This window comes from Herpailurus yagouaroundi, unplaced genomic scaffold (genome assembly GCF_014898765.1).
Source record: "Herpailurus yagouaroundi ecotype Mexico unplaced genomic scaffold, PumYag 77, whole genome shotgun sequence".
Classification (NCBI taxonomy): Eukaryota; Metazoa; Chordata; class Mammalia; order Carnivora; family Felidae; genus Herpailurus; species Herpailurus yagouaroundi.
In genome coordinates this window covers 97,799,069-97,943,247 of record NW_024412388.1, presented here as the reverse complement: position 1 = coordinate 97,943,247, position 144,179 = coordinate 97,799,069, and the positions used below count along the sequence as shown (strand labels likewise).

General features: G+C 39.0%; 3 protein-coding genes, 1 long non-coding RNA gene and 1 pseudogene across 6 annotated transcripts in view; 4 read left to right on the top strand and 1 right to left on the bottom strand.

The window, feature by feature from the left end:
- The window catches only part of RSBN1 (round spermatid basic protein 1), a 46,984-nt gene extending 17,344 nt beyond the window's left edge, over positions 1-29,640 (top strand). Inside the window, exons 3-7 of the mRNA XM_040471351.1 lie at positions 15,521-15,658; positions 15,968-16,110; positions 22,838-23,005; positions 24,250-24,358; positions 24,993-29,640. Of these exons, the coding sequence (XP_040327285.1) occupies positions 15,521-15,658; positions 15,968-16,110; positions 22,838-23,005; positions 24,250-24,358; positions 24,993-25,463 (1,029 nt within the window). The 3' untranslated portion in view covers positions 25,464-29,640. The remainder of the gene's footprint in view (positions 1-15,520; positions 15,659-15,967; positions 16,111-22,837; positions 23,006-24,249; positions 24,359-24,992) is intronic.
- A 2,332-nt stretch (positions 29,641-31,972) lies between these two features.
- PHTF1 (putative homeodomain transcription factor 1) lies at positions 31,973-91,704 on the top strand. Its single transcript, XM_040471348.1, is given in 22 exon segments — positions 31,973-32,088; positions 32,403-32,477; positions 33,150-33,206; positions 53,050-53,079; positions 61,106-61,175; positions 61,880-62,038; positions 62,288-62,338; positions 62,341-62,364; positions 74,147-74,303; positions 75,523-75,657; positions 77,813-77,972; positions 78,839-79,012; positions 79,118-79,207; positions 80,208-80,429; positions 82,939-83,067; positions 83,472-83,744; positions 84,508-84,639; positions 85,149-85,235; positions 88,620-88,775; positions 89,989-90,084; positions 90,525-90,650; positions 91,185-91,704. Coding segments are annotated over 21 exon segments (2,394 nt in total). The 5' UTR covers positions 31,973-32,088; positions 32,403-32,432; the 3' UTR covers positions 91,206-91,704.
- Positions 68,332-69,572, top strand: LOC121027713 (methyl-CpG-binding domain protein 2-like; annotated as a pseudogene).
- Positions 91,705-121,164: 29,460 nt separating the features above from the next.
- MAGI3 (membrane associated guanylate kinase, WW and PDZ domain containing 3) overlaps positions 121,165-144,179 on the bottom strand; it is a 254,677-nt gene continuing 231,662 nt past the window's right edge. For 2 of the 3 annotated variants that reach the window (XM_040471344.1, XM_040471345.1), the window contains 5 exons: positions 133,600-133,702; positions 132,729-132,855; positions 131,757-131,900; positions 125,749-125,887; positions 121,165-124,135 (listed from right to left, as the gene is read on the bottom strand). In XM_040471344.1, coding sequence (XP_040327278.1) covers positions 123,015-124,135; positions 125,749-125,887; positions 131,757-131,900; positions 132,729-132,855; positions 133,600-133,702 — 1,634 coding nt within the window. In that variant the 3' untranslated portion in view covers positions 121,165-123,014. Of the gene's footprint in view, positions 124,136-124,753; positions 124,845-125,748; positions 125,888-131,756; positions 131,901-132,728; positions 132,856-133,599; positions 133,703-144,179 lie in introns of all 3 variants that reach the window. The other variant, XM_040471346.1, reaches the window with a different exon arrangement.
- Positions 127,098-128,389, top strand: LOC121027714 (uncharacterized). Its single transcript, XR_005788881.1, has 2 exons — positions 127,098-127,673; positions 127,909-128,389. It is a non-coding gene; the product is annotated as an uncharacterized LOC121027714 (long non-coding RNA).

Sequence of the window (144,179 nt, the reverse complement as noted above, 5' to 3'; positions counted from 1 at the left end):
AGATTTTGATTTTGTAGGTCTGGGTGGGGCTTTATAGTCTGCATTTCTGATGGGTTTCCAGATGTTTCTGATTTTGCTGGTCACAGACCAGCAAGGCTATAGATTGTAAATTCTGTACATGAATTGCAAGCCAAAGCAGCAACAACAAAACACTAAAAATATAGTGAAGTTAAATCAGGAGTTGTTTTAAATATCGCCATCTGAGACTATTTTCATCTTAGATCAACTAAGTAATCGAAGGGTGTATACGAAGGAGGATGTGTATATGTATGTGTGGAGGAGAGAGGCACTTGATTTAAAAAGCAACATATCTTCCATAGTAAGATTTTGTTTTATCTGGCAAATGTGCATATGTTCAGTTCTACTTAAAAATTTTTTTCTGTATACATACAGTATTGAAGTCTATTATTGAGGATCATAGCTCTTTATTTAGGTGGTGGTAGAAGTTCTTATAAATATTACCTTTATTACTATAAAATGGTAATGTCTCTTTTCCAGAGAAAATCAACAAATGTTATTTCTCCATTGTGGGTTGTTGCAAGGCCTAAAATGGGCTTTTTAGGTGCTCCTCATCTTTGATTACTATAGTTAACATTTTATGGTGAATTGGTAGTACTAATTAATAGAGTCAAACTAGTAGAGTGCTTTGTAGCTTGGTAAATAACTGAGAAACTGTTTACGATCTATACATCAGTGTGTTATATAAAAGGAGAAATAAATATTTTAAGTAGCTGGCTTTATAAAATAAACCAGCATAGGAATGGTAGGTTTGGTTCTTTTTTTCCCCTCTCATTCTAAGTACAGCTTATAATTAACTCATTTTGACTCACACTGCTTTTTCACTGTATGTTTTAAAGTGGGAATGCCTTTCCATTCACAGGTCACAAGGTTAGGAAGATTGCCGGCTAGCTTTTTTTTTTTTTTTTTTCTGTTTTTTAAACAATCAGCTTGAACAGTCTTCTTCCTAAAACAGGAGTTTTGTAGAGTAATTAACCCCTGCCCTCAGTGCGTGGTGGGATGATGGGGGAGGTCCATATAGTGTATTTCTAGCTTGGTGTTCTTCTGAGGTTTGGGTAATTTAAAAAAGTTTTTTAAAATTTTTTAAAAGTTTGTTTATTTATTTTGAGAGAGAGAGAGGGAGAGAGAATCCCAAGGAGGCTCCTCACCATCAACATAGAGCCCAGCGCAGGGCTGGAACTCCTAAACTGCGAGATTGTGACCTGAGCTGAAATCAAGAGTCAGACACTTAAAAGACTGAGCCACCCAGGCACCCCAAGTTTTGTTTTGTTTTCTTTTGTTTTTAAAGAATTTCTTTTTTCTTTTTTTAAGATTTTTTAATGTTTATTTACTTTTGAGAGAGAGAAAGAGACAGAGCACAAGTAGGGGAGGGCCAGAGAGAGAAGGAGACACAGAATCCAGAGCAGGCTCCAGGCTCAGAGCTGTCACCACAGAGCCTGATGCGGGGCTCGACCCATGAATGGTGAGCTGAAGTTGGATGCAGAACCGACTGAGCCACCCAGACGCCCCCGAAGAATTTAATTTTTAGATCAGTTTTAGGTTCACAGCAAAATTGAGGACAAGGTACAGAGATGTCCCATATACTCTCTGCCCCCATATTTGCACAGCCTGCTCCACTGTCAACATCCACCTCCCCATCCCCGTGGTATATTAGTTAGCAGGTGTTGAACCTACATTGACTGATCATAATCACTCAAAGTCCATAGTTTACATTATAGTTAACTCTTGGTGTTGTACATTCTGTGGGTTTGGACAAATGTATAATGACATGTATCCATCATTATGTTAGCATACAGAGTATTTTTGCATCCTAAAAATCTTCTGTGCTCTGCCTCTTCATTCTTTTCCTTCCTCTCCCAACCTCTGGCAAGCACTTACCATTTAGGTCTCCATAGTTTTGCCTTTTCCAGAATGTTATATAATTGGGATCCTGGTGTGTAGCCTTTTCAGATTGGCTTTTTTTCACTTAATAATATGCATTTAAGGCTCCTCCATGTCTTTTTCATGGATTGATAGCTTTTTTTTTTTTTGAATAATATTCTCCCGTCTGAATATACTATAGTGTATCCATTCACCTATTAAAGGACATCTTGGTTGCTTTCAAGTTTTGGCAATTATGAATAAAGCTGCTATCTTCCAAGTTTTTAACTGATTTATGACTGTCTTAAAAAGTATATGTATTTGGAGCACAGTTGAGCTTATGTCACTCTCAGCAATTGATAGAGGATAACTTTGTGAAGTTAAGTTTTTAATCTAAAGGACTATATAATCTATTGACAGAACAATATGTATATCAAATATAATTGCTTAAACTTTTATAGATATTATATAAATTTTTTTTTTAATGCATGAGAAGCGAACTTTTCTTACAGGCATTTTCTCCCTCGATTACACAATCCTTCTCCCCTCCCCACTTTGCCTTCTGATTTTTACTAAAGGTTGAGTTTTCTCTGTCTCTTATGTCTCTTGCTTCCAAAAGTAGTCTTACTTTTTACTGTTCTTTGGTCTCTATTTATCTCCCTCCAATCCTCCTACTACTCCTCTACTCAACTTGTTCTTTGCTTTCGAGTGCCATTTCCAGGCTAGAGTTTTTCAAACATGCCAGATTCTAGGAATAATCTGGAGTTGCTAGTTCCAGATACATATTTAGAATGTCAGGTTCCTCTCCTGGAAATTCTGATTCATTAGGTCTGGAGTGAGGCCTGAGATAAATACTTCAAGTGATTCAATTCCTATGAACAGGCAAGTTTAAGAAACGTTTAAACTATATACCATCTACCATTAATTACTCTGTTTTCCTTCATTTGACATGTGGATGTCATCCTTTTAGAATTTCAGAGAAATCATAAACCAAGGACTGTTAGAGATAATCTTGTCTAACCACTACATAGTGCAGATATTTTAGAAAATCATTTTGGGGTTGATAATTATTTATGAGCTTGTCTCTTCTTAAGGTTTCATAAGCCTGCCAGTGGACCATCATCATTGTCTGGAAAGCTTGCTTATTTTCTTTGGTCCACTTGCTTACTAGTTCATGAAGACTATTCAGACTTTTTATCTGCATACATCTTTTCTGCTTTCCCTTTCCCTCCTATTAAAATAGAAGAGATATCCCACCTTATCAAAAGCTAATCTTTCACCTGTGTTCTAGATTCTATTCCTCACTTTGCTTAGGATTGTCACAAAATATATATAATAAAATTAATATTTAACTACTTTTAAGTATGTAATTCATGGGCATTAAGTGCTTTCACAGTGGTATACAACCATCGCCATTATTCATTTCTAGAACTTATTCATCATCCCAAATAGAAACTACTCATTTGCTTAGGATGTTTACCCACCCCCACCCCCTTAATCTTCTCCCCCTCCATTCTCATATAATGTGTGAATTATATTAGGTGAATTCTTTGTTTCCTTCATTTATAATAAAATACTAAGCTTTCTTTCTCCTGAAAAATAAATCCTTCTGAATTTGTGGTTTATTATTTCTCTGCATCTTGTAATATTTTGCTACGCATGTATGAACATATAAACTACATATAACTATTTTTTGTGATTTAACACTTAGTATTTTGCATTGTTTTGGTTCAATATTGCTTTAGAGAATTATGTTGATACATCTAACTCTAATTCATTTTAACCACTATATTTGCTATTTTGTTGTATGATTATATCACTATTTATTCTTCTGTTTTGTACATTTAGGTTGTTTACGGTTTTGTAATATTATCATGTTGCAGTAAGAATATATGTAGAGGTAGGTGTCCTGTATACATCTGATGTGTCCTATACATGTATGCCCTGAAATTTGTTTGCCTTTTTCTCCCGTCCTGGGATTCCGTGACTATTCTGTTGACTGAATTTAGTGACTCCAATAAGATCTCACATGTCTGAAGTCTTTATTATACCATTACATTTTTTGGTAGTTCAGATAGGTGTGGAATTCTAGGTTGGAGATCATTTTCTTGAGATTTACAAAGGCATAACTCCAATGTCTTTAAGCTTCTGGTGCTGCTATTGAGAAATCCAGTATTGTAATGATTCCTGATATTTTTAGGTGTCTTGTTTTTTTTCTCTTTGGAAACATTTTAAAACCTCTTTACAGCAGAGTTTCAGAATATGGAGGATAATGTGCCATAAGATGGTTTTTATTTTCATATTGGGTTTTGTGTTTTAATTTATTGTGAACTATTTCAGACATACATAGAGGTGTAAAGAATAATAAACACCTGTGCTCTTACCACTTGGCCCAGAAATAAAATGTTACGAATACAATTGAAGGCCACTTCCAACCCACGTGATTTTCTCAGATTTCATTGTGTGTGAGCCTTTTTGTATTCACTCTGTTGAGTATTTAGGCCTTCTCAATATGGAAATATGTATCCTTTTGTTTGGGTAAGTTTTCTTGTATTATTTTTGTTACTTTCCTTACCTCAGTCTTCGCTGTTCTTTTTTCCTGAAACTTTTATTAGTTGAACGTTAGGCCTCTTGATTGAATCTCTAAATTTTTCCTATCACTCCTTTTATTTTTCTTCGTCATTTTTGTCTACTTTCTGGGGAGATTTAACTATCTTCTTTTCCTCCTATTGATTTATTTCAGCTGTGATGTTTTGAATTTAAGACCTTGTCCTTTTTTTAATTTGAATAACTTTTTGTTTCATGGATCCAGTATCGTCTTTCATCTATTCAATGGTATTAATCATGCTTGTTTTGAAATTTTCTTGTAGTTTGTTTCATCAAGTTCTTTTTTGTTTGTTTTAATCTTCTGTTTATGTTAGATATTTTCTTTAAATGTCTGGTGATCTGTTGATGTTTAAACATGAGTCAGTACAAAACTAGTTAGAAACTGTGAACACATAGGTGGGATTTGCCGCTGATGACTGGGTAGAGAATCTGGCCATATCATTATAAGAAAAGCTCCAAATGTCAATATTTAGAGATCTTTTCTCTGGGGCTTTTAATTTGTACAGCTAAGAATCCAGAGGATTACTTAGCAGTGGAGTAGAGTAGTTTATACCTGTTTGCCAGAATTTTTGGAGCTGAACTATGGAAATGGGTAGGTGAGTTCATTGTTTAATATATGGAATTTAACTTAATTGTCTGTTGTCAGTATAATGGCCCAGTTCCATGCTTGTGCCTGGTATCTTTGTTTCCATAGTCTCTTTGGTTCACTTTCTCCACAAAATAAGATAAGAAAAGAATATGGGATGGGGTGAGGAGCAGGGAACATAGGTGGAGTGGAGGGATCTAACTAATTCTTTTACAAATATTAAACCCATTTAGCTCCATGCTTTGTTTCCCACCTTCTACTTAGGCTTTCCATGATTCTTTAGCATAAACTGACTTTTTGGTTGTCTTCTATGTAGGTACTCGGTATTGAAAGTTCTCAGTCTGCTAATTCCCCTGTATACTTTTCCCCTTATAAAAAATGATGTGCTAATGTATTTGTCAGTTTTTACTTGTGTTCTCTTTGAGCTTCTGGGATTTATAGCCCTTAGCTTTTATTCTCACTTCAGTGGGTTTTAATAAGGAATAGACATAAATCTTTTGTTTTGTGTGCCATGTTTGAATAGCAGTCCTCTTCACCTTTTCACCTTTACCAGATTCTTCCCATTAACATCAAACAATCACACAAAAGAAAACTTAAATAGAAAGATATATTATGTTGTTAGATTAAGAAGAGCCAACATCAAAATTACGAAAAAGAAAAGCAGTGATGGCGGAGTGCTCTACCAGATACCAATACGTTCTAGAGATTTAATGATTATGGGGTGCTTGGGTGCTCAGTCTAAGCATTCGACTCTTGATTTTGGCTCAGGTCATGATCTCACAGTTTGTGAGTTTGAGCTGCATCAGGGTCTGCACTGCCAGTGTGGAGCCTGCTTGGGATTCTCTTTCTGTTCCTCCTCTGTGCATGTGCGTGCACATGTGCTCGCTCTCTCTCTCTCTCTCAAAAAATAAACTTAAGTAAAGATTTAATGATTAAATAAGTATTAGTTTATGAACATTATTCAGTGAAACAGAAAAGTAAGTCTAGAAATAGGCCCAGGTATATACAGGCTTTTGATATATAAAAGTGACAGTATCTCAAATCACTGATGGCAGAAAGATGATCATGTTGGGACATCAGGGTATTTATTTAGAATTCATCTTAGTATCCATATCACTGGTACCAAGATAAATTCCAAATGGGATCAAAGATATAAATGTAGAAAATGTAGACCTAAATGTAATAGAAGAAAACATGGAAGAATTCTTTCATAACTTTGGAGTTCAAAAGGTCTTTCTAACTATGACCAAAACAAAACAAAAATCACTGTAGACACAGTCAAAAGACAAGTTATGAAAAGTTATATACAGTTCATATCACTGATAGAAGATTAACCTTCCTAAACCATTAAGAGTTTTAGAAATAGGTAAGAGAAATAAATACTAGCAACCCAATTTAAAAATAAGCAAGCATTGTCAATGGGTAGTTCACAGAAAAAGAAATACAAAGGGCCCTTTATTATTTAAAAAAAAATTTTTTTTTTTAATGTTTATTTATTTCTGAGGCAGAGAGAGACAGAGCATGAGTGGGGGAGTGTCAGAGAGAGAGGGAGACACAGAATCAGAAACAGGCTCCAGGCTCTGAGCTGGCAGCACAGAGCCCGACACGGGGCTCGAACTCACAAACTGTGAGATCATGACCTGAGCCGAAGTCGGTCGCTCAACTGACTGAGCCACCCAGGCATCCCCTACAAAGGGCCCTTTAATCTCTTGTTTTAAAAGATCTATAGCTTCATTCCTAAGAGAGTGAAATTAACACTACTAAGATGGTAGTTCTTACCAAATTAATAAAAATCCAAAAGCTTGATAACATTCTTAATAGTGAGGTCGTAGGGCAACACATACTTTCTTAGAGTGCTAGGGGGAATGAAAGTTTATACACTCCTGTTGAGGTTTGCATGGTCTTTCCGTTTAAAAAATTCTCTCTTGATCTTATTTCCTCCTCTCTACCAGCCTTTTTTATTTTCACAGCCTAACTTCTTGAGTTGTTTACACTTGCTGTCCTCATTTTCTCATCTCTCCTCAGGCTACTGGGTTTTGTTTCTGCCCTCATAATTTATCTGAAAAACCTCTCGTGTTAAGGTCACCAATGGGCATTTAAAAACAATTTTTTTTAATGTTTTATTTATTTTTTAGAGGGAGACAGCAAGCAAGGGAGGGGCAGAGAGAGAAGGAGACACAGAATCCAAAGCAGGCTCCAGGCTCTGATCTGTCAGCACAGAGCCCGACGTGGGGCTGAGCTCATGAACTGTGAGATCATGACCTGAGCTGAAGTTGGATGCTTAACCCGTGTGCCCCTCCATTTTTCATCTTCATCTTACTGAAGTCTCAGCAACATTTTGACCAAACCTCTTCAAATATTTTCTTATTTTGACTTTCATTATTTTGTGCTGTCTTGGTTTTCTTCTTCTCTGACCATTTGACAACTCCTTTATGTTCTTTTTTTTGTCAGCTTTTTTTTTTTTTAATTGTATCTTTCCAAGACCCCTACTCTTTGAATTCTTTATATTTTCTGTGCCAGTGATAAGATTTATATCCTCAGTCTAAATCACTTGATTTCAGACCCAGCTTCCCTCGTGACATACCCACTTGGGCATTTTAGAGGTATTTGATATTAGTTCCTATTGCTCCTGTAACAAATTACCATAAACATAATGCCTTAAAACAATACAAATTTATAGCTTTTTACAGTTCTGAAGGCTCTGAAGGAGAATCTGGGTTTTGTTTGTTTGTTTTTTGCTTATTTTAGCTTCTAGTAGTCTTCTGTATTACCTGGTTCGTGGCCTCTTCCTCCATCTTCAAAGTGCATCATTCCACTCTCAGGTTCCCTCATCGCATTGTCTTCTTTTCTCTGCAGTCAATTCTTCCTGTGCTTCCTTATAAGAAATAAGGACGCCTGTAGTTATATTTAGGGCTCACCTGGGTAGACTAGGCTACTCTCCCCATTTCAGGATTCTTAATTTATTTACAGCTGCAAAGTTCTTTTGCCATATAAGGTAATGTTCACAGGTTCCAGGGATTGGGACCTGGATATCTTTGGAACCCATTATTCAGCCCACCACACATTTGAAGCTCCTCATGTTCAAGACTGAAGACCTCACCTTCCCACCCAAAGAGTGGTTTCTCTATTGGGTTGCAGAGGGCAGAGCTGGGGAGACATCTTTGACAGTCACTTCTTTGTCATATCTAGTGTGTCTCCAAGTTCTGACAATTTTATGTCCTGAATATGTTTTCAGATCCTTTTTCTTTACTTTTTTCTAATCAGCTCCACTGTTACTAGTTTAGTTTATTGTTTATTTGGAATAGTACAGAAGTGTAACTGGTTTCTTTCAGTAACCCTCTGAGAAAATGAAACAGAAACAAAAACGCCAAGCCCCCTCTGCCCTGAAAAGATAAATCGATAACTTTCCTGTTACTACTTTAGATCCTTCAGTGATTTCCCAAAGCCTTTAGTGTAGGCTTCAAGGCTCTGCATAATCTAGCTATAGCTCATTTGTCCAGTCTCATCTTTATTTTTTTCTTTTCCTTTCTGTGTTTAGCATTATTAGCTTTCTTCATTGGAAAGGGCGACTCTTAAGGGATTTTGTTGTTGCCTTTAAACTTGTTTTACAGATTTTAGCTCAATGTGACTTTGAGGAACACTTTGTTCTCTAGATCAGGATCCTTTGTTCTCTTTCTCAGTGTATTTATTCGTTCTATTCTGAGGACTTGTCACAGTTTATAATTAGATATTTGTTTAGATTACTGTTTGCCTCTCCCTATTAGACTGTAAACTTCCAGGGGCCAAGAGTGGGTCTGGTTTGCTATATCTATATTTAGGACAGTGTCTGACATGTAATAAACAGTAAACTTTTATTCAATGAGTGATACCAATTTTCCTATAATTCCTGTTTTTTATTTATATGAGTCCACTCTTCTACTTCAGTCTTCTTAAGTTAAATACTTTTTTTAAATGTTTATTTGAGAGAGAGAATGTGTGCATGTGCGTGCAAGTCGGGGAGGGGCAGAGAGAGAGGGAGACACAGAATCTGAAGCAGGTTCCGGCCTCTGAGCTGTCTGCACAGAGCTTGTCACAGTGCTTGAACCCATAAACCACGAGATCATGACCTGAGCCCAAGTCGGTCACTTAACTGACTGAGCCGCCCAGGCATCCTAGTTACAGATTTTTAAAAGCTCAGAGCAGGAGCTAATACTCTGGATGTCATCTGTTTAGTACAGAGTATTGTCTCCCTTAGTATGCAAAGTAAGGGCGTATGTTGTGGGTTTGCTTCCAGACCACCATAATAAAGCAAGGGAAATTAATGTTTTGATTTCCCAGTGTATATAAAAGTTATGTTTGCACTGTACTGTAGTCTGTTACGTATGTAATAGCAATATGTCTAAAGAAACAATGTACATACTTGAATTTAAAAATACTCTATTGCCAAAAAATGCTAACTGCTGTCATCTGTGCTTTCGGCAAGTCGTAATCTTTTTGCTGGCAATGGGTCTTGATGTGGATGGCTGCTGATTGATCAGAGTAGTAGTTGCTGAAGGTTGGGTGGCTGGCAATTTCTTGAGACAGCAGTGAAGTTTGCCACATTGATTGACTCTCTCTTTCACAAACAATATCTTTGTGCCATGTGATGCTGTTTGATAGCATTTTACCCACAGTAGAACTTCTGTCAAAATTGGAGTCTAACTTCTCAAACCCTGCTGCTGCTTTAGCAACTAAGTTTCTGGAGCATTCTAAATCCTTTGTCGTCATTTTGACAGTCCGCACAGCATCTTCACCAGGAGCAGATTCCATCTCAAGAAACCACTGTCTTTGCTCATCCATCACAAGCAGCTCCTCATCCGTTCAGGTTTGATCATGAGGTTGCAGCCATTCAGTCCCATCTTCAGGCTCCGCTTCTAATTCTAGTTCACTTGCTGTTTCCGCCACATCCACAGCTACTTCCTCCACTGAAATCTGGAACCCCTCAAAATCATCCATGAGGACTGGATCCAACTTATTCCAAATTCCTGTTAATATTGTATTTTTACCTTTTCATATGAATCACTAATCTTCCTTTTTTTTTTTTATTTATTTTGAGAGAGAGCATGTGCACGTGAGCAAGCAGGGGAGGGGCAAAGAGACAGAGAATCCCAATCAGGCTCCATGCTGTCAGTGTAGAGCACGATGGGGGGCTTGATCTCCTGAATCTTGAGATCATGACCTGAGCTGAAATCAAGAGTCAGATGCTTAACTGACTGAGCCGCCCAGACACCTCATGAATGTTCTTAATGGCATCTAGCAATGGTGAGGCCTTTCCAGGCTTTCCATTTACTTTGCCCAGGTTCATCAGAGGAATCACTATCTGTGGTGGCTACATAGCCTTACAAAATGTTTTTTTTTTTTTTTTTTTTTTTTTTTTTTTTTTTAAATAATAAGACTTAAAAATTGAAATGACTCCTTGATCCATGGACTGCAGAATAGATGTTGTGTTAGAAGGCATGAAAACAATATTTATCTCATTGTACATCTCCATTAGAGAACTCTTGGGTAGCCAGGTACATTGTCAGTGAGCAGTAATATTTTGAAAGGTATCTTTTTTTCTGAGCAGTAGTTCTCAACAGTGGGCTTAAAATATTCAGTAAACCATTGTACATGATAAATGAAACACATTTATAGAGCACAGGCAGAATAGATTTAGGGTAGTTTTCAAGGGCCCTACGATTTTTGGAATGGTAAATGAGCTTTGGTTTCAACTTAGAGTCACCAGCTGCATTACCCTCTCATAAGAGAGTCAGCCTATCCCTTGAAGCTTAGAAGCCAGTCACTGACTTCTCTAGCTATGAGAGTCCTAGATGGCATCTTCTTTCAATATAAGGCTATTTTGTCTACATTGAAAATCTGTTATTTACTGTAGCCACCTTCATTAATTGTCTTTGCTGGATCTTCTGGATAAACTTGCTGCATCTTCTACATCAGCACTTGCTGCTTCACCATGTGCTTTTCTATTACGGAGATGACCTTTTTCCTTAAATCTCATGAACCAGCCTCCTCCTGCAGCTTCCTTAAGTCTCTTTTCCTTCACAGAATTGATAAGAGTTGGCCTTTGCTCTGAGTTAGGCTGTGGCTTAAAGGAATGTTGTCTGGTTTGATCTTTTATCCAGACCATTACAACTTCCACTGTATCAGCAGTAAAGCTCTCTTCCTTATCATTTGTGTGTTGCACTGTAGCAGCACTTTTAATTTCCTTCCAAAAATTTTCCTTTATTCACAACTTGGCTGTTTGGTATAAGAGGCCTAATTTTTGGCCTGTCTTGGTTTTTGACCTGCCTTCCTAACTGAGCTTAATAATGTCTAGCTCTTGAGGGTGCTTAGGTGGCTCAGTCGGTTGAGTGTCCGACTTTGGCTCAGGTCATGAACTCACAGTTCTGTGGGTTTGAACTGTTGGGCTCTGTGCTGACAGCATGGAGCCTGCTTCGAATTCTGTCCCGTCTCTCTCTCTGCCCCTTCCCTGCTCAACACGGTCTCTCTCTCTCAAAAAAAAACATTAAAATAATAATAATCTCTTGCTCTTGATTTAAAATGAGAGACCTGTGACCCTTCCTTTCACTTAAACACTTAAAGGCCATTGTAGAGTCATTAAATGAACTAATTGTAGTTTTGTTGTGTCTTGGGGAATAAGGCCTAAGCCTGAGGAGAAGAGAGAGGGATGGGGGCAAGAGCTGATCAGTAAAGCAGAACACACACAATATAGATTGTTTACTGTCTTGTGTGGTGTGGTTCGTAGTGCCTCAAAACAATTATAGTAATGACATCAAAGAGCATTGATCACAGATCATCATAACAAATAAAATAATAAAAAGTTTGAAATACTGTGAGAATTACAAAAAATTTGCTTACAAAGTGAGCAAATGTTAGAAAAGTGGTGCTGATAGGCTTACTCTTGGCAGGGTTGCCTCAGACCTTCAATTTGTAAAAAGTCAATTATCTATGAAGCATAATATCTGTGAAATGCGGTAAAGTGAAGTACAATAAAATGATGTGTGCTAGTATACAAGATCTAAGACATAGGCTAAACCACCATAACAAAGAGATGTCGCATACAGTGGCTGGAACAAAATAAAAGTTTCTCTGGAGTAATAAATCCAGAGGTTAAGCAACTCTGTTCTGTTACATTATGTCATCCAGGATTCTCCTTTCCTTTTAAGTTTTGCCAGTCCCTTTGGTTGTGTTGTCTGCATCGTTGAACCTGGCTCTCAAGACAGAAAGAGGAAGTAGAGAGCTGCTTACTTATAAAGGCATGCTCTGGAAATTACATATGTAACTTGTACTAAGATCTCATTGGCCAGAACTTAGTTCCAGGCCACACTTGGCTGCCGAGGAGCCTAGCTCATTGGCTATATGCCCAGGAAGTTCTTTTTCTAAAAAGAAGAAGGGTAGAATTAGTAGTTTGTTTGGCATAGGTGTCACACAGTTGGTACATGTTGAATTTCTGGTCATAAATGCTGTCCATCTTCTAACTTGTGCACTTAATTATTTAAATGCTTTATAAACATTAGCATTTATGAACATTTTTACATCAGTGGTACACCGTTCATCAGCTTTACTACTTTTTTTTTTTTTTTTTTTTGGCCACAGTTTAATGGCTGGTTTTTACATCCTTTCTAGCCACAGGATAAATTATAAGTTTATAATATTACATTTTTTATATAAAAAATAATTCAAATCCCTGTTTTTAGGTTTACTTCCTTTCTCTTTCCAAATAGGAAAGGATGCTTATATTTATTCATGTCACATATTAATTATCCTAGGTGTTTGCATTTTAAGTTGTCTTCAAGTTCATTGCTGTTGATTTAATGGGATTAAATTAGGTAAACTTCAAACACTGTGATATAAAAATATTCAGTCTTACTTTGTGTGTAATGTGAATTCCTTCAATTAATAATGCATTAAGAGTTGCATAATCTCCAAGCTAGCAAAAGTGGCACATAGCAGTGTGCTTTTTCAGGATTAGTCTTGAGTTCTGTAAGCTTTAAATTGTAATGTGTCTTTAGCGTAGTTCTTAACATAAAATGCCCCTATTCTGTATATTTGAAAGCCTTTCTTGGTAAAGGAATTTCTAATAATTGGGAATAGTTGGTGGGGGTGTTGTAGGGAGACTGATATTTATTACTCCTGAAAGCATGCGATTCCTAGAACTGGTACTGAAGGTTAGTAAATCTCCGTTAGTTGTTTTAGGGTGCTTGGCTAAGTTAGGATAATGCTTAGAAAGCTTCCCTACTTCTCTTTTATCTGCATCCCGTGATCATCTTCTTTCCCAATCTGCCCCCTCTGACTTTTCATAGCATGATGATCATTCATACAAATGATGGGAATGTAACTCATACAAATACATATGGAAAGTAATTTTGTCCTGGGCAGTTGCTGCTTAATGATCATATAAGGTGATTTTCGGAAAGATTTGTAAGGAGTTAAGAAATCCCCGATATTTGAGAATAGGATCTAAGCCCTTTTTTTGTTGTTGTTGTTTGTATTGTGTATGTATAGGGGTGCTATTAAATTGTCTACAGGAAAAAATAGTGGGTTCTGAAAATGTTGCTAAAGAACTAATAGTAAAGAACTGTGTAAAAAATGCTAGATGGTCTGCGGCGCCTGGGTGGCTCAGTTGGTTGAGCATCCGACTTCAGCTCAGGTCATGATCTCACAGTACAAGGGTTCGAGCCCCATGTTGGATTCTGTGCTGACAGCTCAGAGCCTGGAACCTGCTTCAAATCTGTGTCTCCCTCTCTCTCTGCCCCTCCCCCACTCACACTGTCTCTCTCAAAAATAAACAAACATTAAAAAAGTTAAAAAAAAAAACGAGATGGTCATTTATGCCTTGTATTGAGGCAAAAGGATATTTAAAACAATCCCAATTGATCCTTAGTTTTTTTTTTTAATGTTCAATAGTGACCTGCCTTATAAAGGTACAGCTGTATATTAGGCCTTTGAATCTAATCTGCACCATAACTAAGATAGTGAATGTTTGGTTACTGATCCAAGGTGGAAATTCTGCTTAGAATTCAGCATTTTTAGTTTAGTCATTTGTATGCATGGATCTGTCTTTATCCTTGAGAAACATTTTACTTATTTATTTCTTTGTTTATTTTTAAGTTTATTTGTTTATTTTGAGAGAGAGGGTGCAGGGAAGGGGCAGAGAGAGAGAATCCCAAGCAGGCTCTGCACTATTAGTGGGCTCGAATCCATGAACTGTGAGATCATGACCTGAACTGAAACCAGGTTGGACACTTAACCAACTGAGCCACGTAGGTGCCCTGAGAAACATTCATTTTAAATTGGAGGTGGGAAGGGGCACCTGGGTGGCCTTAGTCGGTTAAGTGTCTGACTTGGTTTCACCTCAGGTCATGATCTCATAGTTAGTGGGTTCGAGCCCCACATTGGGCTCTGTGCTGACAGGTCAGAGCCTGGAGCCTGCTTTGGATTCTGTGTCTTCCTCTCTCTCTGCCTAAGAAAATACAAGAAGTGACATAGAAGAATAATATCAGATTGTATCGAATCAATTGGTAGATTCCGTTAAAATTTTTTTTAAAGTTTAAATTCCAATTAGTTACCATACATGTAATACTAGTTTCAGGTGTACCAGTAGATTCCATTTGAATGCTTGGATTCTCTGGGCTGCAAATTGGTATAAAATATGCCCTAAATTCACTAGAGAGTTGATGTAAAGAAAATGTCTCTGTGTTTCAGAAAAGGAAAAGATGAAGGGTGATCAGGAAGGCTTCCAGAAAAAAAGAACTGATCTTTGAAAGATAAGATTTGGGTTGACAGAAAAGAGGACATTCCAAGTAGGGCATATTTAAGAGAAAAATCATTGTAGGTAGAAGTAAGTTTGGCATAAGTTGGGTAGACAAAAAGATCAGTTTGCCTAGGGTAGAGGATCTTACATGCAAGTAACTGGGAGAGGGAGATTGGGTTTGATAACAGCCTGGTATCTTGCCTGATATGAAAGTTTTCACTAGGGAATACAAAATGGATATGGAAGATTAATCTGACCGTGGTCTCTCTCTCTCTCTCTCTCTCTTTTTTTTTTTTAATTTTCTCTGCCCTGCCAGTTTTTTTATTTGCCGATTTTTTTTTTCCAAAATAAAGATCAGTTTAGAGTGTTTTCAAAGTATAAAAAATCATTCTCAGAGAAGTTTAAGTGTATCTTAATGTCTTCAATGTTTCTTTGAGATGTTGGGATCATAGACTAACTTGCTCTTTGAAATTTCTGTTTGTGGCACTTACCATATTAAATGTGTTTGTCAGTGTGCGAGAGCATCTTTCTGTAACTATGGGCTTTATCCAAGGTACAGACTGTTGAGTTCATAGTATGTAAAAGAAATAGCAACATTGGAAACAATACTGTTTTATAATTCTTTAATTATATTATAGTGTACTTCAGTCCTTTATCCTCCCTCTTTCGTTTTATCTCAGGTCAACAGGACATACTGCTGTGGCACCTACCGAGCAGGTCCCATGCGTCAGATAAGTCTTGTTGGAGCAGTAGATGAAGAAGTTGGTGATTATTTCCCAGAGTTCCTTGATATGTTAGAAGAATCACCATTTCTGAAAGTGAGTGTTAATTCCAATTATTAGAGTTCTGATCATTATTTAAGTGGACACTTTCTGTGAAAAAAATGTTAAGTTAATTTTGTCTAGTAAAATTACATTTTATCCAGTGTTTTGAATAGGAATGTTTAAAAAATTGGTTCAGAATAATTAACTTCAATGATTCTTTTTTACATATAAATTACTATCTAATATAGCATTTATTCATATAGAAAATCAACTTCCTAGAGCTTTATTTTGGGTGGTAGTGGGATTAACTTGTAAATAGTCAAAAAGATTTTTTTTAACGTGACTCATTTATCTGACTTCTAGATGACTTTGCCCTGGGGTACACTTTCCAGCCTCCGACTCCAGTGTAGGTCCCAGAGTGATGATGGGCCTATCATGTGGGTTAGGCCAGGAGAGCAGATGATCCCTACAGCAGATATGCCAAAGTCACCCTTCAAAAGACGACGGTAAACATTTATTTTTCCCAAATAAGCAAAAGCACTTTTTAAAAATTTGGTTGCTAATAAAAATGATTGAGACCTGAACACAGTTTGAAAACCATTTTAAGAGCTATCTTAAATAAATCTTTAGTGGTCCGTTTCTTAGTCCAGCCTTCTCATTAGTCACCAGAGTGAGGCATCCTTCTAAAAAACAACTCTAATTTTTGCCTGTTTTCTTAAAACCTGGGTCCTAACTGCCTACAAGGTGAAAGTCCAAACTTCTTTGTGTGGTCTACAAGGATCTTTCATAATCTGGCCCCAAAAGTTCTTCTAGCTAGATCAGTTTATAGTTACTCCAGCCATGCAGAGTTCACTTTTCAAACCGTGGTCTGTGACAACTCTGTGCTTTTGCACTGTTCTTTTTATTTGGAATGGCTTCTCCCCATTTTCCTTTCTCCCTGACAGGCGCTTAATAAGTTTCAAAACTAAACTTAGATGTCACTTCCTTTGTGAAGCATAGACAATTAATTGTTCCCTTCTCTGTGCTCACACATCATTCTTCATTAATGATCTGTTTACATGTTTTTGGTTTTTACTAAATTTTGAGCTCTGAGGACAGTGACTGTGTTTTATTCTTCTCAATCTCCATGGCACATGAGCAGGTGATCAGTCTTTGCTGAATGAAACCAGTAATGTATATCTCCTATAGTAATTCATACTGGGCTAACATATTTTGTGTTTCAGACACTTAAAACAAATGTAGATTAACTTATTCTGGTACTGTGAAAAATCTAATGAGAGTAAAAATGATTCATATTTGTTTCGACTATGGAAATAGCAACCCCAGATAAGTACCCAGAAGTGCATTTTAATAGACTAGTGTAGACCTTACCTTAAAGCTCCCAGGGGAATGATGCTAAAGCTAAGTATGGAATAACCTTAGGTACTTGAGATACTGTGCGAAAGTACTTTGTAAAAACTATATGTGAATGCAAGGTGATGAAATGGTAGAACGTGGAGTAAACTAAAACTTCTGCACGTTGCTAGACCACAGCAGGTTTTGTACATCATGATGATGAGTCTTGAAATTCTAAATTCTTAAGTACTGTATGTATACAGTACTGTGATCTTTCCACAAAGGAAGCGACCACTGTTTGTTTCTTGATTATTACAAACTTTTAGAAAAATCAGATAATAGTAAAACAAAGGCAAAATATACCCATAATCCCACCCATTGAGGCATATCAGCCTTTCAGATTTTAGTTTGTGTTATACTCATAAACTTTATACACAAATGAGCTTATTCTTTATATGATGTTTACTTTTAAACTTGCTTTGTTTAATCCCTTAAGTTTATGTGTTCTATTAGATGCACTTATATCATCATTTCTAAATGACTACTTTGTTCTCACTGAGTGGTTGTATCAGGATTTATTTAACTAGTTCTTTTTTAGTGTAAATTTTGTGACAAACATGACAGTGGTATGCTGGAGCCAGCTCACAGGGCCATTATTAGCCTCCCTGTTCCACATAGAATGAGGTCACATTAGTTGCTTGAAATTGGCCATGTTGGGAGTATTTATACCACAGAAATAAGCAAATCAGCTACAGTCAGCCATCTTCCCCCCAAACCGGTTGTTTGGAAATGTATAACACATCACTGATTGTGGGGTACCTGCTGGCTGGCTTGTTGGCTGACTATATGGATGGCTGGTTGGTAGGGAGACACAGAATCCAAAACAGGCTCCAGGCGCTGAGCTGTCAGCACAGAGCCTGACGCGGGGCTCGAACTCACGGACCGTGAGATCATGACCTGAGCCGAAGTCGGCCGCTTAACTGACTGAGCCACCCAGGTGCCCCATTAACATTTTTTTAAATTTTGTTGATCTGATTGGGCAGATATGTCTCATTTTAATTAGTTTTCCTTTGAGGGTTTGTGTTTCTTTTGTGATTCCTTTTTCATTTTACCCATATTTCTACTAGGCTGTTTTTTATTTAAAATTCTCTATAGGACTATTAACTATTTTTTTTAATGTTGCACATTTTCCTCATTCTTTTTTAGCTTCAGTTTTATCTTTACTCAACCCCTCCCCCCAGCCCTCCCATTTATTTTTCCTTACAGAGATTTTTATATGTTGTCAGATCTGTCTTTTCCTCTGAGGTTTCTATCCTACTGGCAGGCTTAGAAATGCCTTTTCTCATTATTATAAAATATTCATCTGTATTTTCTCCTAGTACTTTTGTGATTTCAGTATTTACATGTTTTACTTACATGGTATTGATTTCAGGACAGAGGGAGAGATTGATCAATTTTTCCAAGTAGTTAGGCACCTGTACCAACATCATTTGCTTAATAATTTATTTTTTCTCCACTAATATGAGGGGCTATCAAATTTTATTTTTATTGGGGTTAAATATTCTTAAGCAAAGTATCCAAAGGCACTTTGAACTAGAGTGAATAAATCAGAACTTAAAACGCTAACGTCATCTTTTTGTGTTAATGAGAATGCTCTATTGCTGAAAATAGTGAAATCACTGTGAGAAGTGTCGGGTGATCAAGGGCACTGCTAATGAAGATGGCCTTTGAATTTATGGACTTTGAAGAAATACATGCACAGGGTTTTAAAAAATCAAATAGTACGGTAGGGTTTGTAATGAAAAATCCTGGCCACCTTTCCCTCCAGATGCAGATACCTTTTTACCAGAGGCAAAAACCATTTCTGTTTTTAATGTCTTTTGTTTTAAGACTTTGGCAGGAAATTTGCCAATTTCTTGGTATGATAGATTAGGACTCCTTCCCTTCACTTTGTCTCCCAATAGTTAAATGACTCTCTACTTTCTTCCTCCTCCTTTCTACTTTTTGTCAGCTGTGCTTATGCATTGTTGAGGTTAATTCATATTGTGCTTTAAAGCCATAATTAGGTTTTATATGCTTTATCAATAGGTGTATTCTAGGATTTGAAAACCAGTAAATGCCATTTATATTATGGGAAGGTAAGTTTATGCAGACCCAACCAAAAGGCTAAAAAGTTACATTCTAAAGTTCCAATGTTACTTATTACTCAGAGGGGTAATATACAAAAGAATCTTCCCTATATTTCACCTAGATACTGAAAATCATGCTACATTTTAAATAGTTTCATGTTTGGACTGTGCTTTTTGTTTTGTTTTGTTTTGTTTTTAATCTGTTTTCCCTACAGTTTCTGATTGCCCCTCTTTTGAAGGGGGACATACACTTTTCTTGACCATATCCCTAATATCTTCTGTTCTCTTTTTTGCTCCAAATACATTTCTTTCTTCTAGAATCACCCTTTCTCTATGGCTTTGATTTTGGCTATGGTTTTTTTTTTATATAGTTGTTTTTGTTTTTTGTTTTTTTGAGAATGTTGATAGTTACCTTGCTTTCTGTGCTTTTATCATATCCTCAAGAATCCAAAACTTAATCATACTGTATGCTCTAACACGTAACTTTTTTACCTGGAAGTCTTTTGGAGCTCTGTGTTCTCTTCAATGCGAAAAGCTTTTTTTCACAGTTATCAACGTAGGACCTCCCACTTAATGCATTTCTGTATTAACCTACAGTTGTCTTCTTGGGTTTATTTCCTTCTTTTGATTTAGCACATTCTCAAGTAACATTCTAAGAAAAGGAAGAAAAGGAATATTCTCAGAAATATTCTGAGTCATGATATGTCTGAAAATTCCTTTTTTTCTCATGAAATAGGATTGATAGCTTAACTGGATTTCAGAGGATGTATTTTCCCTTAAAACTTGTAGCTTACCACAGTGTTTTCTGGTATCTAATATTGTTTATGAGAAGTCTTAATGCCAATGTAATTTTTTTTTTATAGGTAACCTATTTTCCTCTCTGAAAGCTTAATTTCACAATGATCCATCTTTGGGTCTTTCATTCTTATTATTATATTTAATCTTTCTTGTGATTTGATAGGTCCTAGAAAGATTCTCCTTTCATTTCTGGGAATTTTTCTTGCTTAACTGCTTCATTTTCTTCATTTTCTGTTATTTCTTTCTGAAACTACTGTTGACGGAGTAATAGATCTCCCTGTTTGATTATCCTCATATTTCTTATTATCTGTTTGCTTTTGATTTGGGGACATTCACTCGACTTTTTTCTTTGGAATTCTTACATTTTAGCATTGTTTATTTTGGTCTTTGTCAGGCTGCTACAGGCTGTCTTCACATATTTGGTGATTTGTGGTTGACACATTCATATTTAGAAATAAAGCATTGGGCTTACCGGACGTTCTATTTATACTTCAGTGAGGCTTATCACTAGGTAGGCTTCACTTTAGAGTTAATAGGCATAGAATTGGACATGAAAGGGTATGGCCACATGCCAGAGGATTACATTAGTTCTATGAATATGGTAAGTTTAGTGTGTTTAGAGAACATGAAGGGTTTTTTTGTTTCTGTTTTTCTGAAAGTTTATCAGGATGCTTTTGGCTACAAGCAGCAAAAATTTGATTCAAACTGTTTCATAAAATATTATCTTATGTATTAAGAAGTCTAGAGAGGCTGGCTCTTGGCACCAAATATATATATATGGTCAGTGATTCAGTACTTTCATCAAGGAATTGGGTCTTTTTCTCTGCTGTCATATTCTTTGCCTGGGCTTTGTACTCACAGTGGCTTTCTTTATGGTTGCTGGATGATTATTGTGGTCTAGGTATCACATATGGATCTAGTTATATGCAATAGAAGAAAAAAAGCATCTTTTCTTCTGTCATACAAGCTAGGAAACTTCCCAGAAGTCTCCTTAGCAAATTTCCTCTCTTACTGCTGGCCAGAGTCCGTTTGTGTCCATTTTTTTTTTTTCAATATATGGAATTTATTGTCAAATTGGTTTCTATACAACACCCAGTGCTCATCCCAACAGTTGCCCTCCTCAATGCCCATCACCCACCCTCCCCTCCCTCCCACCCCCCATCAACCCTCAGTTTGTTCTCAGTTTTTAAGAGTCTCTTATGCTTTGGCTCTCTCCTGCTCTAACCTCTTTTTTTTTTTTTTCTTCCCCTCCCCCATGGGTTTCTGTTAAGTTTCTCAGTATCCACATAAGAGTGAAAACATATGGTATCTGTCTTTCTCTGTATGGCTTATTTCACTTAGCATAACACTCTCCAGTTCCATCCACGTTGCTACAAAGGGCCATATTTCATTCTTTCACATTGCCACGTGGTACTCCATTGTGTATATAAACCACAATTTCTTTATCCATTCATCAGTTGATGGACATTTAGGCTCTTTCCATAATTTGGCTGTTGTTGAGAGTGCTGCTATAAACATTGGGGTACAAGTGCCCCTATGCATCAGTACTCCTGTATCCCTTGGGTAAATTCCTAGCAGTGCTACTGCTGGGTCATAGGGTAGGTCTATTTTTAATTTTTTGAGGAACCTCCACACTGTTTTCCAGAGTGGCTGCACCAATTTGCATTCCCACCAACAGTGCAAGAGGGTTCCCGTTTCTCCACATCCTCTCCAGCATCTATAGTCTCCTGATTTGTTCATTTTGGCCACTCTGACTGGCGTGAGGTGATATCTGAGTGTGGTTTTGATTTGTATTTCCCTGATGAGGAGTGACGTTGAGCATCTTTTCATGTGTGCTTGTGTCCGTTTTTAAATCAGTTACTGGCAAGGGGAATGCGTTTGCCACAGTTTGTCAGGATTCATCAGGATCTACCTTTGAAACTTGTAAATGAGGTCACTTATGGGGCAGGAGCAGATACCTAATGAGAATCAGAGTTCTGTCAGGGAAATAAATAGGATAGATGGATGCTGAGTGGATCAACCATAGCATGGGGGTAGATGCCTGACCTCATTTCTACTCACAGGGGTGGTGGGTGACTGGTTTATTTGCAGAATTTCACTTTAATTCCCCCTTTCTCAGCCTTACTACATTTCTGTCTGTCAACATCATGATAATGGGCTTTTTTTTTTTTTTTTTTTTTTCTTTTTTGCACCTGTTAGTCTTCAGGGTCTTTTGGGCAGGCCAGCTGCCTTTTTAGTTGCTATTCCCTTCTAGTGTATTCCAGGCCTGTGGCTTTCTCTGCTCAGTTTTACTAGACACTTTTAATCATTTTCCATCTTCCAGAAATTTGTTGATATTGTTCATGCACTAATTCATTTCCTTTGTTGGTTCTTATTCATTCCTTTACTATCACCTTTAGATTATTATATTTAGAAATTCTTGAGCACATGAAAAAGCAGAAGATAATATACTAAAGTCTCATGTAGTCAATGTCAGCAGTTATCAACTCACAGCCAGTTATGTTTCATCTGTATTCTTATCCATTCGCCCATCTCCTCTCTCCCACCCCTACCATATTAGTTTGAAGCCTTTTACTTTCATTTTAATGTGGAAGGAGATCAGTACATGCTCAGTTTTCCATCTTGAATCAAGTCTGTTTTGAGAATTAAGATGACTGAGGGTGAAGAAACATACAGCCTTGAACTTTGAATTGTGTTTCCTATTGCTTGAAAACTAAATTTTGTAAATTGTAACACTACATTTGAGCCAAATAAAAAGTATAGCCTCTACATTATCATGACATCCCAAGAGAAGAAGGTAATGACATTGAGCATTACGGTATAGTGTGTTAAATGTTAATGATCAAAATCATGGAACCCTTATCAGTTCTGATCTTACTTAAAATTTGGTATTTTAGCAGACTTTTTCACCTTACTGCTATTAATACTTTCCTCCCCTCCCCCCTTTACTTCACAACCAAATCAACTCCAGATCAATGAATGAAATTAAAAATCTCCAGTACCTACCTCGGACCAGTGAACCCCGTGAAGTCCTCTTTGAAGATAGGACAAGAGCTCATGCTGACCATGTAGGTCAGGGGTTTGACTGGCAGAGTACGGCTGCTGTTGGGGTTTTGAAAGCTGTACAGTTTGGTGAATGGTAAGTTAATGAAACTCAGCTATAAGGTTGGTTAATGCTGTCTGAGAAAATGTGGACTCCGTTTAAAAGTTTGGAGACTAATTTTTTTTTTAGAAATTGTGGTAAAATACCCATAACATGAAATTAAAATGAAAAATCTTTGCCATTTTAAGTGTACATTTCAGTGGTGTTAAGTATATTTACATTGTTGCAAAGCAGATTTTGAGAGCTTTTTTGTCTTGCAAAACTGTAACTCTGAAACCAGTAAACCTTAACCCCTTTTCTCCTCTCTCCCCAGCTCCTGGTAGCCTTCATTGTACTTACTGTTTCTATGAATTTGACTACTTTAAATACCTCGTATAAGTGGAATCACACAGTAGTTCTTTTGTGACTGGCTTATTTTAGTTAGCATAATATCTTCAAGGTTCATCCATATTATATTATGTGTCATAATTTCCTTCCTTTTTAACGCTGAGTAGTATTACATTATATGTATATGGCACATTTTGTTTATCTGGTTTCACTCATCAGCGGACACTTGGGTTGCTTCCACCTTTTGGCTGCTCTGAGAAAACATCTCTTCATGTCTCTGCTTTCAGTCTTTTGGGTATATCCCCGGAAGTGGAATTGCTGGATCATTTGATAATTCTATTTTTAATTTCTGGAGGAACTGCTATACTATTTTCCACAGTGGCTGCACCCTTTTACATTCAGTTGGAATCCAAAGCTCAGAGCATGGAATTTAGTTTGTCTAAAAACTGTTTTGTTTTGTTTTTCATATTTATAACTTCAGGGCCTTCAGTATTACTATAGAGTTTGACCTTTTTTGGAAGCATAGTTCAATCACAGCTTGACAGTAAGTATTTCAAGTTAAAGATCATTCTGTCACCCCGGGGGGGGGGGGGCGCCCCGTTTGAAAACTAGAAGGTGTGATAGTTATGTGGCTGGTATGTTTTCTCTCCACTGTGTTCCATCCTGATGACGACATTACAGGGTGGTGAAAGGATGCAGTTGCAACTAGTTTAGAATGAAACTGTTTTTAGTCACTGCTGTTTTTTGTAACAACTAATCTAATTTTCATTTTTTTAAACAGCTTTATTGGTGTTTTATTTATTTTTTAAATGTTGGTTAAAGAAGCAAATGTATATTCCTGTGTGTCTATTTCTGTGCTAGTAGGAGCATTTCCAGGAATAGGAGAACTGAAATTTGTCATCATTTTCCGTTATGAGATGCAGGTTTCTAAAACTTAATTTTGTTAATCTTAGGAGTGACCAGCCTCGCATAACCAAAGATGTGATTTGTTTTCATGCTGAGGATTTTACTGATGTTGTACAGAGACTTCAGTTAGACCTTCATGAACCTCCAGTTTCCCAGGTGAAACTTTTGCTTTTTTATTATCTTTTGAGTGAGATAACAGAAATAAGGATCTGTACCCAGTTTATTTTGCATTTGATCTTATAGTTGGATACATGGGATGGTAAATTTAATTTCAAGTGCTATTAAAAGCTGTGTGTGGAGAGTGCCAAAAATCATTAACACAGAGCTTCCCAAATAGAATGCTTGAGATCCCTTTACTCTTTGGGATACCCCGTTGGCCCAGATGGCCAGAGGGTCCGGACTGCTCAGTTCTGGCTGTAAAGAGTCTCAGCTGAGGACCCCTTGGAGTACTGTGTGCCCTCATCTATAAAAGGCAACATATAAATGTTGTCCTTAGTTGTGGCAAAGAATATGTTATTGATACTTAGCTGCACTTCGAAATAGTTGTTTAAATTATTCCTTAGGCTATCCTGACTTGAACCTGTACTTTGTTATCAGAGAGGTAGTAAAATATGAGGAAAAATGTTTCCCAAGCATTACAGGAAATTTTAGAAAGTTGTCTGATACTTAGTATTGCCTGCCTTTAATTTGGCCCTACTACTGTTTTCCTGTGCTAATTCTAATACTTTGTTTGACTGAATTACTACACTACATATTTTGAAGTCTCATGTAACTTTTCTTTTTGCTGCAGTGTGTACAGTGGGTGGATGAAGCTAAACTAAACCAAATGAGGCGGGAAGGCATTCGTTATGCTAGAATTCAGCTGTGTGACAATGATATTTACTTCATCCCTAGAAATGTCATTCATCAGTTCAAAACAGTGTCAGCAGTGTGCAGCTTAGCTTGGCATATAAGGCTTAAACAGTACCACCCTGTTGTGGAAGCCACTCAAAACACAGAAAGCGGTTCTAGCATGGACTGTGATTTAACTGGAAAGCGAGAATTAGAAGTTGACTCCCAGTGTGTGAGGGTAAAAACTGAATCTGAAGAGACATGCAGAGAGATGCAGCTTTTGACGACTGCTTCATCGTCCTTCCCTTCATCAGAACTTAATCTACAGCAAGATCAGATGACTCCGCCTATTCCAGTTTTAAAGGTGGAAAGTAGACTGGACTCTGACCAGCAACACAATCTACAGGAACATTCGAGCACTCCTGTGTGATATGTACATATTCAAACACATTTTTTAACTTTTTTAAATTTTGATGTGAAGTTATAGTTTTATAACTGGCTTAAGTTAAGTTTTATTGGAGAAATCTTGCCTATAATTCTATAAAGAGAAATGACATTCCACAAATGTCAAGCATATCTTTTTTACACAGATTATGCAAAGTTAAGAGTTGTATCTTATCCCGTTAGTACAGTATGTAATAGTGGGTCTGCTGCTACTTTCTGTTTTAAGGTGTGAGGTAACAATTCAATCTCTTCTTCAAATCAAACTGAGAATTCTCTGGAATAACAGATTCTTATTTGGTAAATTATTCACTTCCCTTAATTTTATCTTGCCTCGTCTCTTGCCATATTTGCTGTTTTTATGATAGAAGGTCAGATTTATGCTTTAGTACTTGTGTCTTTATGGCACAGCTTCAATTTTCTACAGTAAAAATGGCATAGGTTGCAGGAAAGTGTTCCTGCATCTTGTACGTGGGCAAGTAAGTTCCAACCATAAAGAACAGGTAGTTTCTAAGGAAAATCCAGTGGCTCTCTGGTTTCTTAACAAAAGAGAAAGCACAGCACTTTCTGATCCAAACTGTCTTTTTTTTTGTATCTGTTATTTAAAGCCCAGTGGATATTTCAATTAAAAATATCTGAAGATGAATAGTCCTTGGTCATTCATTATCCATGGTTCATTAATCTCTTCTAGAAACATGGTTAACTATGGAAGATAATTGGGTAAAAGAGATAATGTTGACATGATACTCTATCGTTCTGCTACCTAGCATCCTCACACTTTGTGTGGATACTTTTGCTTCTTAAACTGATCATGAGTATCAAACCTAGAGAATGATATCAATCTTTCTGATGAGGCTGCCATATTTTGTGCATGAAACTTAGGAAAAACTTTTTTTGTCACTTGGCTTCAATCTTTTCATGATAAAGATCTGTTGAGACACTTTGATTCACAGTTTTAACTGGTGAATACTTGGGTTTATTTACTATTACTGTGTGTTGCTACGGTCTAATAACGATTATGGCACTAGACTTCATCCTAGAGTTTCAGGTAACCTAATGCTTAGTGCCTGAGTATTTAAAAATTTTTTTTTTCAAACAGGCACAGTTCATATAGCTAGTGTAGTCTTAACTTTCTATTATTTTAGAATGTTAACATGATACACATTTCACTTTCTCTTAGTTAATAATACAATAGGCCTTTTGTTCATTAAAGGAAGAGTATTCCCCACACCTAAGACCAGATTCTTGTATCTACCTGGTTATAGTGCAATTTGGAGATTTTTTTCCTGGAGGGTGAGATTTGGAATATTTACATTAACATAGGCAAAAAAAAAAAAAAAAAAAAAAAGATGCTGCTTTATTATGTCTGTCACCATGAAAACTTAGCTGCATCTTTTGAAATATCAAATATGAATTTTCTCTAAAATATTCTGAAATAGGCTAAATCTTATATAAATATTACTTTGTGCAATATTGTTGTGTAGTTTAAATGCATATTAGCAAAGTATAGAGGTCACTGTGTAAACCGATAGAAAAGTAACCATCAGCAAATACTGCAGTGATTAGTTAGAATCTGTATTATTCCTTATATATATGTATATGTATGTATTCTCTGTTACAAAGGATGAAGACAAATAGAGAAACATTTCAATGTAAACCATTTATGAATTGGAAGTGATGTTGGTTTTAGTTATCTTTGTAAATAAGGTAATTAGAATGGTATGAAAAGTAATGTGATTATTGCAGGGGTGTTTTAAAATCTTGGGTATAAATTCTAGGGTGAATTCTAGTTTATCAAGACTAGTTTTTAAAGGGACCTGCCTTTGAGGGTGTTTTTGTTATTTTGGAGGGGGGAGGGGTTAATCACAAAAGTATGTGGATTTAGGTTTTCTCTGTTTTTGTTTTTCTGTCCAGAAGAATTTCATAGAGCTTTACTAGGCTGTGCAAAGTAGAATTCTTCTCAGGCAACATTTGCTTTTTAAAATAATCATGAAGAACAAGGTTGTTAAAGCAAAAACTTTTTTTTTTTTTTTTTTAATTTTTCTTGTCTTCCAAGATCCGATTTCCCCATCTCCCACTTGCCATCCAGCAGATGCCATCTGTCATCTAAGCTGGTCATTACTAATAAACAAGGAGACTGTCTCCTGACAGCCAGCACTGTGTATAATCACTCAGGAACCAGCGGATCTGCAAAGACCTACAATCAAAAGCAAATCCCCATTTTCCTTTTCCAAAACATTCTACCCTCACCTCCAATATAAACACGTGAAAAGAGTATACAAATGTTTAAAATCATGTACTAATAAATTCATTGTATGTTAGAATTGCAATAGAATGGAGAGAGAAACATTTAGCTAGTCATGTATCTGGAAACTGAATGTCCTATGTGAGTATTAGATTTAATAGCATGCTTTAAAGACTGATGAATATAAAAGCTCAAGTTTTGAGTTTATTACTGCTTTCAAAGTTGTATCCTAGTTTAGTGATACAAATGATTGCAACTTTTCTAAATCTTGAAATTATTTGGTTTGGTGGAGTGAGGCATGGAGCAATCTGGCGTCTTCTGATTTGTAAAGTAGTGATGGCAGTGAAGTTGTAACTGAAATTTAAGCTGATCTTCCTTTTTGGTATATTATCTGTTGTGCCAACTCTTTGAGATTACTTGCAGAACGTGGCTGTAAGTTTGAGTATTTTGTGGAGCAGAGGGATATTTTAAAAATGTGCTTATGGAAAGGACCCGATAAACGAATATTCCTAACTTAGTAACTAGAATGATTTTATGGTATTCGTAAATAAGGATAAAAGTCTTCCCCCTGCCCCAGAAGTCATTCTGTAATTACCAATATATGTTAGGAGTAGGATTATGATTCAAAGAGGTATCCCAAATTCATAAAGCAATAATAATAAAAACCTACATATTAGTTTTCCCCTCCAAATTTTTAACTCTTTAAAAATGAATCCCTAAGCTTAATTGTACTTTCAATTTGCTTATTCAGTACTTAGGGTTTGTTTCACTTAACTTTATTATTTTTAATTAAAATCTTGAAAGGTGCCCTTTCCCCTTGGAGACAGTTGGAATATCAGTTGACTAACATTACAAGCTCTTGTAGGGGGAAAATGGAGCTTGTTAAATAAAATCCTTTACCAAACCTTAGGAAAAGATGTCTTGCAACATCTTGCATCAGTCTTAATAGGCATAAAGTTCACACTTAATGCCTGGAGAAACTTTTGCTTATTGCCTTTCCCTCTATAAATAGTGTCTAGGATGAAAACTAATTTAGAAACAAGACTCAAAGATTCAAGAAAACCCTTAGTGAATATATTCTTGATCATTAATATTAGTCCATTATATTTTCATCTGTATTTGCCATTAAAAATTTATTTGCATTTATACTTTTAGGATAATTGAGTTTGTGTCTTTCTAATAAATCTATTTTATCATTGCTACAGGTTAAAAAAAAGAGCCTTTCACTAGTACATGGCAGAAGTTCATATTTCTGCTAAGTTTTTTTTTTTTTTTAAACAAGTGTAGCTGTATTTATTGGTCATGCAGTAAGTAGAGGAAATGTACAAGACAAATGTTTTTCTTTACCACATAAGGGACCTATGCTCATCCTGAAAGTTTGTTGCTTTAAAAGCAAGTATCTCCATATTATTATGGCCTTCCATTTTCTTCATAAATTTTTTATGATCCACTTGTGCATGTAGTTGAGACCACTGTCTCTTAATATAGCACTTTTCAATTCTCTAAAGAAATACTTATGTACTACTTCTATCACATGTTGTAAATTTTCATGTAATAGTGTTTTCTGTGACTAAACTCCATTTTGATTGGCAGCTAAGACTTTTTTTCCTGTGGCTTTAATTTATCTAAGAGGTCTTTGCATATAGATGAAATGTATAATTTGCCTGGCGGACTATTTGCGTTGTGTGGCCTTAGTTTGTTTATTGACATTAACGAGTGTTTTAAAAAGGTTTTTAATGAATAGTCTTAAATCTAAATTTGTGTGAATAATAATCCTTTTAACACAGTGCTTTTTTGTAGCTGTCTAAGTGTGTTAAATTGTTAAGCTATTTCTTTGTAAAATAGGACAATGGAATGCATAGAGGTTTTTTTTTCCCTGTAAAGTATTTTTTTAATAAACAAAAGTCTGATTTGTCCTTTACTTATGTTTCATGAGAAAATGAATAGCACGTGTGAATTCTAGATACCTGAAACCTGTTTTTAAAGTATTAATCCTCCCACCTTGTTATGTCCCAATTAGTTTCTAGTATTTTAGAAAAAATCTTGTGACCTTCCTAAAAGAAAAGGTCATAGATAATGAGAAAATGCCGTCACATTGAGGTGCAGCTAGTTTGGGGGAAGAAAAGCTACACTTGGCATTTGTGGTAGTTGTGCCTTCTGATGCTTAAATTGGGTTTTTATCTACTTGAGGACAGCCAAATTGTTCATCTGGGTACATGCGTGCAGTGTTAATGAAGATGGTGAGCAGACATTTTGGACATCGTTGATGTATTAAGTGATACAATGCAGTGGATCTTCTTCCTCCAGATTTTGTGTGAACTTCTTTTTGAAATACTTGTCCTAAGCCCTGATAGACCCTGGTTGGGAAGGGAACTAATGGTTTTTCAGTAAGTGCTGTGGGCCATTTAATATTCACAGCCTTTAGTATTTACTAGGTAGATAACAAATACAGGTGAGAAAACAGGCTTGTTAGGTTGAATAAATTGCTGAAGATCACACAGTGCTTTAATTGGAACAGGGATTTGAATGCAGTTCTTGGTTTAAAGCCTATGCAGTGTTCAGTGGCAGTCTTAGCACTGAAAAGTTTGTAAGATGATTTGCCCCTTCCTACTATTCCCTAATGCAACTTCAGTTCTTTCATGAATTCCCCAAAAAGTCTCTGTGCGCTAAGCAACGAAGTAAAATGTTTTTGTTATTAATGTAATTTAGGACTTAAATATTTAGATAAAGATGACTTTCTCATTTGTCACTTTTTTTTTTTTTTAAGTCGGCCATTTGTTCCGAAACCCAGCAGAATTATGTTTAAGAAAGGGGGAAAGCTGTCAGGAAACAAACCAGAAAGGGAACCACAGCCTATGCGTGCCATATAAAAATCAAGCCTGGATGAAATAATTTTTAATTAGTTCTGTAGGAGTTACTTATACATTTTAGTGGATTTTCCTTAGCAGTAGAATGGGATAACTTCACCTTACCCCGATTTAATAGGCAAGAAATGTTTGTAAAACATTTAGAACCTCACTTCTCAGGCTTTCTGAAGTGGTAGCCGATGTGCCATTATCTGTCATTAGCTTTACCTGACTCTGCTGGGGCAAGCAAGGACACTGCTTCAAGTGGGGTGGGAACGGCCGTTAGGGGTCAGTGTTCCACTAATGGCCAAAAAGCCCTGCACTATAGAGGAAAGCAGCTCAAAACCTTAGGAAGGTATCCTTAGATACTCCTTTTAGCGCGCAGCCATTCCTTTCTCCTGACCCCTATCAGCCTGCTCGAACTCTTAGCCTAGAGACAGTTCTTCCCGCCGCCACCCTCCCCTACCCTAATTTGGGAAACGTGCCCTGGAACTGCGTCAAGCCTTGGCCCTCCTCTTCCCTCAGTCTCGCGCACCCGCAAAGTTTAAATCTCAGAGCTGCTGAGAGTTAAGGGTGACAAGCAGCCCACCGCGCCCTTCGTCCGGGGACGGCGTAAATGCAAGAAAACTGCGTTCATCCAGCCCAGACGGAGAACCTATGTGCCAGGCGCCTGCCAGGCTCCAACCGCACTGAACCCACAGCCCTTTAGGGAAGACCGACAGTAAATAATGGAGCACACAAAGAAACCTGTAAGACAAAGAGAAGTGTTACAAAGGAATGAACGGGCAGCTCTTAGGACATTTGGACCGACCTCCTTCAGGTCGACGTCTGGGCAAGTCGTTTCTCAGGAAGTGACCTGACGCGTGATGTGAGGGTCGTGTGGCTCCCCAGTCCCTGCGTCCGGGAGCCCGGCGGAGGCCCCCGGGGCCAGGCCCGGGCGGGGGCGGAGCCACTTTCGTGCAAAACCCGGAAAGCGGAAGCCGCAGCGGGGCTGCACCGTGGTCTGCGGCGCTGCCCTCGCCCAGCTCGCGGCCGGCTGAGTCACGGCCCGCCCGCCAGCGGGGCCTCGCAGGACGCCCGCCCGCCCTTCGCCCCGCAGCGGCTGCCTCCCGCGCCGGGGTGGGGGGGAGCCCTCCGCTCCGCACCCGAAGAGCCGGGCGCCGAGCCTCCGGCCGTTGCCGCAGCCCCTGGCGGCCAGCGAAGCCCTCCTTCACGTCTCGTCCCCGTCCTTTCCCAGTTGATTCCTGGCTTATTTGGGGGTCGGTCCGGTGACCCTGAAGGTCGCGCTTGGAGGGCGCCGGGGCTGCGGCAGCAGACTGCCCTCCTCCCGGCGCGGGCGGCCGGCTGCCCCCGAGACCCGCGCGGCCGCCGCGGTCTCCATGGTAACGGCCGCGCCGGCGTCTGCGCCCCGGGGGGAAGATGCGGCCTGCGGCGCCCGCCGCCTCTCCCCCGGCCTCATGGCGGGCCCGGGGCCACTGAGGAGGAAGGTCCCGGCCGCCGGACTGCGGGGCAGCGGGCACCAGGTGAGAGCCGGACGCCGGGGAGCGGAGGAGGGGGTGCGGGCCAACTCCAGCCACCTGCCCTCCCCACCCCTCCCCTCCCCTGCAGCCTTGAACACACTCGCACCAAATATCGCAGAGACGCTTCTCCCGGCGCCACTGCACCAGAGGTTTTTGGTTTGCTTCTGTTTTTGTCTTTTTTTCCTGGCAACCAGCCGGAGAAGGAGACAGTCAGCAGCTCATGGAGACGCCGAGAGAAGCGCTTTTTGAGTTCTACCCAAACTGGGAGAGTACCTTTCAGCAACCGGACTCACCGACTGCTTTTCCTTCGTTTTCAGTGAAATCCCATTCTCTGGCTGGAGACACAGATGGCCTCAAATGAGAGAGATGCTATATCGTGGTACCAAAAGAAGGTAATATCAACCTTTTTTTTTTTTATTATTTTATTTATTTTTTTTTTATTTGTAAAGCAGACTTCCTGCAAAATGCCCCCGCAAAGAATCCCCCGTTAGCTTTCCCTAAGCTCGGTAGTGCCGGCAATTCCAGCACGCTGTCTCTCTCCCAACATCAACGGACAAACCGAGGCGCAAGGTCATTAGGTCTTTTAGGCTCTGTTCCCGGTCCCCGAATAGGACTCTCAAGTCCCCTCCCTTCTCCAGGCCGCATACACCGTGCCCCAGCAACGCTCTGAAAGTTTGCTTCTGATCAAACTGCTGTGTTTTTTTTAGACGTGAAACTTGTATCTTCACAGCTCAGATTGGTACTGGCAACAGTCTTACTGAGCTGTCCGTTACCTTTTTATTCCTCTCTAGTTTTCCTACTGATGTTTTCCTTAAGAAGTGGAAATATCTTGTAAGGTAATGCTTAATTTGAAATATTTTGGACAGTACTTTTTAACTTTTCGATCCAGCTACTTTAGACTTTTGAATGCAACAGTCCTTTAAATAACTTACTCTAACCTCTGAGAAGCATAAACATTCCCCAGATATTGTATCGATGCTTAGTAGTTTCGTGACTTTTGTGACATTTGACCTAAATAACAGGATTTCCTTTGCATCATTCAAATAGCCTGCTCCCTATTTCAGATTGGAGCATATGATCAGCAGATATGGGAAAAGTCAATCGAACAGACTCAGATTAAGGTAAATTGATTTCTTTGATTCTAGCTTTGTTTTACTGAATTAATGTGGAGAGTGGTTTGCACTTTTTATAAAATCTGCACTTATCCACCAAGTCTGGCATTCTTTATTCTTTGAAGTCTAGAAGGAAGACAAAACACTGCAAGCAGAATGATAAATGACAGTTGACATTTGACCTCAATATCAGGGAAATAGAGAGGAGTGTGGTTGGTCTGTGATGCATTAGAAAGCAAATGTCCCCTACAAAGGGGGCTGTGGCTGCTTAACTCTGGTCAGTTTTATTCTGTGGCAATGCAGGCCAAGGACTGCCAGAGCCTCAGGAAGATGCTTTTTTATGCGAAATATCCAGACTTTTTTCAGAGCATCTTCCCTTCCCCCTGCCTTTCCGCCGCCTCCTCCACTTCCTCTTCCACCGCCTTCTCCCTCTTCTTCTTCCTTTCTTTCTCCTTTTTCTCTTCCCGTGCAAGCTACATCACATCCATTTGTGGCCTGAATCACTTTTTCAATTACCGGTTTAGAGTGTGGTCTTAAGTTTTTCAGGTTCTTAAACTTTTTTCTACCCTGCTCTTAGAACTGAGCAGATTCATGGGGTTATTTCATGTTAACCAACCAAAAACTGATGTGTGATTCAGAATGCCAGTTTATTAACTTATAATAGGGGAGGGGAGGGGAGGGTTAAATAATCTAATGCTCCAGAGTCAGGGTTGTGATGTCAGTATGTACTGGGACAGGTGGGAGGTTGGTGCAAATTAGTCACGGGAGGGTTGCTTGGTAGCCAAATGTTATTGAATAGTCTTGAGAGATGTGGAAAAGCCTAAAGACCATCCCAGCCCCTAAAAGAATGTCTCTCCCTATTGACTTTAATACTTAGATCTACAGATTCAGGGTCTTACTTCCTTGGAAAGTGCTGAATAATGGCTGGCATTTTCTTCTTTTTGGACCTTGCTATTTTAAACATTTGTTGCAGATCCTTTATTAACACTTAAAAAAATACATGTATGTGTGGGTGTAATACAATTTAATAGTTTTGTTTATCTATAAGTCACATTGATTGCCCTGGGATGTTTAAATCTCTGGTGAAATACATTTAACCAACACTTGTAGGGTGCATAACAGGCCAGTCAACTTCAAAGCTGTTAGAACTACATGGTACATGGCAAACTTTTACAGTTTTGTGCTGTCCTTGATTTTTTTTTTTATATTAAAGGGACATGGGGAAGGATGAATCAACTCCCACATTATATTTTGTAACTCTCTAAAATCCTGGCCTGTTAGTCTTTTGTGAGTTGCTGTAAAGTACTGATAGTAAGATGTAATGAAAAGAGCACAGAACTGGGAGCGAGATCCTCTTTTAGTGATCTCTAGCCTTGTGATCTTGAACAGCGCTGTAGTGTCTCTGGGTTTTGGTTTCTGTATCGTTAAAAAGATTTTATTGACTGCCTTCCCCTACCCAACTAAAGATTTTCTCAACTCTCATTTCCGTGCCATTTTATGCAGACCTTCCTTTTAGTATACCAAATCAAAAGTATTTGTTAACCTGTGCATCTTCATAGGCCTCAAAGCACGAATTGTGTTTGCATCCCATTTTTAGAACCTCTTGATTCTTACTAGGACCTCAGTATCTGTTGCTCAGTTTAATTAACGCTATCTATTATATATGTTTTTATTCATTGTTCTGTCACAAGGTAATCTACCTAACAACTCCTTAATGTATACTTTGAATTTAGCAGCAGTGGAAAGGATCAAATTAAAGACAACTCTAAAAATTTACTAAGCTAATGTACCAACATGTTCTAGGCTTTGAGAGTACAGTCAACAAGATATATATGAATTTCACAGTCTAGTGGTGGTGGGAGAAGAGCCAAGGTATCTTTTCAAATATGTTTTCGTCTCAGACAAAAATGGACCAAAATATAGGACACAAAGTATTTAATGCAATTTAAAAATAGATTACACAAACATAAATATTTTTGACAAAAAAATTTAAAAAAGAAAATTAAATAATAATATTAACATCAGATCACCGTACAATAAAATTAGAAATTACACAATACACGTATAATTCAAGAGGCAAGAATGTACAATAGGGAAAAGGCAGTCTCTTCAACAAATGGTCTGGGAAAACTGAACAGCTACACGCAAAAGAATGAAATTGGACTATTTTCTTTTCTTTTTTTTTTTTTTTTAATTTTTTTAATGTTTATGTTTGAGACCGAGACACAGCATGAACAGGGGAGGGTCAGAGAGAGAAGGAGACACAGAATCTGAAACAGGCTCCGGGCTCCGAGCTGTCAGCACAGAGCCCGATGCGGGGCTTGAACCCACGGACCGCGAGATCATGACCTGGGCCGAAGTTGGACGCTCAACCGACTGAGCCACCCAGGTGCCCCTGGACTATTTTCTTATACACAAAAATGAACTCAAAATGCATTAAAGACCTGAATGTGAGACCTGAAAACGTTAAGACTCCTAGAAGAAAACATAGCCAGTAATTTCTTTGGCATTGGCCTTAGAAATTCTAGACCTGTCTCCTCAGGCAAGGGAAACAAAAACAAATTTAAAGGATTGAATCAGCATCAAAATAAAAGACTTTTACACAGCAAAGGAAACCATCAACAAAACAAAAAGGCATCTGCTCAATGGGAGAAGATATTTGCAAATGATCTATCCAATAGGGGTTAACGGCCAAAGAACTCTTACAAGTCAAGACCAAAGAAGCAAATAATTGATTAAAAATGGGCAGAGGAGGGGCGCCTGGGTGGCGCAGTCGGTTAGGCGTCCGACTTCAGCCAGGTCACGATCTCGCGGTCCGGGAGTTCGAGCCCCGCGTCGGGCTCTGGGCTGATGGCTCAGAGCCTGGAGCCTGTTTCTGATTCTGTGTCTCCTTCTCTCTCTGCCCCTTGCCCGTTCATGCTCTGTCTCTCTCTGTCCCAAAAATAAATAAACGTTGGAAAAAAAAATTTAAAAAAAAAAAAAAATGGGCAGAGGATCTGAAAAGACACTTTTCCAAAGAGGACATAAAAGTGGCCAACAGAAGCATGAACAGAAGCTTAACATTTCACCAGGAAAATGCAAATCCAAACCACAGTGAGATACCACCTCACACCAGTCAGAATGGCTAAAATAAAAAACACAAGACCCAGCAAGTACTGATGAAGATATGAAGAAAAAGAAACCTCGTTCACTGTTGATAGGAACGTAAATTGGTGTGGCCACTGTGGAAAACAGTATGCAGATTGCTCAAAAAATTAAAAATAGAATCACTACATGATCCAGTAATTTCACTACTGGTATTTACCCAAAGAAAACAAAAACATTAATTTGAACAATTGCATGCACCCTTGTGTTTATTGAAGCACCACTGACAATAGCCAAGATATAGAAGCAACCTAAATGTCCATCAGTAGATGAATGGATTATATATATATATATAACATATATATATAGTGGATGGTCCAAGGTGGATGGACCTGGAGAGTATAATGCTAAGTGAAATGAGTCAGAAAAAGAAAGACAAATACCACATGATTTCACTCATGTGGATTTTAGGAAACAAAAAAGGAGACCAAAGAGACTCTTAAATACAGAGAACAAACTGGTAGTTGCCAGAGGGGAGGTGGGTGGCAGATGGGTGAAATAGATCAAGGGGATTAAGAGGATGCTTAGTGTGATAAGTAGCATATGGAATTGTTGAATCATTACATTGTAACCTGAAACTGTATGTTAATTATACCTCAATAAACAAGTAGTTAAACAGATTAAAAGGTTATTACCACTGAAAAGAGAAAAATTTGCAAATGTGGGAACATGGCAATAAAAATAGTGATTATTTCAGTTAAAAAAAACTTCAAAATTATAGAAGATGTAAATTAAAAAAAATCTTAACTTGGGTTATGAAAAGTGTATGAACTCTTCTGCAAACGTTTTCTGAGCTACTGTGTTTAAGGATTTTGCTAGGTGCTGAGCATAAGAAGAAAAGTACTTATGAACAGAAGTATAGTATTTGTTTAAGAGAAGAGCAAGTAACCCTATCTGGTTGGAGTATAAGGTATACAGATGAGATGATAGGCCATAAATCAGTTTGGAGCTGACTTGAATGCTTTACTAAGAAATTTTCATACTATTCTGTAGAAAACAGAAAATTTTTCATGGTTTTCAAATAGAGGAGCCACATCGTGTTTGTGTTTTTGAAGAATAGACATTACAACAAAATCTATGGAATGTTTCTGAAGTAATACTTGATAAAATTATATTACTCTAAAAATGTATATATGAACAAAAAATGTCTAGATTGACTAGGAAGAGTTATAGAGATTCAAGTTAAAATATGAAGAATCTAGAGAAACAAAACAGTAATTCCAAGAAGGGAAAGAAATACCAAAAATAAAACAAAGGCAGTCATTATGTATTCTTCAATTGCTAAATATTTGTTGAGCACCTACCTACCATATGTCAGGTAGTAGACTAGGTACTATTGTCTACATAATGATGAGCAAAAACGCTCAGTATTTTTCTTTGCATGGAGCTTAAAGTGGGAGAGGAACAATAAAAATCCTCTTAGTGAATAAAAATTTGTAATAAATGCTAAGAAGGACAGCTGTTCTTTACAAACTATTATACTTACGACAAGGGAAATGGACTTAGTCAAGGTGGTCAGAGAAGCCTTCGCTAAGGAATTGATACTTCAAATGAGATCTGAAGGATGAATAGCAATTAAGTCAAGAACAGATATACTACAGAAACCTACAGAAACTCAGAAAACAGGAGGAAGTACACTTCTCAACTCGTTTTATGAGCCCGGTATTATCCTGATTCTAAAGCCAGACAAAGACATCACAAAATTCATTGTGAACGTAGGTGTGAAATATTTAAGAAAAGATTAGCAAACCAAATTCAACAACATATAAAATGGACTATCTACTGGGAACAAGTGGTGTTTATCCTAGGAATGAACATTGGTTTAACATTTGAAAATAAATTAATATACCATATTAATTGAATAAAGGACAAAACTGCATGATCTCATTAGAGACAGAAAAAGCATTGGACAGAATTTAATGCCCATTAACAATAAACTAGAAATAAAAAGTAATTTCCTCTTAAAAAAAAAAAAAAAGTAATTTGCTCCTAAAATCAGGAACAAAGCAAGGAAGTCTGCTCTCACCACAGCTATTTAACATTGCTAACCAGTGCTGTAAGGGAAGGAAAAGAAATAAAAAGCATTGAGATAGAAAAGAAAAAATTGCCTTCATTCCTGGTATGTACCCATATTTAGAAAATCCTAAGGCACCTACAAAAAATTACTAACATCAGCAAATGAGTATAGCAAGGTCTTTAGAATCCAGGTCAATAAACAGAAGTCATGTATTTTTAAAAACCAGCAATGACTAATCCAAAAGTGAAATTAAGAAAAGGATTCATTCAAATAGCTAAAAAAGAATACTTAGGAATAAGTTTAACATAGAAAGTATAAGACCTGTCCACTGAAAACTACAAAACATTGCTAAGAGAAATTAAAGATCTAAATAAATAGAGTAACATTTCACGTTCATGATCTGAAAGACTCAATATTGTTAAGTTTATTGTTAAGGTGGCAATTCTCTGCAAATGCGTCTACAGATTCAATATAATCCTTTCAAAATTCCAATAGCCTTTTTTTTCTTTTTTGGTAGAAATTGATGAGCTAAGTCTAAAATCAATAAAGAATGCAGAGGTCTTAGAATATTCAAAACAAGTTTAAAAATAAGAAAGACTTGGAGTACTTACATTACTGGATCTCAAAATTTACTATAAAGCTATAGTAATCCAGGAAATATAGTATTGGCATGAGTAATAAATAGATCAATGCAACAGGATAGAGTATCTAGAAATAAATCCTTATGGTTTTGATAAGTTGGTTTTTGACAAAGATGCCAAAGCATTTCAAGGGAGAAATGATAGTGTTGTCAACAAATTGCACTGGGACAATTGGATATCCACATGTATAAAAATGAGCTTTGATTTTTACCTCACATCACACACAAAAACCAATTAAAATGGACCATACACTTAACTGTAAAATCTAAAGTATAGATTTTCTAGAAGAAAAGATAGAAGATCTTTGTGACCTTGGAATAGGACAGATTTCTTAAAAACATATCTATAAAGGAAAGATTGATAAGTTGGGCTTCATAAAAATTTAAAATTTATCTTCAGAATATCCCATTGAAAAATGAAAGCAAGCCATATGCTGGGAGAAAATATTATACATATATATAACGTGTGTGTGTGTGTGTGTATATAATACAGTGTTTGTATAATATATAAAGAACTCTTACAACTCAGTAAGAAAACTACAACTCCTCAAAAAACCCAATATAAAAATGGGCAAAATACTTGAGTAGATATTTCACCAAAGAAAGCATATGAATGGTTAATGAGCACAAGAAAAGATGCTCAACATTATTAGTCATTAGGGAAGTACAAATTAAAACCATAGGGAGATACTACCATTAACTTGTTAGAATGGCATGCAGGAATTAGAATGCTTGTACAATGCTGGTGGAAATGGAAAGTGGAAAATAGTTTGGTGGTTTCTTAAAAAATTAAACCTGTACTTCACATATGACCTAGCATTTCCATTTCCACTCCTGGGGATCTATCCAGGAAAAATAAAAACATACGAGCACATGCAAATGTTCATAGCAATACTGTTCATAATCGCCAAAAACTAGAAAAAAAATTCCAAATGTCTATCAATTGGTAGGTGGATAAACAAATGTGTTTTATCTACGCAATGGGATACAACTCAGCAGTTAAAACTATTAATATAGGGAAGCCTGGGTGGCTCAGTTGGTTAAGTGTCATGGTTTGTGAGATCGAGCCCAGTGTAGGGTTCTATGCTATCAGTGCAGAGCCTCCTTAGGATTCTCTCTCTCCCTCTCTCTCAGTGCCTCTCCCCTGCTCACACACTCACGCGTGCATGTGTGTTCTTTCTCTCTCTCTGTCTCTCAAAATAAACAACCCCCCAAAACTATTAATACATGTTACAACATAGATGAACCTCAAAAATGTTATGCTATGTGAAAGGAACCAGACACAAAAGACTATATATTGTGTAATTCAGTTTATGTGAAATTTCTACAAAAGGCAAATCTATAGATTAGAAAGCAGATTAGTTGTTGCCTGTGGCTGGGGGATAGGAACAGAGACTTATTGCCATTCTTGCTTTTGAATTGATGGAAATGTTCTTAAGCTTGAATGTGATGATAGTTGCACAACTATATAAATACACTAGAAATCTAAGTTTGTTAATTACTAAAACTACACACCTAAAAATGGGTGAGTTTTATAATATGTGAATTATATCTCAATATAGCTATTTTCTTAAGTCACACCAATAGAAAAAATTAGGAGAAATCATAATGTTATACACAAGAATTTCATACATATTCCCAATGACAATTGTCTTCTAAAATTTCTTAATTGGGAGAATATATTGAATTTAAGGTCTAACATTATTTTCAGTGATGAAGCTCACCTTAGTCACTCCCATATCCCTTGGGATATATTTGCTAAGATGAGCATTCTAATTAATATTGTTTTTTCTTTTTATTTTTTATTTACAAATTTAAAAAAAATTTAATGTTTATTTCTGAGAGAGAGAGAGAGTGCATACGTGCATACAAGTGGGGGAGGGGCAGAGAGAAAGGGAGATGCAATTCGAAATAGGCTCCAGGCTCTGAGCTGTCACCACAGAGCCCCACAAGGGGCTTGAACCCATGAACTGTGAGGTCATGACCTGAGCTGAAGTCGGGCGCTTAACTGACTGAGCCACCCAGGTGCACTTATTTTTTTTTAATGTTTATTTATTTTTGACAGAGAGAGAGAGAGAGAGAGAGAGAGAGAGAGAGCGTGAGCATGAGTGGGGGAGGGGCAGAGGGAGACACAGAATCCGAAACAGGCTCCAGCCTCTGAGCTGTCAGCACAGAGCCTGACACGGGGCTCGAACTCACAGACCACGAGATCATGACCTGAGCCGAAGTCCGACACTCAACCGACTGAGCCACCCAGGCACCCCCAGGTGCACTTATTTAAAATTTTTTGTAAGTTTTAATTTAAATTCTATTTAGTTAACATGTAATATTAGTTTCAGGTGTACAATATAGTGACTCAACGCTTTCATACATCATCCAGTGCTCATCACAAGCACCCTCCTTAATCCCTGATTTAACCCATCCCTTCACCCACCTCCCCACTGTTAACCATCAGTTTGTTCTGTATAGTTAAGAGTCTATTTCTTGGTTTATCTCTCTCTCTTTTTTCCCCTTTGTTCATCTGTTTTGTTTTCTTAAAGTCCACATGACTTCATGACTACCATGAAATCATATGGTATTTGTCTTTCTTTGACATATTTCACTTAGCATAATATTCTCTAGCTCCATCAATGTTGTTGCAGATAGCAAGATTTCATTCTTTTATAGGGCTGAGTAATATTCCATTGTATATATATACACATATGCCACATCTTCTTTATCCATTCATCAGTTGATGGACACTTGGGCTGTTTCCATGATTTGGCTATTGTACGTAATGCTACTATAAATATCAGGGTGCATGTATCTCTTTGCATTATTTTTTTTTATTTAAAAAAATTTTTTTAATGTTTATTTTTGAGACAGAGAGAGACAGAGTGCAAGCAGGAGAGGGGTAGAGAGAGAGGGAGACACAGAATCTGAAGCAGGCTCCAGGCTCTGAGCTGTCAGCACAGAGCCTGACACGGGGCATGAACCCGTGAACTGCGAGATCGTGACCTGAGCCGAAGTCGGATGCTTTAACCGACTGAGCCACCCAGGTGCCCCTGCGTTATTTTTTTATTCTTTGATTTTTTTTCTAATTAATATTAGAATAATGAAACTCAGTGTTTGAAAATGATATGATTTTATACCTAGAATATTTTTATTTTTCTGCCTACAAAATTTTAAAAGGCTAATAATCATAAACACAAAAGTGACTTCAACTGTGTTTGTAATGTTTTAGTTTGTTAAGCTGGATGGTAGGGACATGACAGATGAGATTCCTCATTGAAGATGATGATTTAAATATGTGCCTTGATCCCCATCTGATTTCTTCTGAAATCCCTCTAAAATTACAATGAATAAGGGGCACCTGGGTGGCTCAGTCAGTTAAGTGCCCAACTTCAGCTCAGGTCATGATCTCATGGTTCATGGGTTCGAGCTCTGCACCGGGCTCTGTGCTGACAGCGCGGAGCCTGGACCTCCTTCAGAGGTTCTCTGCCTCTCCCCCGCTTGTACTCTGTCTCTCTCAAAAATAAACAAACATTAAAAAAAAATTTTTTTTTAATTATAATGAATAAGAAAAAGATATCGGCCCTCAAGGTTTAAAAGAATGGGAGAGAAGACTATAAGTCAGAGCTATTAACACAATTTTGAAAGTTGGAAAGTGAAGAAAGTAAGAATGTAAGTGTCTGTAATAGGGAATGCCAGTAGGAAACAAGTGAGCTTTCTGTTGAAAACGCCTCTATTTAATTTCTTTTTTTTTTTTTTAATTTTTTTTTTCAACGTTTATTTATTTTTGGGACAGAGAGAGACAGAGCATGAACGGGGGAGGGGCAGAGAGAGAGGGAGACACAGAATCGGAAACAGGCTCCAGGCTCTGAGCCATCAGCCCAGAGCCTGACGCGGGGCTCGAACTCACGGACCGCGAGATCGTGACCTGGCTGAAGTCGGACGCTTAACCGACTGCGCCACCCAGGTGCCCCTCCTCTATTTAATTTCTAAAAGACTTAGGAATTAATGAGGTGGAACTGGATTGTTTGAGCTTATTTATAAGTGTCAGTCGATCTGTCCCCAGATCATTTTCCTTATTCTACATGGTCACGTAGATACCCTTGTCTTCCCCTGACAGAAGGTTGGATTGAAGCTTGCTTTCTGGAGAGGCTGAGCCAGAGAAGTTCTGGATTCTGGAACACCAGACACAAAGTTAGAGTGGTGTGAAATACTGCACTAATAATGGAGATTAAGTAGAAATCTGGTGGCCAGGTTTATAATCTCCAACAGAAGACTGGGATTGCCTTTTGCAGAAACTGGCCAGCTAAGAAGATCTAAACATACTGGAAATGAAATGGCTGTTTATGGTGAGGCCTGCTGTTTAACAAGCTTCACTCTTTGCACACTGAGCTCACATTCAGCATGTTAGTGCCTCACTTTTTTTTTTTTTTTTAATGTTTATTTATTTTTGAGAGAGAGAGAGAAAGAGAAAGAGAACAGGAGGGGTAGAGACAGAGGGAGACAGAAGATCCAAAGCAGGCTCTGTGCTGAGAGTGGACAGCCTGATGCAGGACTTGAACCCACAAACCTCAAGATCATGACCTGAACTGAAGTTGGATGCTTAACTGACTGAGCCCCCCAGGCGTCCGTTACTTTTAAATGTAAATGGATAGTTGAAGATCATCAAATATTTGAGACCTAAAGAAAAAGAAGGAAAGAGATAAAAGAAATGACAAAGGAATCATAAGAATGCTATTTTTAAAGATATAATTAATATATATAAAGAACTGTATACTTAAAAAAAAAAAAGAAAAAGAAAAAATGGACTGAGGATGAAAAAGTAAGAGAACCAGAAAGCAAAAGTAACCAATAAGCTTAGTAGAAAAGTTGGAAGGTAAAGTTGCAGCTATTTCTCTGAAAAATTATACAAAAACAAAACAAAACAAAACAAAAACAACAAAAAACAAGGAAAAAGACAATAGAGGGGAGCCTGGGTGGCTTAGTTAAGCATCTGACTTCATCTCACATCATGATCTAGCAGTTTGTGAGTTTGAGCCCCACATCGGGCTCTTTGCTGACAACTTGGAACCTGGAACCTGCTTCAGATTCTGTGTCTCCCTCTCTCTCTGCCCCTCTCCCACTCATACTCTTTCTCTCTCTATCTCTAAAATAAATAAATGTTAAAAAAATTAAAAAAAAAAGAAGAAAATAGGAAAGTGAGTACAGTTCATAATGGAAGCCTGACAGCTAATAGATAGATGTTCCAGAAAAAAGGAAAGACATGGAGGGGAAGAAATTATCAAATAAATAATACCTTTCCCAGAACTTAAATACACACATTTCCAAATTGGAAGGATTTTTAAAAATATCTATATTAGTTATAGGTATATTACACACTGATTTGACGTTTGTATACATTATAAAATGCACCATGATAAGTGCAGTTAGCATTTGTCACCATAAAAGTATGATATTCTTGACTGTATTCACTATGCTGTACTTGACATCCCCGTGACTTACTCATTTTATAACTGGAAGTTTGTACCTTTTAATCCCCCTCACCTGTTTTGCCCAGCCCCAATCCTCCTTTCCTCTGGCAACCCCCATTTATCCTCTGTATTTGTAAGTCTCTTTCTGTAATTTGTTTGTCCATTTGTTCTTTAGATTCTACACATAGGTGAAGTCATGTATTTTTTGTCTGACTTAACTGCACTTAGCTCTAGGTCCATCCATGTTGCCCTAAATGGCAGTATTTCATTCTTTTTTTTTTTTTTTTTATGGCTCACTAATATTCCATTGTATGTATTTACCATATCTTTATTTATGCAGCTATCAGCGGACACTTAGGTTGCTTCCATATCTAGGCTGTTCTCAGTAACACTGTAGCAAACATAGGGTTGCATATATCTTTTTTTGAATTAGTGTTTTTGTTTTCTTCAGGTATACACCCAGAAATAGAATTGCTGGATTGGATGGAATTTCTCCTAAGTTTCTGAGGAACCTCTATACTGTTTTCTGTAGTAGTAGTGGCCACACCAGTTTGCATTCCCACAAACATTGCACAAGGGTTCCCTATTCTCCACAACTTTGCCAACACCTATTATTTCATCTTTTTGATACTAGCCATTCTGACGGGTGTGAGATGACATCTCATTGTGGTTTTGATTTGCTTCCCCGGTAATCAGTGATTTTGAACATCTTTTCATGTGTCTATTGGCCATCTGTATATGTATTTGGAAAAATGCCTATTTAGTTTCTCTGCCCATTTTTTAATTGGATTTTATTTAGTTTTTTGGTATTGAATTCTGTGATTATTTATATATTTTGGATATTATTCCCTTATTGAATATATTATTTGCAGATATTGTCTCCCATTCAGTAAGTTGCTTTTTCATTTTGTTGATGGTTTCCTTCACTGAGCAAAAGCTTTTTATTTTGGTGTAGTCCCCCTGTTTATATTTGCTTTTGTTGTCCATGCCCAAGGAGACATATTAATAAGTATGTTGCTAAGACCAGTGTCTAAGAGTTTACCACTTATGTTTTCTTTTACGAGTTTTATGGTTTCAGGTCGTGTATTTAGGTCTTTAATGCATTTTGAGTTTATCTTTGGATATGGTAGAAGAAAGTGGTCGAGTTAAATTCTTTTTCCTGTAGCTGTCCAGTTTTCCCTAACCATTTATTAAAGAGACTGTTTTTCTCATTGTGTAGTCTTGCTTCCTTTGTTGTAGATGAATTGACCATACAAGTGTGGGTTTATTTCTAGGCCCTCTATTCTGTTCCATTGATCTATGGTTTGTTTTTGTGCCAGAACCATACTGTTTTCATGACTATAGCTCTGTAGTATACTTTGAAATCTGGTATTCTGATACCTCCAGCTTTGGTTTTCTTCTCAAGGTTGCTTAGGCTAGTTGAGGTCTTTTGGGGCTCCATACAAATTTTAGGATTAGTTTTTTCAGGTTCTGTGAAAAATGCTATTGCTATTTTGATTGGGATTGCCCTGAATCCATAGATTGCTTTGGATAGTATGGACATCTTAACAGTACTATCCCAATTCGTGAACCATGGCATATCTGTTCATTTATTTGTGTCATCCTCAGTTTCTTTAATCAGTGGCTTAAAAGTTTTTGAATACAGGTCTTTCACCTCCTTGGTTAAATTTGTTCCTAGGTATTTTATTCTTTTTGATGAAATCAACAGTGAGTTTGTTTTAAAATTTCTCTTTCTGTAGTAGTTATTGGTAGAGAGAAATGCAACAAATTTTTGTATATTAACTTTATGCCCTACAACTTTACTGAATTCATTTATTCTAATAGTTTTGGGCAGAGTCTAGGATTTTCTAGATATAATATTATGTAATCTTCAAATAAGGATGGTTTTACTCCTTCCTTACCAATTTGGATGCCTTTTATTTCTTTTTCTTGTCTGATTGCCACAGCTAGGAGGTCCAGTCAGTACTGTGTTGAATAAAAGTGGTGAGAGGGGACATCCTTGTCTTGTTCCTGATCTTAGAAGGAAAGCTTTCAGCTTTTTACTGCTGATATGATATGAGCTGTGGGTTTGTCATAGATGGCCTTTCTTATGTTGCTGAAAGGATCTTTTGAGCGGTTAACACCTTTACTAAGGAGCAGTGTCATATTTCAGAACTTAATTAAAGTCTACCTTGTTTCTCCTGTGAGTCTCTTGTACTATTCTCACACCAAATACTTTGCTGTGTCACCAACCATGTGGAAGTTTTCCCTGACACCATGCACTTCTCCCTGAAACCACCCAGGAGTCCTACAATTTAACTCAGCTCTGACACTGTCTACTTAGAGATAGTGTCAGCTCCCACACATTAAAGGTTCAGTCCCACTTTGGATACCAGTCTTAAGTAGTAGGTCCCCAGGTTCCCCACAACTTTCTGTCCTGCTTGGCTACAAATCAGGTTCCCATGATCTCCTCAGGTTTGATTAATTTGGTAGGGTGGCTTACAGAACTCAGAAACACTTACTTAGATTCACAAGTTTACTAAAGGATATCATAACGGATGCAGATGAACAGCCAGATAAAGAGATACAGAGGGCAAGGTCTGGGAGGATCCAGAGCATAGGAGCTTCTGTGCCTGTGGAGTTGGGGTGCATCACCTTCCTGGTGTGGATGTGTACAACAACCTGGATGTGCTTTGAACCCCATACTATGGGGGTTTTTATGCTGAGTTTATTAACCAAGTATAAGGCACCACATGAAGATATATTCAGGTCTTCAGAGTTTCAAAACCTTATGTCCCCTTTCAGAAAGCATGGGAAGACATGTAGTATATTAGAATGAAATGAGTAACCCATAAAAGGGGAATCCAAAGTACCAGGAAACAGGGTAGCCAGCACAGAGAGAGGTTAAGGGAATTCCAGGATAATTAAGAGGTGTCCCAGGATGGCAGTTTATATCAGGCCTAGAAAGCAATGAGACCAGAAAGAAGCAAGAGGACAGAAAACTGTGATACGGACATCTTCCAGGGGGAAAGAAAGAAACTGGTATTTGTTGTGTTTTAGCATATTTGGAGCAGATTTGTAACACTTATAGGGAGTTTCAAGATGAATTAGTAATGTATATGCAGAAAATTAAGTGAGTGAGAAAATGAGGCTTGCCATATATGGCCTTTATTATGTTGAGGTACATTCCCTCTATACCCGCTTTGTTGAGAGTTTTTATCATAAATGGATGTTGAATTTTGTCAACATGCTTTTTTTTTTTGCATCTGTTGAGATGATAGTATCATTTTGATCTTTAATTTTGTCAATGTCATATATTACATTGATTTGTGGATGTTGAACCATCCTTGCATCCCTGGAATAAATCCCACTTGGTTGTGGTGTATGATCCTTTTGATTTATTGTTGAATTCAGTTTGCTAATATTTTTTCTGAGAATTTTTGTATCTGTGTTTATCAGGGATATTGGCCTATTATTTTCTTGTAGTGTCCTTGCCTGGTGTTAGTATTACGGTAATGCTGGCCTCATAAAATGAGTTTGGAAGCATTCCCACCTCTTCTAATTTTTGAAAGAGTTTGAGAAGGATTGGTATTAATTCTTTGAATGTTTGGTAGGTAGAATTTACTAGTGAAGCCATCTGGTACAGGAATTTTTTTTTAATGTATAATATTTTTTAAGTTTATTTATTTTGAGAGAGAGAGAGCATGAGTAGGGGAAGGGCAGAGAGAGGGAGAGAGAGAGAATCCCAAGCAGGCTCCATGCCATCAGCGTAGAGCCTGATATGCGGCTTGAACTCATGAACTGTGAGATCATGACTTGAGCCGAAACCAAGAGTCGGATGCTCAACTGACCAAGCCACCCCGGTGCCCCTACAGGAATTTTTTTTGACTGGGAAGATTTTGATTACTGACTCAGTCTCCTTACTATTAATCAGTCTGTTCAAATTTTCTATTTCTTCCTGATTCAGTTTTGGGAGGTTGTGTTTCTAGGAGTTTATCCTTTTAGGCTGCCCAATTTGTTGGTATATAATTGTTCATGTTAGTTTTTTGGTTTTTTTTGTTTTTTGTTTTTTTTGATCCTTTTTTCTTATGGTATCTGTTGTAACATCTCCTCTTTCATTTCTGGTTCTGTTTGAATCCTCTCACCCCTGCCCCCACCTTGGTAAGTCTAGCTTAGCTGAAGGTTTATTTTGTTTATCTTTTAAAAGAAACTAGCTCTGGGTTTATTGGTCTTCTCTATTATCTTTTTAGTCTCTATTTCATTTATTTCTGCTCTGATATTTGCTGGTTTCCTTCTACTGACTTTGAGCTTGCTTGTTCCTCTTTTCTAGTTTCTTGAGATGTAAAGTTAAAGTGTTGTTAATTTGTTAGGGTTCTTTACTAATGTAGGTTGGCATTTATTACTATGAACTTCCCTCTTAGGATTGCTTTTGTTTCATCCCCTAAGTTTTGGTATGTTGTATTTTTATTTTCATTTGTTCTCAAAGTTTTAAATATCTCTTTTGACTTCTTCTTTGACTCATTGGTTATTAGCACGTTGTTTAATCTCCACATACATAATTTCATTCTTCTTAAATTTTATTAGACTTGTGGCCTAATATGATCTATCCTGGAGAATTTTTTATGTACACTGGATAATGTATATTCTGTTGCTTGTGGATGGGATGTCCTGCACATATCTGTTAAGTCCATCGTATCTAATGTGTCTTTTGAGGCCAGTGTTTCCTCATTACCTTTAATTTTTATTCCATTTATTTAAACTAATAGAAAAATCCAGTTAACCCATTTCTCCCACCCTTACCCCCAGCTCTTGCAACCACCAATCTGTTTTGTGTATCTATGAGCTTGGTTTGTTTGTATTGTTTTGTTTATTTATTTATTTGTATTTACTTATTTTTATTAAAAAAATAAAAAAAAATGTTTAATTATTTTTGAGAGAGTGCAAACCAGGGATGGCCAGAAAGGGAGACAGAATCTAAAGCAGCCTCCAGGCTCTGAGCTGTCAGCACAGAGCTTGACGTGGGGCTTGAACTCACAAGCAGTGAGATCATGACCTGAGCTGAAGTCGGACGCTTAACCAACTGAGCCACCCAGGCGCCCGTGTTTTGTTTTCTTTAGATTCCACATTTAAGATAGATCAGAAGTTATTTGTCTTTCTCTGACTTATTTCACTTAGCATAATGCCCTAAGGTCCATCCGTGTTGTTGCAAAAGGCAAGATCTCACAGCCCACAGCTCACATTATTCTCAATGGTGAAGAGCTGGAAGCTTTTCCTCTAAGACCAGGAACAAGACCGGATGCCCATTTTTTTCACTTTTACTCAACATAGTATTGGAAGTCCCAGCCGGAACAATTAGGCAAGAAAAAGAAATACAAGGCATCCAAATCAGAAAGGAAGAAGTAAAACTGTTACTTTTTGCTGATGATATTATATCATATTTAGAAAACCCTAAAGATTCCACCAAAGACAATGATAATAAATGAATTCAATAAAGTTGCAGGATACAAAATCAATACATAGAAATCTGTTGCATTTCTCTATACTAAGAACAATCACAACAAGAAAAAAACACAATGAGAATATACCATTTGTAAATATTGATGCACCCAATGTAGGAGCACCCATATATATAAAGCAAATATAAATAGACAAAGGGAGAAATAGACAATGATACAGTAATCATTGGGAGCTTCAGTACCCTACTTTCAGCAATGGATATATCATCCAGAGAGAAAAATCATCAAGGAAACATTGGACTTGAATAGACCGTATAGAACTAATAGACATCGAAAGAACATTCTGTCCAACAGCAGCAGCAGTGCACATTCTCTTCAAGCACACATGGAAACTTCCCCAGGATAGATCATACAACAAGTCTTAAAACAAGTCTTAAAACAAAGTCATAAAACAAGTCTTAACAAATTTAAGAAGATTGAATATATTTCAGGTACCTTTTCTGACCACAGTGGTATTAAATTAGAAATCAGTAACAGGAGGAAAACTAGAAGATTCACAAATATGTGGAAATTAAACAGTGTACTCTTGATCAACTGATAGGTCAAAGAAGAAATCAAATGAAATGAAACAATGAAAATGAAAAATTTTATAAATTAACAATGAAGTATTCAAAAAGAAATTAAGAAAACAATTCCATTTACAATAGCATCAAAAGAATAAAATATTTAGGAATACATTTAACCATAGAGGTGACAGATCTATACACTGAAAACTATGAAACATTGATGAAAGACACTGAAGAAGACACAAATAAATGGAAAGATATCTCATGTTCATGGATTGGAAGAATTAATATTGTTAAAATGTCCGTATTACCCAAAGGGATCTACCAATTAAAAACAATCTATCAAAATTCTCATGGCGTTTTTTGCAGATGGAGAAAAAACAAGCCTAAGATTCATATGGAACTCCAAATAGCTAAAACAGGCATTAATTAAGAGCAAAGCTGGAGGCATCACACTTTCTGATTTCAAGTTTTATTACAAAGCTGTAGTAATCAAAACACTATGATACTGGCATAGAAGACACCTGAATAAATGGGACAAAAGAGAGACCTCAGAAATAAAACCATGTGTACATAGTCAGCTAATCTTTGGCTAAGGTGCTAAAAACATACAATGGGAAAAGGAGTCTCTTCAATAATGATGCTGGGAAAACAGCTGGATATGCTGGATAGGTATATCCATGCAGAAGAATGCAGAAGAATGCAATTGGACCTTTATTTTATACCATACATAAAAATCAGCTCAAGATGAATTAAAGACTAAATGTAAGTCTTTATAACTTCTAGAAGAAAGCAGGGGAAAACTTCCTTGACATTGGTCTTGGCAATGAGTTTTTTGGATTTGACAACAAAAATACAGGCAACAAAAGCAAAAGTAACAAGTAGGACTACATCAAACTAAAATGTTTTTGTCTAGCAAAGGGAGCAATCAACAAAGCATAAAGGCAACCTGTGGAATGGGAGAAAATATTTGTAAACCATATATCTGATAAGGGGTTAATATTCAAAATATACAAGGAACTCCTACAACTCAATAGTTAGAAACAAGTAATGCAATTAAAAACAAAGGACCTGAACAGATATTTTTCCAAAGAAGATATATTTACCAATGGCTTTATGAAAAGGTGTTTAGCATCACGAGTCATGAGGGAAATGTAAATCAAACCCACAATGAGATATCACCTCCTACCTGCCAGGATGACTCTTATCAGAAAGTCAAAAAAGGGATGCCTGGGTAGCTCAGTCGGTTAAGCATCCGACTCTTGGTTTTCGCTCAGGTCATGATCTCATGCATGGTTCATGAGTTCAAGCCCTGCACCGGGTTCTGCGCTGATAGTACAAAGCCTGCGTGGAATTCTCTCCCCCTCTCCCTCTCTCTCTCTCTCTGCCCCTCCCCCTCTCTCTCAAAATAAATAAGTAACCTTAAAAAAAAATAAAGTCAAAAAATAGTTAAGTGTTGGTGAGAATGTAGAGAATAGGTAACTTTTATGTACTGTTGGTGGGAATGTAAATTGGTATAGCCATTATGGAAAACGTTATGGAGGCTTTTCAAAAAATTAAAAATAGAACTACCATTTGATCCAGATATCCCTTTTCAGGGTATTTGTCCAAAGGAAATAAAATCATTATCTTGAAGAGATCTCTGCACCCCCATGTTCATGGTATTATTCATAGTAGCCAAGCTATGAAAACAACCTAAGTGTTCATTGATGGATGAATTAATAAGGAAAATGTGTTATGTATTTGTGTGTGTGTGTATAATGGAATATTACTCAATCTTAAAAAAAAAAAAAAAAGGAAATCCTGCCATTTGCAGTAACATGGATGAACCTGAAGAGCATTATGCAAAGTGAAACAGGCCAAACACAGAAAGCAAATACTGCACAATCTCACACGTGGAATGTAAACAAGTTAGACTCATAGAAACAGAGTAGAATAGTCACCAGGTGTTAAGAGATAGAGGAAATGGAGAGATGTTGGTCAGAAGGTACAAACTTTTACTCATAAGGTAAATAAGTTCCAGAGAGCTAACATACAGTATGATGACTATAGTTAATAATGCTGTATTATATACTTGAATTGGAAATCAAGCATTCCTAGCATACAAAAAAAAAAAAAAAAATGGCAACTATGTGAGGTGATTGGATATGTTAATTAGCTTGATTCACAGTGTCAATGTATATGGAAATGTCACATTGTACACCTTAAATATATACAATTTTTGTCAATTATACCTCAGTTAAGGGAGGGGGAAAAAGAAAAACAATGAGGCAGTTACAATTATAGGACAAACAAAATTTCTAAGAAAAGAGATGTCATCATTGATTACTTGGCTTAGCCGGTAACAATATTTATGTAATCACATCACTCTAAACATCAATCACTGATTTAATTAAAACTGGGGTAAAACTGTATCTGGGGGGAAACTATAGTTTGCGAGGGCATGGGTATGTGTGTTCGGAGGTACAATAATCATTAATACCTAGCATGTAGTATGTGCCTGGCATTATCCTAAGCACCACCTATGCACTCCTGATCTTTCCTTACTGCAATCCTATAGAAGTAGATGTATTATTCTCGCTTTACAGGCTAAGAAAGCTGTCTCTTCATCTACAATGGTAAGAAATGAATGGATAGTACCTAAAGTCGATGAAAGCGCTGTACACATCTTATTTAGAAATAAGAAAGAATAATGAGGAATTAGGAATTAGGGGTAAGGAAGGGTATTTTTTTTGTTATTAGCCTCATAATATAAGTATTGCAGTAAAGATTTAATTTAGAAGAATTTACTGTCCAAAAAAGAGAAAATGAACTTCCTTGGGTAATAAGATAGATGTATATATGTAATACATTTGAGATAAATGGATAGTTTGATAGACATAGAGGTATATGAATGGTTATGAATATGCCATTGTCTTTTATTTATACCAGTCCAGTAGCAAAACCCCTCAAATCTCATCAACATTTAGGCATGAACTTTGGAGTTCACTAGACTTAAATGTGTATTATCTTATCTTTGTTTTCCTAATTATTCAGTTCCCTACCTGTAAGAACATTGTTATGTCTCCACCTATTGTCATGGGTCTTGCAGTGCCTTCCTGTGGGAGGAGAATCCTTCCCTGCCCCACAGATTTCCAGCTTGGCAAGTGGGGTGTGAGCAGAATGTGACCTTCCTTCCTTTGACCCAGTCCTGTCCTTTCTCATGCCTTCTCCATCCTGTGAGAAGCCAGAGTGCCAAAGCTGGGGTTTGAATTCTTCTGTGGCTTCGTCTTCCCACTGACCCCACATTTTCGATTGCCAAGACCTCTGGATTCTGTCTTCTAAAACTTTTGATGATGAATACTTTTCCCAATTTATGTTTCTAATTCCCTGGACTGATCTGTTTGCACTCCTCTGTCTGCACGCTGCTGCCTGCAGGCCAAATCCGTGGGAGCACTGCACTGCGGACCTCTGTGTTTTACATATTTATTGTCTGTGCCTTGGTCAGCTGTAGTGCAATTGTGGCTGAGGTCAGTAGTTGCCACAGAGATGGTGGAGTCCGCAAGGCCTATAATGCCGTCTGGCCTTTTACAGATAGTTTATCCACTCTTCATCTAAATTACTGGAACAGCCTTTTTTTTTTTTTTTTTTTTTTTAAAAACTCCGTTCTCTCTGCCCAGTGTCTCCTCAGCCCTCACATCACTGAAACCGTCTGGTTACTTTGTTCCTGTTTTAACATAAATGGTATTGTTTTTCTCCTATTTAAAGCTGTTTCCTGACTTCCTGGTACCGTTATAAAATACATACACACTCTTAACAAGTTATAATCTTCACAGCCTGGGTTCTTACCTTTCCTGCTTCTGTCTCGCCTTACCTTTACCTCTTTTCACTTCCACTCTCCTTTGGCTTTCTTGAACTTTCCTAAGTTTTTGTCATGCTATCTCTTATTTCTGGGTCTTCTCTTATGCTTACCTTTATTCTCCCTTGTGCTATGCCCCTTGTCTGTCTTTCCAGAGTCTCACACATCCTTAGGTCTCAGGTCAGATATTATTTTCTTTTGGAAATCTTTCTTTGAGTTCTAAATCTGACCGAGCGGCCCTTCGTGCATGTTCCAGTAGTGCTGTACTTGCCTTGTCGTTGTTTCGTTGTTCATCATCTGCCCTTAAATCGGGGGACTTCCTTCTGTGGCTGACTATAAAGTAATTTGATTCTCTCACGGGCAACAAGATGGAAATTTTAACACACTAAAAGATGGAGATGTGTTATCGGGTTTCCACTTGTCTTTTTTTTCCTGTTGAATACATTAATGGTCCGACAATATTGCAGCAATGCCAGTACTTTTGTCCCTCTGCCTAAAAGGAGGAGCTCCACTGGTCAGGTGGTTCTGATCCTTGGTGGGGTTGCACAGTTATGTTGGGGGCAGCGGGTGGAGAGGCTGTAGCAGGGGCTGGGCAGAGAATTTCCAGAGCACCTTTCTGGCAACTAGGGCAGGGCTGTCCTGCTTCTCTACTTCGATCTTTCTCCCGGGTTCTTAGGGTAGAGATGGCGTCCACTAAGGAAATTCACTCACATCTCCCAGAGCTTAATCCCACTGAACCTTCCAGAGGCAAGCAGTCTCGCTTGATCTCAAAAGATCCTCTCCCTACATTGATTTGGAATGCATTTTGTACCAGTTAATGAGGGGCAGGATATGTCGTGGTTTGGAAGGAAAATGACTGGGGTAGAATCTCTGTGCCTGGTCTCCTCCTCAGTAAAGCAAGGGTAATCAGAGGTACCTGTCTCACAGGACAGTTCTGAGGATTAAATGAGTTAAACAAGTTAATGTAAGTAAATGTAAAGTGCTTAGAATAGAGCTTGGTGCATGTTTCCTCTTACTGTATTATACTATGGAAAGTGTAGGATAAAGCAGAAAAATCCTATACTGTGGAATGTGTAGGATAAAGCAGAAAAATCCTAAAAGCATGGCATGTGTTTTTTTATTCTTCCTCTGCATAAACAAGTACAGAGGATTGTGGTAGCTTTCTCGTGTCTCTCAAGAACAGGGGTCTTAAGTTTATTAATGACTTCTCTCCCTTTAGGACAGAAAAAATGGTAAGGGAAGTTCAGGAGGCATTTTCCTGAGCAACCCTCATACGTTGGCTTTATCGTCTAATTCTATAGTGTACACTTTTTGAAGATAGAGCTATGTTTTTTTTTTCTTTTTTTTTTTAATTTTTTTTTTCAATGTTTATTTATTTTTGGGACAGAGAGAGACACAGCATGAACGGGGGAGGGGCAGAGAGAGGGAGACACAGAATCGGAAACAAGTAGAGCTATGTTTTGACTTATTGCTGTATACCTAGCTCAGGTGGAGTATCTGGCACGTAAAGGCACATGTTGAAAATTTGTTGACTAAGTGAACGAATGAATGTATTTCTGTTGCTAAGGGAGTTTTTCATAGTTTGGTAATTGCCTCCAGTTAATGCTAATTCTAATTCTATAATGTTAAAGGTGAAAAGTCTAAAAAGCAAAGGAAGCAGAAAAATTAATTTGCCTCTAAAGTTAAGGCACTTAAAGCTTCTTTAGTTGGAATTGTACTGATGCAAATGTCCACAGGGTCTTTGTCCGTTAGAATACAATGCAGTGATGTTTTTCCTTTTGAAATTTTAATTTCTGCTTTTGAATATAGCCAAGGTAATTATTATTCCCATGGATATTATGTAGATTTCAAAAATTAGTGCATGTGTTTTTTAAAGGATTGTTTCTCTGAAATGTCTAACTTTCAAAATTTGATTTCTTCCAAGATTTAATTTCATTACATTTAAGGTTTTAGAACATTCTTCTGTAAAATCTATAGTTTGTAGTTGAACTATATAGAAACATAGGATCCACTTGTTTGGGTGGATGGAACTAGAGGGTATTAACCTAACCATAATAAGTCAGAGAAAGACAGATACCATATGATTTCACTCATGTGGAGTTTAAGGTACAAAACAGATGAACATAGGGAAGGGAAACAAAAATAATACAAAAACAGGGAGGGGGACAAAACATGAGAGACTCTTAAACATGGAGAACAAACTGAGGGTTGCTAGAGGGGTTGTGGGTGGGGGCATGGGCTAAATGGGCAAGGGGCATTAAGGAGGACACTTGTTGGGATGAGCACTGGGTGTTATATGTAGGGGATGAATCACTGGATTCTACTCCCGAAATCATCATTGCACTATATGCTAACTAAATTAATTAATTAATTTAAAAAGTAGAAACATTGCATCCCCCCCAAAAAAGATGACTACATTTATTTAGTTAAACAGAGCTGAAGATCAATACTGGCTCAATGTCTAAAATTGGGAAATAGCAAATGGCTGTAACCTTTAATTTTTACTTTAATTTTAAAGGTTAAATACCTAATTTTTAAAACTTGTTTAGCATTTATATATGTTGATTATGAAATTAAAATCCATCTTTTAAAAGTTTTGAAGTAGTGAAATAAAACTTTTAGGCAAACCAGGAGTTTAAAACACAAAAGATAATTCACAAACTTACTTTTGATTCATAATATACAGCAAGGTTATTAGGGTTTTTAAGCCCTGAGTTTTTCCTGTAAAAAACTGTTGTCTATATGTTAATAAAATTGAGTAAATGCCATCCCTTTGGAGCAATAATGATTAATTTAAGAAACATTAGAAACTTGGAGATGTAGCAAGTACTCTATAAAAGTTCATGCATTTTTATCTTTTAGGAGAAATGAATATATGTCTAATAACATCACAAATTAAGCTGCTTTAATTTGAGGTGGTAGATGATAAAGGCCCTGAAAGGATTCTTTCTTCATGCCCTGAAAAAAAGTTTAGGACTAGATTTTTGGTTAAATGTGGTAGATTAGCCATACACATTTATAATCTCTCCCTTCTGAATCACCACTAAGTTACATGAAAGGAATCCATAAAGGGGTTGTATAGAATGGGTACCTTCCCAAAGTCAAGGAAAAAGATTGAGGAGGAAGGTCTCAGCAAATGAGAAATCTACACATATTTGGAAGATAAAAAATGAATGGAAGAGAGTGTTAGGAGGGCATAGGAGAATGCCAGTTGACCTGCAAAGCTCCCCAGAGAGGCTTAGGACTTGAATGCACCAAGGTTCTATGTGAGGCAGAGGTGAGCCACAGGGCTAAAAATAGGGGATTAAATGACCTTTGTATACAGAGAGGTTGGACCTCCAGTCTCATCAATCCCTTAAAGACAGGCAACAGTGCCCCTTATGAAGGAGACCACTGGTATTCTGAGAAAATTCATTGGAGAGGGTCTGTGGACAGCGAAGAGCAGGGAAGAATCATACTAAAACCAGAATTGTGACTCCCCCTCCCCCCCTCCGCCCCACGTTGGTTTAATCTCAGAACTTCCACCACAGAAATCTGTAGCCTTTCTATCCCTCCAGATATGGACATTTGGTGATTCCCTCTAGCTGGTTGATTACACTGAAGTGAAACCCCAAATCTATAAGCTATGCTCATATACACAGAGCTTCCAATAAGTTTTCAAGAATTTCTAGACATATCAGATAAAGAGTTAGTATCCAAAATCTATAAAGAGTTTACCAAACTCAGTACCTGAAAAACAAATAATCCGGTGAAGAAATGGGCAGACGACATGAATAGACACTTTCCAAAGAAGACATCCAGATGCCCAACAGATACGTGAAAAGATGCTCAACATTGCTCATCATCAGGGAAATACAAATCAAAACCACACTGAGATACCACTTCACACCGGTCAGAGTGGCTAAAATTAACAACCCAGGAAATAGATGTTGGCGAGGATGTGGAGAAATGGGAACCCTCTTGCACTGTTGGTGGGAATGCAAACTGGTGCAACTGCTCTGGAAAACAGAATGGAGGTTCCTCAAAGAATTAAAAATAGAACTACCTTATGACCCAACAATAGCAGTACTAGGAATTTATCCAAAGGATACAGGAGTGCTGATTCATAGGGGCACATGTACCCTAATGTTTACAGCAGCACTGTCAACAATAGCCAAATTATGGAAAGAGCCTAAATGTCCATCAGCTGAGGAATGGATAAAGAAGATGTGGTTTATATATATAGTGGAATACTACATGGCAATGAGAAAGAATGAAATCTTGCCATTTGCAGAAATGTGGATGGAACTGGAGGGTATTATGCTAAGTGAAATAAATCAGGCAGAGAAAGATATCATATATTTTCACTCATGTGGAACTGGAGAAACTTAACAGAAGACCATGGGGGAAGGGAAGGGGAAAAAATAGTTTCAAACAGAGAGGGAGGCAAATCACAAGAGACTCTTATAAGAGAACAAAGAGAACATAAGAGAACAAACTAAGGGTTGATTGGGGGTGCTGGGGAGAGGGGAAAACGGTTGATGGGCATTGAGGAGGGCACTTGTTGGGATGAGCACTGGGTGTTGTATGTAAGCAATGAATCATGGGAATCTATTCCCAAAGCCAAGAGCACACTGTATACACCGTATATTAGCTAACTTGACAATAAATTATATTAAAAAAAAAATTTCTGTTGAAGTAAAACGTGTTCAGGAAATATGGATATACTTATATGTATATAACAGAATTTTCAATGTACAGATTGAGGAATTTCCACAAACTGAACATAACTGTGCAACAAGCGCTAAGATCAAGAGATGGATAATTAGCAGTACCATAGAAGCTTCCCTCACATACTGTTCCAGTCACTGCTACCAGCAGAGGTAGACCAGTATCCCAACTGCTAGTGCTATAGATTAACTTTACCTTTTTGAACTTTATATAAATGAAATTATACAGTACATACATTTTTTAATCTAATGTGTTCTGTTCAGTGTTATGTTTGTGAGATTCATTCATGTCGTTGTATAATTATAGTTTATTTAGCACAACACTACAATTACCCATTCTGCTATTGATGGGCAACATATGAGTGTTGATGGGTAGTTTCCAATTTGGGGCTCTTACAAATAATTCTTCTATGAACATTTTATACACATTATTTGGTGAAATACATACACATTTGTCTTGGGTATAAACCTTGAAGTAGAATACTTAGTCCATCAGGTTTTCAGCACCTCATTCTAGTATATAAGGAAACAGCCAGTGTTTATTAGATATTTGACTAAATCCCCAAAGTAAAAGAGAATAGAAAGGAATGAACCCAAAGAGTCAAAATGAAAAATTTAAGAGAAATTTGAGGAAATTTCTGGAAAGCAGAATAAAAAGACAAAAGAGGTAGAAAATAGAAGAGAAAGTTAAGTCTTAGAGGGAAGAAATACGAAAATAAATTATAGGAAAACTTCCTTAAAGCTGAAAGACATTGATTTCCGTATAGAAGGGATTTTCAGCACAATAGATGTAAAAGACTCCTATCAAGGCACATCATTCTGAAATTTCTGAACACCATGAATTAAAGTGGAGATTCAGAGGAAAGAAACAATTCATGCTCAAAGGATCAGGAATCAGAGTTTGCAACAGCAACATTGGAAGCTAGAAAACAGAACAATATCTTAATTCCTGAAGGAAAATTGTTAACAACTTTGAATTCTACACCTAGTGTAACCTTTAATTAGGCATAAGGGTAGACTGAATTCATTTTCAGACATGTAAGGATTAAAAAAGTTATCTTCTGTCACCCCTTTCTCAGGAAGCATGTGAAGGATATGCTTCAGGAAGACAGGTGTAGGAGCTAGAGATTCACCGCAGAGGTGAAGGGGGTTGTCAGTGAGAGTGAGAAGTCCTGCATTACAGTCAGCTGTGCAGCAGGCCTGGAGAGCAACTAATCTGATTACAACATGAAGATAGAAGGTTCTGGGAAGGGTCTTTCCAAAAAAAAAAAAATTTTTTTTAAGAAATAAAAGACTTTGATTAATTTTCTGGCATTTGAGTATTTGAAAATGATAAATATTTTAACCGACCATGAATAAAAATATAAAATATGGCTTACAGGGAATAGTATTTCATGATGATCATATTATAACTATTGATTGCTGATTTATCAAAAATGAATATAACTATATTGTAAGGATATATGTTTCAGGGGTGGAAGTTAGGATGTGAGGATTAGCTGTATAAGAGAACTAAATTCTTACATGCTGTATTAGGAATTGGTAAAATATTTTTCAAATCAATAAATGAAATAATGGCAGTATAAACATATTATTTAGAAGTATGGAAGTAAATACCAAGAGAAAGTTAAAAAAAAAAAAAAGGATGAAAGTTATTTGTTTTTGATGAGAGGAGGGGCGGGGGGTAATGAGGGGGCTGCTATTTTGTACTTACTGATCCTTTGGCATTTTTGGATTTTTTTTTTTTATTTATTTAAAAAAAATTTCTTCTTCTTTTTTTTTAACCATTACTAGGCTCCACACCCAATGTGGGGCTTGAACTTGCGACCTCAAGATTAAGAGTCACATGCTGTACGCCTGAGCCAGCCAGGTGGCCCTATTGTTGGATCATTTTAAAAAGTAGTAAAAGTATATTTTTTGCATTACTTGATAAACTAAAAACTAAAACATTAATGATAAGTTCTTTTGAGGAACATTAGGATTAAAGTGTCCCCGTCAAAAGGGAGTCAGATATAAAGAAAAAAAAATGTGAGTTTACCTTTTGTATTTAAAAGAGCTTTTTAGCCTTATCTCTGGTTTTGTTTTGTTTTATTCTAGGGCTTCAAAAACAAACCAAAAAAGATGGGTCACATAAAACCAGACTTGATTGATGTGGACTTAATCAGAGGTGAGTTCCAACTTTGGCTCATTTCTTATGTATATTATTATATTATTTCATAGTGGTGCTAGATATTATCTTCCCTTTATGATGGTACTTTAATCTCCAAAAGGAATATTCTTCCCTCATTCAGGCCTTAGGATTTTTTCCCCTTTGCTTTGGTACTGTGTAGCTATATAAATTACATGGTGTCCATAAGGGTAAAAAAGGGATGAACTTGGAAATTGCTGTTGTGTAATTGAGAAAAATATACTGTATAACATTCATGTAAGCCTGATTTATTTTGAGCTCCTGTCCTAGTGATTGAGGTAAGGAGTTATATTTAATGAACATCTGAGAGGATTCTTTTTATTTTTTTTTTATTATTATTTTTTTAAATGTTTTTATTTATTTTTGAGACAGAGACAGACAGAGCATGAGCAGGGGAGGGGAAGAGAGAGAGGGAGACACAGAATCTGAAGCAGGCTCCAGGCTCTGAGCTGTCAGCACAGAGCCCGACGCAGGGCTTGAACTCACAGACCGTGAGATCATGACCTGAACCGAAGTCGGACGCTCAACCGACTGAGCCACCCAGGCGCCCCGAGAGGATTCTTTTTAACTGAACTGGTTATGTGTTGATTTTTACTCTCTGCTGTTTTTAATATAGTGTTACGAGGAAGCATTACTATAGTATATGTAAATGTTTGATGTTTTGTTTTATTGTATATTTAAAGGCTCAACATTTGCCAAAGCCAAACCTGAAATTCCATGGACATCTCTGACTCGAAAGGGGCTTGTTCGAGTTGTCTTTTTCCCGTTGTTCAGCAATTGGTGGATTCAGGTTACCTCTTTAAGAATCTTTGTTTGGCTGCTACTGCTTTACCTCATGCAAGGTAATTGGAGGGGTGGAATAAATTATGACAGGTTTTTTTGTTTTGTTTTGTTTTTTTGCTGCTTTTGCTATTAAATAATGCAGACCTTACTGTTCTTAGTTTTACCCTTCCTTCAAGAGTTTAAAGTACCAAGAAATGAAGGAATGTACACCATTTGGGGATCATCTTCGATTTATTAGCTCACAGAGAGCAAACATGATTGTCTAACTCTCTTCTCTTGAATTTCTTTCTACCCGTCTTGCTGGCCAGGCCTTTTCAATCTTTTCTTCTGTGTGACCTTTGAATATTGGATTACCTCAAGATTGATCCTGGATTCTCTTCTCTAGGTACTCTTGTCAAGCCCCATTGCTTTAAAATAGCTGATCAACTGGTGATTCTCAAATTTATATCTCCCGGCCAGATCTCTCTGCTGAACTTCAGACTTATAAATCCAACTGCCTGCTTTTAGGCATTTCTGTATAGAGATTTAACAGGTATCTTGAACCTAATCCTGTCCAAAATGGACCTCTGGATTTTTTTTTTTTTGTCATCATAGTCCATGACGCTAGCATTACTTTGCCTAGACCACTGACTAATGTCTACTCTGAGCCTTCTTTCTACCAACCATTATTTTTACAGCAACTAGACAAATCTTTTACAGTAGAATTCATATCATGTCATTTTCCTGGCTAAAACTCTTGAGAGATTTCTCATTGCCCTTGGAGTAAAAATCCAGACTCCTCACCACGGCTTCAGTGCCCTACGTGGTCTGTTCCCTGCTGACTTCTTAGAGGTCGTGTCTTACTGCTCTCCTCCTTGCTTGCTGTAGGCATACTGGCCCTTTTTCTGTGCTTCAGACAGAACTCTGCATTCTGTTTGAAGGCTATCTTTTTTCTCATCTTTAGGATCTGAACTCAGATGGAACTTTCATAGAGAGGGCAGCCCTATCTGTACCTTCTAATTTTTTTTTAATTTTTTTAAACGTTTATTTATTTTTGAGACAGAGAGACAGAGCATGAACAGGGGAGGGGCAGAGAGAGGGGGAGACACAGAATCTGAAATGGGCTCCAGGCTCTGAGCTGTCAGCACAGAGCCTGACGCGGGGCTCGAACTCACATACCGCGAGATCGTGACCTGAGCCGAAGTCGGACGCTTAACTAACTGAGCCACCCAGGTGCCCCTAATTTTTTTTTTTTTTAATGCTTATTCATTTTTGGGAGAGACGAGTGCAAGGGGGGAGGGCAGAGAGAGAAGGAGACAGAATCTCAGGCAGGCTTCAGGCTCCGAGCTGTCAGCACCAAGCCCGACGTAGGGCTAGAACCCACGAACCTCGAGATCATGTTCTCGGACGCTCAACCAACTGAGCCACGCAGGTGCCCCATGTACCTTCTAAATAGTCCTACCATTCCCCAGGAATCTATTTGAATTTCTTTTTATTTTTATTTATTTTTATTTTTTAATGTTTTTATTTATTTTTGAGACAGAGAGAGAGCATGAGCAGGGGAGGGGCAGAGAGAGAGAGAGAGGAAGACACAGAATCCGAAGCAGGCTCCAGGGTCTGAACTGTCAGTACTCACGGAGATCATGACCTGAGCTGAAGTCAGACGCTTAACCGACTGAGCCACCCAGGCGCCCCTCTATTTTAATTTCTGTATTCCACAACTACCTGATGTTGACGTTTCTCTTCTACATTCAGGGACCCAGCACATTCTCTTTAGCACTATACGTCCACTGCCTACCAGGAATACTTTCTGAAAGGGGACCATGTATATACTATGGTTATACCTAAGCTTTTTGCTTTTTTAGACATGCTTTTTTAGACATGTCTTTTTTAGACATGAATTAGAACAGAGTAGGTGAAGGTTGGGTTAGGGTGGAAGGATTTGGGGTGATTTTTATTTTATCTGTGTCAGTTTTTTTGAATTAACTTATAGTGGGAAAGATAAATCTATGAATTTATAGATCTGTAAGTTCAGTTTTCTAAAGTTGTGACAATGCTGTCCAATAGAATTTCGATGATGCTAGAAGTGTTCTATGTCTCACTACCCAGTGCAGTAGCTGTTAGTCATGTGTGGTTTTTGTGAGTACTCGCAATGTGGTTAGTGTGACTAAGGAACTGAATTTTAATTTTATTTAATTGTAAATAAATAGCTGTCATTTTAATGGCTGCATAATATTCCACCATATGAATACACTGTCATTTAAAATGATCATTTTCATGTCTATGTGAGTCTCTCATATGGATTTACCATAAATACTTTTTATAGCTACTTAGTATTCCATTATATAAAAGTATCATAATTTAAATAACTGTTTCCATATTATGAACATTTAGATTATTCCTGGGTTTTTATCCCTATTAATAATGCCATCATGAACAAAATTTTCCATATTTTATATTATTTCCTTAGAATTTATTCTCTGAAATAGAATTAAGAGATTGAAGAATGTAAACATTTTAAGGCTTTTAGTACATAAAATGAAATTGCTGGGGGCACACTTCTTTTTGGAAAGTAGTGGATGAGAGTGCCTGTCTTAGCACAATCTATCATTATTATAATTTTAAAAAATGTTACCTAATTGAATGTACAAAAAAAATTGTGTGTTACTCATATAGTTTGCATTTTTTTGGTTGCTTGTAAAAATGAACTTGTAAATGTTTTTCCACATGTTAGTTATTGAAGAATTTAAATTATATATATATTAATTTTCGTATATGCCATGGTCTATTTCTAAACTACATATTCTGCCCCATCAGCTTATCTGGTTATTCTCGTATCTGTACCACATTTCTTTAATTATTATTGTTGTTTAATATGTAGTAACATTGAATAGTATTCCTTTTCAGCATTTCTCAGATGTTTTTACTTGCTTACTTTTTCCAAATAATTTAGAATTATTTTATCCTAATCAAAACGAAAAACTAATTTGGAATTAGACTGTAACTTCCCCCTTCCCATGAAGATTTTGATATATTTAGGGGGAATGGGGAGAAAATTGATATATTTCACCTTTTAATCAAGTCTTCTGTTACATCTCTATTTATTAAAGCTTTGTAGGATTTTTAGTTCTTAGATCTTCCTAAAGTTTTTTTAATTTATTTTTTTTTAACGTTTATTTATTTTTGAGACAGAGAGAGACAGAGCATGAACGGGGGAGGGTCAGAGAGAGGGAGACACAGAATCTGAAACGGGCTCCAGGCTCTGAGCAGTCAGCACAGAGCCCGACACGGGGCTCGAACTCACATACCGCGAGATCGTGACCTGAGCCGAAGTCGGCCACTTAACCGACTGAGCCACCCAGGCGCCCCTTCCTAAGGTTTTTTAGGAAGATTTTTTAATCCAGTAAAATATATATAACATATACTTTACCATCTTCACCGTTTTTACATATACAGTCGGTGGCATTAAGTCCATTTACATTGTTAGGCAACCATCACTGCCGTCCATCTCCAGAACTTTTTTCATCTTTCCAAACTGAGACATAGAACAATAATTCCCCAGTTCCTCACCTCTTGGGCTCCGGGCAACCATTCTACTTTCTGTCTGAACTCTACTTTCACAGTTCCTCTGTGACTACCTAGAGTAGTCTCGGTCCCTCATGTAAGTAGAACATTGCAGTATTTGTCCTCTTGAGCCTGGCTTATTTCACTTAGCATAATGTTTTCAAGGTTCATCCATATGTAGCACATGTATTTCCTTCCTTTTGAAGGGTAAGTAAGAATCCCATATTTCATTTAAATATTCCTCCATCAATGGACACTGGGTACTTCTACATTAAAGTAAAATATTTATGTGTTTTTTTTTGTTGCTGCTGCAGATATGATACTTTTTATTTTATAAATTTCAACTGGTTAGTGCTGTTACATTTGAAGGCTATTTATGTTTAAAATTGTTATAACCGGCCTCTTTATTAAACTGTCATTAATTTGAATAGTTTTTCAGTGCTCCTCTCAGATTTTCTTATTATACAACCGTGTTTTTGGCAAATAATGAAAATCTGGTCTCATTTTTCATGCATTTCATTTACTATTATTGAATTAGTCAACATTTTCAGAGCAGCGTTTAGGTGATAACAGTAAGAATGGTCATCCTTGTTTTGGTCTTGATTCAGAATGTCTTCATTAGTATGATGTGTGTTCACTTACTCTTTAGTATATAAGGGACATATTTTTATATTCCTGTAATTTCAGAAGAGATTGGCATTTAAGGTAACACAAATCAGGAACAAATGTTAATTTTTGTGGAATGCTTTTTCACAATAGGAATTGGCCAAACTCAGTGGTTAAAGGTACAGTCCTTCACAAGACTGTCCTCACTTCAGACACCAGCCTCACTTTGGGAGTCCCCAATGCTACCCTAACTTCTGACCCCCGGGCTACAGTTTTGAGGGTCCCCCACTCATTCCTGCATGTTTGATAATTCACTCCCAGAACTCAGGAAGGTGTTATGCTTACAATTACAGTTTTGTAATATTAAGAGTATATTATTATACAAATTAGAAGTGATGCGTAGTGTGAGAGGATTTAAAACAGGAAGTTTTCATCATCCTCAGGGATATGGTACCCATTCTGCCATGATGGGTAGCAAAGTTGACAGACTAGTGTCGATCAGGGATGCTCACCCAAGCTTTGGTATCCATAATTTTTATTGGGGACTTATTATGTAGGTATAACTGATTGAGTAATTGATCAAGTGGCCAACTTAGTCTTCAGCCTTTGTTCCCTCCCCACCCCTTCCCAGAGGTCAGGCTGATACAATGTGCCTCAGAGCCTCAACCCTCTAATCACATGGTTGGTCTTTCTGGCATGGCTACCCCATCTGCAGTCACCTCATTGGCGTAAACTATCAGGTATGGTCCAAGGGGCCCACTGTGAATAACCAAGGTACTTCCATCACTTGAAAAATTCCAAGGATTTAGAGGTTACCTCCCAGGAATCAGGGACAAAGGCCTTTTACATAATTGTCAGTTGAGATGATTTGTATATATATATAACCCAAATTATGTTATTAAATTATTGGATTAAATCAGTTCAGTAAACAAACATGTAAGTGCCTACAATGTGTGCACAAGTAGCGTTCTGTCTGGGCTCGGAGATACATTTTTCGCTCCAGCATAAACCCTGCATGGTCTTGGTGAATTATTCTTTGTTTTATTGTTAAATTTACTTTGATAGTATTTCAGTTATTCATTCAACAGATAATAAGTGCCTCTTATGTGCTGCATACTGATCTAGCTATAGCAGTGAACCCAAGAGACAAAAAAATCCCTTCACTCATGGTGCCTGCTTTTTAGTAAATTTATATCCATATTCATAAGCCAGCAAGATCTGTAGTTTATTGTTTTGGTGCTGTCATTTTTATGTTTGGGTGATACGCTGTTGGAGCATGAAATGAATTTGGTAGCTTTTTCTCCACATAGGAATAGTTTATATAGCACAAGAATTATCTTTTTTTTTTTTAATGTTTATTTATTTATTTTTGAGAAAGGGAGTGAGAGAGAGCGTGAGCAGAGGAGGGGCAGAGACAGAGAAGGAGACAGAGAATTCCAAGCAGACTCTGCATTGTACACATAGAGCCTGATGGCGGGGCTCAAACTCACAAACCATGAGATCGTGACCTGAGCCAAAATCAAGAGTCAGACACTTAGCTGACTGACCTACCCTGGTGCTCTATTTTAATTATTTTTTTATTTGAGAGAGAGAGAGAGAGAGAGCACGCATGCACACGGGGGGGGAGGGGTGGCGGGAGGGAGGGAGAGAGAGCGAGAGCGAGAGAGAGAGAGAGAGAGAGAGAGAGAGAAAATATCTTAAGCAGGCTCCATGCTCAGCACAGAGCCGATGTGGGACTTGATCTCATGACCCTGGGATCGTGACCCGAGTCAAAATCAAGAGTGGGATGCTCAACTGACTAAGCCACATAGGCGCATCTAAGAATTAATTTTACATGAAAGTCTGAAAGAACTCACCTATTAAATTGTATCTGGAATATTTTGGGTGTAGTTTTTGATATTTTTCTGTTTCTTTCACCATCTGTTTCTTTGGACAGTTCATATTGCGTAGAGCAGTTCATAGCATAGTAATTAAGAGTAAGGACTCGAGCCCAGTTGGCTGGGTTCAGATCCCAGCTTTGCTAATTGCTACCTGTATAATTGTGGGAAATTATTAGAAAATACTGATCCTCAGAGCAGAACAGCACTTCATAAGGTATGTGTCACACAGCATCTAGCTATTTCTTGGTAGAAAGCCTTTTGAAATATCCAGATTATTGTCAGAAAGGCAAATCCTTCAAACACATCATTCTCTTTCTCTGTGACCTGAGACTTCAGGTTTTCACTCAGCTGATGTGTTGGTGGATCGTATTGTTGGAAGTTATGTGCTTTTACCTTGTACTTTTAAAATTGATAGGTTTTTGGCTGCCACCTGGAGCCGGGGGGGTGGGTGCAGAGAGCGCGGGGTGGGCGGCAGCGGTGCTGGTGGTGACTCCGCCACAGAGCAGGAGGGCCAGGGCAACATGCTCACTCTGTCCCCGGTGAGCGGCGTGTGCAGGGAAGGCGCTCAGGGTGGCGACTGTGGCCGGGGCTGCGGTGTCCCCTGAGTGGCAGCGACAGCCTTGGCAGTGCCCCCCAGCAAAAGCCGGTTCCTTTCCTGTTGGGGAGCTTGGGGCTGGGGCCCAGGGGACCCTGGGCCACAGAGAGCAGGAAGAGGATGGACTGCCCGGCCCTCCCCCCCACCCCATGGAAGAAGGAGGAAGTGATCCGAAAATCTGGACTCAGTGCCAGCAAGATTGATGTCAACTAGTTCAGTCCAAGTGGTAAGAAGTTCAGAAGCAAACCTCGGTTGGCAAGGTACCTGGGAAATATTGTTGACCTCCGCAGTTTTGACTTCAGAACTGGAAAGATGATGCCTGGTAAATTACAGAAGAATGAACAGAGACTGTGGAATGATTCTCTCAATCAAAATAAATTGTATATTGTGTCACCTTTATGCTCTAGCTGTGCTGGACTACTCTAATACTTCACCATGGCATGTGCTTTCAAGATTCTGCTTGCTCAGGTGCTATTTCCTCTGCTTGGAATGTGCTTCCCCCCTTCCTCTCCATCTGGTGGACTCCTACTCATCCAACGCCCAGCTCCATTGTCTCCACCTCTGTAAAGCCTGCTCCTGCATTCATCAGGCAGAACAAGCCCCTTCTTCCATAATGCCTCCCTGGTGCTTTGCCATTGTATTTATGATTGTTTGCTTCAACTAGACCCTGAACTCCATAAGGGCAGGGACTGTCCTTCCTTCCTTCTTCCTCCCTCCCTCCCTCCCGCCCTCCCTCCCGTCCTTCCTTCCTTCCTCCCTCCCTCCCTCCCTCCCTCCCTTCCTTCCTTCCTTTCCTAGCACATAGTAAGTGCTTAATGTTTGCTTCATGTTTGTTTGATTTAATATCCACCTTGTTCCAGAAATGTATAGTGCTCATAAATATTGAATACAAGCAGCAAGGGAAAGAAGAAGAAGGGAAGACAGATCAGGTTTGCAGCAGACCTGACCACAGAAACTCTGCGGGCCAGAAAGGAGTGGCAGGATGTATTCAACGTGCTGAATCAGAAAAATATGCAGCCAAGAGTTCTTTATCCAGCAAGGCTGTCATTCAAAATGGAAGGAGAGATAAAGAGTTTCTCAGGCAAACAAAAACTAAAGGAGTTTGTGAGCACTAAACCATCCCTGCAAGAAATTTTAAGTTGGACTCTTTGAGTGGAGAAAAGATGAAACAAAACAAAAAAGACCAAAAGCAACAAAGATTAGAAAGGACCAGAGAACATTACCAGAAACTCCAATTCTACAGGCAACACAATAGCACTAAATTCATCTTTCAGTACTAACTCTACATGTCAATGGACTAAATGCTCCAATCAAAAGACATAGGGTATCAGGATGGGTAAGAAAACAAGCCCCATCTGTATGCTGCTTACAAGAGACCCATTTTAGACCTAAAGATATCTACAGATTGAAAGTAGGGGATAGAGAACCATCTATCATGCTAATGGTCGCCAAAAGAAAGCCAGAATAACCATACTTATATCAGACGAACTAGATTTTAAAATAAAGACTGCAATAAGAGATGAAGATATCAAAATTAAGGGGTCTATCCACTAAGAAGATCTAACAATTGTAAATATTTATGTCCTCAACAAGAAAGCACCCAAATATATAAATCAATCACAAACATAAACTCATTAATAATAACACCATGATAGTAGGGGACTTCAACACCCCATTTATGGCAATGGACAGAACATCTAAGCAGAAAATCAACAAGGAATCAGTGGCTTTGAATGATACATTGGACTGGATGGACTTAACATATATTCAGAACATTTCATCCTAAAGCAGCAGAATACACATCCTTCTCTAGTGCACATGGAAAATTCTCCAGACTAGATCACATAGGGGGATACAAATCGGCCCTCGGCAACTACAAAAAGATTGAGATCATACCTTGCATATTTCCCTACCACAACACTATGAAACTCGAAATCTATCACAGGAAAAAACTTGGAAAGACCATGAATACTTGGAGATTAGGAACATACTACTAAAGAATAAATGGGTTAACCAAGAAATTAAAGAGAAGATGAAAAAAATACATGGAAGCCATTGAAAATGAAAACACGACAGCCCAAAACCTCTGGGATGCAGCAAAGGCAGTCATAAGAGGGAAGTACATAGCAATCCAGACCTTCCTAAAGAAGGAAGAAAGGTCTCAAGTAACAACCTAACCTTACACCTTAAAGAGCTGGAAAAAGAACAGCAAAGAGAGCCCAAAACCAGCAGAAATGGGAAATAATAAATATGAGAGAGGAGGGCTCACAGCCAACCCTGCAGAAATACAAACAATAATAAGAGAGTATTATGAGCAATTATATGCTAATAATTTGGGGAATCTGGAAGAAATGGACAAATTCCTAGAAACATAAACTACCAAAACTGAAACAGGAGGAAATAGAAAATTTGAACAGAGCCATAACCAGTAAAGAAATTGATTCAGTAATCAAAAATCTCCCAACAAACAAGAGTCCAAGGCTGGATGGCTTTCCAGGGAAATTCTACCAAACATTTAAAGAAGAGTTAACACCTATTCTTCTGAAACTGTTCCAAAAAATAGAAATGGAAGGGAATCTTCCAAACTCATTCTATGAGGTCAGCATTACCTTGATTCTGAAAACAAAGACCCCACTAAAAAGGAGAACTATAGACCAATTTCTCTAATGAACATGCAAAATTCATGCAGGATGCAAAAATTCTGAACAAGATACTAGCCAACCAGATCCAACAACACATTAAAAGAATTATTCACCACGATCAAGTGGGATTTATTCCTGGGATGCAGGGCTAGTTCAATATCTGCAAGTCAATCATTGTGATATATCACATTAATACCAGAAAGGATAAGAACCACATGATCCTCTCAATAGATGCAGAGAAAGCATTTGACAAAATATAGCATCCTTTCTTGATAAAAACCCTCAAGAAAGTAGGGATAGAAGGATCAGACCTCAAGATCATAAAAGCCATATACGACAGACCCACCACTAATATCATCTTTAATGGGGAAAAACTGAGACTTTTCCCCCTAAGGTCAGGAAAGAGACACGGATGTCCACTGTCGCCACTGTTATTTAACATAGTGCTGGAAGTCCTAGCCTCAGCAATTAGACAACACAAAGAAATAAAAGGCATCTGGGGCGCCTGGGTGGCGCAGTCGGTTAAGCGTCCGACTTCAGCCAGGTCACGATCTCGCAGTCCGTGAGTTCGAGCCCCACGTCGGGCTCCGGGCTGATGGCTCAGAGCCTGGAGCCTGTTTCCGATTCTGTGTCTCCCTCTCTCTCTGACCCTCCCCCGTTCATGCTCTGTCTCTCTCTGTCCCAAAAATAAATAAAGGTTGAAAAAAAAAATTAAAAAAAAAAAAAAAAGAAATAAAAGGCATCTAAATCAGCAAGGAGGAAGTCAAACTGTCACTCTTCAGAGATGACATGATCATCCATGTGGAAAACCCAAAAGACTCCACCAAAAAACTGCTAGAACTGATCCATGAATTCAGCAAAGTCACAGGATATAAAATCAATGTACAGAAATAGGTTGCATTTCTATACACTAATAATGAAACACCAGAAGGAGAAATGCAAGAATTGATCCCATTTACAATTGCACCAAAACCCATAAAATATATAAGAATAAACCTAATCAAAGAGGTGAAAACACTGAAAACTATAGAAAGCTTATGAAAGAAATTGAAGAACCCCCCCTCCACCCCCCCACACACAATGGAAAAACATTCCATGCTCATGTATTGGAAGAACAAATGTTGCTAAAATGTCAATATTGCCCAAAGCAATCTACATATTCAATTCAATTCCTATCAAAATAACAGCATTCTTCACAGAGCTAAAACAAACAATCCTAAAATTTGTATGGCACCAGAAAAGACCCCGAATAGCCAAAGCAATCCTGAAAAAGAAAACCAAAGCTGGAGGCATCACAATTCTGGACTTCAAGCTGTATTACAAAGCTATAATCATCAAGACAGTATGGTACTGGCACAAAAACAGACACATAGATCAATGGAACAGGTAAAGAGCCCAGAAACAGACCCATATTTATATGGTGAACCAATCCATGACAAAGGTAGAAAGCATATACAATGGAAAAAGACAGTCTCTTCAGCAAATGGCACTGGGAAAACTGGACAGCATGAAAGCTCTTTGTGCAGAAGAATGAAACTGGACCACTTTCTTACACCATACACATAAATAAATTCAAAATGAATGAAAGACCTAAACGTAAGACAGGAAGCCATCAAAATCCTAGAGGAGAAAACAGACAACAGGCTCTTTGACTTCAGCCACAGTAACTTCTTACTTGACATGTGTCCAGAGCCAAGGGAAACAAAAGCAAAAATGAACTATTGGGACTTCATCAAGATAAAAAGCTTCTGGACAGGAAAGGAAACAATCAGCAAAACTAAAAGGTAACCAATGGAATGGAGAAGATAGTTGCAAATGAAATATCAGATAAAGGGTTAGTATCCAAAATCTATTAAGAACTAATCAAACTCAACACCCAGAAACCAAATAATCCAGTGAAGAAACGAAGACATGAATAGACGCTTTTCCAAAGAAGGCATCCAGATGGCTGACAGACAGAAAAAATGTTCCACATCACTCACCATCAGGGAAATACAAATCAAAACCACACTGAGATACCACCTCACACCAGTCAGAGTGGCTAAAATTAACAACTTAGGCAACAACAGATGTTGGTGTGGATGTGGAGAAAGAGCAACTCTTTTGCACTGCTGGTGGGAATGCAAACTGGTGCAGCCACTCTGTAAAAGAGTATGGAGATTCCTCAAAAAATTAAAAATAAAACTACCCTATGACCCAGCCATTGCACTACTAGGTATTTATCCAAGGGATATAGGAGTGCTGATTCAAAGGGGCACATGCACCCCAATATTAGCACTATTGACAATAGCCAAAGTATGGAAAGAGCCCACATATCCATCAACTGATGAATGGATAAAGAAGATGTAGTGTGTGTGTATGTATATATATGTGTATATACACACAATCGAATATTACTCAGTGATCAAAAAGAATGAAATCTTGCCATCTGCAATAAAATGGATGGAACTAGAGTGTATTACGCTAAGTGAAGTAAGTCAAAGAAAGATAAATATCATATGACTTCACTCATGTGGAATTTAAGATACAAAACAGATGAACATAAAGGAAGAGAAGCAAACATATAAAAACAGAGAGGGAGACAAACCATAAGAGACTCTTAAATACAGAGAACAAACTGAGGATAGCTGGTGGGGTGTCGGGTAGGGGAATGGGCTAAATGGGCAAGGGGCATTAAGGAGGACACTTGTTGGGATGAGCACTGGGTGTTTACATGTAAGAGATGAATCACTAAATTCTATTCCTGAAATCATTATTACCCTATATGTTAACTAACTTGGATGTAAATTTACAAAAACAAAAAAATTGGTAGATTTTTGTAGCAATAGTTTGTACAATTGCTAAGATTAGACATAAAGAATGAGCCGTGATGTTTTACATTTTGAAACCTCTTCTTTTCAGTTATAGCACTCGTGTTATATTTTATGATGCCTATTGTGAATGTAAGCGAAGTACTTGGACCCTTGTGCCTTATGTTACTCATGGGAACTGTCCACTGTCAAATTGTGTCTACTCAGATAACAAGGCCATCGGGAAACAATGGAAATCGGAGAAGAAGGTAAGATAAGAAATTGCACTTGTAGTTGTGTTTTCTGAGAGAGGCATTGAACAGACTTAGAAAATCTTTGATGAAATTAATAAAAAATCTTCTGGTTTACAATTTTTTTAAAATTATTTTTTGGCTTAAAAAAAAATGCTTTTCTTTTCGTTCTTCCAGATGCTAAGAAACCTTGTCATGACCTATTTAATCCCAGGTGGGATTTTGTCATTCAGTAAAGTTGTTTAAAAGGAAAAATTTGATACTGCAATAGTTATACTCTTAAAATTTACTTCAGTGATTTTGAAAAAAAAATTTTTGACATTCAGTCTCAATCAAAATTTGGTGAAAATTCACTATGTAAACAAGGATGTTAGTACATTGGGCTAGTGCTAGTAAAATTTGTACTTTTTTCCAGTTGTATGTAAAGAATGGATTTCTAAGTGCTCTAACCTTTTAACAGAGATTAATTTCTCTTTTCTATACATTGAATTCACTTTGTTTTTATTGGTTATATGCCATCTGTGAGTTTTGGAACTGTTATAAAGGCTTTTAAGGTAAATGTTAGGTATATTACCTTCCAAAAGTTATATTATCTTTTCTCAGAATATCTGTAAATTTTTGTTTTCCTAAGCAATTACCAAATAAGATTTTTTTTTTCATTTGGTGCAATGAATTTGAACGTATTTATTCTTATTTTTGAATGTTATTTTCAAGCCATTTTTTTTTTTGCAAAGAGAGGATTCCTTGCAATTAATGATTTCTAAGGAAATCCCATGGTGTATCTTGGTGATTTAGATATGTATTTTAACTGCTTAGGGTATCAGTACAAAGTGATCAATTGCTGTTATTTTGTGTTCTCTGATTAAATGTGTCAGATGGATAGATTTCTGACATCCATATTTAAAGGCATTGTTCTTTGTGCTAGTGGTGTTGAATGTACATGGAAAGACTCTTGGTCATATATGTGAAAAATTTTTTTCTAGTAATATTTTTGATATTAGTTCAATTTCTTTAAATATTAAACAAAATGATAGCATAGGACTTTGGTTTGGAACCTGGTTTTGCCCTTAAGTCAGAAACATTCTTGCATGATTCTATCCTCATTACAAGAAGTTCACTATACTTAATTTCAGGTAGTAACCCATTGCTATAATTTTCTGTAGGGATATTTTGGGTAGAAACATACAAGTTCTTGAATAATCTGAAGTTGTTGAAATACTTTTTTTTTTTTTTGTAGAAAATTACGAAAAACTGTAAATGGTGACGGGAGCCGAGAAAATGGAAGTAACTCCTCTGATAAAGTCAGAGGAGTAGAAACTTTGGAATCTATACCCTTTATTGGTGGATTTTGGGACAGTCTCTTTGGCAACAGGTGAGAAGGCTTGTGTTGGAATTTTTACTTGATTTTGTATTCACAGTAGTGTTAACATAGTATATTATCTGATTGGGAGTATACAGTGTAAGCATATTATAATTGTGGTATGATTTTTAAGGATTCTAGAAGGATTTGTTTACTCCAGGTGTCCCCACTGTCATGTTACCCACAAGTCCAGTATTCTACCATAAAAGTTCATTCTGTTTGATTTTTAACAGAATTATAGACCCCAAGATTATAGAAATATAAATACTTGGAAAGGGTAAATATTTTAAGCCGTATCAGCTGACAGCTTGAGGGGAAAAAAAGAATTTTAAAAAGATCAGATATTTTTCAGTGTGGAAGCTGATACCTCTTTAGAAATGGGATGCAGGAGGCTGGTGTTGATGGGCTATAGGACAGAAAGGGAAGTGGATCCAAAACATATTCTATCTTCTTCATGATTTTGCAGGTCAGGACAACATTAGTATGACTTGAAGAAATACTTATTTTGTCATATATTAATGATTATGACTCAAAAACAAAGTTCTTTTGCAGTTCCTTTTTTTTTTTTTTAATGTTTATTTATTTTTCAGAGAGAGACAACACACACAGAGTGTGGGTAGGGGAAGGGCAGAGAGGGAGACACAGAATCCGAAGCAGGCTCCAGGCTCTGAGCTGTCAGCACAGAGCCCGATGCAGGGCTCGAACTCATGGACCATGAGATCATGACCTGAGCCAAAGTCGGACACTTAACTGACTGAGCCATCCAGGTGCCCCTTGCGGTTCCTTTTTTTGAAGATGAAGTACACATTTCCCCCACTTTCCGAAAGCAGAGTGTTCTTTGAAACCTTTCATGGGTCAAAATGGGATAAAGTGAAGAAGCAATTACCATTAATTTCTGCAGAAAAACTTTTGAGCCTTCTCAGACCCCCCCCAAAATAGCCTCTCTTAGGCTTTTCTGATACCTTAGGACACATCTTGCTAGTGGATTGAGATGAAGCACAGATGCTCACAGACACAGTTCGAAGCTCTGGCGGCTTGATGCTGAGATGCTGAGTGTAGTTCCCAGGGACGGGGCCCTCAGGGGCCACTCTTGCGGCTGGCTGGCAGCTTGTAGGCGCGCTGCTCCCATAATGGCTCGCGGTGAAACAAATACTGAGTGCTAGTTTCACTTTACGCCTTTGTTCGCTAAAGCAAAAATCCTCCTCAGGTTTCTTTTGGTTAATACGACAGGTGTTAATGTAAGTCTTCCATAAAAGCTAAGTGGCACAGTGTGGACTGTAGAAAAGCGGGGGGACACTTGTATATTCCCCTACTTTGCTAAAGACAGGTTACACTCTTCAGTTGAAGTGTTGGGTTCTTTGTGTTGAACATTGTGCTGGGCACTGGGCATCCCCTTTCTCAGTGATTTTATTGTCTAAATAGGAAGATACGAGGATGATACAGTCACAGCAATGTAAAAATACTATAAGTGATTACGTGCTGACGAAAGGCCATGTAGTTGAGCAGACAGAGTAATTCAGGGGTGAAGTAATCAGCAGGAGTCATGAAGGAGCCAAGAATTGCTGGGCTTTGAGGGACAGGTGAGGGGAAGACATTCTAGGAAGTGGCATAAACGGGTGATGTGAGGTAGGCATTGGCACCGTGTTTGAGAGGGAAAATGGAGAAGACTGAAGCTACCTGCTTGCAAAACTGAAAAGAGGAGTCTTACTCTCAAAATTAATTGTGATGAGTCTTTGGAGACTAGTGACACCTGTATTCTGGCTTCCTACACCCTTAGGCAAGCTAGAAGCCTGAAAAATAGGATTTCTGCATTTTCTTGATTTCCAGAATAATACACAGTTGGCCTGTGGTTAAAGGTACCTGTTGACTAGAAGCCTTACTAATAACATAGTTAATAAGCATATATTGTGTGTGTTGTATGTATTATATACTGTATTCTTACAATAAAGTAAGGTAAAGAAAAAGTAATGTTATTAAGAAAATGATAAGGAAGAGAAAATACATTTATAATACTGTACTGTATTTTTTGAAAAGTCCATGAATAAGTGGAACCTGTAGTTTAAACCTGTGTTGTTCAAGGGTCAGGCGTATTACATTCTTCAGAAGAAAGTGATTTCATGAAAGATAGTTCATGCTAGTAATCTTTGTTTTCCTTTTCTAAAATTAGGATTAAAAGAGTGAAATTAATATGTAACAAAGGAACTGAAACTGATAATGACCCAAGTTGTCTGCATCCTATCATTAAGAAGAGACAATGTCGACCAGAGATTAGAATGTGGCAAACAAAAGAGAAAGCAAAATTTTCAGATGGAGAAAAGTGCCATAGGGTAAGATTTAGATGAGTATATATAGCAAAATCTTTTCTTTCCTGCATAAAATGTTCCTATTCTTAGACTCTGCTAGAGGTATCAAATAGATACTAACAGGTTTGTGTAATTTGTCTTAACAAATAAGTGAAATGTAAAACCACAGGACATGAAAAGGAGAGTAACACGTGAAGACTGTAGTTTATTCTTTTAATTTCTGGGACTAGACCTTGTTATTTGATAGGCTACTGACCCAGCCTTAGGAGTAGGCTGGTCGATTTCATCAACGGATCTGTGTGTAGAGGCTCCTGTGTCATATTCCAGAGATGCAATGATAATATAGTAGGGTTTGGGAAGCTATTTTCTAGCTTTAGCACAGATGTTTTATCTCTAAAACTACATTTTATAGTCTTGAAATATCTTCTCACTTGTTAGACTGTGGCATTTAGTAATTACAAAAATAGCTAATCTGTTTGAGTCATTACTGCAACCAGACACTATTCTAAGTGCTTTATGTGTAGTAAGTCATCTAATTGTTTCGGTAGCTCTGTGAGATAGGTGCTTTTATTATCATCCCTTTTCCTCTGAGGAAAAGGAGCCCCAGAGATTCAGTTACTTGCCTCAGGTTACGTGGCCAGGAAGTCGAAGGGCTCCGATTCAGACTCACGCCTGCGCTTCCAACCTCTCTACATAATACTGCCTCACCGTTTAGGCTGCTTAGTGCCAAGAGAGTTTTCTTTATTGACACCAAGTAAGATCTAGGTTTGTTCAGTTTTGGGTTACCTTTACCATTTCTTAGTTTTTACCTGTTTTTTTGTTTTTACACATGCCGCTTACTAGAGTATTTTGGGCTGTCCCCTGGGGAGACATTGCTGTTCTCTTTGTAGGAGGCTTTTAGGCATCTGGGTAATGGGATTTCAGATGACCTGTCAAGCGAGGAGGACGGTGAAGCCCGGACACAGATGATGATGTTGCGCAGGAGTGTGGAAGGGGCCTCAAGTGACAACGGCTGTGAAGTTAAGAATAGAAAGTCAATACTTTCTAGGCACCTAAACACTCAGGTAATTTTTAGTTTGTAGAAGTATAGGCATTAACTCCTAAATCACTGAATACTAACAAGATATTTGACATGTTTTCCTGTTGTTTACTGGCTTGATTTTTGGCAGGTAAAGAAAACCACCACCAAGTGGTGTCACATTGCACGGGATTCAGATAGTCTGGCTGAATCAGAGTTTGAATCGGCAGCTTTCAGTCAGGTATTGTATCCTTCTGAGAGGTCATTGTTCAGGGTGTATTCCTGAGTGTGATAAGTTTACCCACTGCTTTTTTTATTGATTGTCCTGACATAGTGGTGGTTCTATTTTCCTGGCCTCCCCTGCCGTCAGTTGTCTGTCTACCTCTCTGGCTGCTCACCCCCACGAAGAGAAGGAGCTCTGTTTCACTTTGACTCTGATCTTGAAAGTATCATAGATGATCTGATGCTTTGCAGGCAAGAGCTTCCTCAATCCCCAGATGACAAGAAGGCTCCCTCATATTTACTTGGAATATAGAGTTTATTCTTAAGTATCATTCCTTTGTAAGTGGCACTGATGCTGATGAAGATAAATTTTTGAGAAAGGACCCCTGAGAGACGGGCAGCAAATCTCATCATGCAGCTAATAGGATATTGTATATTTGGAATATTATAATTCAGAGGGGGACGGGGCAGATGGTGGTAGGTGGTTTTTGTTTTGATTGACAAGGCAGTTGGGGGCGTGGGAAAACGTTTGTGTTTCTGTTTATGCTGCAGGCGAGCTGCACCGCGCAGCCTCTGCTCAGCCTGACTGTCCTTTCCGTGGTTGGCCGGGCCCCGGGACACGACTAGATCTGCAGTCACGCTCACCGTATTTAGAGTAGGGGACACTTTGGGAATGTCAGAAGGCTCTGCCACACCTTTCCAGGGTAGGCCCTCCGGAGGGGCTTGCAGAGGTCACTGTCATCCAGGGCATTCCAGTCAAACAGCCTGATGATTTGGCAGTCAGTTCTTAGAGGGAGTCCTTTTACAGCCCTGCTTGTTAGAGAGTCACACAGGGTTTAACATTTATATCTTAAAATGTATTGTTATATGAAGCCTTATGAACAGGTGAATATTTGGGGGTAAGTTTACGGGAGCTTGCCAGCCATCACCACAGATAACTTGCTTTAATTTCGTTTCAGATATATGATTGTTTTTAAAAACGAATGAAAAAAATAGTTTTTTTCTGTTTCCCTTTAAAGGGCTCTAGGTCTGGCATGAGTGGTGGCTCTCGAAGCCTGACCATGTCTAGAAGAGACTCAGAAAGCACCCGCCATGACTCAGAGACCGAGGATATGCTATGGGACGACCTGCTGCATGGCCCAGAGTGCCGGTCATCTGTCACCAGTGACAGTGAGGGGGCCCATGTGAACACCCTCCATTCAGGGACCAAACGTGATCCCAAAGAAGATGTTTTTCAGCAGGTCTGTAAAGGTGACGGTAGCCAATATTTACTGTATACCTACACATGCCAGGGGCCGTATTATCTCATTTGGCTTTACAATAATTGAATGAGGTAGATACTATTATTATCTCTAATGTAGAGATGAGGAAATCGAGCATAATTTGTAAGTGAAGACGTTGGAATTAGAACTCAGGGGCAGGTACTCTGGAATTCCCCTAACATGAATTGTTCTTCATAACACTTTTTCTCATTATTTTCCTTAGAATGATCCTTAATGTTCATTTTATGTGAGCAGAGTGTTGTTTGAATGGTATATCAACCTCATATTTTCAGCGACATCGCAGCGTTATGTGTGAATTACTAAGAAATGGCATTACTTGCTTCTCTAGTAATGTATAAACCAAGTGGTGCTTTTAATTTTAGGTCTTATATTAATATCATAAAATCAGAGAACCTGGAATTGGAGATTCCTTAGAAGGTATTTGAACCTTCCAACCAATGTAGGAATTCTTACATGGTAATCATCGTTACTCCTTCTTGGGACTATTGTGATATATCTAATGAGATAATATAAAGTGCTTAGCACAATGTCTGGCAAAGGGTAAGCACCTAATAAATGTTAGCATTATTATTAGTATCGCCATCAGATTATCAATGGCCTCTGTGTAAGTACTTCTGGAGCCAGAGTGATTGTTAACTTCATGAGAGAGCTTTCTCCACTGCCGGATAGATTGAATGGTTAAGAAATGATTCTCAAGTCAACATTTCAGATGTTTGGTGACAATGATCATGATTCTTCCTTTTTTTGTTGTTCTTCAGGCTAAATATTTCCACAGTGATCTACAAATACTGGATTCTGGATATTCATTTGTTTAATCATTGAATTTTCTTGATTCTAGGATACCATTGATTTAGGTTACACATTTTCATAAAAAAATCCTGCTTCATTAAATGTATACAATTTTTTAAAACTAACCAGAAACAACATACATTTTCTTATTAAAGCTTTAAGCTTCTTTCAATTTTGCTGTCAAAGTTTGAATCTAAATATTCTTTACATTTAGTCTGAAGATTCATCTAAATTACATTAGCCCTCAGTAGTTATACATGACATCCTGATAATCTTGACCTCCTTTGCACTTTTGGGATTTTCAGTATAATTTTAAGGCATATATAAGCATAATTAGGTAACATGAAACCATATCAAAAGGAATTCATCATTTCCCAATTACCCTATCCATCCTGTTCTTCCTTTATCCCCATATTTTTGAATGCCACCACTGACCGCCTAAGGCAGAAACCTTGGAGTAGTTCTTTTTTTTTTTTTTTTTTAAGTTTATTTACTTTTTTTTGTTTTTTTTTAAGTTTATTTACTTTTGAGAGAGAGACAGCGTGAGTCGGGGAGGAGCAGAGAGAGAGGGCGAGAGAAAGAATCCCAAGCGGACTCTGTGCCACCAGCACAGAACCCAATGTGGGGCTCAAACTCACGGACCCATGAAATCATGACCTGAGCCAAAACCAAGAGTTGGATGCCTAACCGACTCAACCACCCAGGTGCCCCATCCTTGGAGTGGTTCTTGACCCCATCCTCTCTAGTGTGTTTCTAATATGTCCTCTTGACTCCACTGAATATCTGTGTCTGTCTACTTGTGTCTCCCCTGCTTGGGGTGGACCGTCATTGGCTGCTATCTGGATCATTATAGCAGCTTCTGTGGGCCTGCTCCCTTTGCTTTTCCATGCTGCAGCTGGAATGATGCCATTCCCCTTAAAATCCTTTAATTGCTTTCCCTCCTCCATTGGTATTATTTGCTTGTTTGTTTGTTTGTTTCTTTCTTTCTTATGTTTATTTATTTATTTTGAGATTGAGAGCATGAGCAGGGGAGGGGCAGAGAGAGAGGGAGAGAAAGAGTATCCTGAGCGGGCTCCCCACCATCAGCACAGAGCCCGACCTGGGGCTCAAACCCATGAACCATGAGATCGTGACCCGGGCCAAAACCAAGAGTAGGACACTTAACCTACTGAGCCACCAGGCACCCCTGTCCTCTTGAGCTTTATATGCTTTTCTGTGTCCTGATTAGACCAGAGAAAGGCTTAACTCCTCAGTTATTCATGCAACTTGTAAGGCCTATTAGCAGCTCTCCTAGCTAATTTCCTGCTACCTCCAGTATAGTCATGCTGCTCTAGAAATACTTTCCTTCTTAACATGCCATGAATACACCAAGCTTATCCTCACTTCCACACATTTAGAGAGGGAAGCCAGGCCACCTTGGAGATCATGGAATCCTACTTACGTCATTACAGAAGACATTTAGCCTCTCTCTAGGTAAGAAAATGTCTTAGTGAAGAAAAAAGGACCAGAGATCAGCATGGTGGAGGTTTGTCATTGGTATTGAGCTCTGTGAAGGAGAGAATAGAATGATGAGGTCTAACACTGGCAAATGTGGCCTGGGAGCTGGACAATGGGGAGAAAATCCAACTGAGGGAAGAAAGAAGGGTGGATGAAAATAGTTTTATATTTTTCTTTTTAGAACCACTTATTCTGGCTTCAGAACTCAAGTCCTGCCTCTGATCGAGTTAGTGCAATAATCTGGGAAGGGAATGAGTGCAAAAAGATGGATATGTCTGTGTTGGAAATAAGTGGCATCATCATGAGCAGGGTAAGATTTCATAAGTTTTCAGATTTTTTGAAAAACCTGTTTATGATCAGCTGTTCATTGGCTCTATTCAGTGATCAAAGCACTGACTCTGCTTTTGAAATCCGAATATATATATTTTTTTAATTTTTGTGGTTAGTGTCTTTACTTGGTAGTATATATTTTTTTTGTTACAAAGTTCTCTGAACATGATCAGTTATTCAGGTATACTCTATGAATGTTCCTTATCTAAGCCTAATTTTTAATAAAATCTAAGAGTCATAAATCTATACGTCATTTTTCTTTGTACTTCTTTTAGATTCGAAACAGATTTCGTTTTTAATAATCTAAATAGTAGTCGATAAAAACTGCTTCATAACTCCATTTAACTGTGTAATAACGACGCGACGTTTTAAATTAATTCTCAGGTTAATGCGTATCAGCAAGGAGTAGGTTATCAGATGCTGGGAAATGTCGTCACCATTGGATTAGCATTTTTCCCTTTTTTACATCGACTTTTCCGTGAGAAGAGTTTTGACCAGCTAAAGTCTATTTCAGCTGAGGAGATCATGACTCTCTTTTGTGGGGCACCACCTGTTACACCTATTATTATTTTGTCTATGATTAATTTTTTTGAACGATTGTGTCTTACTTGGATTTTTTTTTTCATGATGTGTGTGGCGGAAAGAACATATAAACAGGTCAGTAGAAAATTAAGTTTCTCGCCTCTGCTTTTGTATATGATATTCCACCGAGTTGTTTTTGTTCTATTGATTTGTTCTCTCTCCAGAAGTTAATGTGGACAATGAAGGATTGATGAGCAAACTTTTGGTGTTTGTGGGTTTAACACTTGTGATATCGATTAATCACAAATAACATGTTGTGATCTGAGATTTCGCTGAGCTCACGGGTAGGAATAAGTGGCTTAGGCAGAGAGTGAGCCTAGCTGACTGCACAGCACCTGTGTCTCAATACTGCACTTGTTTGCCCATAACATATGTAGTAATTCTCAAAGTGAAAATGTTTGTGTAGGCAATGGTTAAGTGAGAAATAAATGCATTGAATTTCGGTAAGAATGAAGAATTGGAGACTTGATATGTCTTCATGTCCAAAAGAATGTGATTTTGAATGGAAATTTAATTTGGAACTAAACCAGAATTCAGATAAACAATTTTGTTTGTGAGGTCGGGGATTCACAAAGGTCTCCAAAGAATATTCCTTGAGAATGTCAAGTGTACCATATTACAAAGGCATATATACAAAGACATTACTATAGAATATGATTTGGAAGTAACAGGATAATGAGCTATTAGCTTAGTCTAAGTGATCACTGATTAGAATTTCATCTGTTTATTATTTTTTATATGCTTCCAATATATGGGAATATTATTTACAATCATATAAACATATACTCAGAGACAAACATGTATATTTTACTTTGTGATTTTTTTAAACCTCCTCTAGAGATTTTTATTTGCAAAACTCTTCAGCCATATTACTTCTGCCAGGAAGGCTAGGAAATATGAAATACCTCATTTCAGACTTAAAAAGGTGGAGAACATTAAGATATGGTTATCACTGCGCTCCTTTCTCAAGGTGAGTTTCATTTGACGATGGAATATGTGCAGGAATATGCAGAAAGCATGCTCACTGAAATTTCTGGCAGCAGATACTCAATGGGTAGTGTAGTTCTGTGAACCAGACAGATCATATCAGTGGCTGACAGACGTGCTGGGCAGCAAGTTGGAAATGATCTATCTGCTAAGCTGTTAGAGGTGAGTAAATGAGAGCTTAGGAAGGGAAAAGAAAATCTAAATTCCTAGGGCAGAGCGATAAGTTGAAAATTGCATCTTTTTCTGACTTTTTGGAAAATATTTTAGCTGAAAATACATTCGTGAATAACTCACAGCCTTAACTTGGAACAGCATGAATTTCAATGCTTAAAATTAAACGTGTCCGAACTATGTTAAAATACTGGGCTAGAAACTTCTTATAAACATTTATTTTCACATTAATGTTGTAAAACTCAGAATGTGAATGATTTGAGGGCCACTGTTGTCTCTAAGTGTAATCTTAAATATTAACCTATATGTCTCACTCCACAGAGACGGGGTCCACAGCGCTCAGTTGATGTCGTCGTATCTTCAGTCTTCTTACTGACACTTTCCATTGCTTTCATTTGTTGTGCCCAGGTAAACATTTCATATCTGTTGTAATGAAAAGTGGAAATTCTAATAAGGTTCACTATCTGTTTTAGGTGTGTGTGTGTGTGTGTGTGTGTGTGTGCATGCGTGTGTGTGTATGACAGAAATTTATTTCTCAGGATCAAGGCACCAGCATGCTATTTTGAATACTTAATTTTACTTACTTTTGAAATTAGAATAAAATAATTCTGAATCCTTTAAGATTCTAAGATGACTCTAATTTTAGTTGGCAGTTTTTGATAATAAAGCTACCATACCACGAGGGTTACAAAATAGTGATTTTTCTAACACCATCTTTCCTTCCACATCTGTTAGTTGTCACTCTGTGGTTGACCTTTCCCTTGTTTCTTCTTGGTTTCATTATGGACTCATATATTCTGATTTTTACCCAATAGATTATGACCTATTTGGGTAAATCTATTGGGTATAATCTATTTACTCTATTTGTTCTGATGTCTAAATTGTCCCAGATTTGGCCAGTGGGAGACCCTTGAAGCCCCTTCCTGCATACTTTTGATGGGTCCCTGTACCTTTTTTTTTGGGTAAGGGGGTACTTCTGTGCTTTCTTCATTACAAGAAATTCTAGCCGTAGCTTGTAGTGTTCCATTTATTGAGTTCTAACTTAATTCTACTGTGTTCAGAGAACGTATTCTGAATGTCTTTACTCCTTTGAAATTTGTAGAGGCTTGCTTTATTATCTGGCACATGGTCAGTTTCATTAAATCTCCATCAGCACTTTGAAAGAACTTGTATTCTGTTGTCTTGGGGAGCAATGTCCTCGCTAGGTAAATTAGTCCAAGTTTATTTGTTCCATTGCGGCATCTTCTATATCCTTACTCATGTTTTTTTCGTCTGCTTATTCTGTTGACCATTGACAGAGGTGTGTTCACGTCTACTGTGATGGTGGATCCAAGACCTGAGCTGAGATCAAGAGTCAGATGCTTACCCAACTGAGCCACCCAGGCACCCCTCTTTAGTCTTTTTTTACCTGGAAAAGTGTCAGGCTTAATCTTTCATGGCCTTTTGAAATGTCTCTGTTTCTAATGTTTCTTAACTTAAAGTCTGCTCTATTTGATATTAATTTAACCACACCAGCTGTCTTTTGATTCGTTTTTGCATATTATATCTTTGTCCACCCTTTCATTTATTTTGTCTTCATATTTGAGTCCTGGCTTCTGTAATCAGCATATCCTTTTTTTGGTTGTTTGTTCCTTAATCCAGCTTCACAGTCTTAGTGTTTTAGATTGTCTGGCTCATTTACATTTAATGTAATTACCACAGATACAAATACTGTTTATTTCTTATTTGGTCTACCTGTTAAATTTTCTTTCTCTCTCCTTTCTTGGCATCTTTTATGAATCAAGTATTCTGTAATATTCCATTTAATCCTCTTTGTTAATGTGTTATATGTTCTTTCACTACTTGTTATATGTACTTTTACCTCAGAGATTGCAACATACATCCTTAGCTTATTATAGTCTAATAAATTATTAATTTTTGCTTCCTTGATAATGCTAGGACCTTAGAACACTTTATCTCATTTATCCATTCACCCATTATTAGTATCCTTACTTAAAATTTTACGTATATTTTCTTGTATTTATTTGACTTATTTCTTTAAGTAGGCTCCACACCCAATGTGAGGCTCAAATTACAACCCTGAAATCAAGTTGCATGCTCTACTGACTGAGCTAGCCAGGCACCCCAAATTTTACATATGTTTTAAACCCACAAGATATAATGATTATTTTTTGTATTCAGTTATTCATTTATATTTACCTACACATTTACCCTTTTCATTGCTTTTCATTAGTTCTTGCATTTCTGTGTTTTTTTCTGGGATTTTTTTCTTCCTGTTTGAAGAATCTGGTTATGAATTCTGTTCTAGTATGTTTGAAAATGTCTTTTATCGCTTTCTTGTTTAAAGGATGTTTTCACTGAGTATGCATTTCTAGGTTGCCAGTTACTTTCAATACTTTTGGGATTCTGTTACCTTTTGATTTCCATGTTTTATCTTGAGAAGTCAGCTGTTGGTTTTATTTGCTGCTCTTTTAAAGGTAATGTCCTTTTTCTGTGGTGTTTTTTTTTTTTAATTTTTTTTCTTTCAATTTTTAAAATTTACTTATTCTGAAAGACAGAGAACATGCGTGGGAGTGGCAGAGTGAGAGAATCCCAAGCATGCCCCGCACCATCAGTGCAGAGCCCAATGTGGGGCTCGAACTCATGAACCATGAGATCATGAGCTGAGCTGAAACCAAGAGCTGGACGATTAACCAGCCGAGCCACCCATGCACCCCTTCTCTGGCTGGTTTTAAGAGTTTTTCTTTGTGTTTGATTTTTTGGCTGTGGTTTGTGTGTTGTATATTGCCGCACAACAATCCACCCTGCTGAAGAGGTGGGCCTAGGTTGCTACTAACTGTTACTTTCCTACTCTAGTTATAACTGATTGGCAGGGGTAAACACCTGACCCAGACTAAGCCAAACGTATTTAGAAATTTAGAAATTAGAATTTAGAAATTTTAGAAATTAGGACTGAAAACCTGAGATATCACTGGTGGCCTTTGGAGAAGAGAGGGTCAGTAGGGGTCAGTGGGGCCAGTAGGGTGTTATGGGAAACCAAAGCTGGAGCGAGCCAAACTTGCAGGGAGCAGTAAACAAGGGTCATGCAAAGCAACAGAATTAACTAAGAGGAGTGGAGATGGGAGCCCAAATGGCCCTTGAGGAAGAGAGACAGAGAGGAGAGCTGCGCTGTGACTCCCTGGTTTCAAAAGGCCGGCATTTGGTTTCTGTGAGGATTCTCTGTATATTTTCCAGTGTGTTCCACTTTACCTCAGGCTGGCTTGAGTAAATTTTGAAGCAAACAAAAAACACAACTTTTACTAGCAAACTTGACACGTAATAATAGGCATTTGATAAATGGTAGCTGCTGCTGCTGTTGTTACTTGGATCCTAAAATGGAGTAAAGAATTGATCCTCAGGGTTTTCAAGTCATACCAGTAAGATGGGCCACATGTCTTAGGAAGGCCGACTAGTGATAATGTGAATTTAACACTGAAAAATGGTCACCATATAATTGTGAGTGGGCACATGAGTGGTTAAAAGGCTGGAAATGTGTTTGTCTGATTTTACTTCTATGTTTTCCTCCTTTGCTACTTCCTCCTCTGCTACTTCCTCCTCTGCTGTCTGGAAAAAGTCTAGGAAACCTAGAGAAATAGGTAGGGATTAAATAGATAAGGCTTTATATGAGTATTAAAATTCTGCTTTGAGTATAAAATATTGGTAACTTGTAAATCTTAAGTTGCTAGAGTAAAGGAGTAATTATAGATTTTGAGACAAATGAAAAACCTAACTTTTTGTCGGTTCTTTGTATAGGTTCTGCAAGGGCATAAAACTTTCCTGAATGATGCTTATAATTGGGAGTTTTTGATCTGGGAAACAGCTTTACTACTTTTCTTACTGCGTCTGGCCTCATTGGGGTCTGAAACCAATAAGAAATACAGCAATGTTTCAATATTACTTACGGAACAGGTAACGACTGGTTCTTGTTAATTTAGTTCTGTGGTTAGAGATGGCATAAGATTTGTGCAGAAGATTCAGGGTTGAGTCTAGATTTAGCACTTTCTAGCTATATGACCTTACAGGTGACTTTGCTACTATATAATTATTTCCTCCTTATAAAATGAGGGTTTATAATCTTCCCCACCAGCTCCCAGGATTGTAAGAATTAAGATCTAATGGATTGAAAGTAGTTTGTATATTTTAAAGGTATCTTTATTCGTGATAATGGAGCATGCTTTAAGTCTCATATTCTGCATCAAGTATTAGATCTTTATAGTACTTGTCATTTAAGCATGTTTTTAATAAGCTCTTGAATTTCTTCTGTATCAGCCATACATTCAAAGTTTAGAAAATACTTTCTCTTTAGTATGGGAATAGATATTAAGACTGGGAAATGTTTCTTATAGAGTAGTATAAAGGGTTTTTTTTGTTTTTTTTTTTTTTTTTGGTTTTGGTTTTGATTTCATGGTTATCCATAAATTTTACATAAATACATTTGGTATCATTAGATTTTCTTCTTTTGCCTGAGAATTATAGTGGGAGAATATTTCCTATAGGAGAAAAAATAAAGAATTAACAAGTTAAAAGCAGCTATCTTCTTATGTTTCATTAATGTTTAATGAGGATGTTATATTATGTGGGTGTCACCAAAATGAGTAGGTAGAGCTTTTGAACTTAAAAAAGTTCACATGTTAACTGTTAAGTTATAATTAACATTACACTTTTCATTGTTTTGATAGTTAAATTGCTTCATATTTTTTAAAAATTTTTTTTAATGTTTATTTTTGAGACAGAGACAGAGCATGAACGGGGGAGGGTCAGAGAGAGAGGGAGACACAGAATCCGAAGCAGGCTCCAGGCTCTGAGCTGTCAGCACAGAGCCCGATGCAGGGCTCGAACTCACGGACTGTGAGATCATGACCTGAGCCAAAGTCAGACGCTTAACCGACTGAGCCACCCAGGCGCCCCTACTTTTTTTTTATTCACGAACTGGCTTTTCTTTGTCAGTTGTGACTGCATGGGCTGGAGAGTAGGGTATGTGCCATATGTGTTTTGTAGAAATAACTGCAGGAATTTTCAAATTTATTTTATTTGAAAATATTACTTTCGAATCTGCCAAACTTAGTGCAGTATATCTATCTTTTTCTGTGACATTTGCCTTGATCTCTCTTTTTTTCCTTAGATTAATTTATATCTTAAGATGGAAAAAAAGCCTAATAAGAAAGAACAGCTCACTCTAGTAAATAATGTATTAAAGCTGTCCACCAAGTTATTGAAAGTAAGTAATATCCTGTGATCTACTTTCACTAGCACTTAAATGAAATCAATGCTGTACTTATGGGAGAAGACCCTCGTAACAGATGGCTGCTGGACTGTGTACATTCACAATGTCAAGTTGATAGTTTTGGGTTCCTGACTATGTAAGAAAAAAATTTCCCATCTTGTTATCCAGGTTCTGATGATTGCTGATGTCTGTCTCATTTTTCAAATTATATTTAAAAAAAAAAATTCACAACATACTGCTTGAACCCACCTTTAAACACTTAGCTAGTGGAAAGTAGGTGAGAGTCCATTATAGGTCTTTTGAAAGCAGCTGTTGAACATGAAGGAAGGCCTTACACACTCATCCGTACCCAAGACCTAAAAACCAGCCCAGAAATCACTGGTGGCCATCGATAGGCCATGTATTTCATCTCCATTCTTTCATATTTTTTGTAGGAGCTGGACACACCGTTTAGACTCTATGGACTGACAATGAATCCCTTAATCTACAATATCACACGAGTAGTTATCCTTTCTGCTGTCTCAGGTGTTATAAGTGATCTTCTAGGATTTAATATAAGAGTAAGTGTGACTAGTACTCTGTGGCATCTGCTTTAGTCTTACTAAATATAATAATCCTTGCTCTTCACCCTGTGAGTGTGTGTGTGTGTGTGTGTGTGTGTGTGTGCGCATCTGTGATTGAGCGAGAGACAGACAGACTAGGGGACTGGTGTGGAAATAACTCTTCAGGTAAAGAAATACACGTTTTGATGGTGGTGCATGGGCTAAGTTCTTAGCTTAAGTTTTCTCATTTGACACAAGTACAATAGACTGCTCTTGAACGAAAAATCAAGTTTGAATCTCATGTTAATCTAACAGCATGGGCTGAGGAAGGGTCTGCCTCTGAGAGGCAGAATGAGTGCATACCCAAAACCCGTGAACTGCAGTATGTCATTTTTGACCCTAGAAATTGTTAGATGGTTTTTCCTCTATGGTATTCTAGAGTTGCTACTGTTCTTATGTAAAGGGTTCTTGGTTCATAGTCATGTAAGTGGACCTGTAAACCCCAACTGTTTGTCTTAAAACTAACTTATTTTGGTGATTTTCTTTTCTTAGCTGTGGAAAATTAAGTCATAAGCTGAGTCATGTGCCTGGACTCTCCCCTTGTTGGCACCGGTACTTACCCATTAAGGAAGGAGACGGCTGCAGAAACCCTGAGATACCTACCTGCTTGTTCACACACAGAGGTGCCCTCAGCTCTGCCTAGTCTTATGAATGGTGTTTTCAGAGGAACAAATCCTTTTCCAACTGGGCATGCATGCCAAAAACTGTGTTTTCATGGTTTTCAAACAATATGAATAGTCAGGAGACTATTGTGTGTTATGGTAACATAAGGGCAACTTTCTAAGCTAGGAAATTGATTTTGGGCATTTCAGTGCTGTGACATATTTACTACCAGTAGTCTTTTGGGTTACTAATGGTAGATGCCCAAAGCATGAAGAAACTATCCTCTATTGGAAGTGGCAAATTCAGTACTTTTTATTAAGTCTATACAATTGGAGATTTCTTTTCTCTAACAAAGATCAAATTTAAACTATTTTAGGTTGAACCCAAATAAAATAACTTTATTGGAGAATTTCAGTTTCTAGGCTTTTTTTGTTGTGGCAGAGAAAAAAAACCTTTTAAATTGTGAGTTTCTGCTCAGCTACAGAGAAATTTTAATGAGTTCACAATTCTGAAGTTAATCCTAGTAACTGTGTAGTTGTTGATGAAAGAGTCATGCATATAACATGCCATGTAATTGAGCACGAGAAAGTTTAAGTGTGTGCAGTCCTTCATCATACAACATGGTTTCCACACAAATCGTCTGAGCTGTTTCCTATCACAGTACTACGTGATAGCATTAATGGTTTGTTGTACAGCTTTCTTCTTCTTTTTTAAAGTTTATTTTTATTTATTTTGTGAGACAGAGAGCCAGCAGGGGAGGGGCAGAGAAAGAGGGAGACAGAATCCCAAGCAGGCTCTGCAGTGTCAGTGCAGAGCCCAGTATGGGGCTTGAACTCATCAACTGTGAGATCATGACCTGAGCCAAAATCAAGAGTCAGACGCTCAACTGACTGAGCCATCCAGGCGCCCCTGTTGTACAACTTAACATAGCCAACCCTCAGCACACTTTCAGGTCCGTGGTGTCTGTACTCAGCCAAGCTATGCCTTTGATGATTTGGATTCTCTATCAGCGTCCCCTGTTACACACACGTGTCTACATATGTTTGTGAAAATTCTCATAGTCTACATATAATTCTTGCTTTTTAAGTTTATCTGCTTTGAAGAATTTCTTGAGGCAAATTGAAAGTCTGAACATTTTAAGGATGAGAATTTATTAATTTTTCTTTTATCTTTTTTTAAATTATTTTTTTAACGTTTATTTATTTTTGAGAGAGACAGAGACAGGGTGCCAGCTGGGAAGGGGCAGAGAGAGGCAGACACAGAATTGGAAGCTGGCTCCAGGCTCTGAGCTGTCATCACAGAGCCCAGTGTGGGGTTCGAACTCACAAACCGTGAGATCATGACCTGAGCTGAAGTCAGCCGCTTACCTGACTGAGCCACCCAGCGCCCCAATTTTATCTTATTTTTAATTGAAATACAGTTAGCATACAGTGCTATTTGTAGGCATGCATTATAATGTTTCAACAATTTTAGACATTACTCAATGCTCACCACATGATAAGTGTACTTTTAATCCCTTTTGTGAAATTTTAAAAGGAAATAATTTAGAAACTTAGTTATTACATGTAAAGAATGTAACCACACAAAATCAGTATACCAGTTACACATATTCTAATGTGCAGGAAGATTTTTGAAGTTTAAAGATGAATTTCTCAAGAGTCCCCAGGGATTGAGGTGAGCCCTCTCTGGTTTTATATCCTTAGCTCTGCCACTTATTAGCTTCATAATGTAAGACAAATTCCTTAACCTCTTTGCATCTCAATTTATCTGTTGAATGGGGATAACTACCACCTAATAGAGTTTTTAAGGTTGAATGAGATTATCATGTAAGGTACTTAGTACAACATAATAGTACGCAGCACTTTATAAATCCATGACAAACCTTTGTTGTTACCATTTAAAACCTTTTAAAAATCTTTCACCAATAGATTCCTGTGAAGACAGAAACATAGGAAGCAAGGTTGCTGAACTAGGAGGGATTACCAAAAATTTGCCATTTTAAATGCCTTATGAGAGTTATAATTACTTTTAAAGGTACCCCCCCCCATAATAGTGATTTGCCTGTAGAAGGAACTGTTTTGTAAAGGCACTTCAGTGTTTCATCAAATGGCTCATAGAAGTCATGCTTTTACTATTTTCTATAAGGAACAATAGCAACTGTGTCAATGCAAGATTGAGCTCAGTGCAAATTTCAGATGAAGAATGCTTATGCCTGTATCTTTCTCTCCTACAAAAAAGTGCTATTTGGTTTTTATTTGCATTTTTACACAGTGAATTCTTTAGTTTAAATGCAGTATTTAGAATAGTTTACTCTTGTGGGTTTCAGTTACAGTTATGATAGTGTATAATTGATTTACATTATTTTTCAGGTAGATAAAATTATATGTAAGTATAGTTGTTCATGTCAGGAACAGGAATCATTCTTGATTCCTTCCTCTTCCTCACACCTCACATCCAGGCACCAAGTCTTCAAATAATTATCTTCTAGATATTTTTCTAATCAGTCTACCATTCTTCATACCCACTTCTACCAGCCCAATCAATGTTATCCTGTTTTTTGAACAAGTTTATGCTCCTTTGCTCTTACATATGTGTGGCCCCCTGGCCCCCAAGCTCAATCTGTTCTTAACAAAAGTTAATGTGTTTTTCCTAAAATGCAAGTCTCACCATTCAGAGTCTATTAGTGGCTTTACTATTACTTTGAAGACAAAAATCCAAAATACTTTCAGCAATGTGTACAGCCCCACCTTGTTGAGAAAGATTTTTGACTCTATGTTCGAAAGATATTTTGGCTGGGTATAAAATTCTAGTTTTTTAAAAAGTTTATTTATGTATTTTGAGAAAGACGGAGAGAGAGTGAGTAGGGGGTGGAGGCGGTGGGGCAGAGAGAGGGGAAGAATCTTAAGCAGGCTCTGTGCCATCAGTGCAGATCCTGACATGGGGCTCAAACCTATGAAACCATGAGATCATGAACTGAGAGGAAATCAAGACTCAGATGCTTAACTGACTGAGCCACCCAGTGCCCCTAAAATTCTGGTTTTAAAAGTGTTGTTTACTCTACTGCTCTCTGGATTGTGTTGTTCCTGAAAAGAACTCTTGTCATTCTTATCTTTGTTCCTTCGTAATTTTTTAAAACCTCTGCTGCTTTTAATTTAAGGTTTTCATCATCAAATTTGTGCAGTTTCATTACAATATGCATTGGTGTGGTGTTCTTCATGATTTTTGTGCTTGGGGTTTGTTGCACTTATTGGATGTGTGTATATTTATATAGTTTAATTTTCGCTATTATTTCTTAAAATAAAATTTCTATACTCCATGCTCTCCTACCTCCTTCTGGGACTCCCAGTTTATAATCATATTACTATGCTTGAAGTTGACCCACAGCTTACTAATGTTTTATACGTTTCCCAGTCTTTTTTCTCTGTCTTTAATTTGGATAGTTTCTGTTGCCTTGCCTTCAAGTTCACTAACTTATTCTTCACTAATTTGCTGTTAATCTTACCTAATGTATTTTTGCCTATGGAAATTTTTTTTTAATCTTTCATGCCTCTCCTTAATATGCTATTTCTTTTCTCTACCTTGCTTAATATATTTATAATAGAAATAGTAAAAAAGGACATTAAAAGAGTTATCTGTGTCATTTTGGGGTTTGTTTTCAATGATTGATTTTTCTTATTTTGGGTCATATTTTCCTCTTCTTTGCATGCCTGCTAATTTTTTATTGGGAGTGAATTTTATACTGTTGGGTGTTGGATTTTTGTGTATATGTGTGTGTTGTTTTTACATTCTTTTAAATATTCTTGAGCTTGTTTTGGAATATGGTTAAGTTACTTGGAAACCGTTTGATCATTTCAAGGCTTTTAAGCTTTGTGAGTTGGGCCAGAGCAGCCTTTAATCCAAGGCTACTTTTTCCCCTATGGAAGCAGTATCCTCCTGAGTATTCTACCCAGTTCCCTGTTTATTAGGTGAGATTTTTCCAGTTTGACTGTGGGAACACAAACTCTTCCCAGCTCAAAATTTGCCTGCCTGTTTCTTTTGGTAGTTCTTTCCCTGTTGTTCAGTATTTCCCAACAAGTATTGTGCTGGTCAATACTTACCTAAAGACTTGAAAAGAACTCTCTGCACATTATTTTGGTATTCTCCTCTCGATGCAGCTGTCTTTCCTCTGGTACTCTGCCCTGCAAATTCCAGCCGTCTTGGCTTTTGCAAATTCTTGACTGTGTCTCCTGAACATAACGAGGCTGCTTGATTTGGTTTAGGTTCCCCCTTCCTGCCCCACAACCTAGAAACTGCCTCTGAGGAGGAATCTGGGGCATTCATGGGGCTCAACTCATTTAATTCCTCTATCCTGTTTTATCTGTTGTCTAACATCAAAAACCCGTATTTCATATATATGTGTATGAAAAATATATATGTGTATATATATGAAATATATATATATATTTTTTCCTTTTTTCCCCCCAGTTTTTTAAGTTGTTTCCATCTTAGTAAATGGAACAAAATTTACTCAGTTTCTCAGGGTTTATTCTTGGGGTTCCTCTCTTTGCCTCCATATCTAATCCACCACCAAACTGTGTCAGTTCTACCTTTCCACTGCTAGTAGGTTAAGCCTCCTTCACTTTCACTTGAGTTGACATGCTAACCCTTTCCACTCTTGTCTCATACAGTTGGTTCTCCATAGCCACACGAATATGTTTAAAAATATGGAAACTATATACTTAGGTTATTCCTACGTAAGCCCTTCCTGGCTTTCCCTATGGTGGCCTCCAAGGTCCTTCATTATCAGGCTTGCCTCCTTTTGCAACTTCACTCCTCAATACTGTACAATCACACTGGCCTCCTTCTGTTCCTCCATTATACCAAGTTCTTTCTTCTATCACATTTGTGCCCAGAATACATTTTCTTATGTTCTCCCCTGAATGGCTGCTCCGCTGTCTGTTCCTCTGATGACCCTAATGTAGCTCCCTGTCTTTCCTTGTTATCAGTTATATGGCCCTATTCATTTAGTTCAGGGTGCTTGTTACAATCTGATTATCTTGTTTATTGTAACTGCAGAGAAGTCCTTTATTTCTTTTTAAAAAATTATTTGCTTTTTTTTTTTTAATTTTTTTTTCAACGTTTTTATTTATTTTTGGGACAGAGAGAGACAGAGCATGAACAGGGGAGGGGCAGAGAGAGAGGGAGACACAGAATCGGAAACAGGCTCCAGGCTCTGAGCCATCAGCCCAGAGCCTGACGCGGGGCTCGAACTCACGGAGCGCGAGATCGTGACCTGGCTGAAGTCGGACGCTTAACCGACTGCGCCACCCAGGCGCCCCGAAAAATTATTTGCTTTTAATTGAAGTATAGTTGATATACAATATTATATTAGTTCCAGATATATTAGTTCCAGATAGTGATTTAGCATTTACATATATTACAGATGCTCACCATAAGTGTAGTTGCCATCTGTCACCATACAAAGTTACTGACTTTGTGCTCTTATTATATATATATATATATAGTGTTATTATTATTATATATATACTATATATTATAGTACGTTATAGTATTATTGACTATTCCCTATGCTGTACTTTACATTGCTGTGACTTATTTATTTTATAACTGGGAGTTTGTATGTCTTAATCCCCTTTGCCTATTTCACTTATCTTCTTATTACCCTCATTTCTGGCAACCGCCACTTTGTTCTCTGTATTTATGAGTCTGTTTCTGTTTTGTTGGTTTTATCTTTTAGACTCCACACCTAAATGAAATCATATATTTGTGTTTATCTTATTTCACTTAGCATAACCCCCTTGAAGTCTATCCATGTCACAAATGGCAGGATTTGATTCTTTTTTCCCCCTTTTTTATAGCTTAGTAATATTCCAGTTTGTGTGCGTGTGTGTGCGCGCGCTGTGTGCGTGCACACAATATCTTCCTTGTTCATTCATCTGTCATTGGGTACTTAGGTTGCTTCCATATCTTGGGTATTGTAAATAATGCTTCAGTAAAAAGATGCGAGCATGTATCTTGTCAAATTAGTGTTTTTGTTTTCTTTGGGTAAATACCCAGTAGTAGAATTACTGGATCGCATGATATTTGTATTTCTAATTAATTAATTCATTCATTCATTTTTTAACATGAAATTTGTTGTCAAATCGGTTTCCATACAACACCCAGTGCTCATCCCAACAGGTGCCCTCCTCAATGCCCATCACCCACTTTCCCTTCCCTCCCACCTCCCATCAACCCTCAGTTTATTCTCAGTTTTTTTTTTTTTTTAATTTTTTTTTTCAACGTTTATTTATTTTTGGGACAGAGAGAGACAGAGCATGAACGGGGGAGGGGCAGAGAGAGAGGGAGACACAGAATCGGAAACAGGCTCCAGGCTCTGAGCCATCAGCCCAGAGCCCGACGCGGGGCTCGAACTCATGGACCGCGAGATTGTGACCTGGCTGAAGTCGGACGCTTAACCTACTGCGCCACCCAGGCGCCCCTATTCTCAGTTTTTAAAGAGTCTCTTATGGTTTGGCTCCCTCCCTCTCTTTTTTTTTTTTTTTTTTTTTTTTTATCTTCCCCTCCATGATGGTCTTCTGTTAAGTTTCTCAGGATCCACATAAGAGTGAAAACATATGGTATCTGTCTTTCTCTGTATGACTTACTTCACTTAGCATAACACTCTCTAGTTCCATCCACGTTGCAACAAAAGGCCATATTTCATTCTTTCTCCTTGCCAAGTAGTATTCCATTGTATATATAAACCACATCTTCTTTATCTATTAATCAGTTGATGGACATTTAGGCTTTTTCCATAATTTGACTATTGTTGAAAGTGCTGCTATGTATTTCTAATTTTTTGAGGAACCTCCATGCTCTTTTCCATAGTGGCTGTATCAAATTTACAATTCTGACAATAGACCAATAGTGCATGAGGGTCCCCTTTTATCTGCATCCTCACCAACACTTGTTATTTCTTGTGTTTTTGATACTGGCCATTCTGACAGATGTGAGGTGATATCTCACTTGTGCTTTTTTTTTTTTTTTTTTTTTAATTTCCCTGATGATTATTGACATCTTTTCACATGTCTCTTAGCCATCTGTATGTCGTCTTTGGAAAAATGTGTATTCAGATCCTCTATCCATTTTTAAATTGCATTGTTTGTTTTCTTGGCATTGGGTTGTATGAGTTTTTAAATATATTTTGGATATTAATCCTTACTAAATATATTTTTGCAAATATCTTCTCCCATTCTGTATGTCTCTTTTTTTGTTGTTGATGGTTTTCTTAGTTGTGAAAAAGCTTTTTATTTTGATAGAGTCCTGCTTGTTTAGTTTTGCTTTTTTTGCCCTTGTCTGAGGAGATAGATTAAATACTGCTAAGACCAATGTCCAACAGTATTACTGCCTGTATTTTTTTTTTTAGGCGTTTTACACTTTGGGGTCTCACGTTTATTTTTGTATATAGTGTAGAAAATGCGGGGCGCCTGGGTGGCGCAGTCGGTTAAGCGTCCGACTTCAGCCAGGTCACGATCTCGCGCTCCGTGAGTTCGAGCCCCGCGTCAGGCTCTGGGCTGATGGCTCGGAGCCTGGAGCCTGTTTCCGATTCTGTGTCTCCCTCTCTCTCTGCCCCTCCCCCGTTCATGCTCTGTCTCTCTCTGTCCCAAAAATAATAAACGTTAAAAAAAGAAGAAAAAAAAAAAATGGTCCAGTTTCATTCTTTTGCATGTGGCTGTCCAGTTTTCCCAACACCATTTTTTAAAATGTTTATTCATTTTTGAGAGACAGACACAGAGTGTGAGTGGGGGAGGGGCAGAGAGAGAGGGAGACACAAAATCTGAAGCAGGCTCCAGGCTCTGAGTGCACAGGGCTTGAACCCATGAACTGCGAGATCATGACCTGAGTTGAAGACAGACACTTAACCGACTGAGCCATCCAGGCCCCCCCAGCCCAATACCATTTGTTGAACAGATGGTCTTTTCCCCATTGTGTGTTTTTGCCTACTTTGTCTTAGATTAATTGACCATATAAGTGCTGGTTTATTTTGGGGCTCTCTATTCTGTTCCATTGATTTGTGTGTCAATATTTGTTCCAGTTCCATAGTGTTTTCATGACTATAGCTCTGAGGTATAGTTTGAAATCTGGTATTCTGATACCTCTGGCTTTGGTCTTCTGTGAAAACTGCTATTGGTATTTTGATAGGGATTGCATTAAATTTGTAGATTTTTTGGGTAGTGTGGATGGACATTTTAACAATATTCTTTAGTACATGAGCATGGCGTATTTTTTTTTATTTGTGTCGTCTTCAATTTCTTTAATAGCTTACAGTTTTCAGAGTACAGGTCTTTCACCTCCTTGGTTAAATTTATTCCTAGGTATTTTATTCTTTTTGATACAATTGTAAATGACATTGTTTTCTTAATTTCTTTTTCTGGTGGTTCACTAATAGTGTATAGAAATGCAACAGATTTCTGTATAACTTTGCATCTTACAACTTGACTCATTTATTAGTTCTAATAATTTTTAGTGGAATCTTTAGGGTTTTCTATATCTAGTATCATGTCATCTGCAAGTGACAGTTTTACTTTTTTCTTACCAATTAGGATGATTTTTATTTCTTTTTCTTGTCAGATTGCTGTGGATAGGACTTCTAGTACTATGTTAAATAAAAGTGGTAAGAGTGGACATCCTGGTCTTTTTCCTGATATTAGAGGAAAAGCTTTTAGCTTTTTACCTTTGAGTGTGATATTAGCTGTGTTGTTTTTTTTTTTCAATATATGGCATTTATTATGTTGAGGTATGTTCCCTTTATCCCCATATTGTTGACAGTTTTTATCATGAATGGATGCTGAATTTTGTCATGCTTTTTCTACCACCTGTTGAGATGGTTATATGATTTTTATCATTTTTTGTTGATTTGGTGTTTCATGTTGACTGATTTGTGGATATCGAACCATCCTTGCATACTTGGAATAAATCTCACTTGATCATGGTGGATGATCTTTTTAATGGTGTTGTTGAATTCAGTTTTCTATTACAGTAAAACCTTGGTTTGCCAGCATAATTCATTCTGGAAACATACTTGTAATCCAAAGCACTCATATATCAAAGCAAATTTCCCCATAATAATTAATGAAAACTCAGATGATTCGTTCTATAACCCCAAAATATTCATATAAAAATTATTTCAATACTGTAATATAATACAAAATAATAAAATACAACACACAAAGAAAAATGAACAAATTAACCTGCAGTTACCTTTTAAAACCTTCATGGCTGGTATGAGGTAGACAAGAGAGGAGGGTTATTGTGTAGGATGACTTTCACTAGCACTAATGAATCATTGCTATCTTTTGGCTCAATGGAATCTTTTTCTGCATGGGGGCCATTGTATATGTTCACACAGATATTAACTACAGTACGGTATAAACTCTTGTCATATACTGCATTTAATGTAACTGGCAATTACATTAGGGTCTGTGTCTGCAGGCAGCCTAACCTAGAATGAAGCAAAGCATTTGTAAGCTTCTTCTTGTATGGGAAAGCAAAGGACTGTCCATAGGTGCTCTGAAGTGACAAGAAAATACACTAGTGCCAGTTGTGGGCACTTCCCAATGTTCTGAAAAATCACTGATTTCTGCCAGACACCATGGCCTGAGACCAAGCATCCGAGTATGGGAGATGATCACCCACAATCTGATAGAGAGAAACCATTGGCTCAGGTGTGATCATGTGATGTTTGGTATTATGTACTACTCATATTGCGAAATATCGCTCGTGTATCAAGCTAAAATTTATTAGAACTGTTTACTCATCTTGTGGAATACTCACCGAACAAGTTATTCGCAATCCAAGGTTTTACTCTATTTTGTTCATGACTTTTTGCATCTTGTTCATCAAGGATATTGGCCTGTAATTTTCTTTTTTCATAGTGTCTTTGTTTTGGTATCAGGTTAATGCTGGCCTTGTAGAATGAATTTGGTAGCATTCCTTCCTCTTCAATTTTTTTGGAAGAGTTTGAAGATATCTATTAACTTTTCTTTGTATGTTTGGTAGAATTCATTTGTGAAGCCAGCTGGTCCTAAACTTACATTTGTTAGGAATATTTTTGATAACTGATTCAAATTCATTACTAGTAATTGGTCTGTTCAGATTGTCTTTTTCTTTCCTTTTTAGTTTTGGAAGATTGTGTGCTTTGGGGCTCCTGGGTGCTGGCTCAGTTGGTTAAGTGTCCAACTTCACCTCAGGTAATGATCTTGTGGTTTGTGAGTTCAAGCCCCACGTCGGGCTCTGTGCTGACAGCTCAGAGCCTGCAGCCTGCTTCAGATTCTGTGTCTCTCTCTGTCTCTGTTCCTCCCCCACTTGTGCTCTGTCTCTCTCTCATAAATAAACATTTTTTTAAGTTAAAAAAAAACTGTAAGGTTGTATGTTTCTAGGTATTTACCTATTTCTTATAGGTTGTTCAATTTGTTGGAATATAATTTTTTGTAGTCTCTTATAATGCTTTGTATTTCTGTGGTGTCAGCTGTAACTTCTTTTTCATTTCTGATTTTGAGTCTTTTTTTCTTTATGAGTGTCTAACGTTTTATCAATTTTGTTTATCTTTCCAAAGAACTAGCTTTTAGCTTCATTGATCTTTTCTATTCTTTTTTTTTAGTTTCTATTTTATCTGCTCTGATCTTTTTGTTTTTTTAGTTTTTTAAAAATATTTATTTAATATATGAAATTTATTGTCAAATTGGTTTCCATACAACACCGAGTGCTCATCCCAAAAGATGCCCTCTTCAATACCCATCACCCACCCTCTCCTCCCTCCCACCCCCCATCAACCTCAGTTCTCAGTTTTTAAGAATCTCTTATGCTTTGGCTCTCTCCCACTCTAACCTCTTTTTTTTTTTCCCCCCTTCCCCTCTCCCATGGGTTTCTGTTAAGTTTCTCAGTATCCACATAAGAGTGAAAACATATGGTATCTGTCTTTCTCTGTATAGCTTATTTCACTTAGCATAACACTCTCCAGTTCTATCCACGTTGCTACAAAGGGCCATATCTCATTCTTTCTCATTGCCACATAGTACTCCATTGTGTATATAAACCACAATTTCTTTACCCATTCATAAGTTGATGGACATTTTGGCTCTTTCCATAATTTGGCTATTGTTCAGAGTGCTGCTATAAACATTGGGGTGCAAGTGCCCCTATGCATCAGCACTCCTGTATCCCTTGGGTAAATTCCTAACAGTGCTACTGCTGGGTCATAGGGTAGGTCTATTTTTAATTTTTTGAGGAACCTCCACACTGTTTTTCGGATCGGCTGCACCAGTTTGCATTCCCACCAACAGTGCAAGAGGATTCCCATTTCTCCACATCCTCTCTAGCATCTATAGTCTCCTGATTTGTTCGTTTTGGACACTCTGACTGGCGTGAGGTGATATCTGAGTGTGGTTTTGATTTGTATTTCCCTGATGAGGAGTGACATTGAGCATCTTTTCATGTGCCTGTTGGCCATCTGGATGTCTTCTTTAAAGAAGTGTCTATTCATGTCTTTTGCCCATTTCTTCACTGGATTATTTGTTTTTTGGGTGTGGAGTTTGGTGAGCTCTATAGATTTTGGATACTAGCCCTTTGTCCGATATGTCATTTGCAAATATCTTTTCCCATTCTGTTGGTTGCCTTTTAGTTTTGTTGATTGTTTCCTTTGCTGTGCAGAAGCTTTTTATCTTCATGAGGTCCCAATGTTCATTTTTGCTTTTAATTCCCTTGCCTTTGGGGATGTGTCAAGTAAGAAATTGCTACGGCTGAGGTCAGAGAGGTTTTTTTTACCTGCTTTCTCCTCTAGGGTTTTGATGGTTTCCTGTCTCACATTCAGGTCCTTTATCCATTTTGAGTTTATTTTTGTGAATGGTGTAAGAAAGTGGTCTAGTTTCATTCTTCTGCATGTTGCTGTCCAGTTCTCCCAGCACCATTTGTTAAAGAGACTTTTTTCCATTGGATGTTCTTTCCTGCTTTCTCAAAGAAGAGTTGGCCATACGTTTGTGGGTCTAGTTCTGGGGTTTCTATTCTATTCCATTGGTCTATGTGTCTGTTTTTGTGCCAATACCATGCTGTCTTAATGATTACAGCTTTGTAGTAGAGGCTAAAGTCTGGGATTGTGATGCCTCCTGCTTTGGTCTTCTTCTTCAAAATTACTTTGGCTATTCCGGGCTTTTTGTGGTTCCATATGAATTTTAGGATTGCTTGTTCTAGCTTCGAGAAGAATGCTGGTGCAATTTTGATTGGAATTGCATTGAATGTGTAGATAGCGTTGGGTAGTATTGACATTTTAACAATATTTATTATTCCAATCCATGAGCACAGAATATTTTTCCATTTCTTTATATCTTCTTCAATTTCATTCATAAGCTTTCTATAGTTTTCAGCATACAGATCTTTTACATCTTTGGTTAGATTTATTCCTAGATTTTTTTATGCTTCTTGGTGCAATTGTGAATGGGATCAGTTTCTTTATTTGTCTTTCTGTTGCTTCATTATTAGTGTATGACAATGCAACTGATTTCTGTACATTGATTTTCTATCCTGCAACTTTGCTGAATACAAATACATGTATCAGTTCTAGCAGACTTTTGGTGGAGTCTGTTGGATTTTCCATGTATAATATCATGTCATCTGCGAAAAGTGAAAGCTTAACTTCATCTCTGCCAGTTTTGTTGCCTTTGATTTCCTTTTGTTGTCTGATTGCTGATGCTAGAACTTCCAACACTATGTGAAACAACAGCGGTGAGAGTGAACATCCCTGTCATGTTCCTGATCTCAGGGATCCCCATTGAGGATGATGTTAGCTGTGGGCTTTTCATAAATGGCTTTTATGATGTTTAAGTATGTTCCTTCTATCCTGACTTTCTCGAGGGTTTTTATTAAGAAAGGATGCTGAATTTTGTCAAATGCTTTTTCTGTATCAATTGACAGGATCATATGGTTCTTATCTTTTCTTTTATTAATGTGATGTATCACAGTGATTGATTTGCAAATGTTGAACCAGCCCTGCAGCCCAGGAATGAATCCCACTGGATCATGGTGAATAATTCTTTTTATATGCTGTTGAATTCGATTTGCTAGAATCTTATTGAGAATTTTTGCATCCATATTCATCAGAGATGCTGGCCTGTAGTTCTCTTTTTTTACTGGGTCTCTGTCTGGTTTAGGAATCAAAGTAATACTGTTTTCATAGAATGAGTCTGGAAGTTTTCCTTCCCTTTCTATTTTTTGGAATAGCTTGAGAAGAATAGGTATTATCTCTGCTTTAAATGTTTGGTAGAACTCCCCAGGGAAGCTATCTGGTCCTAGACTCTTATTTGTTGGGAGATTATTGATAACTGGTTCAGTTTTTTCGCTGGTTATGGGTCTGTTCAAGTTTTCTATTCCTGTTTGAGTTTTGGAAGTATGTGGGTGTTCAGGAATTTGTCCATTTCTTCCAGGTTGTCCAGTTTGTTGGCATATAATTTTTCATAGTATTCTCTGATAATTGTTTGTATCTCTGAGGGATTGGTTGTAGTAATTCCATTTTCATTCATGATTTTATCTACTTGGGTTATCTCCCTTTTCTTTTTGAGAAGCCTGGCTAGAGGTTTATCAATTTTGTTTATTTTTTCAAAAAACCAAGTCTTGGTTTCATTGATCTGCTCTACAGTATGTTTAGATTCTATATTGTTTATTTCTGCTCTGGTCTTTATTATTTCTCTTCTTTTGCTGGGTTTAGGGTGTCTCTGCTTTTCTGCTTCTAGTTCCCTTAGGTGTGCTGTTAGATTTTGTATTTGGGATTTTTCTTGTTTCTTGAGATAGGCCTGGATTGCAGTGTATTTTCCTCTCAGGACTGCCTTCGCTACATCCCAAAGCATTTGGATTGTTGTGTTTTCATTTTCATTTGTTTCCATATATTTTTAAATTTCTTCTCTAATTGCCTGGTTGACCCAGTCATTCTTTAGTAGGGTGTTCTTTAACCTCCATGCTTTTGGAGGTTTTCCAGACTTTTTCCTGTGGTTGATTTCAAGCTTCACAGCATTGTGGTCTGAAAGTGTGCATGGTACAATCTCAATTCTTGTATACTTATGAAGGGCTGTTTTGTGACCCAGTATGTGATCTATCTTGGAGAATGATCCATGTGCACTCGAGAAGAAAGTGTATTCTGTTGCTTTGGGATGCAGAGTTCTAAATATATCTGTCAAAACCATCTGATCCAATGTATCATTCAGGGCCCTTGTTTCTTTATTGATCTTGTGTCTAGATGATCTATCCATTACTGTAAGTGGAGTATTAAAGTCCCCTGCAATTGCCACATTGTTATCAATAAGGTTGCTTATGTTTGTGATTAATTGTTTTATATATTTGGGGGCTCCTGTATTCAGAGCATAGACATTTATAATCGTTAGTTCTTCTTGATGGATGGACCCTGTAATTATTATATAATGCCCTTCTTCATCTCTTGTTACAGCCTTTAATTTAAAGTCTAGTTGTCTGATCTAAGTGTGGCTACTCCAGCTTTCTTTTGACTTCCAGTAGCATGATAAATAGTTCTCCATCCCCTCACTTTCAATCTGAAGGTGTCCTCAGGTGTAAAATGAGTCTCTTGTAGACAGAAAATAGATGGGTCTTGTTTTTTTTATCCATTCTGATACCCTATGTCTTTTGGTTGGTGCATTTAGTCCATTTACATTCAGTGTTATTATAGAAAGATATGGGTTTAGAATCATTGTGATGTCTGTAGATTTCATGCTTGTAGTGATGTCTCTGGTACTTTGTCTCACAGGATCCCCCTTAGGATCTCTTGTAGGGCTGGTTTAGTGGTGGTGATTTCCTTCAGTTTTTATTTGTTTGGGAAGACCTTTATTTCTCTTTCTATTCTAAATGACAGATTTGCTGGATAAAGGATTCTCAGCTGCATATTTTTTATGTTCATCACCTTGAAGATTTCCTGCCTTTCCTTTCTGGCCTGCCAAGTTTCAGTAGAGAGATCCGTCACGAGTCTTATCGATCTCCCTTTATATGTTAGAGCACGTTTATCCCTAGCTGCTTTCAGAATTTTCTCTTTATCCTTGTATTTTGCCAGTTTCGCTATGATATGTTGTGCAGAAGATCGATTCAAGTTACGTCTGAAGGGAGTTTTCTGTGCCTCTTGGATTTCAATGCCTTTTTCCTTCCCCAGATCAGGGAAGTTCTCAGCTATGATTTTTTCAAGTACACCTTCAGCACCTTTCCCTCTCTCTTCCTCCTCTGGAATACCAATTATGCGTAGATTATTTCTCTTTAGTGCATCACTTAGTTCTCTAATTTTCCCCTTATAGTCCTGGATTTTTTTATCTCTCTTTTTCTCAGCCTCCTCTTTTTCCATAATTTTATCTTCTAATTCACCTATTCTCTCCTCTGCCTCTTCAATCCGAGGTGTGGTCGCCTCCATTTTATTTTGCAGCTCATTTATAGCGTTTTTTTGCTCCTCCTGGCTGTTTCTTAGTCCCTTGATCTCTGTAGCAATAGATTCTCTGCTGTCCTCTATACTGTTTTCAAGCCCAGCGATTAATGTTATGACTATTATTTTAAATTCACTTTTCTGTTATACTGTTTAAATCGTATTTGATCAGTTTGTTAGCTGTCGCTACTTCCTGGAGTTTCTTTTGAGGGGAATTCTTCCGTTTCATCATTTTGGATAGTCCCTGGAGTGGTGTAGAACTGCAGGGCACTTCCCCTGTGCTCTCTTGAATAACTTGCGTTGGTGGGTGGGGCCGCAGTCCAACCTGAATCTGCCCCGAGCCCACTGCTGGGGCCACAGTCAGACTGGTGTGTGCCTTCCCTTCCCCTCTTGTAGGGGCGAGATTCACTGTGGGGTGGCATGGCCCGTCTGGGCTACTTGAACCCTGCCATGCTTGTGGTGCTGGGGATCTGGCGTATTACCTGGGGTGGATAGGCAGGGTGCACAGGAGCGGGAGGGGCAGGCTCAGCTCGCTTTTCCTTCGGAGATCCACTTTGGGAGGGGCCCTGCAGCACCAGGAGGGAGTCAGACCCACCAGAGGGATGGATCTGCAGAAGCACAGAGTTGGGTGTTTGTGTGGTGCAGGCAAGTTCCCTGACAGTAACTGGTTCCCTTTGGGATTTTGGCTGGCGGATGGGTGATGGAGATGGTGCTGGCGAGCGCCTTTGTTCCCTGTCAAGCTGAGCTCTGTCGTCCGGGGCTCAACAACTCTCCCTCCCATTGTCCTCCAGCCCTCCCACTCTCCAAGCAGAGCTATTAGCTTATAACCTTCCAGATGTTAAGTCCCGCTTGCTGTCCGAACACACTCTGTGTGGCTGCATCGCTTTTGCAAGCCAGACTCAGGGGCTCTGCTTTGCTGGTGGGCTGCCCCACTGCCCCGGCTCCCTCCCGCCAGTCTGTGTAGCGCGCACCGCCTCGCTGCCCTTCCTACCCTCTTCCGTGGGCCTCTTGTCTAGCTTGGCTCCGGAGAATCTGTTCTGCTAGTTTTCTGGGTTATTTAGGCAGGTGTGGGTGGAATCTGGGTGGAATCTAAGTGATCAGCAGGACCTGTGAGCCCAGCGTCCTCCTACGCTGCCATCTTCTCCCCTGCTCCAATCTTTATCATTTCCTTCCTTCTCCTGACTTTGAGCTTTGTTCTTCTGTTTCTCTTTAAGTAAAAGATTAGATTGGGATTTTTTTCTTATTTCTTGAGATAGGCCTATATTGCTATAAACTACCTTCTTAAATGTAAGTGGGGTGTCCCCTACTATTATTGTATTACCGTTAGTTTGTCCCTTTATATCTGTTAGCATTTGCTTTATATATTTAGGTGCTGCTATATTGGGTGCATAGATATTTACAATTGTTACATCCTCTTGTAGGATTCATACCTTTTTACATTATGTAATATCCTTCTTTGTCTCTTGTATTAGTCTTTGTTTTAAAGCTTATTTGGTCTAATATAAGTATTGCTACCCAGCTTTTTTTCATTTCATTTGCATGGAGTATCTTTTTTCACCTGTTCACTTTTAGTCTGTGTGTGTCCTTAGATCATGTGTGTCCTTAGGTCTGAAGTGACTATCTTCTAGGCAACATATAGATGGGTCTTTTCTTTTTAAAATCTATTCAGTCACCCAATGTCTTTTGATTAGAACATTTAGTCCATTTACACTGAAAGTAATTATTGATAGCTATGTACTTACTTCCATTTTATTACTTGTTGCATGGTTGTTTTGTAGTTTATCTCTGTTCTTTTTTTGCTCTCGTTTCTTGTGATTTGATGATTTTCCTTAGTGTTAGGCTTGTATTTCTTTCTCTCTCTCTCTTTTTTTTTTGTATTTACTATCGGTTTTTGGTTTGTGGTTGCCATGGGGTTCATATATAACATCCTATGTACACAGCAGCCTATTTTAAGTTGATGTTTGCTTAAGTTCAAATATATCCTACAAGTACTACATTTTGGAGCACCTGGGTGGCTCAATTGGTTGAGCATCTGACTCCATTTCAGCTCAAGTCATGATCCCAGGGTTGTGAGATTGAGCCCCTCATTGGCCTCCACGCTGAGTGTGGAGCCCGCTTAAGAGTCTCTCTCTCTCTCTCTCTCTCTCTCTCTCTGCTGCTCTCCCCACTCCTGCTCTCTCTCTCTCTCTAAAAAATTTTAAAAAATAACTGCAATATTAAAAAAAAACATAAAAGTACTGCATTTTTACTCCCCTTCTCCATGTTTTACGTATTTTGTGTTACATTTTACATCTTTTAATTTTGTGTATCCCTGAACTAATTATTGACATAATTGATTTCACTACTTTTGTCTTTTATTCTCATTTTGGCTTTATAAGTGATTGATCTACTACCTTTACTATATGTTTGCTTTTACCGGTTAATATTTTTTTCATAAATGTTTACTAATGTTTTGGCCTTTTCCACTTAAAGAAGTCCTTTTAACATTTCTTGTAAGGCCAGTTGGTGGCAATAAACTCCCTTGACTTTTGTTTGTCTGGGAAACTCTCTCTTCAATTCTGAATGATGACCTTTCTGGGTAGAATATGGTTGGCATTTTTTGCCTTTCAGCACTTTGAATATATCATGCTACCACCTTTTGGCCTGCAAAGTTTCTGCTGAAAAGATCAGCTGTTAACCTGGTGGGGTTTCCCTTGTAGATAACTGGCTGCTTTTCTTTTGCTGCTTTTTTTTTAAGGTTTTATTTTAGTCACCTAATGCTCATCACAGCAAGTGTACCCATCCTCCATCCCTTCCCCTTTGGTAACCATCAGTTTGTTCTCTATAGTTAAGAGACTGTTTCTTGGTTTGTCTCCCTTTTTCCTCCCTTTGCTTGTTTTTTTAATTTCTTAAATTCCACCATATGAATGAAATCATATGATCTTTATCTTTCCCTGGCTGATTTATTTCATCTGGCATTATATGTACTCTCTAGCTCATCCATGTCATTGCAAATGGCAAGATTTCATTCTTTCTTATGGTTGAATAATATTCCACTGTTTGTGTATAGCATATTTTTTTTTTTTTATACATTCATTGATCGTTGGACACTTAGGTTGCTTCCATGCCTTGGCTATTGCAAGTAGGTGTATAAACCTTGGGAGAAACAAAGTGTGTATCCCTTTGAATTAGTGTTTTGATATTCTTTGGGTAAAACCCCAGTAGTGTGATTGCTGGATCATAGGGTAGTTCTATTTTTAATGTTTTGAGGAATGTCCATACTGTTTACCACAATGCCTGTACCAGTTTGCATTCCTCCCAACAGTGCAGAAGGGTTCCTTTTTCTCCACCTCCTCACCAAAACCTCTTGTTTCTTGCGTTGTTGATTTCTGCCATTCTGACAGGTGTGAGGTGTTATCTCATTGTGGTTTTGATTTCCATTTCCCTGATGAGAAGTGATGATGATCTTTTCATGTATGTGTTGGCTATCTGTGTGTCTTCTTTGGAGAATGTCTGTTCATGTCTTCACATTTTTAATTGGATTATTTGTTTTTTTGGGTGTTGGGTTTTATAAGTTCTTTATATGTTTTGTATACTAACCTTTAATTGGCTCTTACTTACAAATATTTTCTCTCATCTGTAGATTGTCTTTTAGATTTATTGATTGTTTCCTTCACTGTACAGAAGCTTTTTATTTTGATATAGTCCCAATGTTTTGGTTTTTTTTTTTTTTTTTGCTTTTGTTCCCTTGTCTCAGGAGATATATCTAGAAAGATGCTGCTACAGCTGATGTCAAAGTATTTACTCCCTGTGTTTTCTTCTAGGATTTTTATGGTTTCAGGTCTCATGTTTAAGTCTTTAATCCATTTTGAATTAATTTTTGTGTATGGTATAATAAAGTGGTCCAGTTTCATTCTTTTGCATGTACTATCCAGTTTCCCAACACCATTTGTTGAAGAGACTTTCTTTTTCTCATTGGATATTGTTTCCTGCTTTGTCAAAGATTAATTCACCATATGACTTTGGGTTTATTTCTGGGTTTTCTATTCTGTTCTGTTGATTTATGTGTTTGTTTTTGTGCCAGTACCATACTGTTTTGATCACTGTAGCTTTGTAATATAATTGAATCCTGGAATTGTGATGCCTCCAGCTTTGCTTTTCTCTTTCAAGATTGCTTAGGCTATTTGGGGTCTTTTGTGGTTCCATATAAATTTTAGGATTGTTTGTTCTAGTTCTGTGAAAAATGCTGTTGGTGTTTTGATAGGGGTTGCATTAAATGTGTAGATTGCTCTGGGTAGTGTAGATTTTAACAATATTTCTTCTTCCAATTTATGAGCATGGAATGTCTTTCCATTTTTTTGTATCTTCAATTTCTTTCATCAGTGTTTTTTACTTTTCAGAGTATAAGCCTTTCACCTCTTTGTTTAAGTTTATTCCTGGTTATCTTATTTGGTGCAGTTGTAAATGTGATTGTTTTCTTAATTTCTCTTCCTGCTGCTTCATTAGTAGTGTACAGAAAAAACATATTTCTGTACATTGATTTTGTATCCTGTGACTTTACTGAATTCACTGATCAGTTCTAGCATTTTTTGTGGAGTCTTTTGGGTTTTCTATATAGATTATCATATCATCTGCAGATAGTGGAAGTTTTACTTGTTCCTTACCGATTTGGATGCCTTTTCTTTTTGTTGTCTAACTGCTATGGCTAGGACTTCCAGTACTGTATTAAATAAAAGTGGTGAAAGTGGATGTCCCTGTCTTGTTCCTGACCTGAGGGTAAAGGCTGTCAGTTTGTCCTCATTGAGGGTGATGTTAGCTGTGGGTTTTTCATAGATGACCTTTATCATGTTGAGGTATGTTCCCTCTAAACTATTTTGTGGAGGGTTTTTATCATGAATGAATGTTATATTTTTTCAAATGCTTCTTCTGCATTTATTGAAATGATCATGTGGTTCTTATCCTTTCTCTTACTGATATGACATATAACAGTGATTGATTTGCAAATATTGGACCGCTCTTGCAACCCAAGAATCTGTCTCCCTTGATCGTGGTGAATAATTTTTTTTAACGTATCGTTGGATTTGGATTGCTAGTATTTTGTTAAGGATTTTTACATTTGTGTTCATCATAGATATTGGCCTGTAGTGTTCTTTTTTTGTGGTGTCTTTGTTTGGCTTTGGTATCAGAGTCATGCTGGCCTCATAGAATGAATTTGGAAGTTTTCCTTCTTTTTCTACTTTTTGGAATAGTTTGAAAAGAATGGGTCTTACCTCTTTAAATGTATGGTAGAATTAGCCTGTGGAGCCATCTAGTCTTGGACTTTTGTTCAGGTGGGAGGTTTTTGATGACCGATTCAATTTCTTTGCTAGTAATTGGTCTGCTCAAATTTCCTATTTTTTTCCTGTTTCAGTTGTGGTAGGCTATATGTTTCTAGGAATTTATCAATTTCTTCTAGGTTATCTAATTTGTTGGCATATAGTTTTTGATAATATTCTCTCAATTATTTATATTTCTGTGTTTGTTTTGTTATTTCTGCTCTCAGTTATGATTTTATTTCGGTCCTTTCTTTGTTTTTCTTGGTAAGTCTGGCTGGAAGTTTATCAATTTTACTGATTTTTTTTTTTTTTTTCAAAGAATCAGTTCCTGGTTTCATTGATTTGTTCTAGTGTTTCTGTGTCACTTATTCCTGTTCTGACCTTTATTATTTCCTTACTGTTGTTTTGGGCTTTGTTTGTTGCTCTTCTTGTGGCAGGCCTGGATTTCTGTAAACTTTTGCTTTTGCTACATCCCAAAGGTTTTGAACCATTGTGTTTCATTTTCATTTGTTTCCCATGTACTTTTTAAAAAAATTAATTAATTTATGTTTTAATTTACATCCAAATTAGTTAGCACATAGTGCAACAATGATTTCAGGAGTAGATTCCTTAGTGCCCCTTACCCATTTAGCCCATCCCCCCTCCCGCAATCCCTCCAGGAACCCTCAGTTTGTTCTCCATATTTATGAGTCTCTTCTGTTTTGTCCCCCTCCCTGTTTTTATATTATTTTTATTTCCCTTCCCTTCTTTTCATCTGTTTTGTCTCTTAAAGTCCTCATATGAGTGAAGTCATATGATTGTTGTCTTTCTCTGACTAATTTCACTTAGCATAATACCCTCCAGTTCCATCTACATAGTTGCAAATGGCAAGATTTCATTCTTTTTGATTGCCGAGTAATACTCCATCGTATGTATACACCACATCTTCTTTATCCATTCATCCATCGATGGACATCTGGGCTCTTTCCATACTTTGGCTATTGTTGATAGTGCTGCTATAAACATTGGGGTGTATGTGTCCCTTTGAAATAGCACACATGTGTCCCTTGGATAAATACCTAGTAGTGCAAATGCTGGGTTGTAGGGTAGTTCTATTTTTAGTTTTTTGAGGAACCTCCATACTGTTTTCCAGAGTGACTGCACTAGCTTGCATTCCCATCCCATGTACTTTTTAATTTCTTCTTTTCCTAGTTGACCCATTCATTTGTTTAGTAGCATGTCATTTAATCTCCATGTATTTGTGGTCTTTCCAGATTTTTCTTGTGGTTGGCTTCTAGTTTCTTAGCATTGTGGTCAGAAAAGATGCATGGTATGACTTTGTTTCATTCATTCATTCCTTCATTCATTCCTTCATTCATTCGTTTAAATCCAAGTTAACACACAGTGTAATAATGATTTCAGGAATAGAATTTAGTGATTCATCACTTACATATAACACCCAGTGCTCATCCTAGCAAGTATCCTCCTTAATGCCCCTTGCCCATTTAGTCCATCCCCCCGCCCCCCCACAACAGCCCTGTAGCAACCCTCAGTTTGTTCTCTTGTATTTAAGAGTCTCTTATGGTTTGTCTTTCTTTCTCTGTTTTTATATTATTTTTGCTCAGTTTGTATCTTAAATTTCACATAAGAGTGAAATCATATGATAGTTGTCTTTTTCTGACTGGTTTTGCTTAGCATAATACACTCTAGTTCCATCCATGTTGTTGCAAATGGCAAGATTTCATTCTTTTTTATTGCCGAGTAATATTTCACTGTGTGTGTGTGTGTGTGTGTGTGTGTGTGTGTGTGTGTGTGTAGCTAACATGGTATGATTTTGATCTTTTTGAATTTTTGAGGCTTTGTGGCCTAATACGTGACCTGTTGTGGAGAATGTTCCATGTGTACTTGAGAAGGATGTGTATGTTGCTGTTTTAGGATGGAATGTTCTGAATATATCTGTTAAATCCATCTGGTTCAAGGTGTCATTCAAAGCCATTGTTTTCTGTTTACATCATGTCCATTGTTGTAGGTGGGGTATTAAACTTCCCTACTATTATTGTGTTATTATTGATTAGTTCCTTTATGTTTCTTAGTAACTATTTTATGTATTTGGGTGCTTTCATGTTGGGTGCATAAGTATTTACAATTGTTTTATCTTCTTGTTGGATTGTCCCCTTTATTATTATATAGTGCCGTCTTTGTCTCTTATAGTCTTTGTTTTAAAGTCTATTTTGTCCGTAGGTCACCTGGGTGGCTCATTTGGTTAAGCATCCAACTTTGGCTCAGGTCATGTACTCACGGGTCGGGAGTTCAAGCCCCACATTGGGCTGTCTGCTGTCTGCGTGGATCCTGCTTGAGATCCTCTGTCTCCCTCTCTCTGCTCCTTCCCCACATGCTCACACTCTCTCTCTCAAAAATAAACATTAAAAAAAATTTTAAGGGGTGCCTGGGTGGCTCAGTAGGTTAAGCATCTGACTTTGGCTCATGTCATGATCTTACAGTTTGTGGGTTTGAGCCCTGCATTGGGCTCACTGCTATCAGCACAGAGCCTACTTTGGATCCTCTGTTCCCTCCTCTCTCTGCCCCTCTCCCACTCATATTCACTCCCTCTCCTGCTCTCTCTTTTCTCTCAAAAATAAATAAAACATTTAAAACCGTCTATTTTGTCCAATGTAAGTATTGCTACTCCAGCTTTCTTCTGATATCCATTAGGATGATAAAGATTTCTCCATCACCTCACTTTCAATTTATAGGTGTCTGTAGGTCTAAAATGAGTGTCTTATGGGCAGCATATAGATCAGTCTCGTTTTTTTTATCCATTCTGTCACCCTGTGTCTTTGGTCCATTTACATTCAAAGTAATTATTGATAAGTATGTATTTGTTGTCATTTTGTTTTTTGGTTGTTTCTGAAGGTTTTCACTGATCCTTTCTTATGTTCCTTTCTTTTATGTTTTGCTGGTTTTCTTTAGTGATAGATATATTTGGATTTCTTTCTCTTTATTCATTGCATGTTTATTACTGGGTTTTCATATATGGTTACCATTAGGTTTGTATGTAATATCTTCTATATTAAGTTGCTGGTCATTTAAGTTTGAACGCATTCTTCTCTCCCCACATGTTAGGTATATGATGCCATATTTTACATCCTTTTATTTTGTAGTTACTTGACGGGTTTTTTTTTTTTTTTTTTTTACTGAAATACTCATTTTTACTAATTTTGTGTTTTTGACCTCATACTGTCATTTCTGGTCCTTCCAAAGAGTACCCTTTAGTATTTGTTGCAGAACTGGTTTACTAGTCATGAACTCCTTAAGATTTTTGTCTATCCAGGAAACTTTTTATGTCTCCTTCTGAATGGTGCCTTGTTGGATAGAGTATTCTTGGCTTCCAGTTTTTCCAATTCAGCACTTTGCCTGTAATCTTGCCACTCCTTTCTGGTTTGGAAAGTTTCTGCTAAAAAAAATCCACTGAATCTTTTGGGACTTCACTTGTAAGTTATTAACTTCTTTTGTCTTGTTGCTTTTAATATTTTTTTCTTTATTATTTTGTCATTTTAATTACATTATGTCTTGGTGTGGATCTTCTTTTTTAAAATTTTGTTGGGCGTTCTCTGTGCATCCTAGATCAGGATATCTGTTTCCTTCTCTAGATTAGGTGAGTTTTCAGCAATTATTTCTTCAAATAAATTCTTTGCCCCCCCCCCTTATTTTCTCTCTTCTTCTAAGACTCTTATAATATGAATGTTATTATGTTTGATGAAGTCACTGAGTGACTCATTTTGTATATTTGTGTAATTCTTTTTCTCTCATTTTTGTTCAGTTTGATTACTTTCCATTACTCTGTCTTCTAGGTCATTAATTTGTTCCTCTGTTTCTTCCATCCTGTTCATTCCATCATGCATTTTTCTCACTTTGTTTTTTGAGCTCTGTATCTCTGTTATATTCCTTATCTCTGTTAATAGTCTGACTGATGCCCACCACTCTTTTCTCAAGTCCAGAGAGTATCTTTATGGTCACTGCTTTAAATGCTCTATCAGGCATGTTTTATGTATGTTTCACTTATGTCTCAGGCCATGATCTTGTGCTCTTCTTTCATTTGGGACAGATTCCTGTGTCTTCTCATTTTATGTGAGTCTCTGTGCCTATTTCTGCATGTTAGCAATGTCAGCTACATCTCATGTTCTTTTTTCTTTTTAATGTTTTTATTTATTTTTGAGAGACAGAGCAGGAGTAGAGGAGGGGCAGAGAGAGGGGGACACAGAATCTGAAGCAGGCTCCAGGCTCCAAGCCATCAGCATAGAGCCCGATGCGGGGCTGAAACTCATAAACCATGAGATCATGACCTTTAGTCAAAGTTGGATGCTCAACCGACTGAGCCACCCAGGCGCCCCAGCTACATCTCATGTTCTTGAGAGTAAAGGCTTAATGAGGAAGAGGTCCTATAGTACCTTGCATTGTATTGTATCCTGTACCCCAGACCTGGTGCTTCTGAGAGTATCTCTAACATGTACTGTGTGTGCTCTGTTATTGTATTCTTGCCACTTTATCCTTCAGGCCAATTGTCTGCAAAGGCTGTCTTAGGCTTTTATGGGCAGTGTTTGATCCCCTTAATGTGGCAAGTTTTAACTAGGTGTACTCTGGCCTGCTTGTGAAATGAGAGTTGTTGCCACCACCACCAGAACCAAGGCTCCACAAACCTCCCAGTTGGGGAGACATGGTGTGGGCAGGGTGTGACTAGTAGGGGCGGTTCCACAAAACCTCGAGGGGCTTGGACTAAGTAAGTCAGGTAGTGAGTGTCATAGCTCTCCTGGTTCCTGCCCTATGCAGGTGTGGAGGAGGGAAATGGCACCTGCCAGTTCCTTTGTTCCCAGAGGGATCTCTCCATGAATGCTGCCTCTCTGAGATGAGTGAGTAGCTTCCCCGTTGTGTGCCTCAGATGCTTTTCAGATCGCTGTTTCCACACTGCCTGTCCACTGGCTGTTTGCTCTGGCTTTTTTCCAAGAGCAGTCCCAATGTCCTCTGAACTCTTCCCAAGCCAAGCACACAACCTTTAAAACTCTAAGCTGTAAGCCCTGCTGGTTGCAAGAATTCATGAAATTTGGGCCCTCTCACTTTCCAAGCTAATAGCTGTGGGGATTTGTTTTCCCCATGCACTCCCCTGTGTGCTAGTTTGTCTCTTGTCCTTCTTCACGACCATGGCAGCCACAATCTGTTTTTCTCCCAAGCCACCTCTCTGTTCTTCCTGCCTTCTTCAGTGTGGTCTCTTCTCTACCTTTAGTTGTGGTTTGTTCTGCCAGTCTTCAGATTGATTTCTGGGGTATTTAGGATAATATGATAGTTATCTCGTTGTATTTGTGGGATGAGGTGAACCGAGCCTCATCAGGGTCGGGAGTGGGGTCCTCCTGCTCCACCACCATCTTCCTTTCCTCTCTTGTCGCTTCTAAGGTTCCCTCTTTAATTTTTGATATTTTAAGTATTATTTGTCTTGGCGTGGACTTCTTTGTGTTCATCAGTTTGGGGCCTCTCTGTGGATCCTGGACCAGGACATCCATTTCCTTCTCCAAGTTAGGGAGTTTTCAGGTATTATTTCTTTAAATGTTTCTGCTCCTTTTTCTCTCTTCTTCTGGGATTCCTATAATGTGAATGTTAGTGTGCTTGATGTTGTCTTAGAAGTCTCTTAACCTACCCTCATTTTTAAAATTTTTTTATGCCGTTCAACTTGATTTCCACTACTCTGTTGTCCAGATTGCTGATACGTTCTTCTGCACCCTCTAATCTGTTGATTCCCTCTATTATATTTTTCATTTGTTATATTCTTCAGCTCTGATTGGTTCCTTTTTCTATTTTCTATCTCTTTGTTGAAGTTCTGATTTCATCCACTCTTCACTCAAATCCAGAGATCATCTTTATGACCATTACTTTGGACTCTTTATCAGTTAGATTGCTCACCTGGTTTTCATTTAGCCTTTTTCCTAAGGTTTTGTCTTGTTCATTCATTTCGAACGTATTCCTATCTCCTCATTTTGTCTGACTCTATTTGTTTCTATGTATTAGGTAGTCCAGCTTTGTGTCCTGATCTTGAAGGTAGTGGCCTTACATAGAACGTATCCTCTGAGGCCTAGTAGCTCAGTCCCCCTGGTTGCCAGAACCAGGTGCTCCAAGGGTGTTTCCAGTGTGGGCTGCGTGTGCCCTCTTACTGTGCTGAGGTTGCAGTGGTTGCAGGCATGCAGGTGGGTGGGGCTGCCCTCTCCTACCAGGCTGGCTGCAGGCAACGATTGTGGGTGTGCTAGTGGGTGGGACTGGCACCTCCTTCCTCCCTAGGACAAGATTTGCTTTGGATGAGTGCCGGTCCTGGCTGGGACTCCCTGCTGGGTGTGGCAGGGCTGTATTTGCTTTGGCGGGGTGCCAGCCAGGATGCACACGTTGGGTGGGGCAGGTCTGCAGGTGAATGCTCGGGTGGGGCTGGTGGTGCCAACCAGGCAGACGGAGTGCGTCAGGGCTGGTGCCTGCCAGTGCTGGGCCAGCTAGGCTGAGGAGGGCAAAAAAAAATGGTGTCTGCCAGTACTTCCATTCCAGAGAAGTTTCCTACAGATCCCTGCTCCTCTAGCACATGCTTTAAAATTGGGCAGTAAATCTTTAAGTATAACCTAGACACTTTACAAACTGCTGCCCCTATGCTGGTTCTGAGCAAATGAAATTGTAAGGGCCCTTTAAGAGCAGAGTCTTTGTTTCCTGTAGCCCTTTAGCTGTCCCCTAGTTAAGGCCTGCTGATTTTCAAAGTTTCTAGAGTTTCAAAGCCAGAAGTTATGGGAGGCTCATCTTCCCAGGACAGATTCCCAGGGCTGGGGCAGGGGTGCCTGATGTGGGGCTTGAACCCCTCCCTTTCCTTGAAGACATCTGTGCCCATGCTCTCCCTCCCCCACCTGTGGGTCACCCCGCCGGGGTTTGGTTCCTGATGGGGCATCTCTTCCCCTCCTACCCTTCTCGATGTGGTTCTTTCTTTCTCTCTCTAGCTGTGGAAGAGAGATTTTGTGAGTCTTCGGGTCATTTTCAGAGTGAGTTGCACCATATGTAGTTGCAGCCTTGGTGTGTCCATGGGAGGGAGGGAGGATCTTCCCAGTCCACGGCATTCCCTCTCTCCTTCTCTCATTTTTTGCCTACTTGTCCCTTCCCACTAGAGTGTAAACCTCTTAAGGCAGGGACTTCATTTTTTTGTCCACTCCTAGGTCCCCAGAATGCAAACCAGTACCTGCTGCCATAATTAGGTGCTCCATATAAATGTTTAGATGGAAGGAGTAGACCTCAAATAACTTCACCTTCATGCAGCTTTCTTCCATTAGGGTGGAAGAGTTGTAACTTCATGGCTCTCCTACCCTCAGGGATTCATCGATCTGTGTATAATTTCTAGAAACTTGGGCTTTTGTTTTGATCCCAAAAAAGGAGAGAGATCTAATACACTTTGGTAGTATTTGGCTGTTACCGAGAAACCGAGATGTAAAAACAGGACTAGATTAGGCCGTTTATACATTTAATAGGAATAGCAGTAACCATAGTAAGGTTGAGAAAAATCTGTTCCCTTAGTAATCTGTATCGGGAAAAACTATCCTTCTTAAAATTGCTATGGAGATATAACCTGAAATTTCCTAAATGCACGTTATAGCTAACGTTTAATATAAGCTAAACTCTTTGTATAGCTGAATAACCAAATTCTTGCCTAATTGGTGTATGGTTTTCTTTACTGTCAGAGAGATACAAAAATTCTAAATACCACAGGGCCCCACAAAGTATAAGCTTATATGTCTTTGTATTTTTGGTTCATTGTATTTAGAGGCAAGTGGACTTGTGCACGGTAAAAATAACACCCTTCCAAATTACTTACTTGTGAAATGTTTTAGAGCTACACCTTCCTAGTGGGCCAAATGGGTCTCATTCCCAACATGGTGTGTGATTTGGGATTATTGAGAAGTAAATTCATTCAACTGAATCTCATGTGCACACGTACTGACTAGTTTACTCATCTAATGAAGTTTGAATTTCACAAATGTGCAGTAATTCTGTACCTTTCCTCCAGCATGCCTGAGCTTATAAACTGTGATAAGGTATTACTCAAGGTAACAAATGATTGTTTATTCAGGACAAAATAAGCCTCTTGATTTGTGTATTTGCTAATAATAGTGCTGCCTGACTTTAATGCAAACACTGTAAAATAGACAAATTCCCAAAGGATTCTCTGTCAAAATTATAGGTTTAGCCTAAACTAAAGCACTTGGCTATGTTTTCATATTTTTAATGTATCTGAGAGAAAGATTCAGAGTTCTCGAGTGGTCAGAATCCCACTCTTCACAGAAGGCTGGCTCGCTTGCGCAGCAACAATGAAAACAGATCCAAGTCATTGGATCTCTTAAACGAATTCAGTTAACTACAGCAAAGATTGCAGAGTTCATGTAATAACCACGGCATGCTTTAAACAGATCACTGTACTGCTGGTAAACCTTAATAACATGACCAGTGAAGAGCTGTCTAAATAAATAAATCTGTTATTGTTTAAAAAACCTAGAGAGTTTCTAGGAATCGGAGCATGCTAGGATGATGTCAGAAGTTGCTCTCATGTATCCACACCAGACTGAAACATCACATTTTGTTTTGGGGACAAAAGTCCCCATTTCTACCAGTGTTCTGTAGTTCCGGGGGCACACTATGGATTAAACTTCAGCTTAAACACATCTTTGTGGAGGTGATTAGTCAAATTGTTACACAGTTCAATTTGAATATTCCTTGCTTTCATAAAACCATATTCTCTGAATGCTGGTCATACTAAAATGCACAGAAAAAGACCAGTCTTTTTCTCTCCCTGACGGTATAAAAGATTTTGGGGGACAGACAGCAAATTATTTATGCAAAGCTATTTTCTTTACAATGACGAGGCACAGTGGTATTTATCTCAAGCCCATTTCAAGGTTTACATACGGATAAAAGGCAGCCATACAGGTAAAATCATCATTATGAGTCTCCCTGATTTGTAGCATTTTGAATGCTCATTACTCGGGGGGAACACAATCTATTTGAAGACTCAGACTGTGATGGGAATCCACTCCACAGAGAGAAAGCAATATTAAATAAACCCGACAGTAAAAGAAATGCAGGCCATAAACAGTTTTTTGGTTTTTTTTTTAATATCTATATAAAAAATAACAAGCGATTTACAGATCTTTCTCTAATCAGAACCTCAAGTGTATATATAAAGGTACTGTACAATATATAAACATTTACAACCAGTACATCCATATTTTGCTTAGCATTCCAAGGCCACATTGCTAAGTCAGTATATAATCAGTACAGTGACAGGTTACTTAGGAAGGAAAGAGCCACGTCAGACTGACAACAGAGGACATCAAAGTTATGTCACAGTTAACAATAAAAATAGGATCTTTATCACTAATTGTGGACTATTGGGAAAATAAATCATTTCTGTGGTACTAAATTCTTAGCATTTATCAAGCCTCCTAATTTTTCTCTATTCAAGTAGTTACAATAGATGGGTAAATATAGTTCTGGATGAAAGGGGATTTCAAACTCTCACTCTGGGAAGCGTGTCTCAGCTACAGGGGCAGATTCTGTTGTTACATTAAAGACTTTCACAGTCAAACTCTAAGAGGAAACGACCTGGACATAACGTGTTTCACAGTAACAAGATGAACCCAGGTGACAGAACAGGGGTGTTCAAATACCCCATAAAATGGTTTTGTTCTGAGATTGTTCCTTTATTTATAGTCGCTACTGAATGCTGCTTCAGGGGACTGAAAAACCTGGGTCTGTCTTACGGAGTTAAGAACGGTCTCTACCTCCCAACAAACATCTTTCACTAGACTTTTAGAAAGAACTCCGAAAATGTGTACAAGCTAAGCAAATGTTTAGTCTCCCTTTCTTGCTTTTTAAATAAGTTAATGTAGCTAGAAATTAAAATACGATCTAGCACGTTCTGTCTACCGCCATGTCTATCCTCTTGCCGAGCAGGGCTCACGCAGGTTCTGCCTCTGAACACCTGAACTTGTATGGCTGTTTCGTGATGGAGTCCCTCACAATCTGTCTGGTTTTTGGACTCTCCACATATATACTATGTATTAACAATTAATGAATTAGTAGTAGGGCCAACCCAAATATCCAGAAACAGAAATGTGGTGGCTCTTCTCTGAACAGCCGTGAGCACTATTTCCACAGGCTGCTTCCTGGTTTCATAAGGAAATAACCGAAGGAAAGGGGTGACCTGAGACGCTAAGACTGCATCAGGGCTGGGTCACACAGCAGGTGAGCTCTCCAGTGCTGAAAGTACGGTCTCATTTTGAACATTCAATTGTTAAGTGGTATCTTGAAAGTTACTCAGAATACCTTATGCAGCCGAATTAAAATCCGGAAGAAAGTGTCGATATTTGACTACATTTTGTTTTTCTTTTCAGTAGTGATGTTTTGGAGTTTCATTTTTAAACCGGGCCTGGGCCATCACCAGTAGCTGTTAGAAGAGGCAACCGCCATCTTTAATGACGAGCTAACAATCCCTCTTCTGCAAGGACTCAAATATTTCTCTCTGTAAACATGCAGCATGCTATTGAGGATATCAACTTCCAAGCCAAACCTAGTTTTTTCGTTACTGTGGAATTATCTGAGTGAGACGGATACAACACATGTGATACAGTAGATAACTTGGCACAGATATAAAGTGAGTTGTGACCACACTGTGTGCACATCAGCATGGACACTCACGGCGACGGGCCGGGGCACCCGAGCCGGGCATGTCGGGTGAGCGCGCGGGAGGGCAGCCAGCCGGGGGACGGTTGGTTCTTAGCAGTCCTGAAGGCCCTTCATGCAGCCTGGGTAACTTGACGTTCAAAGTAAAATGTGTGTGTTTCAGAATTGCTGAAAAAAAAAAAAATGACTTTTGTTTTTGAAAAATGCTGCTTTTTAGAAAGGAAAAATTACGACTTGTTTTTCTTTGTTTTATACCAAAGGTCACAGCCGTTTCTCGGCCACACCAGTAGTGCCTGTGGCTTTATTTGCACTTGGCACCTTCCAGGGCCCTGGAGTGATTGGTGTTTTCCTAACGGGAGAAGCGCTCTCAGGTTGGAACCCTCCACCCTCTCTGTTTTTGTCGGCTGCCTCTTGTTCTTTTCCTCGGGGGTCTTCCATTTTGTTTAAAACCATCCTTTCTTCAGGGTCCTGCTTCAGCTTTTCTAATTTTTTGACATTTTCTCCTGTTTTCTCCTTGCTAGAACTTGTCTCTCCCACGGTGGCCTTCTTTCCTTCTTCCGGCTCAGACTCTGGTCTACTAGCAGTGTTGCTAGTCTTTTTGGGCGGGAGAGACTTTTCATCCGTTCTCTTGCTTCTTTTCTGTGGGGACCTTGTCCTGTTTTTCCCAGACTGGCTCTGCTTTGTGTCTTTCCTGGCAGCACCTGATCCTTCCCTGCCGTCCGAGATCTGCTCAGCACCGTCCCTAGCGCGGCCCCCTCCTCTCTGACTCTCAGACTCTAGTCCTCTGGCTTCAGTATTTGGTCGGCCTTTGCTGCCTTCAGTCTTTTGCTGCTTCTTTGGGCTTGAAGATCGTCCCCTGCTTTTTCCAGAGTGATCCTGCCCAGAACCTGCCCTGGTGCCGGTCTGACCACTTTTACTGTCCCCTTTCCTGGGGCTGAGGGACCGATCTCTGGGTCTTCTCTTGGGGTCAGTGGTGGGAGGACTGGGAATCTTGTCCGAACGTTCTTCTGCATGTCGGCTGGCCGGCTTCCTGGGACTAGCAGATCTACCTCTTTGTGTAACGCCAGTTTCTACTTTTAAGAGATTTTTCTTGTCACCATGCCCATGACTGCCGGGTGGATCCCTTTTATTCACATTTTTCTGGAGAAAAGAGTGCTGCTTTTTATCAGGCTGATTTTCATTTAAAGTGCTTTTCTTTTCAGGCACACCGCCCTTTAATTCCTCTGTCTTTTCACATATCTGAGCTCTCATTAAAGATTCTTCAGTTACTGGCATGGGGGACCCCTCAAATACGGAAGCAGAATGTGACGCTGGGGGAAATGGTGACTGCTCATCATAAATCACATTTGAAGACGAAGGATTATTATTAATATCCCAATCACCTACAAAAAGTGATTTGAGGGGAACATTATTAAATTTTAGAATTACAACAAATAGGGACAGGAAGTTTTGAACTTTGACAGCCATTCGAATTGTACTGACTGCTTAAATAGCCTGAGTATGAATATTTCATAAATAAAATCTATGTATGTTACCATCTCTATAAAGTTAGATTACATAGACAGCTGTACTTGTGCACGAAGGGTGGGTTGTTTAAATGTACCCAAAATAACAGTAGTCCTTTTTCCAGTTTATAATTAATTACATAATATATGATACATAAAGTCTTCCTAAGTAGTAAAGCCCAATAAAAAACTTAGAAGAAATAAATAATAAAATTGGACCGAATTACTTGGTCCAAGAAGCTTACTAATTTGGCTGTCATCAAAGGATAGAGCTTATGGATATGCCAAAATCACTAATCAAGGACACCCGACCGAGGTAACCGGAATGAGGTTCGTGGGCATTTACAAATAATTTTCTTGCATTAAGCTGTCAAATTTAATGTCAAAAGGAAACTGAAAAGTGCAGAAGATAGAAAGAGATGTATTTAATAGCATCATTTTTAATTAAAAAGAAAAAAAAAAGAATGAAGTGATTTACAAGACATGCAAATTTACCAAGTCTTTTTAAGGAAAGACCAAGAAAAGCCCTGAAAGCCTTAATGTTGCTCAGGTTTCACGTAGGAGCACAGACCGGAAGGAGCCAAACCTGAAGAAGGAAGAGAAAAGGCCTAGGACTATGTAAAAAAAAAAAAAAAAAAAAAAATCACAGCGCAGTTAGCAAAGATGTCATTGGGAACGTATGGTTTACAAGCAGATGGTGGAAGGTAATAACAGAGAATTATAGGCTGGAAGGGGACCGCAGGAGGTCACGTCTATACTTGTCCCTCAGAAGCTCTACGGGGTCGGGCGGGCGTGCAGAAACTAGAAGGGACAAGTCCTGGTGGTGCGGTACTCTATCTAGGCTAGTGCTCTCAGTTAAAACATGATGTTCAAATCCTGTGGTATTTCAAAAACCTACAACGAAACCAAGGAACCTGAAGCCCAGTGCAGGAGAACAGACAGTCCCATCCATCTCCCTGACGCCAGGTAGGGTCAGAGCAACTTGTTCTCCACAAGGGACCAGAGAAGCCTAAAGTCCTTCTACTCTTCATTGAGAGAAACTTCTCTTCCATTAAGGGAGTAGATCTTACAATGAGGAAGTAAGTGGCATTTGAAGAGATTTCAGACGTTTTTCATGACATTTAAATCACTTGCCTTTGACAGCAACATGCAGAAGGTTGAAACTAGACCACTTTCTCACACCATTCACAAAAATTAAATCACTTGCCTCTGACGTCCTTGTTTTTTTTTTACAAGCGCGTTTCTCTATAAAAGCAACTTACAAGTTTTCTATTGAAATTGCTTAACATATTCCATCCCAACACAAATCACGCCTGAAGCCACTTACTTGGTAATATTCTAATAACCCTGCTGTGTAAGTAGCTTTCGATGGTTCTGGTGTTTACCTTTGAACTAGCCAGCAAAACATCTAGCCCCTTCAAACAGACATTCTTTTTTCTGTCGTCGCCCCCTCCATAACTTTTCAGCTCCAGGTGAGAGCCTTTCCTTACCGTGGTCAGGTATCAGGCCAGTCCCTGGCCTCAAAAGTAGAAGAACTTTATTCCCACCAGCCTGAATGAGTTCAATCGCTCGAGTATGCGTGATGCCTTGTGTAGGTTCCCCATTGATTTCAACAATCTGGTCACCAACCTAGAGAGGGAACATTCACAGGAACAACATGAAACTATGCATCCTCCTTCGATTCTGCTCTGTCCACTCGACAGCCACTCAACCTTACTCATTTGCAAACCGTCTAACTTGTACACGGTGCTGTGTCATTGCTAAAGCTGATGGGCGGATGGATGACCGCAGTGGGAAGAGACAGCGTCCAGCTTTATTTGCTCTGTAGAAATCCTACAGGAGAAAGTCGCATGTGAGGAGGAAACAGGATCCGGGCACCTTGAAATCACAAATGAGATCTGGAGTTTTCAACCAAAAGAGACGTGCCAGAAGAGGTGAGGTCTCGATCCACATGATGCCACAGGGCTGGGTCTGAAGGACCCACTAGGAAGAGTACTTTCCAAGAGGAGTTGAATCTGGAATTTATTTTCTAAAACCCGGGCTGGTGGCTCCTCATCGTGGAAGCCCTTCCTGGCCTCCACGGAGAACTGCCCCCTCCCCTTCATGTTGCCAGCACAGCCTGTAGATGTATGAGGCACTAGATGAATGAAATGTTCGGAGATAAAACCTTCAGCTTGGAGAATATATCCATATGAATACTGATTTAAAACCGGTAACGGGCGTATGCTCGTGACTTCAGTGTAAAATAATTTCCCTAGGTAACATAAAACCAGGGACCAGAATGAGATGCCTCAGTACCTCTGCTATTTACTAGAAATGCTGTCTAGGTATTTCAAAAGAAAAGGGGGAAACATGGATACGTCAAGTGTCACTTTTGCAAAAGGACCTGATAAAAGATAACGATGGTAGTGATTTTAAAATACATTTCAGCAGCGCCCGGGTGGCTTAGTCAAGTGTCTGACTCCTGATTTCAGCTCATAGTTGGTAAGATCGAGCCCCGGGGCGCCTGGGTGGCACAGTCGGTTAAGCGTCCGACTTCAGCCAGGTCACGATGTCGCGGTCCGTGAGTTCGAGCCCCGTGTCAGGCTCTGGCCTGATGGCTCAGAGCCTGCTTGGGATTTTCTCACTCTGCCCCTCCCCAACTCATGTGCACGTGCTCTCTCTCAAAATAAATAAAATGTTTCAAGGTGACAAGCAGAGGCTTGTTTGGCTTTAAAAGAGATAAACCGAGGGGTGCCTGGGTGACTCAGTCGGTTAAGTGTCCAATTTCAGTTCAGGTCATGATCTCGTGGTTTGTGAGTTCCAGCCCCACATCAGGCTCCATATTGACAGCTCAGAGCCTGGAGCCTGCTTCGCATTCTGTGTCTCCCTCTCTCTCTCTCTGCCCCTCCCCTACCCCGACCCTGTCTCTCTCTCAAAAACAGACATTAAAAAAATCAAAACAGCGAACAATGGAAAACTACTGACATTCCAAACAGCTCAAAAATTTGTAAGAGCTTACGAAAACAATCCAGAAATAACAACAGAAGATGACTCAATAATTATTTAACAGAAGCTGGTAGGAAAGTCTGTAGCCACAGATACAGCAAAGCCCAGTGGCCAGGAAGCAGGGCCTTGGAGTCATAATGTCTGTGGTTCACCCCTGGCTCCACCTCCAGCTGGCGGAGGGTCTCATTTTCCTCTCTGTGAAATGGGGACAATATTAGTACCCACCTCCTGGGGTCCGGGCGGGGATTTAATGAGCTAAAACCTGGTGACACACCAAACACAAGCAGATGTTCCTTTTCAAGTTATCTACTTCCTGGTTTTCCCCAAAAGGACCTCAAGTGCATCAGGAGGAAGATCTACCCGAGCTCGTCCCCCACTGTATACACCACAAAACATGTCAACTATGAAAAAGAAAACAGATTAAAAGGTTTTGTTGCAGGGGCGCCTGGGTGGCGCAGTCGGTTAAGCGTCCGACTTCAGCCAGGTCACGATCTTGCGGTCTGTGAGTTCGAGCCCCGCGTCGGGCTCTGGGCTGATGGCTCAGAGCCTGGAGCCTGTTTCTGATTCTGTGTCTCCCTCTCTCTCTGCCCCTCCCCCGTTCATGCTCTGTCTCTCTCTGTCCCAAAAATAAATAAAGGTTGAAAAAAAATTAAAAAAAAAAGGTTTTGTTGCATATTTATGAAAAAAAAAAAAAAAGGAATCTCTTGAATAATTGGAGGGTATGACAAGATAAGTGGACTTAACAGAGGAGAAAAAACTTAAAAAAAAACCTAACCAAAATAAGATAATAAACATAAGATGGAAAAAAGTAATAAACAGAATAAAAATACTTATATCCAGAATATATGAGTGAGATAAAAGCTAATACCCAGATTTCCCTTAATAATAAGTGATTGAAGAAAAATAATTTGTATGAGGAAATACAAACGGCAAGTGACAAATCAGTCCTGCTGATTAATGAGACAAATGGAAATTAAGGTAGACGGTATTCGGAGCGTGCTTTGGGCGTATCTTGTAAAACATGACTGAGGTTTCCCTTAATTGCAGTCACATTCTTTGGCTTAACTTCAGTGTCCTAAGCTGCATATTTCTGATTCTTTCGGTACAACGAATAAATTGCAATAAAGCTTGTTATTCAACAGATTTGCCACCAGGTGTCATTTTTGTTTAACTTTAAAACTACATTGCGGGAAGGAGACTAGAACCCCATGGCTTTCAAATTTGTGGCAGACAGGCCCTCAGAGCAGGGAAGAGTCCTCGACTGGTCTATACAAAGCCGCAGACAAAAAAATGGCACTTGTGAGAGGGAAACGTGAATATTCTTTGAAGATTCTGTTGTTTAAAATGAAGAATGCATCTTTTGATAAATAGAACAAATAACAGTTCAAGTTTGTGTTACTGAGAAATGAAATTATGGGGGACAGAGGAGAGGAGAGAGAAAGCAAAGAAAGGAACAAAGGAGAATAGGAGAACCAAAGGAAGAAGTAGGAAGAGGGGACACAGAAAAATTATGCTCCTCAAAAAAGTTACTCTGTCAACCACAGCCACTACAGTTTATATTAAAATTACACAAGGTTTCTAGCACATTGCTTACATCCTCTTAGAAGGCGCTGAGAACCTCTATACTTCCCTGGAACAATCTAATCCAGACAGGCATGAGCCGTGGCCTGACGTGAAAACACCCGGGCTGGGCTCACAGGACCAAAGATCTGGGCCACACCACGGCCGTCACAGGCTGAGTGAGGCCAGCAAGGGACTTAGTCTCCCAGAGCCTCAGTTTTACATCTATAAGTGGGGAAAATGCCACCTACCTTAAAGGGTTTTTGTGGGGCTAAAACTAAGTGAAAACACATGTTACCTGGAAGACGACAGATGACAGTCTCTAAATCTGATTCTGTCCTGCAGTAAAGATCTAACTAAATCTGACACTATTCCCGAATGTGAGACTTTCCCACTCAGCTGATCTCATTGCCTTTACCCGGAACACCTTTTTCTGTCCTCCTCGGATCTCGACCAGATTTACGGATGGCTTAGGACTCACTAAACGTACAGATGCCCCTGACTCTCAGCGTTCTTCCGTCTGTATCACAGGCTCCCATTTTCTTTTTTTCCTGAATGACGCTATTACATCGCCTGCTAACTACTTCATCTATCTCATGTCCTGTCTACCCAGTAATAAGTTTTGGGAGCTGATTTTGAAAAAAAAAAAAAAACAAAAAACAATTCTCTCATTAGGATTTGTCATCCATTCTACACTTCCAACAAATGTATACAGAGCATCTAGTATGAATATTCAGGCCCCAGATCAGGGCTGAAGATACTGGAGGGGTGGGTGCCTGGGTGGCTCAGTTGGTTGAGTGTCTGACTCTTGATTTCGGCTCAGGTCATGATCCCAGGATCGTGGGATCAAGCCCCGCGTCGGGCTCTTCACTGGGCAAGGAGCCTGCTCGAGATTCTCCCTCCCCCCACCCCCCTTTCTCTCTCTCTCTGTCTCTGCCCCGCTCTCCTGCTTGCCCTCTCTCTCTCTAAAAATAAAAGGACTGAAGATACTGAAATAAACACTAGGCACAGGACACAAAGTACAGATATCGGCCTAACAAAGAGAGGGAGGAGAGAAGGGAGGCAGGAGGATGGGGCAGAACGGGATGCCCAGGTCGCCCTGCAGTGTGAGTTTGCTGGAGATAAACTCTCATCATTTGGGCGGTGGCACCAGAGTAAGCTGTCATTAGTACAAAGCAGCCATGATCCTTAGCAAGTCAAGATTTTGATAACTTAAGCAGCCAGAGAAAGAATTCTTCTCTGAAAAGCTGATTTCTTAGAGTTTGCAACAAACCTGGGCATGGTAGTAATAGCTCCCTTTCAAACATCAGATCTTACTTTTGAAATGAGAGTTGATTTAACCCTGAAGGTCCGAAGCTCCCATTCATTTGTAAAGAATGACATGGTTTAGAAACAGACTTTGTCTGCTTTAAGGCCTGCTTGCCTTTTATTTGTTTCGTGAGATCAGTGCATCTGAGGGTTATATTTGGAACCAACTTTTGAAAATTATATCTTAGTTTTTGGGGCTCCTGGGTGGCTCAGTCATGATCTCGCAGTTGGCGAGTTCGAGCCCCGCATCGGGCTCTGTGCTGACAGCTCAGAGCCTGGAGCCTGTTTCGGATTCTGTGTCTCCCTCTGTCTCTACCCCTCCCCTGCTCATGCTCTGTCTCTCTCTGTCTCAAAAATAAACATTAAAAAAAGTTAAAAAAAAAACTTTAAAAATTACATCCTAGTTTTTTGTTTGATTGGTTTTTTTGTGACAATACAATGGGAGATTTTTTTAAAAACCGGCAGATTTAAAGTATACCCAGATTTAAAAAAAAAAAAAAAAAGAGAGAGGGAAGAAAAAAGACCACGTTCTCTCTACTGAAACCCTAACCCACTTTCTAATGCCACTCTCCACTCATGAAATCTCCACTCACAGCCACTCATACTCCCCGCCTTTTGACCTTGTGCACAGGTCTGGTCATTTGAAGAGGGGTGGGGTCTTATTTGGTTTAGGGCCACCCCTCCTCCCAGTTCATTCAGTTCTCACTCATAAAGCTTTGGGTAAAGCAGACACTTGACACATGTTTACAAAATGAGTCATGGGAACGGGGCAGTGATGTGGAAAATTCAGAACTGCAATCATTATTAGAATATACCATCTGATTAAAAAAAAATTATCTTCCCAGATGCCAACTGGTGGCAGAGGGAGGAAGTCCAAAGTTCTCTTGAGTAGTAGGGGGAGGCTGTCTGGAATTTAAAATTTAATGTACGTTAAATGTAAAATCTAACGTATAAAGTAACGGGATGCCAGTGGGCTATTTTTTTAAAAAACTAAAGCCAGCACACGTCCCCTCTATAAGATTCCTCTTTAAGTAATGTTCAGAGAAAGAGGGAAAATACCTTATGTGCAGACCCATAAACAATCTGGTCTGCAGTTGCCCTGTCCAAAGCTAGTGTTTCAGAATTGAGGGCAACTATGATGGATCATGACCCATGCGAATTCTAGTCTTTCAGATCATAGTAAAGGTTCGGAGAGTCATGCTTTTTGATCTCTGGCTACCTCCGTAGGGTAGCTAGGAGGAAAAAAAAAAAAAAATCCTGGGCCTATTATTTCTGGAAAGAAGTTGAAGATTCTGTTTTATCCTGGCTTTTCCAAGACTTTTAATAAGATGAAAAGGATATTTTATTTATGAGTCCATTTGCCCTCAAATGTGGATGATGTCAGTAAAAAGTAAATTTCCTTATGGACCAAAGTCAAGACGGCGAGGACAGCGTCACCGAGCTACAGCCTAGCACTCTCGAGGGAGGACACGGAATCGCCAGGGGTCAGAGCGTCAAACCAGGAGCGGCTGCTCTCAGGTTCTGTGATGGAAAAACCTGGCTGCTTAGCTCTGGGGGGTTTCCGCACTCCCTTTGATCAACTGTTTTCAGTAGTTCCCAGTCTGGAGCCAGAAGCAAAGGCTGTGGACGGAAGCGAACTCACGTGGATCCTGCCGTCTTTGATGGCGGGGCCCTCCTCAGCCAGACGCAGGATGAACAGCCCCATGTTGTACTCCTTCCCCCCGCGGAGGCTGAACCCAAATCCCCGGGGGCCTCGCTCTAGCTCCACTGGGTAACAGCCAAGGCTCTGGGAGAGAAAGAGCGTAAGGAAAACAAGTTTTTGTGGACTGCTTTAGTGACAGTTTGAAGAAAGACTACCTTTGTCGCTGGGAGACAGCATTTATACAGTCCGTGTGCATTTCTAGATCATAAGAAAGGAATGGGAGTTTGGGTTGAAGAGCTACCTAATTTTTTACAAATGCAGCCCAAGTTAATGTGAAGATTATATGTTTTTTCCCCCACTATTTGGTCAATGGGCAACAGAACTATCAGAGAAAAGAGTTTGGAGCAATGCTTCCTTTAAGGAGATTATGACTAATTTTCCTGAAAAAAGAAAAAAACAAAAAACAAAAAACCCAAACCCAAACCCTACTTTGATGAAATCAAACCCTGCTATTTCTAAGTACCTGACTGGGGGTGCTTATTTCTCCAACGTCAGGGTAAGCTTTTTTACCCTTTACACTCTCTCAGGGAAGCTAAGGGAATGCCAAACACATAGCAAGACATTTGGGGGATGAATGTATCCGAACTGATTTGCAAGACAAATTCACCAGTGTTGGGCCACCGGGTGGCTCAATCGGTTGAGCGTCCGACTCTTGATTTTGCCCTAGGTCGTGATCTCACGGTTCGTGAGATCGGGCCTCATGTCGGGCTCTGCGCTGACAGTGCTGAGCCTGCCTGGGGTTCTCTCTCTCTCTCTGCTCCTTCCCTGCATGTGCTCACATGCACATTCTCTCTCTCAAAATAAATAAAAACAATAAAAGGCTTTCCCTAGGTTCTCTAAAAAGAAAAACTCACCAGTGTCAGCGGTTTAGCCACTGAAAAGAACAGTTTGCACCTGGGGATAGCTGCTTACCTGATTGTGCCTGCTGCCTATGACGGAAATCATGGCAGCGTCAGGCTGGGCAAGGTGCTTGTGGTCAGACCATGAGTGTCGGTAAGAGGCGGAGACGTCTTTCCCGATTTCGCCTTCTATGGCACCTCTACGAACAGAGAAATCCAGTCACTCCCGGGACGGAGAGAATGAAAACACTCTGAAAGCCAAGGCAGGTTAGTCTCTTTTCAAAGCTGAGCTTGCCACTCTCCCGACCGGCCGCCGGAAAGGCAGACTGCGTCGAGAGCCAGAGACGCTAGGTGCGTCTGGCGGTCAACAGCCGTGTCAGCTCTGTCCACATCCCACGTTGGTTTGGTCTGGTTTTTATTTTGAGGGCGTCTCGGTGCAGTTTTTATCAAGGAAAGCTGCACTCAAGCAGCTGAACCAGAGGGCAGAGGAGCTGACCCTGCCGGGGAGAAATAGCTCTCCGCAGCGTCGATGCCCGCGGAGATGCTGAATTTGTGACAACCTCGCTTTTGTTTCGTGGCTAATATTTTCAACAAAAGAGGTGAGGAAGTGCCTACAGGTGCCACTCGGGCAGGCTGAGAAGACAGCAATGCGTGTGGGTCTGGGGTTCCCTGCCAAAATCAGGGGGACCGAGCGTGGCGGAGCCAGAGGCTGCTGTCGCTTCTTTCTCTCCAGTCCCCGCTTGTCGGGCATGATGGGATGACTGTGTTGAGCCCTGGGATGAGGCTGGAGGAGGGATGAGGTACCGAGGGAGCGGGGGGACCTGGGAAGGTATCTGAGGGCGGAAAACACGAGAGTTCTCATTCTGACCTCACCGGGGGGGGGGGGGGGGGGGGAGGGGGGGCGCACGGAAGAAGGGGGAAATGAGAGGGAAGAGCAGCCTCACCTGTCCCCAGGTACGTGGTTGGCCTGTGACTGTCCCATGGGTCTGTGCTGCAGGGCAGGGCTTTGCCGGGCGGAGTTTGTTCCTGACGGCGGGCCATGATGCTCTGTTCAAATGAGGCAACAGGAAACATGACCCTTTGTACATAAAGACGTGGAGGCCAAGTGCTCTACGGGAGTGAGACCATCACAGAGGGGTCCCAACCCTAGTGACTTCGGCACGAGCAGCACTGCGGCCGGCTGTCTGGAACTGGGATGTTACCGTTTCCTCCCTGTGGCTGTGATCACTGCCTAGGTGTGAAGAGAACAGGAGCCCTATTCTTACTGCACACACTTGCCTCTTCCGCCTTGTTTTGGTCATCCGCACAACAAGGAAATCGGAAGTGTACATACTCAACAACAGCATCGAGAAGACGGAGCTCCAGGAGCCATCCGGCAGCCCATTCTATGGGCTTCTGGAGCGCACGCCCCGCACCTGGCAAACGCCAGGTCTCAGGAGTGCTGGACACAGCAGCCAGTCTGCGAACCGCACGCACGCCTCTAACCCGCATCGTTCACAGAGGAGCAACTGCTCTGCCTGGCACAAATACCAAAGACACACTTATAGAATCATCCCGAGTGTCGACAAATGTCGACAAAGGCTTCAGGGCTTCTGTTTTCTGAGAGCACAAATACAGGGGACAAAACTGAACATTTCTTTCTGTATCATCGCCAGTGGCTCCACACCTGCTGCTGTTCCTTGAAGGCAGGTCTCATGACCAAGCATGGGAACCACCTGCCTCCAGGTGGCAGGTCACGGGAGATGACAGGTAGGGGAGACTCTTAAGGCTGTCACACTCCTATCCGTCAAGCTGAAACTTCTGAATGCTTATCTTGTCCATATGTTAAACATAGGCTATTAAAAAATTTTTTTAATGTTTACTTATTTTTGAGAAGAGAGAGACAGAGCATGAGTGGGGGAGGAGAGAGAAAGAGGGAGACACAGAATCTGAAACAGGCTCCAGGCTCTGAGCTGTCAGCACAGAGCCCGATGCGGGGCTCGAACTCACTGACTGTGAGATCATGACCTGAGCCGAAGTCGCATGCTTAACCGACTGAACCCCCCAGGCTCCCCTAAACATAGGATATTGAAAATACCAGAGAGAGGGACCATAGCTTAGTGAATTAGGCCATGAACTCTGCAGCAAGACTGACAGGGGTTAAGCCTCTTATTATTTACTAGCTGTGTGTTCTTGAGGAAATTACTCACATTCCCTGTGCTTCTAATCACCTCACCCATAAAAGGAATTATAGCTACCTCATGGGGTTATCGTTATCCAACAAGCTTATAAATGTACATGCTTCAGACAGTGCCTGGCATCTACCCATTATGTACATGTTTCTATTATGATTAACATTATCATAATCCTCAAAATGATGAAATCTTATTTGAGGTTATATTTTTCTTAAAGTGCACATTCTGAAATTTTACCTTACTTGTTAAAAATGTTCAACACTTTATTTATTTATTTAAAAAAATTTTTTTCAACGTTTATTTATTTTTGGGACAGAGAGAGACAGAGCATGAACGGGGGAGGGGCAGAGAGAGAGGGAGACACAGAATCGGAAACAGGATCCAGGCTCTGAGCCATCAGCCCAGAGCCTGACGCGGGGCTCGAACTCACGGACCGCGAGATCGTGACCTGGCTGAAGTCGGACGCTTAACCGACTGCGCCACCCAGGCGCCCCTGTTCAACACTTTAAAGTCAAGTGCTCCAGAAAGGAAGAGTGGAGTGTGAACTTTTTTGGGGGAAGATGGGGAGAAATGGAAATCTGTTGCTCTTTTATTTTTATTTGAGAGAGAAAGAGAGAGACAGAGAGAGAGAAATGGAAATCTGTTGCTCTTACTTTATTTTCATTTGAGAGAGGGAAGGGAAGGGAAGGGAAGGGAAGGGAAGGGAAGGGAAGGGAGGAGGGAAGAAGGGAGGGAGAGAGAGAGAGAGAAAGAAGGAAGGAAAGAAAGAAGGAAGGAAGGAAGGAAGGAAGGAAGGAAGGAAGGAAGGAAAGAGAGAGAGAGAAAGAGAGGGAGAGAGAGAGAGAGGGAGAGAGAGACAGAGGGAGAGAGAGAGAGAAAAAGAAAGAGAGAGGGAGAGAGAGAAAGAGAGAAAGAGAGAGAAAGAGAGAGAGAGAAAGAGAGAGACAGAGAAAGAGAGAAGGAAGGAAGGAAGGAAGGAAGGAAGGAAGGAAGGAAGGAAGGAAGGAAGGAAGGAAGGAAGGAAGGAAGAAAGAAAGAAAAGAAAAGCAGTGCTCACCCAAAGCAGGGCTTGAGCTCACCTGATTCAGGACTTGAACTAATGAACTGTAAGATCATGATCTCAGCCAAAATCAGATGCTTAACTAACTGAGCCACCCAGGTGCCACTGGTTGCTCTTTTAAATTGCTATCATGGGGGCGCCTGGGTGGCTCAGTCGGTTAAGCATCCGACTTTGGCTCAGGTCATGATCTCACAGTCCATGAGTTCGAGCCCCGCATCGGGCTCTGTGCTGCCAGCTCAGAGCCTGGAGCCTGCTTTGGATTCTGTGTTTCCCTCTCTCCCTGTCCCTCCCCCACTCACAGTCTGTCCCTCTCTGTCTCTCAAAAATGAATAGACATTAAAAAAAAATTATAGAAATTACTATCATGAATTTTATTTTCCTCTTTAGCTTAACAAGTTACTTATGCTGGCCCTCCTTGCTACCAATCCTACCTGCAATCCACATCCTGGATCCCAGCCCTAACATATAAATTGAAACCCGCCTCTGCCTTACTTAAAAACCTGTGGTAACTATTTATTGCTCATAAGATACTGTCCAAACTTATCACCTGGGCACATCTGCCTTCCCACTGAAGCTCCTCTTCAAAGTGTCACCTTCTCTGTGAAATCTCACCTGTGGTTCCCTTCAGCACACTGTCTTCATAGCATTTACCGCATCCTTTCAGAGCGAGCCCGATACTGGCCTCTCTTGCTAGAGCATGCACTCCTCGAGCGCAGGGATCACACCTCATGTATGTTTATATTCCTGCACCCACAAGAAATCCCCAGATGTCCGTCCACTTTGGCTTACAGGGTACATCAATGTCAAGTTACGTGCCTCTAACCTTGAGTGCCCATTCTGTAGCTGAATTCTTGTCTGTCATTGTACATTCGTGGCCACCATTTTAAAGGGAACGGAAGCTGATGGGAGAAATTACTTCTATGGACAGGATGACTGGGAGATGCTTGTACCTTAGTAGGAGTCCAATTTAGATAACTTTTTGGCTTCGCTAGCTTGGCCAGAATGACAGGTGTTTAAGTTCAGGACAGTACAAATAAGCTGGTCAATTTCAGCTTTTCCTCTACCCTTCCCTTCGGTGAGAGATGTCACTGCAGCACAAGGAACCACACACTGGTGTTTCCTCTTTCAGTCACGTGTTCTTTCCTTGTCCTCTTCCTGGTTAAATAAAACTTTCCATCACTGGTATTTTTTCCAGTGTTAGTCCTTCAACCCATGTTGCATGGCTTCTCCGATTTACTTCCGTGTTAAGAGCCGTTCCACTTCACAAAGTTAAATATTTATTCCATGATGCCAAACAGGCTTATGTTCTCTCTCCATTTTATCTGAAAGTTCTTCAGATAGTAAAGCAATGGGTTAAGCAGATCACTCCCTCAGTGAGGATTAAATTTTTGCGGGAGTCTCTGTATGTAATTATTTAAGGAGAAAGTGTATTATCAGACGAAAAAACACAAAATCCCATAGTTAAACTATGGATACGGACATTACAATGGATCGTGACTCATCCTCTGCAAGAATAAATGAGAACTGTGTAAGAGTACCTCCTTAAACTCCAGTAAGGGGCACAAATGATGGAGACATCCTAGGCTCTTAGGTGGGGTAGCTTAATAGTTAAAGGTATAAATTCCCCCGAAGTTAATATATATCCAATATATCCGAATAAAACACGCAGTTGAGTTTCTTAATAATTTGCTCTAAAATTTTACATGGAAGAGTTTCATGAAGATCTCGTCCATTTGGAGTGTGTGTAGGGGGCGGGTGGATAAAAGCTTGCCTTAACAGACAGGATATTGGGACCTCCCACAAAGCTACAGGTTTGTTAAAAAGTGTGTGTGGATATACATACGTGCACACACACACACACACACATTAAAACACATATTATGTATATTACTGTCAGGAAATACATATGTAAATTGACCCAAGAACAGATGAATCAATAGCACAGAACAGCTAGGAGACTCATGTTGGAAGGGGATGCAAACACACAGGAACGGTGGCTGCATAGATCAATGAGGAAAAGAAGTGTTATCTGATAGCTGGTGCTATAAAAGCCCACTCAGTGTAAGAATAAAAAAATAAAGCTGGATCCCTCCTAAAACTACAAATAAAAGGGAGGCTCCAGATGCATTAAAGAACTGAATGTAAAATTATAAATCTAGCAGACGATGATATAAGAGAAAATCTCTGTGACATGGGGTGGGTAAGGAGAACATGTCTTAAATGAAACTTCAAAAGCCTAAGTCATAAGGAAAAAATTGGCCAATGTGATTATATCTAAATTAAGAATCTCTGTACAGTGGAGGGCACGATGGTAAAGTTAACATACAGATGACAGGAAAAGATCTTTGTACTTTCTAAAATTAAATTGCACTGGGATGCCTGGGTGGCTCAGCTGGTTAAGTGTCGGACTCTTGATTTCAGTTCAGGTCATGATCTCACGGTAGTGAGATCAAGCCCCACATTGGGCTCTGCACCAAGCAAGGAGACTGCTTAGGATTCTCTCTCTCTCTCTTTCTCTGTCCCTCCCTCATTTGAGCATGCACCCTCTCAAAAAAATTTTTTAAACTAAATTGGACTAATACCTATCCCAAGGAATCTCTAAATATCAATAAGAAAAAGACTGAAATCCCACAAGAAAAATGAGTAAAGGAGGGGCAGCTGGGTGGCTCAGTCAGTTACGCATCCGACCCTTGATTTCGGCTCCAGTCATGATCTCATGGTTCATGAGAACGAGCCCTTCGTTGGGTTCTGCACTGATGGCATGGAGCCTGCTTGGGATTCTCTCTCTCTCTCTCTCTCTCTCTCTCTCTCTCTCTTTCTCTCTCTCTGCCCCTCCCCTGCTTGCACTCTCTCTCTCAAAATAAATAAATATTAAAAAAAAAAAAAAAGAAAAATGAGTAACAGATATGAAGAGGTAACTCACAACAAGAAAAAAAAGCCCCAAAACAAGCATTTGAGGAGATGCTTAAATTAATGGGTAATGAAAGAAATGCAAATTAAACATGAATGAGAGGACACTTCCAACACTGCAGCTGGTTTGAAAGCAGGCTCACGCCAGGCACTGACGGACACATAAAGGTGTAGGAAGCTTCCATGGCCTGCTGGTGGGGGTGAAGGTGCAACAATTATGGAGGACAGTCGGTCAGTACCTGGTCACATTAGGCACGTATTAGGTACGTATATGCAGGTATATCCAGAGAGTTTGTGATAATGAGGACCGGAGACAAAGTGGTTGTCTGTGAGGGAGGGGCAGGTGGTATGTGGTAAATATACATTATGGAAAATGGTCAGGTAGTTAAAAACAATGGATTATGTTCATCCAGCAACATGGATAAATCTTAAAATCACACGGTGCGGTGATACCAGAAGCCTAAGCAACCAGACCAAACATAGATAATTTAGACATCATCGACATTGAACTTCTGGGCATCAAAGGATGGTATGAAGAAAGTGGAAAGACAACCTGCAAAATGGGAGACAAGACTTGCAAGCATCTATCTGTTAAGGATCTAATATCAGAATATATAAAGAAGTCTTCTAATTCAACAACAAAGAAGATAATTCAAAACTGAGGAAGAGATTTGAAGAGACACTTCTCCAAAAAAGATATATGAATGGCCAAGAGCACACGAAAAGATGCTCAACATCGTTAGGCATCAGGGAAACAAAAATCAAAACTATAATGAGATACTACGTCACTCAGGAAAAAAGATATGGCAGCTAAATGCCACAGGATCTGGATTGGATCCTGGATTAATAAAGTGAGAATTTTTTGAGAATTTGGAGAAGAAAACCAACATAAAATCTGTAACATGATGCTATTTATGTGACTGAAAAATAAACGCCGGGGCACCTGGGTGGCTTAGTTGGTTAAGCATTCAACGCTTGATTTTGGATCAGGTCATGATTCCAGGGTCAACCCCTGCGTTGGGCTCTGTGCTGAGTATGGAGCCTGCTTAAGATATTCTCTCTCTCTCTCTCTCTCTGCCCCTCCCCCACTTGCACACTCTCTTTAAAATGAATAAATGAATGCCAACACACACACACACACAGATATGTATTTTAAAAATAAAACGAGGCACATACAACACAATGGAATGGTTGGCCAGTGGGAGTAGGGAGAGAAATGACACGGAAAGTGGAGACGCATGGGACCAAACAGATAATTAAATGGAAAACAAAACCAAGTATTCGTGGCGACACTACCAGAGCCATCCTAACAGAGTCCTCGGTAGCCTTTGGTAACTTGGGTCACTCTTTTTTTTTTTTTTTTTTTAATTTTTTTTTTTCAACGTTTACTTATTTTTGGGACAGAGAGAGACAGAGCATGAACGGGGGAGGGGCAGAGAGAGAGGGAGACACAGAATCTGAAACAGGCTCCAGGCTCTGAGCCATCAGCCCAGAGCCCGACGCGGGGCTCGAACTCACGGAGCGCGAGATCGTGACCTGGCTGAAGTCGGACGCTTAACCGACTGCGCCACCCAGGCGCCCCTTGGGTCACTCTTAAAAATGGAACAGACAGGGGCGCCTGGGTGGCTCAGTCAGTTAAGCGGCTGACTTCGGCTCAGGTCATGATCTCACGGTCCGTGGGTTCGAGCCCCGCGTCGGGCTCTGTGCTGACAGCTCAGAGCCCGGAGCCCGTTTCAGATTCTGTGTCTCCCTCTCTCTGACCCTCCCCAGTTCATGCTCTGTCTCTCCCTGTCTCAAAAATAAATAAACGTTAAAAAAAAAAATTAAAAGAAAAAATGGAACAGACAAGACGTGACACAGAAGTAGAAATCAATGTTAAGGAATAACACAACTTAAAGATTTCTTTAAAATGAGCAATGACAGCCAGATACAAGGCGTTTATGTCCCGTCCTTGAGCACAAGTCAGCACGGTAGGGGCCGAGGTGGTGGAACTGTGGGCTAGAGCAGGACTCTTGAGCTACAAATACGCCGGGGCGTGTCATACCAGACATGACACATGGCTTGGGAACTTAGGTAACCATTTCCTTGGCAAAATAAGCTTAAACATCAAATGGTATCTGGTAAGAGGGGACAAAAAGAATGGAAGGAACTGTCTTTTTTGGTAACTGTCTTATCTATTAACAGTGAATGGCTTATGGACAGTAGGGGACAGCAGGGGACAGCAGGGGAGCGGTATCAGAGAGGAAGTAATGTAGCTGTAGGTGCTGATCCAAACGTGTGATCTCTGAAAACAGCTTTAGGGCTATAAATACTCATTTGACTCTTCAGTGCAGTTGATAGATCTTATACTGAACACAACGAGAAACTTGGAAGACTAACAAACTTCATGGATGGGATTTTTATGGACAGAACAGACAGTCTCTACTTTTTTTTTTCCTTAGAAAAAGAAGAGATTTTGAATACTTCCATAGTTTAATAAAACTTGAGTATACAATAAAATAAGGTGTAACCACTGAAATGTGATTTTACCTGTCAAACGTGATTGTCTTTAACAGGCTTTGCTGACACATGAAATAGACTTTAAAGTATACGCTGCTAAGGAGTGTCCTTTCTATTTTTTCCTTTCTATTTTTCCTAAACACTGATCAGCATTATATAGAAAATCTTGGGTACGTCCCCAAGCATTTGGACCAGTGTCAAAGTTAATTTTTAAGAAAAATGACTGAGCAATTGTGGATAACCTCTCTAAGGAAACACTATCAACAGTCAAGGGTAATTTTGGAAAACAAAAAAAAATTAAACTAAGAGAAAGAAGCGGTCTGTTCCCACGTCATCTATTTCAAGGCTTGTCAAGTGTGGTTCCTGGGTCAGTCGCAATAAGATGCCGATAGACACTGAGAGTCAGCATTTAGAAAAGGTTATAATGACGGAATAATTTTATGCCTGTTTTTTTAAAATTATTTTTTATTAAAAAAATTTTTTTTAATGTTTATTTATTTTTGAGAGAGACAGAGAGTGGAGCGGGGCAGAGGCAGAGAGAGGGAGACACAGAATCTGAAGCAGGTTCCAGGCTCTGAGCTGTCAGCACAGAGCCCAACGCGGGGCTTGAACCCACAAACTATAAGATCTTGACCTGAGCCAAAGTCGGACACTCAACCGACTGAGCCACCCGGGCGCCCTGTTTTTGTTTTTATTTTTCATTTAATTTGTATGTATTTCACACCAATGCCTTCTGTGTTGGCCTCAGAGAAAAGTCACTGGTCCTTTTTACAGACGGTTAGAGAAACAGTGACTGCAGTACCGCGAGCTCCATTACTTCTAGGTGCTTCTCTCACTGCTGCATGCCATGCGTGCTGATAGAAGCGTACTACACACGTCATTCTCCAAACAAGCCTAAAATGTAATTTCCTTGTGACACCGAGGCCTGCTTTTCTTTGTGGGTCACAGAACACATTTAAGGCTAAAAAGCGGGCTCTCGAGATCGCAGTAAAGATACCAGAGCGAAGGCACAGAGATAAAGAAATCTGACCAAAATCACATTAAGTAACAAAAGGCCTTCAAAAAATTTTTTATTGAGCACTTATGACGTGCCTAACATCGTTTTAGGCCCTTGGGGCTCAGCACTGAATATGACAAAATCTCTAGCTTTGGGAATTTATGCCTTTACATTCTGGTGGGGGAGAGGACAATGAACAAATAGACCATGGGTTCAATAATCTCAGAGAAAAGTGTGGCGAAGCAGAGGGAGCAGGGCGAGGGGTGAGGGGCCTGGGGCGGGTGGGGCAGGGTTATTTCGGATCCTGTGGTTAGGGAAGGCACAGCGGCTGACAGCACAGAGCTGGGGCCGGTCTACTGACTCAAACACTGCTTCTGTCACTGGTGTTGTGACCGTGGGCAAGTGATCCAAGTGCTCAGGGGCTCAGTTTCCTCAGCCATGGAACCGGAAAATAATCGTGCCTACCTAGGATTAGTGTACTGAATGAGTTAACAGACGTAAAGTATTTAGGGTAACACCTACCACATCGTTAAGTGCTTACTAAATTATTACTTAGGTTGGAAGGTCTGAGCAGAGACCTGGATGTGGGGGTCAGTCAGGCAAAGATGGGGTGAAATGGCATAGTTACCATTAGATGAGCACCTTAGGGTACTTACGCAGACTAGGTACATTTTCACCTCAGATTTTCACAATGATCCTGAAATAGATATCATCATCCCATTCTATAGATTAAAAAAAGAAAAACAAAACTGCAGGGTAGAAATGTTAAGTGGCTTGTTTAAGGTCATACAACTACCTAATAGGTGTCTGTCTGTCAAAGGCCTTACTTCTTCTATTGGGTTTATACTGCCTCTGCTAGATCCTGGCAAAGAAGGGAAAATCTCCTGACTTTTACTCTGTTCATTTGTTCATTCACTGAATCATCCGTTCACTCATCCGTTTAACTCGTTTCTTCACTCAAAAAACATTTACTGAGCGCCTACTAAGTATCATAGTCAACTGACGATGTTTTGTCTTTAAAGAGCAGAGCATTTCCACAGCGAGACAGTCACAGGGAACGACGCTCAATGAACTGCAGGGATACGGAGTGCCGTGGGATTCACGGAAGGAAGCCCACATGCACAGAGGCCAAAGAGGCCTCGCTCAAGAGTGGATCTGGAAAGAACACTGGGGGGTAAATTGAAAAGGCAAGCTGGGAGCAAAATCATAAAACACTTTCTGTGCAGAGACCAGGGAAGCACTCGGGCTTCCGCAGAAGAGGTTTTTAGGGGAAAGGAGCAGCAGAGTCTGGGACAGAGGCTGGGCAGAGCATGGAACGCTACAGAAAAGGGAAATGGGCAGGGGCGGGGACGTTGTGGGGTCCGAGGACTAGAAAAGGCTTCTGAGGGCAGCTTGGAGAGCTCACGTCCACGTGGAAAGGCCCCTCTGGGATCTGGGGCAGGAGGAGATTCGAGTACTGCCTCCACTATGAACGAATGTACGAGAGAGGGGGCAGCAGGAAGAGAGAAGAACGGAAGAATCAAGAATGACAAGACAGACCCCAAGACTGACTACATTAGAGGATCATGGGGGACAGCAGGGCATGAATACACATTACACTACGAGGGATTTTAATGTGAAAGACTAACCCTTCCTAATTCTGCTACTTTGGGCTTCTCCTCGTTAGTTTTGCAAACTCAGGAAAAATGAGATGTGCGTTACGTAACTGTGTTACCTTGTAATTCATAAACAGAGCCCATGAACTGGTGCTATTCAAAATGGTTCCTAATTAGGAACTCTTAATGACCAGAAGGCAGCTTTAAAGGGAGGCAAGACACTGGATGCATTTTCTGCCCTATTTACTGGCTGTTCCGACGTAGCCCGCTTCCCATTTAGACGGCAGCT